Below are 144,179 nucleotides of genomic sequence, written 5' to 3'. Positions count from 1 at the left end.
AAAGGTCTTCTCTCCCAAAAGTGTTGCTGATATCCAGGGCAAAAATTGGCTTGGGGATTATTTAGCACAGACAAATAGCAAGCAAGACTCAATAGTGGGGATGCTCAGTCTCCCCCACACAGTAATATTTCCTCTCCAAAATGTGGGTTAATGCTGTTGTGAGGAGGAGCTACAACACGGTCTCTTGCTTTTCTGTGTCGATTCAGCAGTACAGGTGGAGGTAACATAAGAAGCTTGTGCAGGGGTGGGGAACCTGTGGCTCTCCAGACAATGCTGGACTTCAACTCCCATCATCCTTAGCTATTTACCATGCTGGCCGGGGCTGATGGGTGTTGAAGTCCAACAACAGCTGGAGCACCACGGGTTCCCAATTCCCGACTTAGGATGGGCAGAGCTAGTTGCAGCTTTGAGGAGTCTCTGGGCAAAGCACCCTTTGACGTCAACTTCCTCCCCTGTTGGCCTTACTTTGCAATTATGGGTAGCAGAGACAGATTTAAGGCAGCATTACCTATAACTTCCCACTCACCCGCCATCAATGTTTGCAATCAAAATTTCAGACAATTGCATTTTATAATCCCACCAAATCCATTTTCATCCTCTTTAACAGGTTTCTTAATATGTTCTGCTATCCCCCGCCCCCAGGGCCAACACATCCATTTAGGCAAACTAGGCAATTGCCTAGGGCACCAAAATGGAGGGGGCGCTGGCCAGGTTTGGGCGGGACGGGCTAGCAGCAGCTTCTCTGCTGTAGCGGAGAGGTGCTGCTTGCCCCCTACACAGCCCCCCGGCTCCCACTAAAGCAGGCTTTGGCGGGGGGCGGGACGGGCGAGCAGCAGCTTCTCTGCTACAGCAGAGAAACTGCTGCTTGCCTCTCCACCACCCCCACCTCCCGCTAAAGCAGGCTTTGGCGGGGGGGGGGTACAAGAAGGTGGTTTGCCTAGGGGGCAAGAAGCCCTAGCACCGGTCCTGCCCCCCCTAAACTTCAAACCCTGCTGTGGACTTCACATATGGAAAGTAACTTCACATATGGAAAGCTTTCCAGTCGTCCTTAAAGGAATCTAAAATTGTGCCTCTTATCAGTGTGGTAGGTTTTGGCGTCTCTGCGCATTCCAAGGTTTTCATCAGCTATTCTTCCCTCATCCTTCCACTTCTGTGCATAGAGATTCCTTGCCGCTGTGTTTGCATACATAAATGCAGTTGAAGCTTTCTTTGACACAGTGAATTGAGCAGGACGGAAGGCAAAGAGGTGGGGGTGCTGGATTTTGAGCTCGCATAGGGCGCGGCTGAAATTTGAAAGACGAAAGTCTGCCCCTGTGGGTAGCAGCTGTGCTGGGTGACTGGGCTTACTCGCCATTTTAATTTCCCACAATGGCTCACACAGACCACCCAGGGGCACTGTGGGAAATAAAAATGGCAGCTAGATCTAGAAACATGGTGCTGCTTGGAAGTTAGGGGCCAGGGGAAGAAAAGTTTAAAGGTGGATTATAGGGCTGTTCTCTGTGATGGACCTGCCAGGTGTTGATGTCACCCTGCAGTCAGGTCAACTCAACTTGGGCTAAAGGGTTTGAGTACACAGTCAGTCATGTGACTTCTCAGACAAAGGCTGTACTCCCCCCCCCCCTTTTTAACACTTCTGCTTATCTGGGAGTAAGCACAATTGAGCAGAATAGGACTTCTGAGTAAAAATGCCCAGGACTGCATTGCACATACTGAATATAGCTGAAAGTTTCAGGTTTCTGTGTGTGTGAAAGTCAGCATCTCATTAGAAGTTACCAACATCTAAAGTCTGGGTAGTGGTTGTGTCCCATCATTTTCCTCTAGGGCTTTCACCAATGCCATTTATTTATTTATTTATTTATTTATTTATTTATTTATTTATTTATTTGTTTATTTGTTTATCTTTTTATTTAAAATAATCTTATCCTTATTATGTATTAATTTTCATTTACAGATAGCTGCTTTGAAGGCCTGTTAGGGCCATGAATATTTAAAATGAAAATGAAAATAAAAGCAAACTAATGAAGAAATGCTAATCTTCCTGAAATGTCTTGCCTTTCCCTAAAGTTCCTCCCAAACTAGTTTGCATTCTGCAATACAGATACATCTGAAGCGGCCAGTGAAAATTCTCCTTCCCCCAATCCGAATCTACTTCAAGATTGAAAATAGGGGTGGTGGGCTTCCTGTGATCTGCCACATGTGTGGCTTATCTAGTGCGGACTAATACATAATCATTACATAGGATTTCAATTTCAAACGGAAGATGTCAAACTGTCCTGTTTTCAGACTTGTTTCTGGTGAACAGGATGACACATGTGTGTGTGTGTGTGTACCAAATTCTAATACACAGATGCATGCCCAAAATTTTGATGCCCTCAATAATTCTAAGTAAGCAATGCCCAACAGCCTTTTATGTGCACAGGTCTACACCACTAATTTTCCTCTCTTTCTCTGCATGTGTTAGTGGTTTTCGGATGATATGTGCACATCATAGCAGAAGAAAAATGGGCATATTGCAGAGCTGGCCCTATCATTAAAGTGAGTGAGGTGGCTCCCTCAGGCAGCTGAGCTTGGGTGTCATGAAAAGGCAGCAAATGATTTGTTCCTTAACTTGTTGTTACTGAGTTTTTATTGCCAGGTTGGGAGAGAACTGCTTGTGGATTTTCTGTCGCAAAATAATGTGAAGAGTCTTGTCCACTGTAAACCTTTACTTCTGGTAGTAATGGCACTATTTGCTGCTCTGCCTCAGACAGCAAAATGTATTGGGCCAGCCCTGATAGGCCTAGTATGTGAAGACTGGCACCACAAAAACGACTGAACAACAACAACAACAACAACAACAACAACAAAGGTCTGCTCCAATGCCAACTGGTTCAGTTGCAACATAACCCTAGGCATGTCCACTCAGAGGTAAACTGCTCTGAGTTCAAAGTTAATGCAATTTAATCCCAGGTAAATGGGTTGACTTAGATTGCGAAAAAACATCATGGCATAGTTTGAGGGAAGATCCGCAGGTGCGCTTCCATGGGAGCAGATTCTAAAACCGCTAAAAACCAATAAATTCAGTTTATGATTCATGGAGACTCATCCATGAATCATAAACTGAATCTAAATGTCTCATAAACTGAGTCTAAATGTCCAAGTGGCGAGTATAGCCTTGATTCTTATTCAGTATCATATGTGGTTTGGGAAGCTGTTCTCATAACAACTAACTGTTTTCCCCCTTTCAAGCAGATTGGGAATGTTGCAGTCTAAACTGGCAAGCTTGTATATATTTTTCTCAACTTTTCTCAGATTGTTGTCCCTCACGCTATCTGTGTTGGTCTGCTTGCATTATCAGTTTCCCAGCGATTTCTGTAACGGCAGAAAAGAGACAGGGCAATTAAAATTCCTGCTTGTATGGGGCTGCCTTTAAGAGTGCAGTTGAAGGCTAGAACTGCAAAAAGCTTGCCTGGCAATATTTTTTATTGATTTATTGGTTCTGTATCCCATCCTCCTTCCTCTAGGATCCTAGGATCTAGGCTCACAGCAACCATAACATATTATCAATCTGAAACAACAATTAAAATCATTATCAACAATAAAATACAATGCCGCAGACATTACTGAACTCTTCTCCAAAGACCTGAATGAACAAATATGTTTGAAGTTGTTACCCGAATGACAGCAGTTTAGGAGACAGCTGGGTCTCCATATTGAAGGAATTCAGTAACCAGGGTAGCTGCCACTGCAAAAGCCCTGTGGGTACTGAGGAAAACACTCCTATAAGTACTTGGGTCCCAAGTAAATCAGAGTTTTGTACACCAGTACCAATGCCTTGAATTGGGTCTGGTAGCTCTCAGGAGATATGAGTGGCTACAGAATTCATCATAAGGGAGCTCCCAGAAAATCCAGTTTGAGAGTTCCCATACGGCTGCAAAATTATTTGTGCGATTTGAAGGTGCAGATTGTTTGCATATCTTCCCTGCTGGATCCAACCCAATATTACCGGTATATATTCCAGCATCCTGTTTTCCGCAGTGGCCAAGCAGAAGCCAATGAGGAGCCCAAATGCAGGACATGAGGACAGTAGCTGAGTGCTGCTGTAGCAAAATGTTTGGGAGGAAGAAAAGGGAAGACAAAAGGATGCTGGTGATTGGTACCAGCACCCGTAAGTCCTCCAGGGCCAAAGGTTTGCCCTATCATGCTGGGTGCTGATGCCAGGTCAGAAACCCATCATCCATATATTGGAGACAAACAATATTTTCAAAAGCAACTACAAATCTTTTTCTGAACTTCCCCCCACTCTAACTTCCACCAAAAAGCATAATTCATTCAACAGACATACATAGGCAATTGTCACACCCAAAAGCACATGCATATTTTAGATATGCTTCTAGGAACTAATGTCAGAGAGTTCAGCTTGAAACATTGCAACACCTTGAAAAATGGGTGTGACCAGCAATCAGAGCAGGCCACATGTGTGCACTGCAGGGATTAGGTCTCTACAATACAATCTCCAAATATCTGGAAGCTACAGTGTATGCTGAGCCATAATGATCTCTCCTGTGAGCATCAGTGCCGATGCCCTTGACTCCCCAGGGGAAAGACTCTGATGTCGATACAGTTCCAATCATTCCGAAGCATTTCCTTCCAGCTGTTAAATGATTTGTTACCCATTTCTGAAATGTTAACACCAGATATGTTGCAAGACTGCGGGTTATGATGAAAAACACCGACCTCGATGACAAATCTGACACATGCGTCACAAGAGATGGAGGCCCCATTATCCACTTTTTCATAAGCGCAAGATTAAGAAAGGTTTGAAATTCGAGTGGACTTAAAATATAGCCTGGGAAGAGACAGATAAGACAGCAATCTCCCTTGAGGCTTTCACCTACTTCTTCTCCTTCTGAGCTTCAAGCTACCCCTTAATGTTTGGGGCTTAATCTTTAATGTGCTTTTTAGACTCCAGACAGAATGAAGTCCCTGTTCTGTGCAAGATAAAACCCAATTCCACACTAAGAGCAGCTAAATTGACTATATGCAGGTGCACAATTGTGCATCTCTTGAGAGGAATGAAAAGCAGGGAGAAAGGCAGGATGACACAGAAATCGACTGCTCAAACAGCCCACCCCATTGCAATGCTCAAAACATTATGTGGGTGTGGGTGGGTGTCTACACACACACACACACACACACACACTCAATGAGCTTTGAAGGCTCAGAAGACCAGACTCAAATACTTCGCATGCGGGTCGTTGTTGTTGTTGTTGTTGTTTAGTTGTTTAGTTGTGTCCAACTTTTCATGACCCCATGGACCAGAGCATGCCAGGCACTCCTGTCTTCCACTGCCTCCCGCAGTTTGGTCAGACTCATGTTGGTAGCTTCGAGAACACTGTCCAAGCATCTCATCCTCTGTCGTCCCCTTCTCCTTGTGCCCTCCATCTTTCCCAACATCAGGGTCTTTTCCAGGAAGTCTTCTCTTCTCATGAGGTGGCCAAAGTATTGGAGCCTCAGCTTCAGGATCTGTCCTTCCAGTGAGCACTCAGGGCTGATTTCCTTAAGAATGGATAGGTTTGATCTTCTTGCAGTCCATGGGACTCTCAAGAGCCTCCTCCAGCACCATAATTCAAAAGCATCAATTCTTCGGCGATCAGCCTTCTTTATGGTCCAGCTCTCACTTCCATACATCACTACTGGGAAAACCATAGCTTCAACTATACAGACCTTTGTTGGCAAGGTGATGTCTCTGCTTTTTAAGATGCTGTATAGGTTTGTCATTGCTTTTCTCCCAAGAAGCAGGCGTCTTCTAATTTCGTGACTGCTGTCACCATCTGCAGTGATCATGGAACCCAAGAACATTCTATTTGCCAGGAGGTGATATGCATGCGGGTAACATGTGGCATAATTCAAGTCCTGCTAAAAAAAGAAGCAAGTTAAGTGATAATTGCAATCTGTGGGCTTGGAGGCATTTGGTCCATGTGGGACGAAGCAGGGGGAAACCAGGCTTTTCTGAGCTCTTGCATGCTTCTTGCCTTTGCCAATTCCCTTGCTTCACCTCTGTGTGGCACCCCAAGCCATTCCAGAAGGTCCCCTCTACCCTAATGTTTGTAGGTGGAGGGGGAGTATGGCAGAAAGGAAGAGAGAGAAAAAGCCTGTTTAGTGAGTGGGTTTCCATTCATAAGATCTAAGGCCCATGCCATTTTCTTTGCTGCAGGCAATCTCTGTGCAAACAGAAGAGTGGGTGGCCCACCACCAAATCTCAATTTCACTGGAAGATCATCATTTATTATTATTATTATTATTATTATTATTATTATTATTATTATTATTATTATTATTTGCCACATACATTTCCTGTAAATAGTCTAGGCTGGTGTATGGATCCTCTCCATCCTGCCCTGAGAATCATCCTTGGACCCTACACAGGTGGATCAATAGCCATCAGTGGGATGGAGCTGCTCTTGTGGTGCTCTGAAAACGGTCAGGTCTGCTTTTCTGACACTGGTACTATGTCCATTTGTTTATTCATCTTACCATTATATCCTGCCTTTCTATAGTCATGGAACCCAAAGGGGCTATAGTTCCAGGCATTGGCCATACCCAGAAATGCTTAGCTTCAGCAAAGTGGTGGGCCATATCTTGGGACCAATCATTTAAAGCAGGATGGAGAACCTCAGGCCTGGAGGCCAATACACAGTCAGTGAGAAGTGCGGCCTGGAGAGATGGGGTGTAGCTGGGGAATGGGGGTAGCCTGGAAGGAATAATAATAATAATTTTATTATAATTTATACCCCGCCCATCTGGCTGGGTCTCCCCAGCCACTCTGGGCGGCCTCCAACAAATATTAAAATACAATACAAAGTCACAGATTAAAATCTTCCCTAAACAGGACTGCCTTCAGGTATTTTCTAATTAAATATTAGAGTCCAAGCTACACCCACTCCCCAGCCAACCCCCATCCCTGCAGGCTGTAGCTCTCACTGACTGTGTGTTGCATTTTTCTTGACTGTTTTTTCCTACCCAGATGGTGTCCTTGAGCCCTGATAATGCCTCTTGGTAGCCTGGAGGATAGAGAGGAGTGAGCGAATGTGTGTAAGAAAGCCAGCTTGGGTAAAATTAACATTCACTGCTCTGCCCCCTTTGCCACTGGCCCTGGAGACCACTGGATTGTGGCCCCCAGAGGGGAATGTGGCCTTCCGGTTGAAAACGGTTCCCCATCCTTGATGTGAAGGCAAAGTGCTCTGCACAAGCTTTAAAAAGCAAATGTGGCTCCCTGCCCTCTTCCTAAGCACAGGCTGATCCTTTCACTGCAGTAACACAAGCTTCTGCTTATGTAATTTCAAGCGGTAACAGTGGTGTTGGGTCAGATGCTGTGACACAAGCTCCCAAAAACATTTGATTCACACATAAATTTAGCTGGCTGATCCTTGACCCATGGGTCCCTGGAATTGTAATGCTTGGGGGTTCTTTGGTTCTTGTTTTTTTTTTTTTAAATTAAAAAAATGCTTTCCAAATGAATGGTTCCGGAATGAATTTGTGCTGAAAAGGGTATTTAGAATGGGGGTTTCATTTTTTGCATTCTGCTGAAACGCTTATAACAAATGGGAAATTAGTGAAATAATGGGTTCATGGCATGATTCACACACACACACACACACACACACACACTGGGATAAGGAATTTTATTACATTGTATTGGAGGAGAAAACTTGGCTTTAGGGTCCTGTTTTGTTATTATCTTGGATATAGTGTTTTTTCTTCTTCTAAAGTTCTCCAGCTGACACTAAGAAATCAATCAGTTGTGATGGACTGGTTGGCAGCTCACAAGACAATGGCCTGGAGACAAGAAAGGTCAAGGCTGAAATTATTTCTTGGCAGCTGATACATTTCTTCTTTACCAAACAATATAAAAGTAGCTTGGCAAAGCAACACAAGTCATTACTTTCAGAAGTAACGACCGTGGAATGGTTGCCTACATTGTAAATGCTTGCACATAATTTCTTTGTGTTGGTTTGTCAACTCCACCTTTTCTCCAAAAAACTCAGGATGGCATTCATGGCTCCTCTACTTTATCATCACAATGGTCCTGTGATGCTGACATGGGACCTGACTGGAGGACTGGACTAAGCAATGGAGGGCAGGCAGACAGTAAACAAAATGGTGGCAGTTGGCACTGTGGAAGCAGCAGCAGATTGGTTGAGGAGGTGCCAGTCTGCCACCCCCTTCTGATCTGCCACCTGAGGCATAGGGCTCAGCTTGGTTAATGAAGATAGTTGGCCCCATCTCTGCTTAATCTACCTGAGTGGCTTGTTTTTATGATAATGGAGGGGGGCACAAATATCTAACTCTGGGCTCCTTGAAAGAAGGACAGGATAAAAATGGGCTCAAAATTGGTTCCGGTGCAGGGTAATATTAAAAATACCCTCAACATATATTTTAGCAAAATGATGCCTTGAAAGGAAAGAACCAACTGCTTCCCTGCTTACTTGGTGGAATAACCATTCCCTACTTGCTACTGGCAACCAGTAAGGATGTGGCTGTTTCAATCCTGTTAAAGTTAGCAGGAATGCCCCATTATTCGATTCAATTCTATTCCACAGAGCATCTCATAAACATGGCCAATAAACACAGGGAACTATTCGGCAAGAGGTAGTTGGAAGTTGCAGCAGGTTTGTTGAAATCATTGAGTCAGAAGTGTCCAGTTAAATGCTTACGTAAGCCCCACTGATATCAATGCAACTTAAGCCTGTTTCTCACATCATAGGTCCAGATTGGTTCCTGTTTGTCTGCAGCTTGTGGCGTTTGGTAACTTAACAATATAGAAACCACACAGATGGGGGTAGGGTCATGAGAGTGAGGGAGTTTGTGGCAGCGGGTGAGTGAATGTATGGGGGTGTGGAATTTGTATGCATCTTGAGTGTGTGGAAGTGTATTGGGTGAGTGGAATCATATTTTATGGATGTGGAGGTTTTATTTTATATACTGTATTTAACTTAGCTTTTGGATTATGGTGCATGGACTGCAAGAAGATTAAATGTATCCATTCTTAAGGAAATCAGCCCTGAGTGCTCACTGGAAGGACAGATCCTGAAGTTGAGGCTCCAGTACTTTGGCCACCTCATGAGAAGAGAAGACTCCCTGGAAAAGACCCTGATGTTGGGAAAGATGGAGGGCACAAGGAGAAGGGGACGACAGAGGATGAGATGCTTGGACAGTGTTCTCGAAGCTACCAACATGAGTCTGACCAAACTGCGGGAAGCAGTGGAAGACAGGAGTGCTTGGCATGCTCTGGTCCATGGGGTCACGAAGAGTCGGACATGACTAAACGACTAAACAGCAACAAATTTAACTTTTATTGAGCTTAATTTTTGTTTGATCTTCTTTTTAGACTTTTTCTGATGAAAAGCAATAAATATTTGAAATACTACTACTACTACTACTACTACTACTACTACTACTACTACTAAACAATAATAGATAATTGGTGCTTGCAAAATTGAGACCACTGTTTCATGTAACAACAGTTATGTGAAGCATTTCTTGAACATGTCCTACAGCACTAGATGGCAGTATTACCTAACTAAAACAGATACCTTCCTTTAGAGTTTGTTGTCAAAGATGGAATCTTATCATAATTTACTGCCTTTGAACCGCTGTCTAACAAGAAGACAGAAACATGGAATTTGTTGAATCACTTTGCTCTGAAGTCTGGGAACATTACTGACCACGTCCTGAGAATCCAGCCTTGACCAAATTGCCTCATTAACTTTAGCAAGATATCTGAAAACTGAGCATTTGGGGTGGGGTGGGGAAAACACTTTCTCTGTAAGTTTAAACTGAACGCAACATGAGATATAAAGATGTACTGGAATGGGGACAGTATAGGATAAGTTATAGACAGGTACTTGCCATGTGCATTGATTACTTATGTACAAGTAATAATCAAAATAAAAAGCACTTGCTGCTATCAATAATAAGGTGTTTCTCATTCACCCAGTCAGTGAATAATGAAGCCAAAATGGAGACAACAACAATAACACACTTGGAGTTTGTTTTTTCCTAGATGGGGCCAATGTCTGATTAAGCTGCCAAAAAAAAACAAAAGTCTAGCTTTCTCCCGTCGATAGCACTCTTGCCAACAAGATGTTTGTAGCTGAGTAAAGATAATGGGTGCCACTATCTCATGTTGCCTGGTACTGTTCCAGTGCCTTTTTAGATGCAGTCTAAACTTTGCAGGAGAAGCTTGCCCAGAGTGGAGATAAGTCATGAGAAAAGGCTAGTCTGCTGGATTTCTATGTGCCAGGTCAGGAAAGGGGAACCAGGTAGCAACCCTAATAATGGGGTAGGGCTGTAGCTCAGTGGCAGAGGATCTGCTTTGCATGCAGAAGGTCCCAGGTTCAGTCCCCAGCATCTGCAGACAAGATTGGGAGAGGCTCTGTGTCTGAAACCCTGGAAAGTCATTGCCAGTCAACATTACTGAGTGAGATGGACCAATGGTCTGACCTGGTATTTTATTTATTCTAAAATACTCCTAGACTGCTTTAATATTTTTAAATTCCAAAGTGGTATACGAAGAAGCAAAAACAGACCATGAATAATAACCAGTTTAAAAATAATATAATACGCTGTTCCAGACTTTCTGCAGTGACCAATAATCTACCTGCCCTATATGATTACTCTGATAATGCATGAGTAAATAGAAAGGTCTTTAGCATATGCTGGAAACATGAAATCATCCAAGAAGAATGTTTTGCATGGCCTCTGGTTCGCCAGAAACGGCTTAGTCATGCTGGCCACATGACCTGGAAGCTGTCTGTGGACAAGCGCCGGCTCCCTCGGCCTGTAAAGCAAGATGAGCGCCGCAACCCCAGAGTCGTCCGCGATCAGGGGTACCTTTACCTTTACCTAATCACTACGATGAGTAGTCAGATCTAACCACAGTGATGTCTGCCTTGGTTATGTCCAAGTCGGATAAGAAATGCACCCTTGAAGATGGTTTTGAAAATTGTAGCTGGTATAGAATGTGGTGGTAGCTCAAACACATTTGTGAGCTGGGCACTCATTCTACCAATCTTCACCAACCTGGTGCCTTCCTGATGTTTTGGACTACAATTCCCACAAGCCCCAGTCAGTAGTCCAAAACATTGGAAGGGTACCATGATGACGAATGCTGTATTCTACCTATTCTGTATTGATATGGTAACTATTGAGTGGCTGAAAGTTGAAGATGCTGGTTTTTGACTTTTGCCCTAAACAATTTGGGACCAGGTTATACAAAGGACCACCTATTTGAGTCTCAGTGATGGCCCCACATATTTGAACTCCCCCCATAGGGAAATATGTATGTGGTGTATGTGTGTGTGTGTGTGTGTGTGTGTGTGTACAGTGCTTTTTTCTTAAAAAAAATGTACTCTCATTTTGACTCAAGAAAATCACCATTTTATAGTTCAAATTGGGAAAAATAAATACAGTAAATGGACAAAAGTACAAAGATTCACAAAATGTTTAGGGGTATGTGTACCCCTGTGTACCCACAGAAAAAAACACTGTATATATAGTATGCTGTTATGCTGACATGAATGATTGCATTTTTAATATGATGCGCTTTAGAGTCTTGTAAGTATGAGGACATTGCACCCTGAAAAGCGAGTTGCATAAAGGTATAGACTCTGCTGGGATCTTCAGGCAATAATCTATGCTGAGAGTGTTTATGTAGCTGTGACCAAGGAAGGTAGGGCACATTTTGTTCCTAAGGATGGCTTCTCCCTCACACACCGAGTTATAATAATGTATTTTTTATACTCCACCTTTTTCCTGGACACAACGGCTATTTCTACACTATCACAGATTATGTTGGACACCCAAAGAACTGCAGGGATATGGGTGTGCTGCGATCATGGGCAGCTATACTTATTCATTGGGGAGCAGAATGGCAATTCGAAGCAATTTTGCTCAGCAAACTCATAGTATAATACAAGAAGAAGACAGGAGACCATTAGTTACTGTCTCAAACCCTTAGGGGCATCTCAGAGAATTTTCTTCCTTTCTTTTTCTTTTTCTTGTCTGACTGAACTAATAACATTTGGAAAGGCAAAAAGGAAGGTCAGCTCCTGCCCTCAGCTGCAATATAAAATGCTCCTTATCAGTGAAAAATGGCCAAGCAAATACCTCTGGCTATTAACTACTCAGGGTTGCATTGTGTCTTGCTACCATTAATGATCTCTTCTCTTCAACTTAAATCTTTAATGTGTTAAAAAAAAAACCCTCTGTCTTAACTTCAGTTGCATTGGAGGCTACCGTGGATGCTACATTTTTAATCAGTTATTCACCCTATGAGTAAAAGAACCGCCTGTCAGAGGTATAAATTATAGCCCAGGAGAAGTCCAGGACATAATTAATGCCTTCTTATGAGAGAGGGAAGAGTTCCAGACACTCTGAAAGAGGCAGTTGTTCAGAAAGATTTTTTGGATCATAATTATTGGCCAGTCACAAATATGTCTTCCTTGGTATTTGAGGTAGCACTAGCCATGGTACAACTCTAGGCGATTTTGGGTGACATGATTTGTCTGGACCCATTCCAATCCAGTTTCAGGCTTGGTTTTGGCATGGAAATAGTCTTGATCATCCTGAAGGAGAGAGAGTTGATTCCATTAGACCTCTTGGTGGCTTTTGATGCCATTGATCATAGTACCTTTCTGGACTTATCTGGGAGCATGAACATTGCCCCTGACAATGGGAAATCGTTCCCAGTTTCACCTCTACTCCACCCCCAAGATTCGGCACTGGCTACATGTTTTCAGATCCTTGCCTCCTCATTGCGACAAGGGCAGACCACCTTATTTATTTATACCCTACCTTTCTCCTCTCATGGAAAAAAGGCAACATGTATGTGGTATGTTGTCAACCACCCTGAGACCTGTGGGTATAGGACAGTATCCAAACTAATAATAATAATAATAATAATAATAATAATAATAATAATAATGTACCCTGGTGGTTACCAATCCAGGCATTTACTACAGACCTCCTTAGTTTCATCAAGGTGGTGGACCCATGTGCCTTCTGAAATATCCTGAGACTTTGATGGTTTACTTTTAATCTTTTTCTCTCCGCTCGCTTTTCTTATTTTCTTTTTATCTGCTCTTATAAAGCAGTTGGCACAATGTTGGCTAGAGATGGACTACACTGAGCCTTATCTTGAGAGTGGAACAGCTTCTGGTAAAAGTTTATAACAGCTCTCCCTTCCGTGGGTGAGTCATGTGGGGTTGTGGGTAGCGCTGTGGTCTAAACCACTGAGCCTCTTGGGCTTGCCGATCAGAAGGTCGCCAGTTTGAATCCCCACGACAGAATGAGCTCCCGTTGCTCTGTCCTAGTTCCTGCCAACATAGCAGTTCGAAAGCACACTAGTGCAAGTAGATAAATAGGTACCGCTGCTGCGGGAAGGTAAACTGTGTTTTCATGCGCTCTGGTTTCCGTCATGGTGTCCTGTTGCGCCAGAAGTGGTTTCATTATTCTGGCCACATGATCCAGGAAGCTGTCTGTGGACAAATGCTGGCTCCCTCGGCCTGAAAGTGAGATGAGCACCGCAACACCATAGTCGCCTTTGACTGGACTTAACCATCCAGAGGTCCTTTACCTTTTACCTTTACCTAACTCAGAAGAGATTCGCTCCTCTGGGATATCACTTTGGAGACTAACAGGGACTCACACTCCCCCCAATGCCACCCATTGGGAACTGGAATATTGGCCAGCTTCTGGGAGAGGGACAGGCCTGAGACCCTGACCTAAGAGGAGTGCCTCTCTGTGGGAAGTTAGGTATGTGTGGTGGCCCCTGAAATGAGAGATAAGGAGAGGTCTGTGACTAATTAGCTAATATCTTCTGACTGGGCAGTGGGTGGGATCCGTTTACCATTGACTCTTATTTACTATCAGTGGCCCTAATTATTGGATTTTAGTCAGTCTGGAATAGAATTAATGCGGCTCGCACTATGGCCCCTTAATCTTTATTAATTGTTCTGTGCTGAAAAGCTGGCACTCTGTACTTGAGTGTATTGGAAACCTGGCGCTCAATGCTTAACAGCAATTGGCTGCTATAAAATATCCGTTAGGGATGCAGTCTGTTAATTGCTGTTATGCTGGTGGATTTGGCAAGAGGAGGGTGCCTCATCCCTGGAGGAGTGGGGAGCAAAGTCATGGGAGCTGCAACCTCAGCTGTGATAGGTAGGGGAAGGCATGGCAATGGATGGCAGAGAAGGAGTGTTAGATTCAGTGAAAGCATCACTCCTTCTGGTCTTCCCTCCAGCCAGCAGAATATTAACCTCCAACTTGGAAATGCCAGGGATTGAATGGTTTGGAAGCAGCAACTAAAGGAGCAGCCGTGGTATGTCTCTAGTGGGGTATATATTACTCCTGTCTTGAGAGATCTGCACTTTCAAGCCCAATGTAATATGTACAAAACCCTAAATGACTTAAGCCCCATAAATTTGCAAGTGTATTTCCTCCTCAGGCGTTAAGATCAGTAGGGGAGGCATTGATGGCAGTGCTGCCACTCTTTGCGGCAGTGCATGAGAGGCCTTCTCTGTGTTGGCCTCCAGATTGTGGAATGACCTGTGTGTCTTGCTCCATTACTGTTTGCTTTTTGACGAGTGGTCTTTACCCAGACCTTTGTTTGCATGGCTGTCTTCTATCCTCTGGCACTGCTGCGTGTTGCTGTCCTGATATTCTGTCATTGGTTGTTTTGGTTTGTGGTTACTATTGTTATTACTGCCTGGATGGATGACAGAGGTGTGTGTGTGTGTGTGTGTGTGTGTGTGTGTGTGTGTGTGTGTGTCAAAACTGCCTACTCTTTACAGGTAAAATGCACTTTCATTGCTCCATTCACTTTAGCCTCTGGCCCTGCTTAGCATTGGCATGTGGCCCCCAGAAGGTGGCCCAGAAGGGAATGCGGACTTTTAATGCCACCAAAAGCCCCTCTTTCGAAAGGATTTCCAGAGGAGCACAGCAAGGCTTGTGCTTCCTTGCATTCGAGCTACTCTGCAAAGCGTTTGAGAAATTAAAGCAGGAGAAGAGCAAATCCCTCTCTTGCTGGAGTCGTTCACATTATGCCAGCCAAGGGATCCATTTATTGGAATTGTCTGTATAAATATCTCATCACCATAGCCCTGCATTTAATTTGGCTCTGAAGTGAAGCTTCCAGCGAATGGAGCTCTCTCTCTCTCTCTTTCTCTCTCCCATTGTTGCATACAATTATTACACCTCAGACTCATGCCACACTCACCCAGGTTCTGCTCTTAACTACATGCCACCAGGAAATGAATTTAATCTGTTTGTTTTATTTAAAAGAGTTTCATGTGAACACCTCCTATGGATGTCTCTTGAACTTAACCTGATTTTAAAAGAGAGAGAGAGAGAGAGAGAGAGAGAGAGAGAGAGAGAGAGAGAGAGATAGAGAATGGGGTGGGGGTGGGAGCTAAGACAATGAGTGTGGTATGACCCCAGTCAAACAACCTTAAGAAAAATGAAAGTGCAGCAAAGCAAACCTTTGAGAGGGCAGTTCTATAGGGTTTTTTTCTTTAAAGCATTCTGCCAAGTTTAGATAAGGCAGGTATAAGCTGACAAGGCATAAGCTGACAAGATACTCTCCTCCCCCTAAGTGTTCCCTCCAATTCTTCCATGCTAAAGAAAAGCAAAGGTAGTAATTACACCGTTGAACCCAGCAGCAGGGAAGTTAACATCTCACAGCTTTTCCAGCTCCACCTTGATTAGCTTTTCAGTGCTAAAATTAAAACTGTGAGAGCTCAAGATAAACTGCCAACTCAGCGAACCCTCATTTTTGTTTGCTTAAGAGAGAGAGAAAGATGGAAAGAAGGAAAGAAAGAATCAATCAATCACCCTGATCTTAGGAAAGTCCATTAAAAGTAGACAATATGCAAGATCTCTTTGTGCATTGCAACTACAAGGCTGATGGGGTGAAGAAGGAAATATATATATATAAGAGCAACATGCTCTCTTTCACAGATTGCATCTTATTCCTTAGCAGGATATTGGAGCCAGACTGACAAATTTCAAAAAACGAAAACAAAATTCCACCACGCTTTCAACCCATTAACTTTAATTCTGGAATATATGTGAACTTAGTCTGATGCACATGTCAATGTCTGAAATACAATTCCCCCCCCCTCCCTTTTGGTTTTTAAGTCCAACAGCCATTTGTAAAAAGCAGGAAGCTGTTCAAAGCTAAATTCATCAGTAATGGAAACGGTGTGATGTAAAATTGCTTATTGGTTTCCATTACCACATTACATTTGAATTCTCCCTGCACTGAATTCTCCTTAATTAAAATAAAAAAAGATTCATTTTATCCCTACATTTTTCTTCTTGTGAAAAGAACTGTGGGACTTCTCCTTATGCTTAACAAAAAATTCTTCAGATTTTCTCATACACTTTTTTAGACTGCAATTTCCCATTAACTTAGGACCAGACCAATCACATTTATGTCTTTGCATTTAAGGTGCAGGGTCTTTGGAAAAAAAAAATGGAAAAAAAATTGCATAGAGCTTCAGCTGGGGACAGGAGTGGGGTTGGGTAGAGGGAATAATAAGTTTAACCCTTTCCTCCATGATGCACTCCTGAGGAAAATCCCCTTTCTGAAGCTGCTACTTGCATTGAGAGGAAATCCCCCATTGTTGCCAATGCAAATAGCCTATTCAAATGAGTACAGCAGGGGAGGAAAGGGTTAAACTGGCCTTTGCCACCTGTTGCAATTCTGATCTATTAGGCTCCCTTCTTGCCAGCAGTTAATTTAATATGCACATTAAATGCAAAGACACATTTAACATCACACTTCCTTCGGCACTTTAAGGCATCTTGTTAAAATGTGCATGATCCCACCCACTTATGACTTGGCATGGAGTGGCGAGCACTGACAAAGAGATGGTTGCTGGGAAGAAGTTTAACATTGGACAAGGTTTCAATGCCTAGTGGAAGAATTCCCCTTTCATTAAACGAGCCAGTGGGAATTCTATTTCCTTAAGAAATTCCCTCCTCTTACTGAAGTGTTATAGTCAGTCACATTGGGAGGTGGGACACCATACACAGCAGCTCAGAGCAGACAAAATTATTGGATATTTTATGAATGAGGATGCCACTGAAAGCCTGATCTTACAGTGTTCTAAACCACTGCTCATTTATGAACACTAATGTGCATACTTTACAGAGGAGCAAAAGCAGAAAGAAAGAAAGAAAGAAAGAAAGAAAGAAAGAAAGAAAGAAAGAAAGAAAGAAAGAAAGAAAGAAAGAAAGAAAGAAAGAAAGCAGGTCCCTGCCCCACAGAGCTCACAGTCTGAGAAAGGGAGAAACAAGAGTGAAAGGGGATGAACATCAACTTTCAAGCCAGGCTTGGGCCTTGTTCTAGTTCACAAAGAGGTCTGTTAGGTTTTAAAATTCACAGACAAGTTGAAGAGGAATTTCTGTTGAGGGCCGTGTTTCCTCAGCGGTAATCTGTCAGGAACCTCATGCCGGCAGTGGGTGGGGCTGAATGCAGCAGTGGGTGGGGCCAGAGCAAAGTGTGGGTGTGACACCACTCCTCAGTACCCAATCCGGAGGTCTGGCCACCAGGGGAGTGACAAGTCGCTCTTGCCAGTGGTCTAAATTGCTTGCTTGCAGAGGGCTTTCGAAATTACGCCAAGGGCAGGAGACCCACCCCTGTGTGAGAGAGCACCGGGTCTAGGAGAGAGTAAATGAGCTTGCATGCCTATTCCCACTTACCTAGCCATAAGTCCCATTGAACTCAACGAGACTTACTCCTGAGTGCACACGTATAAAGTTGTTCTGTCAGTCACTGAAGTTTTGCACCAGAAAGCAGCAGCTAGGATTGGATGAAAAAATAACTGCAATGTCCTGGTGATTGTGTGAACGGATGGTATGCTGGTACAACAAGTCTTGTTGGCATTATTATACCAGAGACAGCAACTATTGCTAACAGTTGCAATGCTTTTATAAAAAAACAAAAACAAAAAAACAAAAGAACTAGCATACATGTGCCTGAAACAATACATATCATGTGTTAGAGGAAATGTGTGACCAGGGGAAATTTATGGCATTTGAAGACATTTTGGCCACTATGCAAGAATTTATATCAGCACAATTCTGATTTCAATATTGAAACTTGTGGGCAGGATAGATTGTTCCTGGTTTGTAGTGTGGATTTTTCCCCCTTGGCTCAGCCCATTCACCCAAGAGGGCTTAAGCATTCCTGGGTGACACAATTGAGACCTCAGAGCATGATTGGAAGCCTCCATTGCGTCACTTAAAGACAGGGCCTCAGCCTTTCCTGTCCCACATTTGCCTTCTCCTCTCCACAAATACATTTGGGAAAGGATGGTTTAGAGAGAAGCTGAGAGAAGGAAAGGCTAGGGAAGGCTGCCACCGAGATGAGCTAATGTAGGAGAGTTTATTGTTTTCAGAACTGAAAATTCCAGCTCCACTTCCCAATTCTGAAATTTGATGCCACCCCTAATTGAAATTAACAGGACTTGGGGGTGGGGGGATGCTTCACTATGGCTGGATCATTCCTGTGGTGTTTGCACCCTAGAAACCGTGAGCCTTAAAATGAAGTGTAGTTTCATGCTTATTGCACAGAAGAATTTGATTTATTCTAGATCCATTGCTTGACTAGGACTTGTCATTTCTAATCAAAGTCATTGGGAAAAAACCCCAGAGCTCAAATGAACCAAGGTGACTGCCTTGTTAGAAAGATCCCTGAAGGAGCTGCGATGATTATCAGCCTTTGAAGGGTAAGCTAGTTATTTCAAAATTTTGAGGGAGTGTCAAGCTCAGGGGCAGTAGGCTTTTCCAAGTATCTCTTGGAATTAATGTTGATGTGTTGTTGCGAGGTTTGCAGCAGATGTAAACATGCTTCCCAAAGTTGATCTGAGCATTAAATAAAAACATGACAGGCTATCTTGGTGGAATTCCTGTCAGACATAGACAGCTTTGTGTCAACCGTGTATCTACAGAAGATGTTATCTGACAATTACACAGGATAGAATCTGCTACCAGGGAAGAGCGTGCAAGTAGATTTTATGAAGCACCTCTAGGCTGGTTAACCTTCACTAGGTTAATTTAAACTTTCAACTCCTTTTGTACTGCCAGAATCACATGCAAGTAGGTCATATTTGTCTCAACAAGCAGCTGCATTCAGGACTGGAGCCTTCGTGTCACCAAGGCAGGGATGCAAGATGTGAGTCTGCAAAATGAGCGGAAGCAAAATCATTTGCAAGGTCAATGTGATTACAAATGAGCATGGCAGAAACAGAAAACTTGTGGCCCTCCAGGTGTTCTTGGACTCCAACTTCCATCAACCCCACCTGATGTTGCATACCCAATGTTTCAACATGTGGGCTTTTGTAAACCAAGGTACTTCACCAACAAGCACAAATCAATCCTTCTGCTGTGCCACAAATCCAACTTAATGGTGTAATGTTGGAAAATGTCAATCACTTTTCCTACCTGGGCAGTTATCTTTCCACAAGGGCTGACATCGATGCCAAAATCCAGCATCGTCTGAGCTCTGCGAGTGCGGCTTTCTCCTATTTGAAGCGCAGAGTGTTTGAGGACCGGGACATTCACAGGGAAACCAAAATGCTTGTTTACAAAGCTATTGTACTACCAACTTTACTGTACGCTTGTGAAACATGGACCACTTATAAACACCATCTCCAAGTCCTCGAAAGGTTCAATCAATGGTGTCTCTGAAAAATTGTACATATCACTTGGGAAGGCAGGCAAACTAATGTTAGTGTACTGGAAGAAGCAAAGATCACCAGTGTCAAAGCAATGATTCTTCAACATCAACTTCGTTGGATTGGCCATGTTGTTTGGATGCCTGATTATTGTCTTCCAAAGCAACTACTCAATTCCAAACTTAAGAATGGAAAGTGAAATACCAGTGGACAACAAAAGAGGTTTAAAGACACTCTCAAGGCAAATGTAAAAAAAAAAATGTAGTATAAGCACGGATAATTGGGAAGCACTGGCCTGCGAGTGCTCCGATTGGAGAATAACCTCTACCAATGGCATCATGGACTTTTAAGAAGCACGAGCTCAGGACGAAAGGGAGAAACAAGTTAGGAGGAAAGCCTCACCTTGATCAAGTGACCCCTGGAAACCTATGTCCCCACTGTGGAAAGATGTGTGGATCCACAATTGGCTTCCATAGTCATTTATGGACACACCGTTAAGATTGTGTTAATGGAAGACAATCTTACTCGGCTATGAGTGATTGCCAAAGACCCAATGTTTGTACATGTGGGGTAGACACAAAGGCTTATCTGGGATCTGGAATTCTGCAAATGCCTCCTCCCTACAAGACACTTGATGTGCAGGAAGGAAGCACCATGGAGAGCTCCTTGGGAGCTGCCATGGCACAGCATACGTTTAAGGCACTCTTATACCACTCAACTCCTTCCAAAGAATGCTGGGAACTGTAGTTTCTTAAGAGAACTAAGAATGGTTATTATACCCTTAGAAAACGACAGTGCCCAGGATTCTTTCTTGGGGAAGGGACATTACTTTTAAAGTGGAATAAGAGTGCTTAAAGTATTGTGTGGATGTTGCCCTGCTGCCTTGCCTTGTGGGCTTTCCTTGGAAGAACAGGGCATGTTTCAATTTACTTTTTAACTGGCACTGCCTTGTCCTCAAAGAGATTATGCAGATGTTAGTTTTATGTTTCCAGAGGATTCCCTGTTAGAGATCCCTGCTCTATAAGGAAAATTGTAGTTCTCAGCAGTTTTTGGAGATGGAAGAGAGAAGAAGCTAGAGATAATCTGTGTCTGTAGCATATCTCTGCAACAAGTGGAAGCAGAGGACAACAGGGCAAGGGCTGTAGAACACAGCTAGGTAACATGGTTTGCACGCAGAAGGTCTCAGGTTCAATTCCCAGCATCCCCAGATTGGGCTGGGAAGGTTTCCAGTCTGAGCTCTGAAAGAGCTTCTGCCAATCATTGTTGGCAATACTGAGCTGGTTGGACTATTGGTCTGACTGTGTAAACCAGCTTCCTATGTATCTGAGGCTGGCATTCAAAATCGGAAAAGAAAGATGAAATGCTACATTTCAAACTGAAGGGTACCATGTGCATTATTGATTTTTCCTTGCGGGGGAGGGGAGAAACATGACTGAAAACAATGAAGGATGTTATTGCGAAGTAGAGTAATTGGCTCGAGTTGCCACTTGATGTCATCCTGGCGCTACGGAAAGCAGCTGAAAGGCATTTGCCAAACCCTGACTTGTGCAGAAAACATGTTGGGCATGACTGTTGCAGGCAGCTTGGCATATTTCTTGTCTTAAGGGTTTTTTCTTTAGCTCTCAGCGGAACTTTGCTGTCAGTTTCAAAACTTTACTGAAGACAGCTTAATGGGAATGCAAGTCTATTTTTCAGGCACAGATTCGGGGGGGGGGGGAATTACCCAAGGCTTTCCCTCATCAGAAAGAGGACAATGTGGGTGAAGATAGGATTCTGCTGAGAGATTCTTCCTTTGGCTTAAAGTCAGCTCTAAGTATTTGCAGAACTTTGGCATTAGTCTGCAGAGAAAGGTAGGAAGTGTGAGATACTTCAGAAAATATGGTAGCAAAAGGTTAAGGTGTTTCTGAATTCCATGGCACTAACAATCCATTTGTAACTGGAAACTGCCTCAGCCATACTGGCAACCTCAACCTCACAATCAAAGCATAGATACCCAAGCAAGTTTTAATGCCCCCCCCCTTTGGTCAGGCATTGTTATCGATTTGACTATAATTCTCTTTCTTTGGGCAGTTACTATTTTTGGTGAGTGGTATGACAAACCTAGACAGCATCTTAAAAAGCAAAGACATCACCTTGCCGACAAAGTTCCATATAGTTAAAGCTATGGTCAGAGCCGTCTCATCCATAGAAGCCGGTGGCGCGGTGCGCCAGGGCGCTGGGCGCCCCAGGGGCGCCCCCGCGAGCCCGCTGGCATACCGGGCTCCTCCTCCCCAACCCGCCCCGCCCCCACGGGCAGGCGGACAGGCTGTAAGCCGCCCGCCCTCGCCTCCCAGAGCCCCAGCTGGAGCGCTGGAGCGGCGCGGGGCTTTGCGCGACCTTCCAGCACTCCAGCTGGGGCTCTGGGAGGCGAGGGCGGCCGGCTCGCGCTCCCACGCGCAGCCGGCCGCCCGCCCGATGCAGCGCAAGCTGCCCAGCAGCGCCGCGCCGTCCAGCTGCGCGCGGAGCGCGAGCTGCGCGGGAGCGCGAGCCGGCCGCCCTCGCCTCCCATCCCGGAAGCGCTGGAAGGGCGCGCAGAGCCCCGCGCCGCTCCAGCACCACGCCCCTCACCCCCCGCTCGCCCACCCCCCTCCCAAGGGGCGGCAAGCGCGGGAGGGAGGCGGCGGAGAGGCGGCATGGCGGGGGCGCCGGAGGGATAGCCGCGCCAGGGCGGCAGATCCCCTTAAGACGGCTCTGGCTATGGTTTTCCCAGTAGTAATGTACGGAAGTGAGAGCTGGACCATCGAGAAGGCTGATCGCCGAAGAATTGATGCTTTTGAATTATGGTGCTGGAGGAGACTCTTGAGAGTCCCATGGACTGCAAGAAGATCAAACCTATCTGATCTCAAGGAAATCGGCCCTGAGTGCTCACTAGAAGTACAGATCCTGAAGTTGAGGCTCCAGTACTTTGGCCACCTCATGAGAAGAGAAGACGCCCTAGAAAAGACCCTGATGTTGGGAAAGATGGAGGGCACAAGGAGAAGGGGACGACAGAGGATGAGATGGTTGGACAGTGTTCTTGAAGCTACCAACATGAGTTTGGCCAAACTGCGGGAGGCAGTGAAGGATAGGTGTGCCTGGCGTGCTCTGATCCATGGGGTCACGAAGAGTCGGACACGACTGAACGACTGAACAACAACAACAACAACAGAACTAAAAGAAATCTGGGTGGTGATTGAGGGCAATTCTCTGGCTAGTTCTAGTTCAAATATATTTGCAAAAAAATCAAACAAGTTTTCATTTCAACCTTCCCAATTGTGAATGTTGTTAAATTTAAAGACTGGGTGGGTGGGTATTGCTTTTAAAACTATTGAGCGTTATGAGTGTTCAGGTTTTCTTTTAATGAAAAAATATATTCAGTGCTAAATATGAAATCCAAAGCTTCAATTCCAAATTCCAAACCTTTGGAATTCCCAAGTATTGTCTATTTTGTGTTGTATCCAACCCAATTTCATTCAGAACAGACCCACTGAAATGATTTTCATTGAATCCTCTCAGTGCATGATTAATATTAGATGCAACCCTTTAAATATGGGGAAAATTTTCATCATATTGCAGTCCATCCATGCCTTCACTCAGTGACCTGGAAAAGTACTAGATGGTCAAAATAAGGGACACTTTTGTACATACTTTTGCATAGTAGATCTGCTTACCAATTTTGCAATCATGCACAACCCAGTGCTGCTTGGCACAATTGTTGATGTAGTAATACAATGCACAGTAATTCTGGTCATGCAGGTGAAACATATTTCAGTGAAGAGTGCCCATTTTCCTAGCGGCATCTATTTCAACCCAAAGGAGTTTATTAAAAAAGAAAAAAGAAATAGACGTAAACTAATCTGGGGGATGGACTCACTGAATGGTAAGATTCATGGTCAAGTTTCAAATAGTCTTGGCATGCTTGAATACCACGACAAAAGCTGCAAGATGAAATTCAACCAAAAAATACATACAAAATCCTGCATTAACCCCCCCCCCCAAAGGCACAAAAATATGGTGGGGGAGGCCTGGCTTGGCAGAAATATATGTGAGAAGAATCTTAGTGTCTTAATTTATCACAAGCTGAACATGAGCTAGTAAGAACGTGTTGAACCTGCTGAGAAAGCTAATGGAATATGCATGAACAGAAGTAGAGTGTCTAGATCAGGAAAAAAGTTCCACTCTATTTTGTCCTGATCAGATGGCATCTGAAGCACTGTACCCAGTCACAGGCACCACATTTTATGGACATTGGCAAAGCAGAATGCATCCATAGGAGGACTTCCAAGATGAGGAGGAGTCTGGAATGCAGAGCTGATGAAAGAGCTGGGCATGTTTAGCCTGGAGACATCATAGCTGTCTTCAAACCTCTGAAGGCTGTCATGTAGATTTCACATTGTCAAAAATGGAACAGATTCCTTCCCTGTTACTTGAGAGGGCGTGACTAGTACTCCCATAGGCATCTGGTTGGCCACTGTCAGAAGAGGATGCTGGGTGTAAATGCTTCTCTTTAACTAGGCATTTGGCTGATTAACCTTCTATCCTTTGTGGGAGAAGAAGAAGAAGAAGAGTTTGGATTTGATATCCCGCTTTTTACTACCCGAAGGAGTCTCAAAGCGGCTAACATTCTCCTTTCCCTTCCTCCCCCACAACAAACACTCTGTGAGGTGAGTGGGGCTGAGAGACTTCAGAGAAGTGTGACTAGCCCAAGGTCACCCAGCAGCTGCATGTGGAGGAGCGGAGACGCGAACCCGGTTCACCAGATTACGAGTCTGCCGCTCTTAACCACTACACCAAACTGGCTCCCAAACTGGGAGGGGAGTTATTAGTTAGTTTTTGTTCTTTTTCTTCTTTTCATTATGCATGTTGTGTTCTCATTTTGTATTTTTATGTTGTGAATTGCCCTCTGATGTTCAGGTGAAGGGTGGTATACAAGTTTAATAAATATTAATAATACATAATAATTCAAAACATTTGGGAGGGCTCCAGGTTGGGTATGGCTGCAAAGAGATTGCATTGGAAGGAGTTAAAGTAACCTTGTAAGGGGGGGGAATAGAACTGGATATGGAACAACTGATTGGTTCAAAATTGGGAAAGGAGTATGACAAGGCTGTATATTGTCTCCCTGCTTATTTAACTTATATGCAAAATTTATCATGCAAAAGACTGGACTGGATGAATCCCAAACCGGAATTAAGATTGCTGGAAGAAATATCAACGACGTCAGATATGCAGATGGCAGGAAGTGAGGAGGAATTAAAGAACCTCTTAATGAGGGTGAGAGAGGAAAGCGCAAAATATGGTCTGAAGTTCAACATCAAAAAACCTAAGATCATGGCCACTGGTCCCATCACCTCCTGGCAAATAGAAGGGGAAGAAATGGAGGCAGTGAGAGATTTTACTTTCTTGGGTTGCATAATCACTGCAGATGGTGACAGCAGTCACAAAATTAAAAGATGCCTGCTTCTTGGGAGAAAAGCAATGACAAACCTAGACAGCATCTTAAAAAGCAAAGACATCACCTTGCCAACAAAGGTCCATATAGTTAAAGCTATGGTTTTCCCAGTAGTGATGTATGGAAGTGAGAGCTGGACCATAAAGAAGGTTGATCGCCGAAGAATTGATGCTTTTGAATTATGGTGATGGAGGAGACTCTTGAGAGTCCCATGGACTGCAAGAAGATAAAACCTATCCATTCTTAAGGGAATCAGTCCTGAGTGCTCACTGGAAGGACAGATCCTGAAGCTGAGGCTCCAATACTTTGGCCTCCTCATGAGAAGAAAAGACCCTGATGTTGGGAAAGATTGAGGGCATAAGGAGAAGGAGACGACAAAGGATGAGATGGTTGGACAGTGTTCTTGGAGCTACCAACATGAGTTTGACCAAACTGCAGGAGGCAGTGGAAGATAAGAGTCATGAATAGTTGGACATAACTAAACAACTAAACAACAACAAGGAGGGGAGGAACAGGGGGTTGGACAATTGAATTGGGAAGTCAAATGAAAGTTTTGATGGGGTATGGAATCAGCTGTACTTCACATTCTGTCCAGAGAATACCAGGAACAAGAAATAATGTGTCCAGGGCTATAACTTTTTGCATCTCAAAAGCTCACCATTCTTTCCAGCTGCTGCTATCCATGCATCATCATTACCGTGGTTACTGAAAACTGAAGAGATTTCGCTTTCTCCTGTTGATATCTTTTAGTAACGGTTTTCATCACACTTCATCAAATGACACTTTGTTATTTTCAGCTACCACAGTGATAAAGGCAAAAGATGGGCTTTAATCACTCCTTGCTGAAGGAGCCAGGATTACTTTAAATCAAACTATCTATACAATCCCCATAGTCACAAGATGCCAAATGTACAAAGCATTCATGCTGTAACAAGAACAAGCCAATCTGAATTATTTTAAATTGTGTGCCTGTATCCTTAGATTTCATTTCATATTTGCGTTCCATTTTTCCACAGTCAAGTTGTGCTTCAAAGCTGTAGTTGCATACCCTCCAACATTTTTCTGATGAAAATAGGGACGTCCCATTCCATAATGATAATTTTACTATTTACTATTAATACTCCGACCATCTTGCCCCAGCCACTCTGGGCAGCATTCAACATATATAAAAACATAATAAAACATTAAACATTTTTTTAAAAAAAACCTTCCCTATACAGTATTGCCTTTAGGCGGCTCGAGGGTCAGATAACTCCATACCCTCCAACATTTCTCCAATGAAAATAGGGATATCCTAAAGAAAGGTGGGACATTCCAGGATCAAATCAGAAGCCGGGATAGCTTATCTAAATCAGTGATGTCCCTGGAAAATAGGGACACTTGGAGGGTCTGTGGTTCTAACAGCATATAAATAACATTTCAATCAATATAAGTCAAGAAACAGTATCAGCATCAATATATCAAGAGCACAATAATAAACCAATAACCTGTTCTCTATATCTTGTGTGCACATAAGTGTATTTCCCCATGGGGAATGACCATACATCCTGCACCCATTTATGCAACAGTGGCTGACATTTTTTGCTTTTTGCCCTCTCCAAATTCTAATCCTATTGTGATATATCTATCTACATACATGCCGGCACAGTCTATCTGTAATGCTAAAATGAAATAGCACAAATGTGTAGGTGTGTCAGCTCCAGATAGGAGATTGTGGTCACTTTGCTCCTCTGGTCATCTGGTGGTTTTGCTGCTGAGATTTAAACCCATAGTTTGGCTTTGTATGCCATCCCAACCTAGTCTCATGGTAAACTCCTCCATGAGGGCCATGAGCTGTGAAGCAAGAGCAAAGTAGAATAATCTACGAGCCCAGGTTTGAATGACATGCTAAGACAAACCATAGCTTAGTTTACAGCAGCAGCAGCAGCAGGATTGGGGGAGGAGCAAGCTGCTCTCCAGCAGCTCATTCATTTGCACTAAGCAATGGTTTGGCTAAATGCAAATAGGGTCAAAGTAACGGTTTCTGATTTCTGTGTAGAAACTCTCTTGTGACACAGCTCTAAATCTTTGCCAGGTTTTAGTCCGAAAATCTGTTTCAGTTTCAGAATAGAACCCTGGGCCCCATGAAGGAATCACAGTGAACAGGTGGCCCCTGAGCATGTGCAGAATGTTTTCACTTTACAGTTGAATAGCCATTGCCTGCTCAATCCACGTTTGTGACTGGAGAGGTAAGCACCTTATCGAGAGACAGTTCAGCATCCAATCTGGCCTGAACCCTGGCACCAATTAACTTCTAACTATATTTAGAATTGAAGCACTGCTTCGGGTTAAATCAGGGCTAACACCATGTTAAAGGAAAAGAGCTTTTTTAAAAACTTAAATCCCTGGAATGGTCAAATGCCTAATAGGGTGCAATCTGTATTTGAATCAGACCTCAAGCGACTCAGATTGAGGTTCCTTAAACTCTCTCCAACTTGTGAGAGACAGAGTCACCAACATTCTGACCTTTCAATCCAGAAACAGACTTTATAAAGCCACAGTAAGGGGGGAAATACTTCTGAGTGCATTATGTGTTTGCTGTGTCAAAAATCTTACGATTTCCTTCAGAGGGAGGGAATAATATTTTTAATGGTTGTTTGAGTGAATTCTGATAATACCTGGGTAATGAACCTCACAATTAAGGGCCAAACTATTATTACTATTATTATTATTATTATTTATGGGGTTTTTATCCTGCCTTTCTTCTCCCAGAGGTAAGATTGTGATGACTTGTAATATTCCAAAGCAACACACTCAGACGGACAGAACAGAGCGAATTCACCCAAAAGCATAACAGACTGTCTGAAAAGGGAGAAGGGGGGGGGGAAGGGAATAAAGCCAAATAGTTAAGGCACCTAATAAACAGCAAGAAGAAAAGTATTCATCTGATGCTGAAAATCGCAATAATTGGAAAAAAATTATGGGCAAAACAACTAAATACTACTACTACTAATAATAATAATAATAATGAATGTAAAGGATCATGTTTCAGGGGGTACGTATGTATCACAAGAAAGGAAGAGATGCCTCACACACCCCAGAAAGGTCAAGAGGATTCAGATTTGCATAAAATTTGCAAATTAAAATATGTAAATTTAGAAATAATTATTTTAAAAATATCAGTATAAATACAACGCATCTCACCATAGTGGAGAATTCTGGTGTCCCTGCTCAGCCAGCTTTCCAGGTGCTAGCGAGTGAGGGGCTCCCTTCTTACAGTTACTTTATTTTTAAACTGGATTTGGACTGGACAGCCCCTTAAACAGCCCCTTAAACAGAGGGAAAACAGAACACATGGCTATTTTAGCCAACACTCTTGGGTTTCCTTAATCTGGGTGCTGCCAAAGAGATTCTCCACCCCTCAGACTACAGTAAGACTCTCCAGCTGACCACAGGGACTGGGCTGGACCAAACAGGGTGGACACTCCTTATGGTATCTAAAATTAGATATGGTGGGAACTACAGTTATCTACTCTGATATTTGCCTTATCTATATATAAAGTGGGTGGTTCTGATGCAAGTGTGGGGAACCTTTGGCCCGCCAGATGTTGCTGAACTACAGCTCCCATCAGCCCCTGCAAACATGGCCAGTGGCCAGGGAAGATGGGAGTTGTAGTTGAGCAACATCTGGAGGTTCCCCAAGCCTGTTCTAATGTTAGCATCGAAGGGGCACACGTACCTTTCCCTGCCTTAAATCTCAGTCTCAGTGTTTTAATCCCCCACATCTAGCCTGACACTTATAGTAGAACTGAGCCAGTCTCAGACAAGAGCACCTAAAGGGATGTAGTGTGAGGAAGGAAGGAAGGCTAGTGAGTGAGGATGGAATCCTTCACCTATATGCCCCCCACAGCCCACTTTATGTGAGTAAGGAGTGATTAAATGTGGCTACTATCATTGCTATAGGTTTGCCTTAAAACTGAGGACAGGGGGTAAGGAGCTTTATCTTGCCAGACCATGGACTGATTCCACAGGTGTATAACATGGTTTTCCTTAAGTTACTGTTGACTGGCAGCTCAAGGTAAAAAAACTGGCAGCACATGATAAACGTCTTGTGACGCTATCAAGGTTTTATCTCACATATAAGCCATTACTGAGGAGACACACATGGGCAAACCACTCTTGTCTTGTACTATAGCTATAGAGGTCAATCTGCTACATGATGACTGTTGTACACTCATTGTGGGGTTTATGTAACCCCACAAGAAGCTGGTAGACTAGCATCTAGGAGTCTTGGTAGACCATAAACTTGACATGAGTCAACAGTGTGATGCAGCAGCTAAAAAAGCCAATGCAATTCTGGGCTGCATCAATAGGAGTATAGCATCTAGATCAAGGGAAGTAATAGTACCACTGTATTCCGCTCTGGTCAGACCTCACCTGGAATACTGTGTCCAGTTCTGGGCACCACAGTTCAAGAAGGATACTGACAAGCTGGAACGTGTCCAGAGGAGGGCAACCAAAATGGTCAAAGGCCTGGAAACAATGCCTTATGAGGAACGGCTTAGGGAGCTGGGTATGTTTAGCCTGGAGAAGAGAAGGTTAAGGGGTGATATGATAGCCATGTTCAAATATATCAAAGGATGTCATATAGAGGAGGGTGAAAGGTTGTTTTCTGCTGCTCCAGAGAAGCGGACACGGGGCAATGGATTCAAACTACAAGAAAGAAGATTCCACCTAAACATTAGGAAGAACTTCCTGACAGTAAGAGCTGTCCGACAGTGGAATTTGCTGCCAAGGAGTGTGGTGGAGTCTCCTTCTTTGGAGGTCTTTAAGCGGAGGCTTGACAGCCATCTGTCAGGAATGCTTTGATGGTGTTTCCTGCTTGGCAGGGGGTTGGACTGGATGGCCCTTGTGGTCTCTTCCAACTCGATGATTCTATGATCTAGTCATGTGCTGAACCAAATCTTCCTTATTTTGAAATATGGAATAAAAATGTTTCAACTATTATTATTTTTAATTCCCACAGTCTCATGTTCTTTTAAATTTGGCCTATGGAGCACATCCGGTCTATATTGGTTTCAGAGTTTCGGCCTGGCTGTCCCAAAACAGAAAGTTGCCTCTAACAGATTTGATTTCAGCTTGCACAGTCAAATTCATGTCCTCTCCCTGCATGCTCCTAGCCCCCCCCCCCCCGCAATATTCTCTGAAGGTTTTCCCAACCAGCCCCCAAGAGCAGATTTGGGGGCAACAAGTGCATGCTGGGAGAATAAGGAATGGGAGCGAGCAGTTGTTATTCCACTTATGCAATGACTTTCTGGATTCAACCCAAAGTAACAGCTTGATCTGACCTATTACACCTGCTCTTGCTAGGCTCTGCCTTGCTACATGCCCAGCACCTCTATAAAGTGGGAATGCATTTTCTATGGATAATATTATCCCTCCTGTGCTTGTAGACCTTTATTCTCGAATTGCTCTGCGTTTCTAAAAAGATGGCAAGGCCCGGTTGCTTTGTCATTTGAAACTTTCACAGACTCAGGCTTGCATGAAAATCTGTGACAGGCTGAGCACTCGGTGAGCATCTAAGTTAATACAAGAACATACTGGCTTTTGTTGAAATGGTTTATGGCATGACTGAGTGCGCCATCTCACATGTGTGGCTGAGAGCCCACAGCGAGCGGCTGTCACTCACATTGCTGTCTTTATGAGCAATTTTGTCAAGCATATATGATTCCAATGAGTTTTTAACAGCTGTGGAAGACAGATAGAGAAAACAGTAAAAGCCTCCAGGAATGGGGGTGGGGGTGGGGGGAGACCGGAAAGGAGAAATGTGACTATATTACCAGAAGAAAAACTAAGAGACACAAGCCCAGGATAATTGAGTGTAAAGGGGGGGAAGTAGGGATTGATTGAGGTGAAGAAGGTTGTGAAGCGCTTAGGAAGAGCTGATTTACCTTTTCACGTTATGCCTCAGTGCATGAGGAAGCGAAGGGAGAGGGAGGGAGAACAGCATTGCGATGGCTGCTGTAGTCTTCCTGTGCATGCATTTGTGGGCCTATGAGCCTTACTTCTGAGGAAACATGCATAGGTTTGAGCTGAAGCACAGAGCTGTGAACCAAGACGTTGGGCCTCATCTGCACTATTCATTTAATAAAGCAGTATCATACCACTTTAGGTAAAAAGGTAAAAGGACCCCTGGACGGTTAAGTCCAGTCAAAGGTGACTATGGGGTGTGGCGCTCATCTCGCATTCAGGACTTTTGGAACAGATTAAGTTTGGGAACCAAGGTACCACTGTATCAGAGTGGATGCGATCCTATGCTAAAAATACAAACAATATTGCAAAGAAATGTTGCAATTTAAACTGCTAGTATGAAGAACCCTATCAAAGAAAAGAAGTATCCAGTCTCTACTTCGTTGATTCCCTCATTGGCTGGTGTAACGAATCGGATCTAAGTTAAGGGATTTTCAGAAACCCACGGTGTTTTATGAGTTAATGGGCACCCCAGTTTGAGTGACAGATATCCCATGGGAGACGGGACATTCCGCTCTTTAAAAGGAGGGAGCAGCCATTAGAGAGAGAGAGTGGGGACTGGAAGAAGGAGGGCGTGGGGCCAGGATAGTGGTGGGTAGGTTAGGATACAATGAAGATGTGTATATGATGCTGAAAGAAAGAGTTTACACTGTTAAGAAACTAAGCTTATAAACCATTACTGAAACCGTTATGTTCTGAAAGAAATAAAGACTTATTATTGTTGAGCTAAGAAAATATCGTCGTTCATTTGGTCCAGCGAGTTATGTATGCTCATGAGGAGGTGAACTCAGGGAAAGGACAAAACTGACCTGCAGGGTGATAGTTTGTGTCTTGGAGTTCCCTTAGAAGGGGCTAGCGGGCGGAAACCCTGGTATTGCCACAGAGTTGCTAAGAGGGCTTAGCTAACTGATATAGTGAGGGATCAAATGAAAGAGAGACCCCGAACTGTAGGCAAAGAAGAGTTTAACCCCTGAAGCCCAGAGTGGAGGATATAACCGGCCACGGCCACTGGACAGGAAAACTCCCGTTACTAAGAGATTCCCAGATTATAAATAAAAGGGGATTGACATCACAGACAGACCTCAGAGGGACAGGTGGGGTGGATTGAAATTTGACCCAGAACACCTGATTAGAAATTCAATTAGTAACAAGGGGAGAGTGTGAAGTGGAGGTACGTCACATCTGGCTTCCTCTATGCTAATCTCTTACCCCCCAAAATTAACAGAACCTGAATGCCCCTTTATTACACCATTCCCTTGCCCCCTGCCTTTCCCTTCCACTGCACTACAGTAGTTCAGCTTCAAGAGACCACTTTGCTAGTGTGTTAAGTCTGGGGTCTGTTACTGGTACCAGCACAATGGCGTCTGCTGAGCACCAGATGGTAAGAACATAAGAAGAGTCTGCTGGAGCAGGCCAATGGCCCATCTAGTCCAGCACCCTGTCTCACAGTGGCCAGTCAGATAATAGTGGAAAATCCACAAGCAGGACCTGAGCATGGGAGCGGGTGGCGCTATGGTCTAAACCACTGAGCCTCTTGGGCTTGCTTATTGGAAGGTCGGCAGTTCAAATCCATGCAATGGAGTGAGCTCTGTCCCAGCTCTTGCCAACCTAGCAGTTTGAAAGCATACCAGCGCAAGTAGATAAATAGGTACTGCTGCGGTGGGAAGGTAAATGGCGTTTCCATGTGCTCTGGCTTCCGTCACGGTGTCCTGTTGTGTCAGAAGCGGTTTTGTCATGCTGGCCACATGACCCGGAAAGCTGTCTGTGGACAAATGCCAGCTCCCTCGGCCAGAAAGCAAGATGAGCGCCACAACACATAGTCACCTTTGACTGGACTTAACCGTCCAGGTGTCCTTTACCTTTACCTTTTACCTTTAAGACCTGAGCACTCTTCCCTCCTGCAGTTTCTGGCAACTGGTATTCAGAAGCATTTCTGCTTCTGACCATTGAGATAATCATAATCATCAACATAGTAGTTACCATTGATTGCCTTATCCCCCCAAAGGATAAAGAAGCAGAATTGCCCCTTAGTTAATCTTAAGGACTTGAATGAATCTCAACAGTTAACATTCACATGGAGATGCTCATTAATACATATTTGAAATAATTCCTAATATTCTAAAAAGGGAACGGGAGCAGAAGAATGACAAATTGATATATGAGGAACAATATATGTGACACGGCTGATAAATTATCTTCTAATATGTTAATGAGTTTCAGTTAAAGAAGTTGGCAAGAGAAGATTTATTAAGATTTTAAAAAATAATTTAAAAAATGAAATGAAATGAAATGGTATGAATGAACGAATCCCTCTGTACTGGGAGAGGCAGATGGATAACATTTGAAGGAAAGTTTATATCCTTTAATTTTCTATATCCAGGAAAAAGAAACGCCACACTAATTTTCCAAGCCTTTCAAATATGCATACACGCTTACTTCATTTGACTAATTAAAAGTTTTAAAAAGGTTTTATTAACATAAATTTCTAACAAACAGAATGAAAAGCAAAGTCTGTATGATTTGAAATCTACATATTTGATTAATTCTTTATTAAAAGAGATTAATATATATATACAGTTTAGAGCTAAACTGAATATTAGATAAAAGTTCTTATCTGAATATTTTAACTGATTAAAATATTCTGTATTAAATCGCTTTAAAAAAAAAGGCCTCTATGAAGTTTTTGTGAGCTTTTATAACCAAACGAAAGCCAAGCAGCTTAATTAATGGTCAATGCATTTATGGAAAACACAAGAAGAGCCCTGCTGGATCAGATCAAAGGCCCACCTATTCTAGCTTCCTGTTTCTTACAGTGCCTCTACAGATGCTCATGGGTTCCACTGTCATCCCCCAGCAACTGATACTCAAATGCTTGGCCCCCATTTCCTAACATTATGTTTCCCACTCTCATTTCTACATTCCAGCTCCATCAGACATTTTGAAGAGATAATGGACTCAGTGGCATAGTGAGGATGGGGTGTTAGGGGTGGTGCGCCCCGTGTTCCAGCCTGGGGAGGGTGACACTCTGCACCACCACCACCCCCGTGAGTGTGACTCCTAAGCCGCCACCCGGCAGCCCTTCCACGCGAGCAGCCACTGCACGGAAGGGGTGCTGAGCGGCAGCTTGGGAGTCCGGGCAGACTGTGCATGTCCGCAGCAGCCCACAGGACTGTGCATATGTGGACATGCGCAGTTCGCTCAGGCTACTGCGGACATGCGCAGTCCACCTGGGCTGTGCTCTGTGGCGCATGCGTCATGATGCATATGCTACGGAGCGAGGCCTCGCCCCCAGGGGGTGCCGCTTGGCTTGCCGCCCCCAGCAGCCAAGCAGCTCGGTACGCCTCTGAATGGACTAGTCCAAAGAAATGAAAGTACAACAGGACTTTCTGCTGTATAAGATGATACTGGTTCCATTGGATTTGATAGCACCTATTTCCTTTAGGTCAAGGGTGCCTGTGCTGGATAAATTAAATACAATTCACACATGCAAATCCATTTTGGCAAAAGGAGATTGTTGTTATGGGACCCAGTCCCAAAGGCCAGGCAACAACACAGTTCAAGAAGAAAATATGTCTTCTGTGTGCATTTGGAGCAGTAGTCTTTTGTTACTGTTACTCTGCAACTGAGCAAATACGAGAAGTATTCATGATGAAAGGAAGCAAGAAAGTTTATCAGAAAGAAGGCTGCTAATATTTGTTCTTGGTCGCATGAAAACAGATTCCCAATGATCTCAAATATTACGTGTGAGAAAGAGCTCTCAGATGCTAGGTCCAAGAACTTTCTTTAATTTTATAGCTGTTTTTCTATTTAATGCATATGTTTGAGTCACTCTCATAAACATGCAGAAAAGCTACATTAAAGTATATCAAGTATGGAATAAAAATACTGCGAGGCATCTAAAATGCAATACACAAATGAGTTTTTCAAAATAAAATACACAGTGCATGAATTCAAAAATGCCTTCCAGTGAATCTGGAACAGCTTTCAGTTCTTGCTCCTTCTATTGAATTCCCAACTTTGCTCGTCTCTCTGCCGCCTTAGCACTTATTGTGGTCTTTGTGACATCACAGCAAATTAACCAATGGCGGCGCATTCCACGGCAGGCTGGCCACACCATTTGCTCTTATATTTTGCCAAGAGAACATGTTAATTCATGCAAAATGGTTTGAGGAAACCAGCAAGCATTCTTCTCAACTCTGTTTACCCCTGTTCTTCCTTTTTTATTTATTAATTGTGAATCTTTATAAGAAATTTGAATAATTATGGCAGTGGGATGAATTCCACCAGGAACTGGCTTATGAGACTGACTCACCATTTGAAGTAGATACCTATCAGCTAACTAGTACATTATCATATTGCAGCATCCAGGAAAAGTAAAGTACTTGGAAGTCCCATTGATGTAATTGTGAAAGACTATGAGATTTCTGCTGCTGTTTCAGAAGCAATTAAGAGTCTTGCCTAATCGCCATATCCCATTCTAGACTTAGGAGTAAATTTTAAATGGATTTCTGCATGCAAAGCATATGGTTGGTGAAATTCCACAATGGAGCAATTGCCTTATCCAAAGCCCTTCTGGCTTAGTGTAGACAGAAGAGAATCCCTTTTGGGGAGATGGCGGGGGACACAGAAGGCCCTCCTTGCCCAATTCTGGCCCCCAGTGCTGGTGGGACTTCTATGGCTGCAAAGCTCTCTATGGGCATACTGGTGTTGTGTGTATTCTGGTGCTGTAAGTGCCATCCCTCAGGTTGACCTTCCTCTTCATTGGCAGAGTGGCAATTTTGCCAGTTTCAGCCAGTTTTAGGATTGTTCCCTAAAACATGTCATCAACTCTCCCATCAGTGAGACTTTTGGTTGGATAGTGTCCACTCATTGTAGAGCTACTCTGTGATTCCTAAGGGATCACAGATATGCAAACATTTCTTCTCTGTTGTTGGGACAACATTCTATCGCATCCATTTAAAATTCACTCCTAAGTCTAAAATGGGATATGGCGATTAGGCAAGACTCTTAATTCCTTCTGAAACAGCAGCAGATGAAACACAAGCCAGTGTAAAATAATGTAGTGGTTAGAGCACAAAGTATCCACAGGGAGAGGGGCTCCTTGAGGTACAAAACCATCACTTTTAATTGAGGCTGGAAACTAAGTGGTAACCAGTGCAGCCAAGAGAGGATTTATGTTGAATACTGAGTGTTACATGTTAACATGAAAAACAATACTGCATATTTGGATTAATGGGAAAATGGGAAAATCCCCCTAGCTGCAAGGCTTTCCTTTGCTTCTCATTTGAAAGTACCAGGATTCAGTCCACCATCCTGATGGGTTTCTGTCTGGGATATGTGCTGCCCTTGATTGCCTCCTGCCTCCCATTGTGTGGCTAAGTTCACACCTTGTGGAGGGGGAAGGAGTACCGTTTGTGACCTTAGGCTTAAGGGATTGTGGAGACAGGGGGAGACCAGGATTCCCCTCTTCCAGAGGAGTCATTAGCCGCTGGAACCAAGGAAATCCGTCAAACCGTTGAATTTTGGCGGTTATTTGATTCTATATTGGATAGTAAGAGGAAACAGTACGATACACGGTATCTGCTTATTGCTACAATTTTATAGACTGCCTTTCTGAGCCTCTTTGCTGTTGTGTATGCATGGTGCCTTTGTCAGTGGTCATTGTCCTGGCCTTAGTTGGAAGCTGTGGTGGGGACTTGGGATTTGGGAAGTTGCTTAACTCTGCCCCCGTATTCCTGGTTTTAACAAAGCAGTAGCTGGATGGCCATCTGTCACATGTGATCTAGTGGAGCTTTCTGCATTGCAGGGGGTTGCACTAGGCCAGTGTTTCCCAAAGTGGGTGATACTGCTCCGTCGGAGGTGCTGGAATGATCTGGGGTGGGTGGGAATGAGGGGAGGTAGTAGCCTTGAGTGCAATTGGTGGGCATTGAATAAAAAATAAGGGGGTGGTGGGAAGCATTAAGAAAGAAGAGAATTTTGAAGGGGGGGAAACAACCACGTTTGTACATGTTTCATCTGTTGTGTAATGACGCTTACCGCCAGGTGAGGTACCATGGCGAGATGGTGACAATGCCTTCCCTGGATCTGGCGGTTGTGCTGGAGGTGAGGGGTTTTCCCAGGCTTGGGTCGACCCTTTTTGACTTCACCTGGGCCTGGGAAGTGGATTGCAACTTGCCTGCCTATATGGCCAATAGCAGGTGGGCTGCAGCGCTGGCCCTGCCCCTGGGGAAGATCTGACTGAGCCAGCAGACATCACTTGTTCTCTTACAGAAGATTTCAAGGGGAGCACTGAGTTTTGCTTTTTTTTTTGAAAAGGGGGCAGCAGGCCAAATAGGGTTGGGAACCTCTTCCCAGGATTCCCAGAGTCCCTTCCAACTCTAAACTTCTACGATTCTGTGAATTTTATGATTCAAATGAATTAAGGGGGGGGGGAGAACCCAGAAATTACTATAGGCATCAATACAACAAAGAATCTATTTTTAATAATGAAAAACTTAAATATACTTGGGAAGAAAACCAACAAGACATTTAGGGATAAATCCAGCAAGGAAGCTGAATGATCAGTACAGGAATATATAGGAATAATTATGATTCATTAGTTAAATAATGCATGTTATTAATTAAGTAGTAGGAAAATTATATCCATCACTCTTTGACAGAGAATCACTTTAGTTTAAATGATACTGATGCCTAAGACAAACTTTTCATTTCAGTTCCTTACTATTAAATTTTTGGTTCAGTAGCTTAACAGATGGCAGCAACTCTTTCTGAAATGGATCAGGAATTGGGGGTGGGAGACAGAACTAGAATGAATATGTTGGTACTCAGTGATAAATAGAAAAGAGGTGGGTGATTGAATCCTAAAATAACATTATACTGCCATATAAATTGTTGCCAGATAATAATTTAATAATCTAAAATTTACACCAATTGGCAAATTGATTATATTGGCTAATAGATTGACGAGTTGCAACCTCAGTTCTTCTGTTTCTCTGTTTGAAAAATCTCTGAGCAAACTACATGCTATATCAGGCATGGGAAACGTTTGTCTCTCCAGATACTGCTGAACTACAATTCCCATCATTCCTGGCTGTTGGCCATTCTTGTTAAGGCTGAAGGGAGTTGCAGTTCAGCAACATGTGGGAGACTAATGAACAATGGGGTTTTTTAAATTGCTTTAAAGAAAAAGGAACACAGATAAGTGTACACAGGACTGCAGCCTGTTTGGATGTCATAGGAGGGCTTTCTAAATGAGTACAGTGCCACACCTAACAATTTTAAATCTTGCGGCATGACAGTTTCCTGTTAAAGAATGCAAACTTGTTCCCCCCCCAAAAAAAGCGTATTTCAGGTTATTTTATATTTACAAATGCATATATTTATGTTATATTATTTTTTCTATATTCTTTTCAAACGAGCTTGCAGTAATCAAATGAAAAGTAGTAATAGAATCAAAACTGCTTTAAAAAAAATCGATTACTGTAAAGACAATCAAGTACCACGGGAAGGCTGTACACTGATTTTCCCATTCATTTCTTTGGAGCCCCGCCTGCAAATATGAGAGTCCCAACTAGTCAGAAATTCAGCCCTGTCTCCTCTCACTCCTCTCATTCATCATTAAGTCTATTGCCAGAGGCAAAGGAAGAAATTCAGCCATGCCTGTTTTTTCCACATTTGGTCTTGCTTCAGTTCCCTGAGAGAAGGTCTGACAGGGCAAAGGATCATTTCCTCTAAAGCAGCAGCACCCATCCAGATGGTCAGGGTGAAAATAATAAGACAATTATTATTATTACACAATATTTGGATATCAGTAGGCTTGTCATAGGGGAACCTGAAAAATGAATAGGTGGACACTTACTGTTGTTTGAGAGGGATAGATACAAAAGCAGGTGAATGGGGGAATGGAATAGCCTGGAGGATGGCATCGAACAGAAACGCTCTGTACTGCAACATTTAGTTGCGGATCCCACTTGCAGTTTTCAACTGCCTGTTCAGGATAACAGTAGGTAAAGCTGCAACCCTGAATATTGTCTTTTTCCTCCTGAATCCAGGGAGTAAGGAGCAGGGCCCATCAGAGAGGGCTCAGAAGGGCCTCAAGCTCAAAAGGAGGCTCGGATTAAAAAATAATAATCTGGCAGTTGATAAAGTCTTGCAGCTTTAGGCACCGCGCCAAAATGTGTCAAAGGCTCTCAGTTACGAAAGTCCAGAAAAGCATTTGTTAAAGAAACACAAAATTCAAATTATGCCTCACTCTATTTTTGGTGCTTTCATTTGTTTCAAGGGTGTGGCCATTTAAATTTTTACTTGGTCTAGGAGCCTCAAAAACCGGAAGTGGACTGGGCCTCACTGGGCCTCTGAGGTGGTCTGAAAAGGGACGTATAGAAAAGATAGCTGGGGGCTTGTTTTTGCTTTCATCCTCTCAGCTTTGGGACAAACATTTTAAGGTCATTTCCTCTCCATTTCATGAATTAGTAAAGTCAGAATTAATTCAAAATTTCAAAAAGGCCCTGCAAAGGGAGACAAATCAAAGCCAAGCACTGAGTGGCAGTGAAGATTCCTGGAGCTGTCACAAAGTGTGTGTGTGTGTAGGAGAGGCATGGTAGTCCATGTGGTCCTTTTTGGCACTGGAGTGGTAGACAGATTTTGTTCCCAGTGCAGTATTGTTCCCCAGCTACAGGTTCCCCAATAGCCATTCATCCATATGGGGGGAAGTAAAACGGGGCACCCTGTATTCCTTGGCAACCTAGAATGAAACAGACAGTTAGTGAGGTTGGGGTGGCATGCTGAAAATCAGCTTTCCTGTGACATCCTTTCCTGAACTTATGCTAATTTTAATCCTTTTATTAATTATGCAAGCCTTCACTGGCAGTCGCTAGCTGGGACAGACTGGAAGAACTTCAATGGATGCTTTCACTGCCTACCCTCCAAACGATGGCTTTTGTGCAATTCCCCCCCCCCCCCCCGTCTGTTTCCACAGGTCTTTGATATCAGCAGTGACGGCGGATGGCGACCGTACTCAGCAACATAAAGCATTTTACATTTCACACAGCTAATGTGCTCCGGCCTAATTAGGTTTAATTGTTATACATGGCTGCCTTCATCCCAATTCAGCAGAGGTCAAAAGATGCTCTGGAGTGCAAATTTGCCACAAGCACTCTGTTTTGGAAATCCTTTCAGCTTCTCGAAGAATAGGAAGAATAGCATCTGGTCAAGGGGACTCTCCTATTTTGGGTGCCCGAGTGTTGCATCATCTGCATTTGAGACATTGTGTCCGACAAGGAGAGCAGGCCCTGAAGGCTTTCTGAGGACAAACACCGGCTTCAAGAACTCTCTGTCCTCTTCCAAAATGGGAAGTGTCATATAATTGAGAAGACGGACTTGTGACACTTTCAGCTAGAGATATCTGCAGCCTATTTGGAAGGAATGTGGCTTGGTTATTATTGTTTGACTGTTTTTTTTTTTGTTTTGTTTTTTGTAGCCCAGTCCAAAATAGTGATGGGCAAATCTATAAATTTCCAGTGTCTCATTTTTCGGGTTTTATGGTCCCTTAGTCACATTTCTGAATCAGTTTAAGTCCACTCAGAGCTGGAGAGCAGTTTCTGGTGGTTTTGAGGATTGATAAATATTTTGCTTAGATGCTAGTAGGTATGGGTGATGTTCTGTTCTCCACATGAATATCCATCATTTTAGTATGGATTTATCCTGATGTACAATATTTTTTGGTATGCAACTTTGTGAATATACAACACATGCAAAGCAACATTCCCTAATAGAATGCATTATTGTCTGTTATTTTCACTAATACATACATTTATAAGCACACTTTACCCTGGTGTATGCATTTCTGTACACATTATTTGACTGCATAACTGCACTGCAGATTTTTAAGAAGTGCACTGCAGATTTTTAAGATGGGTTTCAGTTTGACTGTTGTTCCTGAAAGTGCAAATTAGGCAAATTTGCCTTTAAATGTGAATCAAATCAGATATATCTAGTTAGCCTGCGTGCTCGTTACTGGCTCTCTTCCTAACTTTTTTGGGCACGTGCAGAGGGCTCAGGGGGAAATGCAGTGGTTTCTGGAGAGATTCCTGCTGTTATTTTATTTTATCCAGACCTCTGTGAAAGTGAGATTATATCTGGCTTCAAGTTCTGTTTCAAGCCCTCTAGCATGGATAGGAGGATTGAGGGAAAGCCAAAGATTTCTCTCATTTCCTTTGAGATTTGTACAAGGTAGGGAATAGCATGAGTCCCTCACCTATGCTCATGCTGCCTCTTGTCTTCTGCAAAGTGTGTGGAAGGGAGAGCGAATGGCCATCACTGGGCAGCCTTCTCACCCTTTGGCCTGAGGCACTTGGCCCTGGCAAATAGATTTTTGTGGATGCCTGGGCAAGACAAGGTTTAAGCCTCTTTGCTTAGGAGGAGGACTGAAGCATTAATCTGAAGAGTGAATTTGGATGAGGAAACACCTCAGACGTGGGGAAATGAAAGGAGAATTGTGTACATCCGTGATGGCGAACCTCTGCCCTGCTGGTAGCAGTTGTGGTTGTTGTACTCCAAGTTCCATCAGTCTTAGATGGCATCTCCAGAGCTTAGGGAGTTGTAGTCCAGCAACACCTGAAGACAGATAAGAATCCTCACTCCTGACATATGCAAACTTCTCCCTTTGGAAGAATGTACAGGCCACATTGAGAAAAACATGCAGGGTCAATTTCTGATGGGAGAGGAAGTGCAAGTCCTCTGTGCTTCCTCTCGTTCACTGTTCTCATCATGTCTGAAATACCCTTAAAACCAGAAGGCATCACCAGGCCCAATCTCCTAGTCCAAAGAAGGACCATTTGCTTATTAAGGTAGTTAAAGTTAACAGGGTTCTCTTTTATATATAAAAAACCCAACCACGCCATTTTTATTACAGACAAATGACTGAAACAAGCAAACCGATATAAAGCAATCAAAACATTCCAAAGATCACATTGAGGGGGTAAAGAATAGATAAGTGAAACATGAGTCCTCATTACACACTTTTGGAAAGAATACATCTATAAATGCCAAACATGGAGGATGAATTACAACAGCAGACTTGCAAAGTTAACAACAAGACTCTTTAAGCTTTGGAGAGAGTCTGTGTGACATGATATCTAAATAAAGAAAAACTGAAATATCAAGATCAAGTTCAGGATTGTGTTGCATCTAATGGATAAACTGGAGGGATCCTACCATTTTCTCAGTTATTACAGCAGAAATTGCTGGTGGAAAATGTTCCATTTATCTTGCACAGTTGTCTCCAGAGTGCTCTATAAATAGCAGTTGTACCTGGCACCTGCTTCCCTCTTAACTGAGAAATGGAGCAGCTCCGACATAAGATTTACATACAGGTGCACATTACTTTTGGCACTTAATCACTGTGTTCAAAGGCCTCTTTGAACACAGTGATTAAGTCACTGAACACCTGAGATCAAGGTTCAAACTAAGAAGTGAGGGCAGGAAACCCTATGAAAGGTGGGGCTAGTCTAAAAGATCATTGCCTTCCCTGACATTTGTCTTTTGTTGCTGTCAGCTTCCTTTGGAGGCAAGATGTGGAAACCAGCTGTATGCCATCTCCCCCTCCCTGGTATCCGAAACTTAGTTGTGTGTGTACCTGATTTCTAGTGCCGTAGTTTTGGGTCCACTACACCGAAGGCATGGCTCCTTGCTGACATGAGTTGTGCTTCTGGTCCATGGGGAACAACTAATGTTACTCCCCCAGATGATCTTAGTGATGAAGCCTGGGACACAGGGGATAAAGCAGTCCTTATTGTGCCCTGCTAGATGCTCGACAGACACATCTGTTTATAGTTCCAGACAGAGAGTGAAAACAAGCAAGTTTATTGAGCCCCTCACTGGTCTGCAGCCTTTCTCAACCTTGGGTCACCAGACGTTGTTGGACTACAGCTCCCATCATCCCTAGCCAGCAGGACCAGTGGTCAGGGATGATGGGAGTTGTAGTTCAACAACATCTTGGGATCCAAGGTTGAGAAAGGCTAGTCTAAAGGTTTCAGTTGGCTGGAAGTAGTCTAGCATTCTGTCTCCAAAAGTGGCTAGCCAGATTCCTTTCAGAGCTCACACCCCTTATTTCACAAACCAGCCCCCTACCCTGGCCAGCCTCTGCTAATGAGAGTTAAATTGTCTCTGTTCAATTTAACTGTCACGTTTAAGACTGCTTCCCAACCCATCCTGCATGACTTTGTCAAATCTTTTGGAAAGCCATATAAAATAGCGGCCCTCGCCACATGACGTTTTTGTGTTTTCTGCAAGTTAATTACACATGGTGTAAAGAAGTACATTTTCATTTGTCATGTTCAGAAGTGGACTATAAATTGAGGAGAAAAGAAGAAAAGCAAAGAGCTCATGTTCTGGGAATAATGTTGTTTAGCAAACCCTCTTTATCATAAGACCCACTGCTGTCACTTTTGCAGAAATGACAACTTTGAAACTGACATTCCCTTAAACAAACAAACAAACAAAAGGTTTAAACATGATCTACATTAAACAGCCAAAAATGAATTCCTGGTAGCAAGATTTTAAACACAAAGGTGCAATAAATTATTTTGTCAAACAGATCAAGATATTTTTCTTCTTCTTTGCTTCTTTTTCTGTTTCTTTATTCTCCTCTCTTGCTTCTCTTCTATTAATTTATTTAGATCAGTCTGGTTTTCATTGTATTTTATGTTGAAAACTGTCAATAAAAATGAATCTTTAAAAAAATAAAAAGATCATTTTATATGTACCAATAAAACAAATTAGCTGCTTATAAGAGTAGCTTGCCAACTGTGAATCTTGCAGTACTGTCAAAATGGGTGAAGAAGCATTTTATCAGTGGTAGGGAGGGCAGAGCACAAGAATCATTTGTAATATTTAGTTTGGCTTTAGGCAATTATATTTAAGCATAATGGCTTTTTTAAAAAAGTAAATTTTCAAGATAGCATTAATGGTTCCTTCAGTGTGTGTGTGTGGGTGTGGGTGTGTGTGTCTTTAAAAAATGACTCAAATTAATTCAATATTAATTTATTTTAGATATGCCAGAAGCATCAGCCTATGATTATTAAGTTAAAACAGACAGCAGGAAATGGAAAACCCTCCCTTACCCTGCCAGAATGCATCACTGTGTGTATCCTGAAATCTCTGTGAGATGTTGACAGAACAAGGACAGAGAAGCAAATAACAGCAACTCTTTCCTCCTTGCAGTAAATGTTGTCATTTATATTCCAAGTTTAAAAAACAACAACAACCGCAACTTCCTCGCTTGTCATTTGCTAACTCACTGAACTCTGATTTCTGCTGAAGACCTAATTGAGAGAAAAACGGATTACGCGTTATTAGGAACATTACTATCAGATGTTTAATTCATACGCGAATGCTAAAAACCGTGCTTGTTATGGAAAGCCAAGACGCTCTTGCTGGCGATTGATTGTGAATAATCATGGATTGCAATGTGCAATTCTCTCTCTTCGACGAAAGAAAGAAAAGTAGCTTTCAGAGTGGGGGCTACTTGGGGTGAAGGGTAACTTAAGACATTGCCTTATACAAAGGAAAGACTACTGCTGCATCTAGCTCAGAACCAACTATGCTGACCAGCAACAGCTCTCTAGGGCAGGGGTAGGCAACCTAAGGCCCGGGGGCCAGATGTGGCCCAATCGCCTTCTCAATCCGGCCCGCGGACGGTCCAGGAATCAGCTTGTTTTTACATGAGTAGAATGTGTTCATTTATTTAAAATGCATGTCTGGGTTATTTGTGGGGCATAGGAATTCGTTCATTCCCCCCCCCCCCATATAGTCCGGCCCACCACATGGTCTGAGGGATGGTGGACCGGCCCACGGCTGAAAAAGGTTGCTGACCCCTGCTCTAGGGTTTCAGAAAAGTGTCTCCACCATATGTGGAGGTGCCAGAACCTAGGATCTTCTGGAGGCAAATTGGATCCTCTACCACCATGATATGCCACACCCTTCAACATTTCTCCATTGAAAATAGGGACGTACTATTTAATAATAATAATAATATTTTCTATATATAACATATATAAAAACAAAATAAAACATTAAACATATAAAAAATCCTTATACAGGGCTGCCTTCATAGGTCTTCTAAAGGTTGTAGAGTTACTTATCTCCTTGGCTTGGGGGTCGGGTAACTCCAAACCCTCCAACTTTGCTCTGATGAAAATTGGGGCGTTCTAAGGAAAAGTGGGCCATTCTGGGATCAAATCAGAAACCAGGATGGCTTCTGTAAATCCTTGAAAGCGGGGATACTTTCACTGTTTCCTAAGTAGGTTGTTGACTGCAGTCCCCTTCTCACATGTCTTTTGTGTGACTTTTTCCCCATGCTGTGAAGATAATGTCAGGAACCCACACTGTGGTTCCTTATCTATGCCTGCAGTGTTCCTCTTCTAACAGATACTAGGTCAACCAGACCAAACAAGGCCAAGGAGGGGAACCACAATAGGAGTCCCTCCTCTGTGGCCTTGTGCTTGGGTGAACTTGCTAAGCAGTCATCGAGTGCTGAGTTGGGGAAGAAAAAGGATGGGGTAGGCATGGAGTACTGCAGGGGCGAGAAAGCTCTTTTATGGGGGGCACATTCCTTTCTGGGTGGCCTTCCAAGGGCTACATGCTAGTGGTGAATGGGCCAGAGACAAAGGTGGACAGAATAACAAATGTGATTTTTACTACTGTACAGTTGGGTAAATTCTTCACACTTACGGCACTCTTCCTATACTCCACTCAGGCAAGGAAGAATACAATCCAGCCAGGCAAAGCCACCCCAGGAAAGTGGGTGCTGAGGATTGTGGCTTAGGAAGGTTTGTAAGTGTGCCCTGGGAGATTCCAGAGGGTCAGACAGAGAAGTTTGGAAGGCCAAATGTGCCCTCCTGGGCCAGAGGTTCCCCATCCCTGGAGTAGGGTGTAGCTAGCTGGATTTCTGAAAGGGAATGCTCCTGATGGAAGGTGAGGATAACACTGCTACATTTTATTACAGAACTTAGAGCGGGGGAACCTTTGGCTCTCTGGGCATTGTTATACTCCAACTCCCATTGGCACCAGCCAAAAGTTAGGGATGATGGGAGTTGTAATCCAGCAGCATCTTGAGGGCCAAACATTTAGAGGGATACTGCTGCTGTGATATTAGAAGACTTTTAATTTTGGGGAGGAAACTGTGAAGTCTGACTGCCAGCAACGTTAATACAACAGGGCAGCTAGGGAAAAAAACAAACTTTCAGTTACAAGTGAGAGCAGAAGTGGTGTGGTTAATGGGGCCTTGTTTTTGTTTTCATCCTCTCAGCTTTGGGAGAAGCATTTTAAGGTCAATTCTCTCCATTTCATGAATTAGTAAAGTCAGAATTAATTCAAAATTTCAAAAAGACCCTGTAAAGGGAGACGAATCAAAGCCAAGCATTGAGTGACAGTGAAGATGTGTTTATGTAAAATAAACACCTTGGGCTCCAGTATTAAAGCTGAGGAGAGGAATCCTGCTTCCTTTGATCAGAATGCGCAGAAGGGTTACCAGATCAAAATTTCAAAAATAAGGAGCCATCTTGGAGCAGAGGTGTCTGTGCTGCACAGCTGGGTTCTGAATAAAGGAATCCATTACGGGCCAGCAGGGCCTTGTGCTCTGAAACAGACCTGATTAAGAGAGTTTCCCAAAGAGCATCTCAGGCAAGCTGATAGCCAGATATCCTTTGGCAGGAGGGCCTCCGGGGAGTGGGTGGGATGCAGAAACACTGCCAAAGAGTCCTAACATAAATATATGCAAATTAATACATCTTCAGTTATTTTAAACACAGTAGCCTAATAGGTTTTAAGTGTGTTTCTTCAGAAGCAACAGCTGAGTAGAATACTGCCTGCATGATTTCCCTTTTATCTCCCCAGGTAGTGCTGGAGACTTGTTTTTCCCTTTAGAAAAGAAAAGAAAAGAAAAGAAAAGAAAAGAAAAGAAAAGAAAAGAAAGGAAGAAATGGCAAAATTCAATAATTATATATATATAATGTGGAATAAAATAATAACAGCAAACCAGTGTACCAAATTGCAACCTTACTTCTATGAATCGTAGAACTCTAGAGTTGGAAGGGACCCCGAGGGTCATCTAGTCCAACCACCTGCAAAGCAGGAATCTCAAACAAAGCGTCCATGACAGATGGCCATACAACTTCTGCTTAAAAACCTCCAAGGAAGAGAATCCCTTGCTTTCTGAAGGAGACCATTTCAATGTTGAACAGCTCTTACTGTCAGAAAGCTTTCCTGATGTTTAGTCAGAATCTCCTTTCTTGTAACTTGTTATTTAAATGTCAGGTGCTATTTAAATACCCCTGACATAACAGGCCTGGGATATTTTTCTGAAGACAGGCCCTCACAGGCGTGGCTGCAGTTAGCATCTGGCATCACTGGGCAACCACCTTTACACCTGCCTGGTAGCCTTTGGTTCCGATGCTTCAATGACTGTGGCCAGTGGGAGCCTGCTTTTCACTTTGCATCAAAGCACTATGTTGGAGATGCTCCAGCACACTGTAGAAAATTCAAATGGTTTTTCCAATCCACTAAAGTGCACACCGAAACATAGCCTGTGTATTGACCCTTGCTGCTGGCACTGCCTACCACAGGCTAAGCCTGCCAAGATCCCTAGGGGGCAGCAATGCAGGGCAGTCCCATCAGAGGGCATTATGGGAAAGCCCCTCACACACCACTCAGCCCCTTTATTCGAAAGGAAACTGCACATAAAATTTAACTGGTTGATACACACACACACACACTTTGTCTACAAAGTACGGTTCTCATCACATCTTTCCTTGCATGTTGAGTAAAGAAAAGAATTGCTTAAAGCTGTTAGCCTATGTTTCTGATGCTCAGAGCAACCCCCTTACCCCCAAAAAAATCCTACAAAGAAGAAATGTCAGAGTGGAGACTACTGAGCTAGATTGACCAATGGCCTTGACTTGGTATAAGGCCATTTTATTTGTTTGCTTTCTGCTCTCACAAACAGTTCTGTTCTGTTCAGCCCACTGCTTGAGGATGCACTTCCTGTGCTCCTCATGTGACGGGAGTTCCATGAGTACAAGAGGCAGCAGTGCTGCACTACTAAGAACCTAAGAGCCTGCTGGATCTTGCCAATGTCCTAGCATCCTGTTCTCACAGTGGCCAACCCAATGCCTCTGGGAAACCCACAAGCAGCATTCAAACACAAGAGCGCTTTCCCCTCCTGTCGTTTCCAGCAACTGGTGCCCACAAGCATTGCTGCCCCAAGTTGTGGAGGCAGAGCAGAGCCATCATGGTTAGTATTGGCATTGAGGGTTTTCCCCTGCCATGAATTTGTCTACTCCTCTTTTAAAGTTATCCAAGCTGGTGGCTGTTGCTGCCTCCTGTGGGAGAAAGTGCCATGGTTTAACCATGTGCTGTGTGATGATAAACTTTCTTTTAGCTGTCCTGAATCTTCCGACGTTCAGCTTCGTTGGATGCCTGCAAATTCTAGTTTTATGAGAGAGGGAAAGGAAAGCTTTTCTCCATTCACTTTCCAGCCCCCTTCCTGACTGCGTAACACTTCCTGCCTTGACCATGTGTTGAATACATGGGCACTGGCAAAAGGAAAGGCTAGGTGTGGACAACCTCCAAATGGGCAGGCTTCCCCAAGATATGGAACCCCAGTCACGCATGGTTCCTGATCCTGTAGAGATATATGCATGTGAACTTCCTTTTCACAAACATTGATCCCCAATGCATGGAAGCAGTGTCATTCAGTTGTGTACGACTCTTCATGACCCCATGGACCAGAGCACACCAGGCACGCCTATCCTCCACTGCCTCCCGCAGTTTGGCCAAACTCATGCTAGTCGCTTCAAGAACACTGTCCAACCATCTCATCCTCTGTCGAACTGAACTGGCAAGCCACTCCAGTATATCCCTGGCAAGCCACTCCAGTATCCCTGCCAAGAAAACTCCATGGACAAAGACAACAGGCATACTGCCTCTTACTTTTATGAAACTCCCTGTATATCAGGAATGCATGGAGGTGGCTTGCTTAAGAACCAGATACTGGACAAAGCTTACCTTCTGCAAGCCTAAAACATATTGTAACATCACTTAAAATGTGCTGCTATTTCTATAATTTATACTTATAAATTTTATAATTATTTTTAAATAAGTTGGCAAAAGAGAAGGTGGTATGAAATAATATCATTCACAGCCCTGAAATGAAACAATTCAAAATTGAACATTATGCTCCTTTTTTATGCACCAAAAAAAATACTCTTGGAATTGGACTATAGAAGAGCAAAATGAAAATCAAGTGCATTTACTGTTCCAAATAACTAAGAGATAAAAGTGTTTGGCCAATCATTCAGATGTTGGCCACTGGGAGTAATTTATTTAATGGATTACTTACTGGAATTAATTTGAAAGCGGCTGTGGGGTGCGTTTTTTTTTCCCCACCTGATGCAAATAAAATTCTTTGGGGCTGTGTTCAATGAAGGAAAAATACAGTCCAAACTTCAGTGACAAAATTCTATCCCCTCAAAAAAGACTTAAGCCTCTTTCTTATGTTATCCTACTAATTATATCCCACCTTTTCCTCAGAGAAAGTTCAAACCCACTCAGTTTTATCCTCTCAGCAAACCTGTGAGGTAGATGAGACAGTGACTGGCCCAAAATCACCCAGTCTGTGGACTTCATGACTGAGTGGGGCTTTGAACCCTGATCTCCCAGGTTGGAATCCAGCACCCTAACCACTGCACCCCATTGTCTCTCATGATCCAACCATAAGAATGTTACTGTAGCAACTTTAATATTCCGCAACAACACACCTACAGGAATGGCTTTCATGTGGGAAAAACAATTATGTGGCTTCGCCCTAGGCTAGCATTGCCTGTTAAGAAGTTAGGATAGCAGTGCTATAAGGAGTCAGTGCCTGGGCACCCCACATTGCCGCAACAGCACAGAACAGTACTGCAACAGCTCCCATCTCAATGTATTCTGTGAAAAAGCACCCCAAGGGACTTTCCACATGGCAGTGCACAACTGCAAATATCTTTGGTGTGTGGCAGAGATGGGGAACCTGTGGGTCCCCAAAGGTTGTTGGACTCAAACTGGAATTTAAAAAAATATCAATTTTGGGCACTTTTAAACTTGTGGTAGCTGTGGCAATTTTTATTTAGTCATTTTGAAATTTGGCACATTTGTAGATCTACCTCATCAGGTAGATCATGTCTTCCAAGTTCCAAGTGAAAGTACCATTCTTACGTGCTGTAGAATCTAGAGGTTTATTTGTTTTGACCCCATTTTTAATTACCGTACAAAGGCTTAAAAAGGAGTTTCACAGTGCAATCTGCAGGGAAATCTCATTGTTTCTAGTGCAGCTTACTTCCAGGTAAGTGTGCGGATGTATAGGATTGCAACCTTAATTTTTTAAGAAAGGCAGATAGCACAAGACTCCCAATAAAATATTCAGAAGCGCTAATCAATAGTAGCCAAGACTGTTGCGTTCCGAAGGAAAATTAACCAACTGCTTTTTTGCAGTAACCGATGGGAATGAAAGCTACTTGGAAGTTGTGAGAATGGCCCCTTGAGTGTTAAATTAGGCTGCTCCTCAAGTCTGTCTGCAGGGAACATAGGCGCACAAGGGAAAAGAGATCATTTTATTATCGCCACGGCCAGTTTTCTGCAAACTGAGTGAAAAAGGCAAGCAGCATCTTGATGGCTGTATCTTAGCAACGAGAAAGGGGATCAAATTAATTTTTAATAAGCAACAGCTTAAATTTTCAGTGTGCCAGAGACTTCTTGAAGGCAGAAGCTTAGAAATACATTTCTTCTTTGTGGAAGCTTAAGCTGAAAGGGAGCCCAAGGGTGATTAGGTGAGAACTGATCAGGAAAAAAAAATTTCTACACCTGCATCATTCCCGGACAGGTGCCTTCTTCCAGCTTTTCTTTATCCCCCTCCAAGGAAGGTGGTTCTGCACATGCTTCCCATAGGCAAGTAATTATAGTGCTGATTTATTCGTGCAGGAGGGAAGCTTGTCCACGATACTTAACCTCATTTTGCCATCTTCTATTTTAAACCACTCCTTTGTGTCCTAAGAATGAATACAGTATGGTAAACCCTCTCTCTGATCTCAAGAGCATATCCTCACTTTACATACCTGATTCTTAAAGCCAGTCTATATGTTCAGCAATGTCTTATGGTCAAATACTCTTTTAGAATGGTACACTAATTCAAGACTGCAATTGGGGGATATATTTTTTGTGTGTGTGCATAGTAATTCGCCCCTATCTAAAATATTCTTTGATACAAGTTTTCAGTAAGAGACTTCAGTTCATAAAATCCAAATTGAATTGTCTTGTTGTGCTAGATGGTGAACCTGCGATAACCAGTAACATGTGGAAGGCTACAGGTTCACTTTCCCTCTGCCGTGGCTCCATGCTTTTGACTCCCATGCAGTTGGCATCTCTGGTACAGTTTCGAAATTAATTTTGCTACTGCTGGCTGGCTGCATGTGGCATGCAGTGGTTCCTCTTCCACTGGCATCCTGTTTCAGAATATTCTGAGTATCATTTGTGAAGATCGTTTGGGTGTAGCTTGGGCCTCATGCCCAAAAGTGTATATGTCGCTGTCAAGAATAATGAATAAAATCAGATCAGATTAAAGGGGAAACAATCTTGTCAACAATCCAATAGGGAAGGGAGGCGAATTCTAGTTCTGCTTGGGGAGTGGGGGCGGGGAGGGAAACATACAACAATACCAGAGGGATTATATAGGCTTGTAGTGTTAGCAAAAATGTCAGCTCTCCAATTTGCTGCTCGGATGTCTTTATTGTGAAATGAATTACAGGGAAATGGCTGAAAAGTTTAAATTAAAATTGTCTCAGCCATAGAAAACTTCAAATTCTCCCACTTCATTGCAAGGGAAACACAAAGCAAATGGGGTGGATGTAATAAATGAAGCATTGTTTGCATATTTTTTGGACTGGTTTCTGTTCTGGACTGTTCTGTTCTATTATTCTGTTCTGGAATAAGCAAGCATCTGGATTTTCCACTCCTGTTTCCATCAGAATTCTATGACATCCCTAATGGACACACACCAGGGACATAAATCCAGGGGAAATGAGGATAACATTTACATGTAGAAACTGATTCTCATTCCTACAACAATTCCCTAACAAGGGGAACAATATTTCCAGTGTAACTTTCCCAGTTTAGAGCTTGGTTGGCCACTGTAGGAATAGGGCTGTTGGGCTTGAGGGGCCTTTGGCCTTAATCTAGCAGCGCTCTTCTCATGTTCTTATGCTGCTGTGGAATTGGATTCAAAAATGCAGCCCAAGGAACAGGTTGTTGTTTTTAAAAGGTGGCCGGCCAGTGCAGTTATACTAAGCCCAATAGAGCAGTCCCCAGTATCAGTCCGTTATTTAATTGAGTTCATTCTCTCAGCAGTTTCCCCAGAACTGCTGAGCAAATAATGGATGAAGGCTCGGCTGACAAGTCTGGTAGATTTATGTATTAGTAAACCACCCAGATCAGCATTCCTTGAAATGGATTTTTTTAAAAAAATAAAATAAAATCAGACACTTAACATATTCACAGTTGCACACAAGTTTTTTTGGCAACTGGTGTTGCTGCATCAGGCAGTGCAAATCTAGGGTTCAGCTAATATGGCTGTTGCTTTCTTTGCAGCTTAAAGTAGTATATCTGTTTCAGATCCTATGTGTTCCTAGTGGCACTGTCAAAAGCATGGATGGGCAACCTGGGTTCCTCCAGATGGTGCTGAACTACAACTCCCATCATCCTTGACCACTGGCTATGCTGGCTGGGGCTGATGAGTCCAACAACATTCAGACAACCACAAGTTTCCCATCCCTTGTCAGAAGCATGATAATAGAAGTAGAAAACAGAGCTAACAGAGCAGCCCATGATAGACTTGATAGGGTTTCTATCAATTCTACCACCACCCACATGCCATGATGTTGCTCCTGATGATGGTTGCACTTTAAGGATTCACAGAAGACACTAATCAATATGCAGCAATATGCAGAAACGCCATGTTGATGCCCCTTGAGCCATTCTATGCCCCTTCTACTTGCTGCCAGGAAGAGTCCAATGCATAGCTGATGCTGTAGTTCAGTCATTAGGATATATGGTACCCATCAGAACTCCCTTCAGGGAACAGTTAAAAATTCCCAGACACTCAAGACACAAATTGGTGCTGTGGAACAGGAAGGAGGGAGTGCAATTCCCAGCTGCTCCTTTTTATTTAAAGCAAGAGTGAGGACAACCAGGGCAAGTTGGTTTATCACAACACCGCTGGCTACTGCTCCATACAAAGCCCATTCAGTCCTGATCTATGCAGCTAAATTGTGATTTGGGGGATTATAAAGTCCTTACATATGTCTTTTACTTGCTTGTTCCTGTAGCAGGCCATTGACATGTAGTGAATCAAGTGCAGTCAAACCTCGGGTGTTGAACATCTCGGGAGCTGAACACCAACAACCCGGAAGTGACTGCTTCCATTTTCAAACATGAGGCGCATTTCTCATCCCCCCCCCCATTAGATTTGCCAGCCGCCCTTTGATCCTTGGTTTTCAAACGTTTTGGAAGTTGAACGGATTACGTTCGAAAACCAAGGTTTCACTATACTTTATAGGCATTAGCCTTTGCCTTCAACTTTCTTTCCTTTTTTGTATCCAGTAGCACTGTGGGTTGTTATTGCTAGGCAGACGAAATGTGGTCAGTTCAATGTTTTCCCATGGCAGGTATGTCCTGCAGCTTCTTAGTATAGTTCTGCTCTTCCTAGTACATCACAGAATCATAGAATTGTAGAGTTGGAAGGGAGCTTGAGCTTCATCTAGTCCCCCCAACCCCCCCACAATGCAGGAATCTCAACACAATAGCCCTACATCCAATTTGAAACCATACCAGACCCTGCTTAGCTCTGTTATTGTCATCTGGCAGAAGCTTGCTCCCCAGTGCAATGCTATTGTTTGAAGTGTTTCCGTGACAGCCTCACTTCTACAACAGGACTCCAGCCGTTCTCTGCAGCACCAATGGGGTTTACAATCATGCTTCCTCCTGACAGAGTAAAGGCATGCAAGTTTTTCAATATCAGCCTTCCTCAACCTGAAGCACCCCAGAGATCTTAGACTACCACCCTCATCAGCTCCAGCCATCAGGGCCAATGATCACAAATAATAATGTGGAGTCCAAAAATAAAAAAAATACAAATCTGGAGCATGCGTGTGGAAGGAGATTGGGAAAGGCCACCTGTTTGCCTGGGGAAACAATGGCTATTTTCTGACTGTGTTTTTGCAGCCAGGTGATTTGAACCCCTGTATGGACATAACCCTAAAGTCTGTTAGTTGCATAGCTCCTGTTTGCTATACCACGGAGGTCTACCCTAAGGAGTATTATAGATTCTTTTAACTGTTGCATTCTGTTTTGCATATGTGGTATGTAGGGTGATGGCGAGAGTTTGTTCTTCTGTCACCATGCATTCATTGATTGGTTCCTTTCATGCATACTTGCCAATGTTGCTGCATTATCTCGTTTCCACTGGTATTGTTTGACTGGTTTGCCTAGCTGCTGACAATGCAAAGGATCAAATGACATTATGTAGACATTATGTTTGGACTCATCTACACAGCTGCAAATAAAACGTTTTAAGTGTTGTAAAGTGCAATATACAAATGTGACACCAGGTGGCGACAGTGGGCTATGCAAAATTCAATGTATTTTCTAAAACGTTTAAAAAAAGCATTTTCACAGCGGTTTTTTTAATTGTGTGTAGATTCCATCTTGGTATAGCTGATGTAGTGAGTCTGCAGTATCGAGCCTCCTTTCCATGTCTTTGTCCTGACTTCTCGCTCTCTCTTTCTCATCTGTCCAACTTCCTTTGGTACCTTGTGTCACCCATTCTTGGTGACCTTATTCATGTTTATAGTTTTGACATATTTTGACAAGTTATTAAAAAACTCTTTCACCAGTGGTGGTACCAGTCATACTTCAAATATTTCTTTTCTTTTTTTTTTTTTTTACTAAAACATAACTTAAGATTTCTGTCTGATGCTCTGCCCAGAAGCTAGTCAACCACATTCATATTTGGATAGTATAACAATGCATGTGTCTTAGTTGAAGCTATTACCAATTCCTTTGCAACAAGTGACATTTTAATGCACCTATCAAATCCACTAAAGTAACCTACTAAATTTTACTAGCCAGCTTCCTTTACACCTATTTGTGTTAGCCATTTAAAGAGAACCAACTTTTGTAAATTTTTCTTGCTTGGGCCCTGTGGTGGGGGACCAAGCAAGTGGACATGTAAGTTGTTGTTTACATTAATCAGCTCCATCTGGAGTAGCGTTGCCATATTTCAAATAGTAAAAACCAGGACACCCAAAGAACATGTGTTTTCTTGACTTGCCTGATTTCCAGGTCAAAGTGCTGCCTTTCAGAAATTCCCCCCCAGACGTCAATTCTGCCTTTGAAATCCTGGTAATGTTCAGGAAAATCTGGACATATGGCAGCCCTAATCTGGAGCAGTGGTTGCAGTTCTATAAATATAAAGTCCAGAGCATAATAATCCTCATTTTGGTGGGTGGGTGGGTGGGTGGGCGTGAAAAGTAGTGTATTTAAAAAGAGAGACAACCATCACTTTATCAAGTAAAAATATATTATAAACAAACAAATTCTAATGCATTCATGTAGATGTATAGTTTTATAGATAAACCAGAAACCCATACTTGATATTTTGAATATTGTGTGTATAGTATACAATACCACATGAAGTTACTTTGCACTCTGAGTACATCTTATGATTTGCAAATAGATATTACAAAAGTTACTCCACACTTTGGAGAGCAGGCAATTAAACTTTTTTTTTTTTGCAATAAACTTTGTGCCAAATTAGTTATGTAAACTATGGAACAAATGGTTACAAAATACAAACAAGACCAATAATTGTGTATTTATGAAGGGTATTTTGTTTTTGTTTTTTTAAAAAAGCAAGTGGCTCATGATTTTTGTGATTAAATGGACACTTGTGTACTTCCTGATGTCTACTGTGTAAAATGGGATTATTTTAGAGCCCTCATTTTTTTTGCAATGGAGATATGAAACGCTTAACACTTGTTTGAACAGGTTAAACGGCTTTATACCCATGCACATGATGAATGTCTTACTTAATATAAAGACCCTACATAGAGGGAGCCATAACAGGGAGCAGCCTTGAGGCTCATTTAAGTGAGATATACTTTTTTACAATCATTATTTCACAAAAAGATTTTAAATTATATAATGGGACCACTTCAAACCATCTTTTCTTCTAATATATAATTATTTCACTGTATGAAAAGTTATAGAAATCAATCCCACTGTCATGGAGCTAGATAGAAAAATAATAGCAGTCAACATAACCTGAAGGTTAGAATAATACCATTTCAGTTACACAACCCATTTTGTTGTTGTTGTTATACATCAGTCAAGTAATGGTTTTCTGTGAAACTCCATTTGCTTATAACTTTGAATAAAGAGAGACAAATGAGTCATCTCAGCTATACAAGTGTAAATCTGTAATAACTCCATTGAAGTCAGTGGACTTGGACTGGTGCAATCAAGTTCATTATTGTAGTGAAAAGCCAACACGAAGCCTGTTGCCCCCAAGTACACTAAAGAGTGTCCGCCATTAATGCAATGGACTTCTAGTGTTAAAACCCAGGGAAGAAAACTCTGGTCTTCATATCAAGTTGGACGCAACTCAAGAGTTTATGAGAAGTGCTTGAAAATAAATTACTGCAGGACATTAGAAAACAAACAAACTGCCCCCTCCCCTGCAAGTTACTAGTGCCAGTCAAAGGAATGATTAATCATTTTGTAAAAATTTGCATTGTGCTCTCGGAAGTAGGAGTAAAGTTGCTCTAAAACAGTACTGTTGACAACAGGATGTGGTCGTCCTTTTGATTCATGTAAACATCTCTCTCTTCCATCACTCCTAATGCAATAGAACCCCTTGGTTTGGTTAAAATAAAAATTTGAAGACATAATTCTGGATGGCAGGTTCAGAAATCTTTCCACTTTTTGTAATTCAGGAAGAGGGTCCTTGATCAAGGTATTTCCATCTACTATGTGAATCTGATCCAAATGGAAATGTTTAAGCCACCTCTCCATGTGGATGTCATACAGACTTCTCTGGATAGCCTTGTATTTGGTATTAAGTGCTCCATTTTTAATAACAATGTCTTCAAAGAGCTGAACGGGCTTGTGGCTTTCCAGCCTATTGTAATAGACTTGGGTATAATCAGAGATAACTCTCTCTGTGGGGTCTCTTAGAATAAGCAGCAGTTTAATGGAACTATTCATGTCATGAATCCTTTCGGGAGCCTGTGGTGAGGTAAAATAGCCTGGTGTTTTCTCAATAGTTATTTGATTTTCATATGAAAATGGCATCAGGCCCCTGTACCAGTCAATTCCTTTCACGTAATTCTCATCCCAGTCGAAGAAGTGAACTTCAGTAGCTGCTACCACAATGTTTGGGTGAACATCCAACATTTCAAGTAAGGCCCTGGTCCCTCCTTTGCGAACTCCGATGATGATTGTGTGAGGTATTCGTCTGCTTGTTCCAGGAGGTCTCACTTGTGCTGAATAGTGTTCACTCTTATTGCTGAACAGCATCACTTGGGACTTCAGCGTCTCCATGAGAGCCCCATTCTCAACTGGAGCACCATGGGCATGAGTCAGCAGAAGGTATGCTGACACCAGTAGAAAGGCCATGTGGAGAAGAAGGAGCTCTCAGTGCAAAATGCAGTTGTGCTTGTCTGATGAAACAATGAGCACGTGTCTCCGCAAGGAGGCAGCTGATGGAACTGGGGCCAAAGCAGCAGCAAATTTCTCAAGCATCTGTGGGTCAAAAAGAACAGGACAGCAATCAGCATCTTGTTTACCTGAACTTTATAGTGAAAGACTTGCATATGGAACCTGACACCTCTAGTAAGCCATGACAGAAAAAACATACATACATACAGAAATAGTGAGACTTGTGCTTTCACCTGCAGGTTTTGAAGGCAAGTGAAACATGGTTATTTTGTTCTAAATAGCACGACTTCACAGACCAGGGATGGGGAGCCCTTCTCAGCCCAAGTGCCACATTCCCATCTGGGCAGCTTTCTGAGGGCCAAAATTCAGGGCTACAGCAATAAATGTAAATTTTTACCATTCTATAGTAAGCTCACAAATCACTTTCTTGGCTACTTCGAAACAAGCAAGAGGCATTATTAATGTTCAAGGACACAGGCCAGTCGGGCAAAAGTATTTGGGATTTGAAATAGGGTTAGTGTGGCCTGGGGAGAGAGAACCTGCGGGCCAGGTTTGGTCTCTGGGCCCTGAGCAGCTGACAGAATGAAAAAAGGCAAAAGGCAACATTATTTATTTATTGGGAAATCAAGAACCCTATAAACGTGTTGAAGTGGGGCTGTTCAGCAAGTCTTACTTAGTCTTCCTCCCCCAAAAAACTTCCTCCCAAAAAAGAGACCAGAGTAATTATTTTTTTCCTTTTGCATCTAATGGGAGATCTCCATACCATATCATAAACAGCTTCCAATCATCTCCAAAATATTAAAATTCATTTGCTCTGTGGAATGAGGGAGGCTGCTGTTTTAAGAAACAAGCTCAAGCTCCCTTGGATGTGTTGAACTAGTTGTGCAGTTCTCTGGATCCCATCCAGAGTTTGTAATTACAAAGTTTATCATCCAGTTTGATGTTCAGCAACTGAGTCCTTTCATATATTCACGTGTTTCCTACTAAATATGTTCAACATATGAAAGTTATAGACATATTTGTTTTGTGTTCTATTGTTTTGTTCACCAATTTTTTGTTCCCTACTATGCTAGAAATCCCTGGGGAATTATTTCCACCCTGTATTGAAATTTAGACTTGCAGTGCATGAACAAAGTTATGAGCACCTTGAACTGTCAAGACAATACTCTTTAGGAGAGTTGGCTGTATTCTATTGTTCATTTCTCCTATTATTTTCAACCTCTATGATCATTAGAGTTAACATTGCAATAGTAGTTCAATGGATCTAGGCCCCCAGGAGGATATAACTGTCTTTGCCATTGCAAGTTGGTAGTTTTTAGAAGTTTCTCCATGTGGTAGGTCACAGGCTCAGAGAATAAGACCCACACAAAATGTCAACACAAAGAATCCCTCATCTGTTATTTTGGGAAGGTTACATTTTCAATTTCAGCAGGTCAGGTTGAGACTGTAGCTCTGTTGAAGGTGTGAAGCAAATGATAAAATAGCAATAGGTAAAAGCTAACTTGGTTTCAACCACCTGAACAATAGTTCAAAGATAATGCCAGCTGTCAAGCAGTGAATCTTTTGTCTGTGCAGCTTGAAAATTTGTATATTTATGCAAAATGAAAGGCACTTCTTTGAAATGGAAATAAATGCCATGTTTTTTTAAAAAAAAAAAATGACAATTTTCCAAAGGAAGATGGAAATGCCATTGAAAACAATGTTCAATCATTGACTTTAAGTGTAAACAAGATCTGGTTTCATATTGATTCACAATGTCCTAATTAAGTCTATGGAAAGGCAAATCATTACACATGGGAAAACAGTTCCCTTTCAATATCTACCACTATGGAAATAAAATTATTCTTAGTCAGACTAAGCAAGTATTCTTGCTGTAATAAGGAATATTTTACTTCCACTCCACAGGCTTTAACACACATTTTAGAAACTCAAATTATTATTTACTGAACATCATCATGAATGTTAACACAAAATGTTTACTCACAATCATATGGGTACTGATACAAAATATTGACTGCAAGTATCATTTGTAAACACACTGTGCTTAAGAACAGCTTTGTGTCTTATCTGAAATTCCTCTCTCTCTCTCTCTCTCTCTCTCACACACACACACACACACACACTCTCTCTCTCTCTCTCTCTCTCTCTCTCTCTCTCACACACACACCCCTACCTTACAGTACTGCGTGCACACACAGCTATGATATGCCTTTCACCAGCTTTGGCTGGTGACCCAGAAGTGGCATAGCATGATTTGCCAGTGCCCAGGACAAGATGCAAAAGAGGATTGCATCACCATGGGGAAGGGGGCTAGCACATTGCCGTGGACCCCACCCCCAATTTTTAGCACAACCTCTAAGATGTGGGCTTTCCCAGGTGGTGTCGGACGCAGACTCCAACTGCTCAACTGGAGCCCCTCCATCATTGTGGCTCACCCTGCACCAGCCATTTCAGCTCTCCGTAGGATATTCACAGGAAGCTCCGCCAGTGCAGCTCATGAGCTGGTGCACTGTCAGCCAAGGTTCACACAGCTGACACTCTGGCAGTGTCCCGACATCCCTGCAACTGCCTGCTCCCATACAGAGGCCTGGACTGGGGGCTCTGTGGTGCCACAGGGGCCCTGTTTGCCTTTGTCCCAATGTGGGGGCAGGAGAGAGCCAAGGGGGCCAACTGGCACAGAAGTGATCCAGGGTGCATGGCAGTGGTGGCAGCCATAGCATGTGAGAAGCATGTGGTGCATGGTGCCTCTGAGCAAAGGATGCGGAACTAAGGTGCCGAAAGGATTGGGCAGCGAGAGACCTGGCTGCCTGAGAGATGCTCATATTGTGTTGCTGGACCAGGAAAGGGAGCCATTTCTCTCCCAGTTTCGCAGCACCTTTGGGACCGCTGCAGTGCAGTGGTGTAGCTTGGGTTGCACACCTAAGAATTTTTGTGCCTGAAGCAACTTCCTGTGTGCCCCTTCTCACACGAACACCAATGGGCCCAGCTGCACCCCTATCTGGACAGGGATAATAATAATAATAATTTTATTATTTATACCCTATCCATCTGGCTGGGTTTCCCCAGCTAATCTGGGCGGCTCCCTGAAATAATAAAAACACAATAAAACATCGAACACTAAAAACTTCCCTAAACATGGCTGCATTCAGATATCTTCTAGAAGTCAAATGGTTGTTTGTTTCTTTGACATCTGAAGGGAGGGTGTTCCACAGGGACAGCGCCACTACCGAGAAGGCCCTCTGCCTGGTTCCCTGTAACTTCACTTCTTGCATCGAGGGAACTAGCAGAAGACCCCTGGAGAAGGACCTCAGTGTGGGCTGAGGCCATTTAGGGCTTTAAAGGTCAGCACCAACACTTTGAATTGTGCTTAGAAAAGCACTGGGAGTCATATAGTGGTGTTTTACTATTCAATATTTTATACGTGTTTTTTAAAAAATAATTTTTAGTTTTTTAAAGTTTTCTGCACTATTGTTTTTTTGTTGCTGGTTTCATTTTGATGTTCTTTTATTGTAATTAAACACACATACATACTCGAAACAAAATAAATAAATTCCTTCCAGTAGCACCTTGAGACCAACTAAGTTTCTTCTTGGTATGAGCTTGGTATGAGCATGCACACGAAAGCTCATACCAAGAAGAAACTTAGTTGGTCTCTAAGGTGCTACTGGAAGGTCATTTTTTATTTTGTTTCGACTATGGTAGATCAACATGGCTAACTACCTGTAACTGACACATACATACTGTTTATATGGTATTTTATATCCATGCTTTATTTTTATACTTCCAGTTTTTCACTTCTATCTGCATTGTCCAGATAACATCTTCTTAAAGAGCAGTAAAGGTAAAGGGGCCCCTGACCATTAGGTCCAGTCGTTTTCTGACTCTGGGGTTGCGGCACTCATCTCGCTCTATAGGCCAAGGGAGCCGGCGTTTGTCCGCAGACAGCTTCCGGGTCATGTGGCCAGCATGACAAAGCCACTTCTGGGGAACCAGAACAGCGCACGGAAACGCTGTTTACCTTCCTGCCGGAGCGGTACCTATTTGTCTACTTGCACTTTGATGTGCTTTCAAACTGCTAGGTGGGCAGGAGCTGAGACTGAGGAACGGGAGCTCACCCCGTCGCAGGGATTCGAACCGCCGACCTTCTGATCAGCAAGCCCTAGACTCTGTGGTTTAACACACAGTGCCACCTAAAGAATGACATTATTTATTTCCTGCCTTTCGTCCATCATGAAATTTAAGGCAGAATGCATGGGGTTCCTGTCCAGGCTCTGACCAGACCCAGACCAACAAGATGCTCCTCAGACCATGACCCACTTGCAATTTCTTTGTAAATGAAAACTGTGATTCCCAGTATGTTTTGTGCTTCCATAGGCTAACCATGGAAATATGAGATTCATTCAGTCCTTGGACTCAGCTATACAGCTGCAAATAAAACATTTTAAATGTGTTGTAAGGTGCAATATACAAATGTGACAATAGATAGTGACAGTGAGCTATGCCAAATTCAGTGTATTTTTCAAAATGTTTTTTTATGTATTTTCACAGCAGTTTTTATATGTGTGTAGAATGCACCTTTGTCACAGACAGCTCTAACAAGTTTGCAGATTCATTTATTATTCTATATGGCAAAAGTTGCTTCTGAAATAAAACATTACGTAGGACTATATTATGAGGGATAATCTGATTCAGAATGCATTATAGAGCTGAAGTCTAAATGGATCAAAACTGCCTGTGGGAGCAATTCCATTGAAACAACATTCCAGATTCAGCCTAAGAGAATTGATTGATTTTGATGAAGCTCAGCGATGTTAGTTCCTGTGGTTATGTTATAATTGATATGTGACTATAAAGACGGTTTAAACTAGATTTAGATTGCAATCCTATTACTTAAGAGTAAGTCCCATTGAACTCAATGGGCTTACTTCTGAGTAGACATGTGTAAGACTGTGCTGTTAGAGCAGCTAATTGAAATGTGTTATCTAAATAATATCTGTATTTTATCATCTTGGTGGAATTAAATGCACAGTTTCAGAAGGCAATATGAATGAGTTTGTATAATAAAAACAATGGATTTGAAATTGCAACACTGCACATTCTCCCTATCTCACAGTACATTTGCAATAGCTTCATGGTGCATAATTAAAAAATTAGTTCTGTCTCTCCCGCCCCCCCAGCTCCCTAGTACAGCATTAGAATTATAGCACCTTGTTACATGTTATGTTTTTCTATTATTTGGTAATGTTGTTGCTTAGATACAAAATGATATTGTGTACATTAGGCAAAAAGAAAAGGCAACACATATTAGGAAACCAAGGCTCATGAATGAAAGATGGCAAGATATTTTGAACTGCAGGAAATTTTAATCACAATGTTTGTAAGAATGATGCCTAACAAATGATCTTAACTACATAGACAACAGAAGCTGAATCAATTTAAATTTGCATTGTGGAACCCTTTAGTTTTGTAGATCTCATAGTTTAGATTTTGCTGTGTGGAAGTTTGTGGAGCTCTAATAAGTGTTTATATGCTGACACTTTTTTCCCCTTGCAGTGCCAGACCCTGTTTCCTTGCAATGGTCTCATGAGGTAAATGAATATTCACATAGAAAGCCAAACAAAACTGAGCACAGAAAACAGAAACTGTGGAGGAAAGAAATGAAGGCGCTTGGCTAAGATCACTAGAACTTACTTTGCTTTCATAAATAAATGCCAAATGTTATCTGCCTTTTGCACAAGGGTACAATAGGCAGCCATTGCTGCTTGAAAATATTCAAATATCCATTCCACCATTCAATGTAAGTTTTTTGTTCTAGCCATGGCCATGACAAACCCACAGCAACAGTATGAATAAAATACAGATCATAATATGAACCGACATCCACAATAGAAGAACAACCATCATGTAAGAGACACCTTACCAGAGATACCAACAAACTCAAATCCATCTTAATTTCAGATTAAACCTCTGAAACAGCACAATACTTTATAGCAATTTTATTTAATTTCTTTTTCCTGATTCTTTTCTTCTTCTTTTTTGCGACCAGTGCAAAGAGGATCACTCTGTGTGTTATGAAACTATTATTGTCACTCAAAAAGAAAGCAAGCTATTTCTACTGGGCTGTACATGTTTGCTTCAGAAAACGATCTCTTCGGTCTCTATATAAAGGGCAGGCTACTGCCAGTCTGTAAAGACAATATTGAGGGGTCAGCAACCTTTTTCAGCTGTGGTGGGCCATACCTATATTTTTTGGGGGGGGGGGGGAATGAATGAATTCCTATGCCCCACAAATAACCCAGAGATGCATTATAAATAAAAGCACACATTCTACTCATGTAAAAACACTCTGATTCCTGGACTGTCCGTGGGCCGGATTGAGAAGGCGATTGGCCCGCATCCAGCCTGTGGACCTTAGGTTGTCTACCCCTGAGCTAGATGGACCAATGACTTGACTCAGTATAATGCATTTCCCAATGTTCTAGAGTAAACTCATTGAAATTAATAGAACTGCTATTTAGCCATTGATGAGTCTGCACTGAGCATGACTAACACTTAATATACCCATGTAGTTAGTATGGCTAACATTAGCTAATGCTGATAGAAAAGTTACATCGAAGTGTGTCTTCAGGAATGTACCAATATATTACCCCATAAACATAAAACAAAATTCATTTGTTTTGGCATAATTCATTTAAATATATTTGTTCTCAGCACATATGTTAATCTATGTGTTATAATCTGCTCTAAGGCAAAGACACACAGCCGGTGAGTTTTCAGTCTCGAAAGCAGAACCTTGAAGCTGCAATAGCTAATAAGTGCTTAAAACACTTTCTTCAAATCTTACAAAGGCCCGTTGTTGTTCAACGTTTTTATAAATGAGTTGCACAAAGGAATTGAGGGGATACTCATCAAATTTGCAGATGACACCACACTAGGAGGGGTAGCTAATGCTGTAGAAGACAGAATCAGGATTCCATAGCAGATTAGAGAACTCATCTCAAACTAAGAAAATGAATTTCAGTAGGGTCAAATGTCAGGTTTTGAACTTAGGCAGGAAGAACCTGTTGCACAAATATAAGGTGGAGGACACCTGGCTTACTAATAGTACATGTGAAAAGGATCTAGGGGTCTTAAATTGAGTCACCAGTGTGATGCAGCAGCAAAAAAGCCAATGCTATTCTGGCGGCATTGACAAAAGTATTGTGTCATGATCAAGGGAAGTTATAGTGCCACTCTATTCTGCCTTGGTCGGATCACACCTGGAGTACTGTGTCCAGTTCTGGGTGCCACAATTTAAGAAGGATATTGACAACATGGAACATGTGCAGAGGAGGGCAACCAAGATGATCAAGGGTCTGCTAACCCAGCCTTATGAGGAACTGTTGAGGTAGTTGGGTATGTTTAGCCTGCGAAAGAGGCTAAACTGAGAGCCCTGGAGGTTTTTAAGCAGAGGTTGGATGGTCATCTGTCATGGATGCTTTAGTTGAGATTTCTGTTTTACTCAGGGTTGGGCCCTTCCAACTCTACAATTCTGTGATTCTATTATCAGAACTACAAACATGCTATGGGAGTCCCTTTGGCTTCCCCAATAAAATATTTGAAGGGCCCGCCTCCCAAAGGTAATTCAAATTGTGTGCCTGTGTCACATCATGTGATTGATTATGTGGGGTAGGGCATACCTGCGCTCCCCAGACATTTTATTCAAGTTGGCATCCCTGATTGGATATTTGGCAAACTGATACTTTACAGGGTTTTCACAAAGCCCAGAAAACTCCCTCCACTCCCAATTGGCCTTCTAAGCATGTTTATTAGGTAGGTGGGAGACATGTCAGGTTGAATTGTGTTCTTTCTGGCTGTGTTAATGCATTTTTAAGTGGAGCAATGCCACATTATCATTTTAAAATTGTTTTATTTTTTTCTTCTCCCACCCCCTCCCCCATTTTGTAGCCCACTTTGGATGAGTTCCTGCTCAGAAAAGATGTATAATGATAACAACAACAACAACAACAATAATTATTATATGATAATAATAAGGCATGTTTGGGTACATACATATCTGCTGCTCAAAGAAAAAAGTTGTGCATGGCTCTTTGGAACATTGCTAAGGTCTCTTAATGTACATTTCAATTCCATATTTTATTTTTATTTTAAAGGCTTCCCCTTTTTATTTAGACATTGCCAGAGAGCATTGCAGATACAATAAAGGATAGTGAAGTGCTAAACTCAAGCACCCAAAGTCTGCAGTGAAGCCCCATGGTTGGTACTTGTGTTAATGAGGCATCATTTTCATTAAAAGCTCAAGAGTCAGGAACCTTGAGGAATAAAGGGAAGGGAAAAAAGCCAACGACTTGGTGGCTAAAGATATGAGTTGCAAAGCAATTGCAATTGGCTCCAGGCTTCCTTCTTACCAGGTACACAGACTAGAATAGATTAAAAAGTAATGCTTTGGAAGGCATAAACTATAAGTGCATTAAATGGTTAGCAGGTGATGTTTTTAGATAGGCATTTTAGAAAGATTTATTTCCCCCAAGGCTAGAATTATCCCCCCCTCCCCAATTCCTATTCCTGATAACTTTAGGTGTAAAATTCCCTGATGAAAAGGTATAGCTTTGAGGAAATTATCCTCATTTTCTCTGCCACCTTGTCACAAAATAAATGCATGTATATGCCCAAAGAGTTGTGTATCAAATTCAAAAGAGTAAGTGTACATCAATCATTCTTTCAATATTGATTTGTGGTTTCCAAGGAATCAACAAAGAACAAATCATAATTGAAGCCATTTGAAAGAGAACTTTCCCCTGTACAGGTCACATTCTAGAAAAGCTAAATTGGCTTAATGAGATTCAGTCCTCTAAACGACGCCGGTTTCAAAACATGTCATATATTATTGCAATAAAGGCTATATATGGCAGCTGTAAATTATACAGATCTATAACAGGTTCTGTAACTGAAGGGATTTGGTGAAAGATAAAGAGACACACTATTTCCCCACTTTTTCAATAAAAAAAAAATATTTAAGATGAAGTAGGATTCTTTAAAACCCTACCGTACTTCAAGGGAAGAAAGACCAGTAGAATTTGCATGGCTTTTCCTACATGGCCTGATCCAGATCTTCATACTATGCTGGCCCAACCAATTGGAATGTGAGTGTTGGGAGTTGTCCTGGCTCACACAGTGACTAATGGGCTTTTCTAGTATAGCCAGGAAAGCTGCAGCCAGGAGACTCAGGTGCTCTGCTGCTAATTCTCACTCTCTGCTAATTCAGTTTCCCATATTTAAGCAGGCTGAAGGTGTCTTTCCTGCAATAAAAGTGCTGGGTTCTTTAAGAGTTTCACAGATTGGGCCTGTTAGACAATTCAACATATTCTTGAAAGGGTGGTCCTCAAGTCCTCAGAAATAAATAACCTTCAACTCTGGCAGATACTGCTGAGCATTCTGCACTTAAAATATAGAAATCCTGTCATCTGTGAAATGATTATGAATCATTTTCCATTAGCAAAGGGAGGAGGGAAATGTCAAGAGGAAAAAAAAAAGCCAAAGAGCCAATAATTTAACAAGTAGTTAAATCCATGTTGATACCATCTATTCTTGGTCTTTTTGGCCAAGCACATTACATATTTTCAGTATTGAATGCAAGAAATGAACAGATGGTTAAATAGATAAAATAATAAAACATCTTGCTAATATCACTATATTAATACATTCGGCTTTTTCTCACAGTAAGGGCTAGCACCTTAGCGCATCAAGCAAATGCGGAACAGCTCATTTCAGGCATATGAAAAAAGAAGAAAACTGTGTTACTACATAAGGAAAAGCAACAACTTCCAATCCGCAGTTGGCCAACACCTTTATCAGGAGAAGTACGTTGCAAGCTTTCAAGTTCTTCAATTCAGGTTGCAGACCCCAGAGGGGGTGCCATTTTTCTGCCTCCTGGGTGACATCTATGCTGTAATTAACAATGACCTCCAGTTCACAGGTGTATATGTGATGGGAAAGTTATTTCAACTAGTACCTAACACTAGCACAGCTCACAATACCCATTGTATAAGTAGAGTACCAATATAAGGTAGAGAAATCACATGTATTCCAGTCTAATTTGGAATGGTGAGGACAGTACACTGCACAGATTCATTTTTGCCTGACCCTCCCGCAATTCTTTATTAATGTTTTCCTATCACATTTACAAAGGAATCAAATATATTGCCTTCACTATGGCTTACATTTGTTTGCAGACAGTCCAGTTCTGCCAAGATGAGCAGTGGCTTGCATACTTCCTTTAGATAAGGCTCTCCTCCTCAAAATGAAATTTTATTTGACTGGCCTTAGTGCTCTGGTACTTTCCTTCTCCACATGTTTCCTAAGTTTGAGATTTCTTTGAGCATAAAAGGTTGGACTAGCATAATACTCTTGTCTTGACCCATCTTTAGTACATGGCAATTGATGGATGCCTCACTTCTTTCTCTAATCAGATCCATGGACTATTGGCAAACCTTTACATTTGTGCTCCATGGAATTGCTGTAGAATAACATTTGGCTCCTAAACTAGACTTGATGCCTCCACAGAGGCTTTTCTGATTGGATTTTTCTCTGAACAGAGCTCTTGCCTATCAGTCAACTGTCAGCTTTAACTGACTAAGATTAAGTAGTTGCTGATATGTACCACAGAGAGTGCAAGGAAATGGACAAGAGAATACACTGGACTTTATTTCAGAAGTCTGAAATCAATGTTTCTAAAACTGTGTTGCATCCCTGAAATCTTTCGAAAATAAGGGTTAATAAAAGTACTGAGCAAAAAAAACCACACAAAAAAAAACCACACACCAAACACCTCAGGAACTTAGTGTACTTTTAAGTACTTTGTGCTAAAATGCATAATGAATCCTAAATATGATTAGGCTTTTTGGTTGTTGCGGTTTTTAAAAAAGAAAAGTCTATATTCCAATCACAGTATAAGAACATATCTATGCCAAGTGTCTGATGTACTGAAAATAAAAAAGTATCACATTGAATAAACAGTTTTCAGTATATAGTAGTTTTAGAAAACTCTAGGTCTATCTTGAAGGCTGGCAGGCACATCCAGTATGGAAGTATTTGCATTGAGCATATTTAGCTCTCAAATCAACAGTTGCCAGGGGGGAGCACCATCATCAAGATTCAGTTCAGATACTGATATGGCACTTTGGGAAGCAGCTTGTGTCATACTGAGGTGCTTCGTAGTCTGTCTGGTTTGACTCAGGGTCCAGATCCCACTCTGCCTCAGGGAGAACCAACTTTTACCATCTCTATTGTTGAAGCCTCTTTTGCAGGATAGGAAAACTTCTGAGAAATTTCAACACACCACTTGTGCTAACCACAAGTTTGATTCATGTGCTGTAGATGTACAGTCTTGGGTTCCTGTTTATGTACTTCCTCTCAACTGTCTTCCTTTGTACTTTCACAAGCCTCTGCTACACCTGCACCAGCTGAAACCTTTATTGCCTCGAGATCATTATGTGCCTTATTCTATGCCAAACTTTTTTCAGTTCAACAGTCCCTTTTACCTGGGGCCTTTGTCCTATGGCTACTGTCTATAGTATATTTGTGACATATTAAACCATTAGTTTCCTGCAAGCTGTTTCCTGTAATGCAAGCAGACGGCATGCCTTCGGATCCACTGCCAATTCAAAGCAATGCTAGAATATACTCTGCCTCTTGCTCCCACTACTGTTCATGCCAGCTTCAGAAAGAAGCTAAGTATTGCTCCTCTTGCCGACGTCAGTGTTTGAGTTTGGGAGAATTTGGAACAGACAGTGCTGCTGATGCTAATACTTCTGCTACTGCCATTACCAGACCCACCAGTCATTTGTCTAAACTCTAAACCTATCAGTAGGGTTGGGGGCTAGGGCACCCCATGGCTTGCCAGGCGCATGTGGCTCTCATGAATAGGAGTGGTGTGTGTGTGTGTGTTGGTTAAAAGGGGCTGAAATTAACCAGTTCACTCTGGCAGAGTCAGAGAAAGGCACACACACAACTGGGGGCTGGGCCTGAGTGCACGAGAGAAACAAGCTGAGTGAAAAATAAGATAAAATAGCTCATTTTAATTGAAAAAGATTCACATGAGAAGTCCCAGATCTAGAGTGGGGAGAGGATAAAAACTCTACTAAAAAGGAAAATACAGGAAGAACAAACTGAACATCACACATGAACACCAGCCCTAAAACTGAAAGTAGGAGAAAAGAGGAACAACACTGCACATTAATTTTAAAAATTGTGCAGAAGTACTGGAACAGAAAAAAGAAACAGAATGAAAATAAAGGTGGTAGATGTAATGCATTATTTGAAAATGATTCAAATGTATAGTCAGTAGGAAGAGGGATACCACCTAATCCAGCAGAACTGTTCTATGTCTGCTCAAGAGAGAAAACTTGTTAAATAACAATGAGCATTTGAGACAAATACATATATGTTTCTCTCAACTTCTCTCCCATGAAGCATTGTGATTGGACAGCCCTGTTAAATTCTAAACCTCTCAGTCAAAATGGCCTATCCCTCCTTCCCTCTCTGCCTACACTTTCCTACTCAATCAAGGGCATTTCTTGTGAACTTGGTTTCCTTTGTCACACACACAAAAAATGATAGCAATGGGTGGGTGGGTAGGTTGCAACCAAGTCATCAGAATAGAACAAAGCTTTTGGGATTCCCCACTTCAACTTATGGGACCTTGTAGAAACCCTGTCTCACCTGGGACAAGCCCTGAAATGCTATGAGGCATCCTGGTTCAGAAGCCACTGCACATTGCTAAAAAAAATAATTTAAAAAAGCACTCTAGAATAGAGACAGATGAACTTCAAGCTTGAGAGAGCTATTTTGCATTTTGCTACACCCCAAGATCCACCAGCTGGAGACAAAATAGTGGCTTAGGACAAGGGGCAGACATCCACTTAGAATTAAGGAAGAGGGCAGTTCCCGGCGTGCACAGCGGGAGGATGGCGGACTTTAACATCTTTGCTATCTATCACGAGTTAATTTGGCGGCTGCGATGGGAGTAAGCAGCCTCCCACCTCCCCGGGACGACGGGGAGGGCTGCCTTTGCCCGCGGTACTCCTTAACCCGCTTTGGGTCCTTCGGGACCGGTGGGGGAGTCTGGGCACATAGGGCTCGTTTTCAGATGCAGCTCCTGGAGCCGGCCCCGTTCGTGCACGCTCCCTTTAATTGGATATATAAATTTGTTTAAAGATTTTGGGCATGTCTCGGACAAAGGAGTGGGAAGAATGTTGCTAACTGCAGCCCTGAGTGATTAAGAATGAAGATTGGAAGAAGACGCGGACTTTACATTGGTATGTGAAGGAGGGAAAAGAAGGGGGGGTAAGCTCTGGAATCTCCGTTTGTTTTGCCTCAATATCTACTTAACACGGGCGAAACCTCCCCCTAGAAAATCCACTTTCACAGGCAAATGGCAAGTGGACTTTAAAGACAGAATGGAAATTAGAATGGAAATTACAAAAATAAACTGTGTGGAGGTGAAACTTGATCTGGACTTGACTCAACAGAAATGGAGGATCCTCGGCTGGCTGTGACGCAGCTAGAATTAACTGCCGAGTGCTGATGATAGCCTGTGGAGCTGTACACCACTTCAAAGGGAGAAGCCGGATTTGATGGACGATTGATAGTGGAATTTACGAGGGTCTGGCCCTCCCGGAAAGGAGTGGGGACGGCTCACAGGGGAAGAAATTGGTGTGTCGCAGTTTGATTTACAAGTTTGATTTATGAGAGACTTCCAAGATGGCGTCAGCCGAAATGCGATATTGGGAGAGGATGGCTTTTTCCACACAGAGACATTATTTACTATAAGAGTGTCTGCTTGCTGGCATTTATCAGAGGCTGTGAAAATATTGACTTTATGAAGCAACTGGAAAAGATCATAAGAAAGCGCTCCGGAGTCCGAGACATGGGGAATTCACAAGTTAAAAATTTGGCATAATTGGAATTGTTATAATTGGAATTGTATAATTAATTTGGCATTGTAATTTGTTTGGTAATTGGAAATATATGTTGGAAAATCAATAAATATGTTTAAAAAAAAAAAAGAATTAAGGAAGAGGGCATCTGAGTGAATCTTAGCGCAGGATTTTGTTTTGGTACTGAGGTCACAATCCTTTCACTCAAAATGCATTCTTGATCCTACCCCTCACCCCACTCCACCAAAAACCCGAAGCCATGTGTTCCAGCAACTTAATTTGGAAAAAGGTTGTTAACATTTTAAAAAAACTGGGAATCGGAAATCCTTGGTGATCTTCTACATATCATCCAAAGATCAACTATATTGTGTTCTGCCCGCTTCAGATTTATATTGTAATTAAGGGCTTTAACATGTGACAATGACACCTGTATTATTTTCAGGAGTTTTCTCTACTTTACAACACTGTCAGCTGAACTACTTTCAGTGCTGAATTTCAGTTCAATCTGAATTAATATGGTGGATTTTTAAAACTATTCAGAAATTGAGTTTATAAAGTGATAAGAAAGGCCTCCAGCTGCATGAAATCCATGGGGTGCAATATAATTAGAGCTTGGAAAAGTTTTAGCTGTGACAAATAATTCTGCTGACACTGATACATCTTAACATTGAGGTAGGAGAAACTGGAGTGAAATTGTGAGCTGGACAAAGCAGCAGTAATACTGTAGAAACTTTCAACACCTGTGTAGTTGCTTTTCTTGTTGCTAAAATCATATTGGTGGAAACCAACCTAAGAATCAATACATTCCAGTAACATTTTACTACATTTTTTCTGCAAATTAGCAATGGACTACATTAGGATTGTTGATGTTCAAACTCTGAGATTTTAACTAAAGTTTTGGGGAAAGGGAAGAAAAGCACTCCTGTAGACACGTTGGGTTGCAATGCCACTATCTTACAATAATGCAAGTAGAATTGCACCCTCATCTCATGAACCAGTAGGAAGAAATCCACATTCATCATATTTAAAATAGCGAACATTACTTTGAATGTGCCTAGAAACTTAATGGCATGTATCCACTTAAGGAACGCTTCTCTAAATGGATGTAGTAAATAAATAGTTACAAAAAGTATAATTTGATGTAGATATCAGTAGAAAGGGGCAGCACTGATAACCACATGTAAGTCAAATATGCACTATCATGGGAGAAACCACTATGCAATTGTATTTAGACATTCTGGACCTGAGACAACTCCTTTCTCTCCTCTACCCATAGTGTCTCTTTGTTCCCCTTTCAGTACTTTCTCCTTTACTGTCTCCTTCCCTGCCTGCATCTTCTCCCTGAGATCCATTGCCATACATTTTTTTGGTCTTCTTTCTTAATGCACCATGTATGTATGTATGTATGTATGTATGTACTGTATGTTTGGAAGGAAGATGTCTTGTACCAACTCAGACAAAGGTCCATCTAGCTAACTATTGTCCACACTGTAGGACTGCCCTCCTGTGGAGAACTATTTATCTACAGTGACTTGCCATGCAGAAAAGGCTCCTTTCACCCTGCGACTACAAACCAATATTTTGGGTATGTGTTTAAAGACTTCTAGGATGCAAAGGGTTTTACATTTTTAAAAAATATCAATTCATCCTCACAAATGGGAATTTAAAAGGGTACAAGTCTCCATTATAGAAGGGCCTTCGTTTTTCATTGGCATTATATAAAAAGGATAGCTGAAAGTTTATCTGCCATGCCTCTCCTATGAAGCAAGGATAAGTCATGAAAAATAGGAATTTTCTGCCCGATTGCCTAGAAAGTCTTCAATGTGACATTTCAGTTAAGGTGACAGATTAGTGCTCCTAAAAACTATGGACACAGAAATGTCACAACAGTCATTATCCATTTGTATGTAACTATTCTATTTGTATTTAGACTTTGATCTCCTTGAAGATACATGGGTCAGTGGTCTCTTTTTGGAGTTTAGACAGATGACCTTAGTGTAATTTGGAACAAAGGCAGGTCTCTCCTGAGAGATTTATACTTTTAAACAAAGTGTAGATCTGGTTCTGTAGAACATTTGACTAATGTTTTCAAGTGTTGTGAATTTGGAATAATATATGTCGTATCAATAGTGCTAAATATCCAACTGTCCATTTTTAAAAGTTCAAGTTACATTTTTATCACAATCATGGCTGCGGTGGCACTTTAGGGCAGAGCAGTACTTTATTTCAGCAAACACAACAACAAGAACAAACGGGCTGCAATCTGAGGTTTGCTCCAATTGGCAGTAGCTCTGTGACACTTTAGCCAGTTGTAATTGGAGATGCCATGGACCGAACCTGGGACATTCGGTATGCAGAACATGCACACTACCACTGAGCTACAGCTCTTCCTTTTCTCCTGCGTTCTCTCCTCCCCATCCATTTTACTCCCACTTGCCCCTAGTTAGGCTACCACAGTTGGCAAGTGGTCTTGGGCGGAGGTAAACTGCATTTCTGTGCGCTGCTCTGGTTCACCAGAAGTGGCTTAGTCATGCTGGCAAAATGACCCAGAAGCTGTCTGCAGACAAATGCTGGCTCCCTCAGTTTATAGAGCAAGATGAGTGCTGCAACCCCAGAGTTGTCCGCGACTGGACCTAACGGTCAGGGGTCCCTTTACCTTTACGTTGGGCGGAGGTGAAGGAAAGCCACTCCCACTTTTGTCCTTCCTTCCTGAAAATGTTCCCATGTCTTCCTGTTATTCTAGAAACACTGCACTGGGAACCTAGTTTTCATGAGGTAACATTTCTAGCATGTGACACTAACTTCTTTAGTCTTCAAATTTTTGCCCTGGCTATAATATGGTTCGATCATAATTTGGGGAATATAAGACCCCTGACACCTCAGGTAAATATTTTAGGGCTCACTCATATTCTTTCATCTGTGAAATATTTTAACTGATTTCATTTTTGTTTGTTTTTTAAATTGTTGTAACCCACCCAGGAACCTCATAGTGAGAAATGGGCAACAATATTATTAACAAATAAATGTGAACTGCTCATTTACTACATTGAGGTATGAAACCAACAATTCACGACAATTGCCAAACCTTCAAATGGCAATTCCAGGCTAAGAACTCATTTGTAAAGTAAACACTAAAAAAAGAACATGTGTACATGCATGAAGAAATGTTTAAGATTATTTCATTTCAATTAATTAGGTAGGTTACACTGAAACTTTGTCATAAAATGCCTCTGATCTCATAATTTAGGCCAGCAAACAGGAAAACAACAAATAATTTAGAGTCATTTAATTTCTTTTCTTGTGCGCAACACATCAGGAAAAGAACAATCTTGATTGTAATCCACCTCAACTAATATGCACTCAGGGCTTTTTTGTTTTGCTAAGGAAAATGATAAATGTGATATAAGACGATTTAATCTGGAAGCTGGAGGAAAGGTGACAAGTGGATGAAAAGCAGCCAAGTCAAACAAAAGCACACGCCGTAGATGCTCTGATACAAACTGACTACTGCATTTCTGGAAAGAAAACAGGCTGAGATCAGAAAGACATTTTCATTAACAAAAATTACATGGCACCAGCTCAATCAGATACACAAGGAACAGAATGTAGAGCAATGGGCTTACATTCTTCATGTGAACATAGGAAACAGAAGCAATGAAGATTAATTCTGAATGTGTTACTACTTGATGTACCCCTTAACAAAGTCTTTGACAAGCCATCTGGAGGATATAGGAGCTATTTTATCCTTGGATCATACTGACAAATTCCTACACACACACACACACACAAATACACAACCATGTAAACTAGGAATGGAGAAAACTTTTCAGCCTGAGGGATGCATACCTTTGTGGGCAGCCTTTTAGGAGCTGTATCCCAGTGGTGGGCAGAGCCGGAGGCAAATGTGGGCAGAGCAAGGAATGTAAATTTTACCTTCATACAGCCTAATAGATTTGCACACACAATCCTTCACCCAGGCAGGCAAGAGACATAATGAGGGTCCAATGCAAGGGAGGGTTCAGGGAGGGTGTGGCCTGGGGATAATGGGTGTGGCTGAGGAGGAGGAGGAGGAACAACTTTGGGAGAGTCTTGAGGGCCAGAGAGAGAAGCTTGACATACAGGGATGTACACCGAAGGAGCTGGCATTAAATTCCATTATTCTAGCTGTACTGAAATAGCTGGGGCATTCTTCATGCACAACTATATTCATGCTAGCCTCTTTTTACAACTGTATGAACTAAAGCACGGTTTAATGATGATGAAGATAAAGCACGGTTTAATGATGATGAAGAGACAAACCATTTCTTTGCTTTTCAAGTTGTGTCACACAAACTGTTGCATTTTCTATGGTCTCTGTGTAGCTACCTGTTCATAGGCACCAGTGCTTAAACAGGTAACCGTCTAACAGTAAAATAAACTTGGCACCCATGTGCAACTGAGTAAACTGGAACAACCACACATTTATAAAGAGAGCAAGTCAAAACAATTTAAAATCTCTACCTTGCCACAGGCAGCCCAACAGCAAAGAACACATAAATTGTAGGTAGCTGTGTTGGTCTATTAGGGACAAAAATAATAATAAAATAAAATCCAGAATATCCCCAGTAGCATGATACCTTTACTAGGACCAAGTAAAAGCCACAAACCAGTGAGCTTTCAAGTTCTCCAGAAGAAGAAGAAGAGTAGAAGAGTTTGGATTTGATATCCCGCTTTATCACTACCCGAAGGAGTCTCAAAGCGGCTAACATTCTCCTTTCCCTTCCTCCCCCACAACAAACACTCTGTGAGGTGAGTGGGGCTGAGAGACTTCAGAGAAGTGTGACTAGCCCAAGGTCACCCACCAGCTGCATGTGGAGGAGTGGAGACACAAACCCGGTTCCCCAGATTATGAGTCTACCGCTCTTAACCACTACACCACACTGGCTCTCTTCTTCTTCTGACATGAAGTTCAGTAAAATGATATGAGTGGCAGAAAAGAAAAAGCTAAGCATTGGCAGTAGACACACACAAACATGCACCTAATTTGCCCTTTATTAATTCTTAACTTAGTGTACCACCTAAAATTAGTATCCAGCTTTGCTGATACCATATTTCTTTTTTTTCTGCCTTAGCTTGTGGGTTCTGCTGAGTGCTGGAGATGGATCAAAGCACTTATTAGTGTTTATATTTTCCTTCTCCCAGTATGTTTCATCAGTTTAGCACCTAGCAGGGTCTGATCTAATTAAGGCTGCAGTTATGTGAACATTTGCCCAGGAGTAAGTCCCATTGAACTCAGTTAAGATATATTTCTGAGCAGACTTGCACGGAACTGCACTGTTAAGTCTTCATAACACCTCCTGTGCTCCATTATAAGATTTAAAATAAACTGCTGACTTTGGGGCTTCGACATCATGCCTAGCTCCCCAGCCACTGTTGTTTTGCTTAACATTCCAGCTTAGCAGAAATCAATCACTTGCCTATTAGTTGGTGACATTTTAATTGGTCCTAGCGTCTGTGTTTTATGAATACTGTTAAGGGCACCAGTGAAGCAGTATGCAGTTTGAAAGATATACCCCAGAATTTCTTGCATTTTTCCAAATTGATGATTGAGCATCCTTCCCAGGTTTCACCTGACAATGCTTGCTTCAAGAGCTGCATCCCAGTATCATCCAAAACATTTCAAGGGAACCTGGGGTGTACATCTCAAATGATACACCCAAGCTGCTTGGGCCAGGGCCATGGCCTTGTCTTATCCCAATATGAGGAGCATGGCCTCCCAGAACCCAACGCACCACACCACACTGGTTGCTAATAAATAAATAAAAGTAAATTAACCTTTCTTCCCATATAATGACAACCGCAAAAGGAAGGAAGGTGCAAGAAAAGCTAAAGGCTTCAAGGGAGTTTAAATGCAAGAGCACATCTCTGTCTTAGCTTTGTTGTTTGTAGTCAAAGGTCTTTACAATATAAACAATAAAAAACAAACAATCCAATCCAAGAGCAAGTTAAAAACATATTGATTTTTAGAACTGCAAATTATCTAAACTTTAATAATGTAATGTAATTTGGATTTTTTTTAACCCACCTTGACAGTACACTGTTTTAGGTTTATAAAAGTGAATGAAATCTGGCTGTGACATCTGTCCCCCCCATAGATCTTTAGGGCTGATCTGCAAATGCTCGTGCTTGACTCTGGCCTTTCTCTACTATATTTCATTTTATAAGATTAATGAAAAAGTGTTGCAGTGAATCTGATAACTTAACTATTATCATGAAGTGCTCTTATGGTCATTCAAGAAGGTAACATGCTGTCCTTCACTTAAAAGGCCATACAGACACTCCTTTTAATCCAATGCTTTCAGAATTGATTTAATGCTGATTGATTTACCATACTATTCCTTTCAACACTTATTTTCAGTATTCCTTTCTGGGTTAAAATTGCTTTTTTGTACCTCTTTATCTGAACATAAAAATGTAGGGATTAAAGGCTTAGAGGTCAGCTAAATATATGTTCAAATACTGTAGTTTCCATAGGTTCTTCATATATTTCTTGGATCAAAAGACCAGGGTTGTATCAATCATTAAACATTAAAAAGACAAATGTGGAAACTATTTTGGTAAAAATGTCTGTTTAGAAATCATCATTGATCATATTATCTGACTACCTCTTACTTTTTGAGTTTTTTATTCCCTTTGTGCTTATGATCGGCAAAACTTGCTATATATTTTGTAGCCTATCCTAGTATTTCCCTCTCCAGTAATTATTCTTTTAAAATGATGCTATGTTGAATTTCATCATTACCAACTCTCTTTTTCAGAATTATTTATAAAACGTGAAATCTCCATACCTCAGAAACATACATACAGGGGACAATAAATCCAGATTTGAAATTGAACTGTAAGTTATACAATAAATAGAAAGAGTTATTTCTGTTTATAACTCACTAAGAAAGCAATGAAACTGAAGAATGCAGGCTATCAGTTAATGATGGCAGTTCTTTCTGAATACAGTGTGTATATATATGGGTATTTCCCAGAAATACATTTAAGAAGACAGAACAGTTTCCTTCTCTCAAAACCTTAACTCTTGTATGTTGTGCTATTCTTTCTAATGCTGCATTATCATTGCAAGATACATTGTGGTGGTAGCATTTACTAAGTAAAACCAGTTTCATGGTTAGGTCTTGCTTGCTATTCAGTGTGTGTATGCAAAAGAGTAATTAAATTAAACAAATGCAAAACCGACTAAAGGATACATTGTCAACAATGATAATAAAAATAAAGAGGAGCTTCATAGGGGCTTGGAGTCTGCTATTGTAGCAGGTAATGTTCCAGACATAGGAGCCAACTCCTAGGGGACAACAAGGTCCCGTCACCATTCCCCAAAAAATATTTGAGGGGGCCGCCTCCCCTCAAAGTTGATGGGCATTGCCATTCAGACTGTGTGTGTGTGGTGCATCTTGTGATCAATAACTTATGTGGGGTGTGGCTTACCTTCCCCCACCCCAATATTTTATTAAAGTTGGCACCCCTGGTTCCAGAGGCATCCAGAGTGCTATCTGGTCTGTGGTTAATGGATGAATTTTAGTTTCTAAGGATGGGTACTGGTGACCACTTTTGTTCTTGCTCCTCACTGCTGATAAGTGATGAGAATGGGCCTTTTTTGTAGTAGTTTCCTGTCTACAGAATGCTCTCTCCAGTGAGGCCTCCCTGGCACCAACTTTGTCATCAATTTGGGCACGGGCAAAGATGCTTTTGTTTTCTCAGGCATTTGGGCAGCACCAATGATTGGATATTTTTTTTACTTTCATGCCTATGTGTTTTTAAAAAAGTCATTACTGTATTTTATTTTAGTTTGCAAATTATTCTTGTAAATAACATTGCTTCAGGACATTTGTTGGGAGAAGCGATTTAGTAACAAGTTCAATAAGCTATCTGCTGTCAAGAATTGCATCAACTGAAAATTCAGGAACCATGAACTGTTTTAAGTGTAAGTACTCCCACTTTCCTATGGCACATGCAAATGTGTGGGAGCCATAGGGCAACAGAAATCCAGCAGATTCATGTTGTTAAGGAAGCAGCAGGAAACATTGCATAATATCTCTGAAGGGCCAAGAATGCTAGCGAGGAATGACAAAGGAACCACCAGATATCCCCCTTGCTGAGATTTAACATTTAACACAAACCTAGTATCAGGATTAGCTAATATGCAAAGCATAGTGGTTTGAAACTAAATAGTAAAGACGAACTAAAATGGGGAACAGCACCCTCTACCCTCCTCATCTTGGTGATCTTTTGAGGCCATCAAATGGGGCAAAAATGTTTGACTCCTCTATATAACTATGTCAAGAATGGTCCACATTTTCCACATTGTAAAACTCAGGCAGCTGGAAGAGGATAGAAAAGAGGAGTAGATGATCATACTAGCTCCTGTGAAGACCTGCTAATCCCTGGAATCAGTATGAAGCCCACAATAATATAAAAATACAACACATAACTTATTGGGGAAGTTCAAACCTAACTTTTCTAATCCTCTGTGCTTTAAGGATCAGGAATGTGCCCCAATTAGCTACCTTTTTGTTTAACTCTAGAATTGCAAATGAACTGATGGTTGAACCACCCTTTCCAAAAGACACTTTAAAAAGTGCTTCACTCTGTCTTTAATTTCATTACCATTTAACCTGCTTTAAAAGTTTCCAAAAAATTCCTTTAGCACCCCTTTCTTTATCCCTCCTCTGAGTCCCATGCATGTTCAACATGCAGCTGCGGATGTGTGAGAAAGCACATATTTAGCATGGAAAACACCCCAGCCTTTATGGGCTATTAGGAACTAAGACTAGGAAGAGAAACATAACCCTGAATCTATGTAGCCAGAAATGTAAGTGCATGAATGAAAAGACCAATGCAGGTAATTAGCTGACTCATGACTCGATCATACTCCATGACACCTTTCCTTAAACATCCTCCCATCACTCTTTCCAGCCACACTTCTCCTATAATCATTTGATCAACGGCCTGTGTCTTCTGGTTATTGTTCCAGTAAAATCTCCATTGCATGTCCTCTTTCAAACATCATCCCAACCGGCTACCCAGCCTGTCCTAGGAGCATAACCAACAAGGGAAACAAGAAGGGTTAGGGTAACACTGAGCTAATGATTTCTCACCCTTGATCGTGCTCCACTAGTGAAGCTCTGGGCAAGACACAGTTTTGTACTCCTCAGTGATGGAGGGTGTTGTCCTCCATCATAGTGGTAGCTCTGTCCTGCCTTAGTGGATTTAAGCTGGGCAAAAGATCACACTGGAAGTTTTCTATGAAATCCCTGTAACCACGTATTTATTCTGCTGCATTGTAAAGAGAGACAAAGCACTCAAGTTTTCAGTGAACAATATTTATATCATCACAAAACTCAAGGCAATTTTGCTTTGAGTTTCTATTAAGATGACTTAATAATAAGACTGTTTCAGGAACCATAATTATAGGACTTTCAGAGGAATAATTATTCACATTACAGTTGCATATTATATAGCTGCTTATGGGATTCAGAGCAAGTCTCTATGTGACTGAGTAGGCAGCAAGATCCATAAAGACTGTACTTAATCATTAATTACAATTCTCTGAATATTAGTTATGAGAAGACTATAGAAATGTTGATGCTATATTTAGGGGCCAAAGAAAGGAAACAAAGCATCCTTTAGGGTGCATAAATTAGATCATGAACCATATCATAAACTCAACAGTGTATCATATACGGAATGTTTATGTGTGGTGGAGTTCCCTACAGAGAAAAAGGTTGTGACCCAGAGCAGCAATTTGCATGAATGCAAGCTAACTATTTTCCAATTCATAACTTTCTTTGTACTGTTCACTACCACAGACAAAGAGGTAAGAGGCGTCAATTTTTAAACTAATATGCCTGTTTTGGCTAGATCAAGCATGAGCTTTCCAGAATGCTCTTCTGCAGTGTTTTCCTTCTTCTTCAAGGGGTACGCAAGGGTATGCAGTGCCGGCACCTCTTTTGTTTTTGTTAAAAAGTGTGGCACTTACGGTAACAACTTCATGGTGAGTACTGGCACCTCTTTTTCTCTTCAGTTATGTGTACCTGCTCCCTTACATTCATGTAACTTGTCTACAATGTTAGCCAAAATTTATCCACCAAATCTTTCACTCATTAGAATCACGTTAGCAGGAGTTGTTAGGAACATTGGCTCTGTATTATTATTCCAATCTGCATATATGGACCCTAGACAGAATTCACTGTCTCTCCTGTTTGGTTCTCTAAGAGTAACTTGTTTCCCTACTCTAACAATCTAATTAAAATATGCTGTACTAGCTGCTCATCATATAATTCAAATGAACCATAGAACTTGAATAAAATGTACTGTACATTTGATGGTTATAAAGTGCCTCTTTAAAAACAGTAAACAAGTAATGAGATAATTTGCAGGGCAGCCTTGGTCATAGGTTTGTCTACCTTTGTATGTAATTCCCCCCCCCATCACCAGATTATCCTACATTTGTTCTAAATGAGTGCTTGGTGGAGTTGATTATTTCAACACTATTTTCCTAGTTTGATCCAATGACCAACAGAACAGCCAGCATTAGAAATAGAATTACTTCTCTGAAGAGTGCATCTTGTGCCTTTTTGTCTATCAAATTAAGCAGGTACAAAGCAGGCTTGACAGATAGGAGCTTCCAATGATGTTTAACACATATGCCCTGCGTCAATGTGAATTGTACACATTTGCTTAAAAGGCTAGTTCTCAGCAAAAATCCCAGCTGAGGCTTGATCCTGTTTCAATTGTCACCAGTTTTTTTGGCAGATAAAAGCAGATGTTTAACCGCAAGTACTCCAGCTACAATAGATGTAAGGCACTGTATTTTGTACTCAGGAATCTGAATCTGAAGTACAAAATTTCATGTGAGAAGAATGTTGAGAACCAGCATTTTCTAATGTGTAGTTCATAGTCTTGTAAAGCTATATTTAGTATTCAGGACCAGGCTCAATTAGATCAAACTGAGTTTTAGAATATATTAAAATATAATAGTGTCAATGGGTTCAATGTAGAGGGTTCTTAACTGAAGAAATGGAACATTTATTCTGTGAGGGGTGAGACACTTTGTGCTGGCCATGGTTTCCCCCACTTCCATTGCCCTACCCTCCAGCCCCAGGAGCCTTTGGGGGGTGGTATTTCCAAAGGAAGAACTGTGAGGGGTGTGGGACTTTGTCTGTTCTCATGGGATGACTGGTTTCACCTGTGCTGCCCCCACCCCCAGCCTGAGGAACCTTCAGAACAGAGTTGCTGCCCTGTGCATTATATTATATTACTTTTATTGTGTACTATTGTATGATAGAATCATAGAATTGCAGAGTTGGAAGGGACCCAACTAAAACATCAATGACAGAAGGCCATGAAACCTCTAAGGCTACCACCTGTTGGGTGGTCATATGTCCTCTTTTCCCAGGACACATCCTCTTTTTTCATGGGTAGGGTTGTCACAATCACCCATAGTTAAAAAGTAGAAGTTGGCAGATGTGTCCTCTTTTTTGCTCTTTAGAATATGGCAACCCTATCCAAGAGAGTCTGTTCCACTATTGAACAGCTCTTACTGCCGCTTCCTCCTGAGTTTCCCAGTACTTCCACTTCATCAATCAGTTCCTGATCAATTGGTGGGGACCAGGTCCAAGACAGATGAACTCCTTGTTGCTTCTTCCACCTTCTGGGGAATGGAATTGTCAGCGAGGCAATGGAGGAAATGGATTACTGAACATTACTTTATTTCATATAAGTTGTTTATTTTAAACTTATGTTTTTATTATATTACGACTTTTTTGTATTGGATCAGATTATTATAAGGTGTGTGATTCTTATATTCTGTTGTTGCAAACCACCTAGTGTATAGCAATATGGAAAGGTGGTATACAAATTAAAAGTGAAATGAAATGAAAAATTATCAAGCATATTAAACTAGATAGTCCCATCATTTCCTCCAAAAGATACCAGAGGTGTTCCATCATCATCATCATCACCACCACCCCGCCCTTCCCTGGCATAAATTGTTTTGATATTCTTTTTTTTTTTTTTTACTTAACTTGCAGTTAACAGAACGATCTGTTTCCCCACCATGTTTACCCTTGGGGGGGAAATGAATGATGCTTTATCTCCAATAGCATTTTAATTATGTATTGATAATCTACAAGATAATAGTTAAATGTTCATAATCCATGCGGGATACAATGGACCACTTCAGGGATTGAAGGAAGAAAATACTTCTGTAATTATAAATGCTTAAAGAACAAGGGCCAATTAGTTGGTGATTACTGAAATTACGTTGTCTGTTCTTCAGACCTAGCCAGGAACCAGCCACTGTGATAAACTAGTTTTTTGTTTTTGTTTTGCTTTACAAAGGTACATGACGGGAGAATTTGCTGAACAAAACAACTTCAATCTTGGGTAGCATCTTTTCAAAATAACACAATTTACACACGCCACAATTTAATTTCCTATTTTTTTTCCCCTGAGCACGATTTTAAATATATGTTATGTTTTAAGTGGTTAACAATTAAAAAGACACCCCCCCCCCAGGCAAAAACAGGCTGGTGTACAATTCAACCCTTTCCAAATACAGTGGTACCTCGGGTTAAGAACTTAATTCGTTCTGGAGGTCCGTTCTTAACCTGAAACTGTTCTTAACCTGAGGTACCACTTTAGCTAATGGGATCTCCTGTTCTCATCCTGAAGCAAAGTTCTTAACCCGAGGTACTATTTCTGGGTTAGCGGAGTCTGTAACCTGAAGCGTCTGTAATCCGAGGTACCACTGTACCAAGTAATAGTCTTACACCTTTTATAGATATATCCAGAGGTCCCAGTCATCTTCAAGCATTGGCGTTCAGGCTACCATCATAAAAAGCATGAGCAGCTCACAGGTAAGCAGGTGAGCTGCAATGAACCTAACCCAGTAGCAGCACGTTCAGACGTTATGGGGATTCCCTCTTGTACACAAGGAAGGGATGGATGGTGTTTTATTTTTCCATCAGCTTCTATAGTTCTTAAATACACCCAACAGTTCTTATTACATCTTGCAATATTATTTATTACAATGATAAGTATGCTTATCATATATGTAGCTCAATTTTTCCTGTGCATTTTTGAGTATAATACTAAATTTAAACTCCAGACTTAAAAAAAAACACCTGCAGGCAATTGTACAAAGATATAAATTGCACAATGTGTCATTAGGTTTCTTCAAATTCACAGTACTACTGTACCAAATTACAGATCTTTCTTATTTCAGTAAGTGGTTTCTGTTCCTCAAAGGGGAAAAAAGGGCATATATATTAATTATTTCAACATATTCTTGTCAGTTGTACAACAAAATCACCGAGAGGCTGTTTTAATTCTCTGTTCCAAATGTGATACTTCACCACTGCTGAACTTGTCAGACCTTGATTAATATTCCTTACAATATACATGACATGTTTGCGATTTTCAGCATTTGGTCACTTTTTAATTAATATTGGGAAGAACTTTGCAATTTTTTTCATCATTTATCCATCACACAGAATTGTCACCTATGAAAGGATAGTATTGAAAAAGAAGAAGTTAATTAACTCAATTTTAGTAGTTTCTTAAAATAAGCTACTGTTTTATAAATACATGACATAATTCAAAGTTAAGAATAAATGAGAGAATGTGGGCCACTACATTTGCAGGTATCCATTCTAAGAAAAGCACTACAAATGCTGAAAATGAAGAACCCAGTATGTTTTTATTGATCTGGGGGTTTTATTGATATTGGCCGCTTTTACATACTTGGTCTTCGTAATGCAGAGCTACTTTATAAATTATCTTTTGCAAAGATCACCCAGTCCACCACAGATATAGCGTTTACCAACATACTGTGGGATCCCCATGGGGCATGACAGAAAGCATTTCCCTGTTTTGCCACTTCTGCATGCAGCTCAGGCTATAATGGGCAACTGAATGCCTGGTTATGCTTCTCATGGCACTCCAGATGTTCTCAGGTTTCATCAGCCCAGTTGGTGCAGCCAACGATTGGGGATGCTTGCTTGTCCCTAGTGTGTAAGCTAAGAACCACTCTGTTGGATCTGACCAAAATGGCCATTTAGTCCAGCTTCCTGTTCTCAGAGTAGCCAACCACACACAAGCAGGAGGTAAGGACAGCAGCACTTCACACGCATACTCCCCAGAACTGACATTCAGAGACGTACTGCCTCTAATACCGGAAGTAGTACACAGCCATTGCAACTAGTAGTCATTGATAGTGTTATCCTCCATGAATTTGTCTGGTCCTCTTTTAAAGTCATCCAAGTCGGAGGCCATCACTAGACCATGTAGTATTTAATTCCATAGTTTAGCTAGGTATGTGCTATGTGAAGAAATATTTCCTTTTCTCTGTCCTGAATCTACCAACGTTCAACTTCAATAGATGGCCCTGGGTTCTTGTGATATGCAAGTGGGACAAAAGCTTCTTTCTATCCACTTTCTTTATATTCCAATTAGGTCAAATACTTGAGAAGTGTCCTCCAGTTTGCCCTCTTACATTCCTATTGCTAAGAGTCCAGAAATATGCCAATTTCTGTAGTTCTGACTGCAGAATTGCTTTTTATATATTGCAGATTTCTTGAAGCCTGTCTCCAAACCCATTTTTAAAGAGGGAACCAGCATCTGTAAAGTAAGGGGATTAGTCTAAACACCTGGGATCTTAAATTAGGGCTTAGAGTGGTATCTCAGTTTTGATTGTTATTCTGAACACTAAAGAAATTTGTCCTGGATCTATTCTGTGCCACAACTGTGACAATCTGATTGCACAATATTAAAATAAGCTATTGCCAAACTATGCTGAGATAGAGTTGTTACAATTATATATTTTTCCCTTTTTACAAACTAGTAAATTCTCATTTCAGTTTTAATGAGTATACTCACTTTTAATGAATATAATGAGTCGAGCACCTTTCTTTACACTGAAATTTGCAAGAAATGGAAAAGGATTTTTTTAAAAAAAAGAAAGGTAAGCAGATCCTTGTATACATGCAGCTAATTATAACAGTAAAGCAGTATACATAAACACAGAGTCAACCGTAGTCAGTGTATCAACTCTGTGTTTAAACACACATGTTAATAACATAGCTTTCCTGTGGTAGGTGGAGAAAAGGGAATGTACTGATAATTTTATTTATTTATTTATTTAGACCCCTAACTTGAAGTAATGCCAGATGAATCTCATTTTTTTAATATACAAGTTTGGTGGATCAGGGAAATACTGTGGGCCTAATGTATCTTGATTTCAGCAAGGCTTTTGACAAAGTCCCCCATGGCAGTCTTGTGGAGAAACTGGTAAAATGTGGACTTGGTGAGGTATCCATTTGGTGGATTTGTAACTGGTTGAATAACCAAACCCAAAGAGTGCTCATTAAGTGATCCTTGACACCCTGGGAGGGAAATGACAAGTAGGGTCCTGCAGGGTTCTGTCCTGGGCCCGTTGTTGTTCAACATCTTTATAAATGACTTGGATGAAGGAATTGATGGGATTCTCATCAAATTTGCAGATGACACTAAACTAGGAGGGATAGCTAATGCCGCAAAAGACAGATTCGGGATTCAAAATGACCGTAACATGTTGGAGAACTCATCTCAAACTAAGAAAATGAATTTCAATAGGGACAAATGTAAGCTTCAACATCTAAGCAGGAAGAACCAGCTGCCCAAATATAAGTTGGGGGACACCTGGATTGCCAGCATTACATGTGAAAAGGATCTAAGAGTCTTAGTAGACCACAAACTTAACAGGTGTCAACAGTGTGATGCAGCAGCAAAAAAAGCTAAAGCTATTCTAAGGTGGCATCAACAGAAGTTTTGTGTCGTGATCAAAGGAAGTCATAGTACTGCTTTATTCTGCCTTGATCAGACCACACCTGGAGTACTGTGTCCAGTTCCGCAAATCACAATTTAAGAGGATATCGACAAGCTGAAATGTGTGCAGAGGAGGGCGCTCAAGATGATAAAGTGTTTGGAAACCAAGCCTTTTGAGGGAATTGGATAGCCTGGTAAAGAGGAGGCTGAGAGCGCAATGTTGCTCTAGAATCCACTTAGAAGTTGAGTCACCACAGTTTGTGCCAGCTCCTGTTTCAGAGAAGCCTTATGCACAGCACATTACAGTAATCCAAATGGGAAGTTATCTGAGTGCGCCTTACTGTGGGCTAGGCTATCCATGTCTGGAATGAGATATAGCTGGGAAACAGTACTCTGAACCATTGCAGAAACCCTGGCCTTCAGTAAATGAGCAATCCCAGACTACACAGTAGCTCCTATAAGTATAGTGCAACCCTATAAAGACCAGGGTGTTTTCTAATTTCCAAACCCAGAAACTGTCCAGCCACAGCTTTAGCTTCAATTTATTATGCCTCAGACAGCCCACAACAGCAAATAGAAACCAAAATATTATTATCTACAAATAACATCCTTAATACAGAGCCAAATACTATCTCCCAATTGTAAACGCCGCAATACTACCAAATGTGGAAGAAAGTACTGTTAAATCATTTACATCTTAAATATAAACTAATTTTTAAGGAATATGATGATAATGTTTTATTTAAAAATTCCCTAGAATTGGTATTAAGGCCATATTTAGTTACTGAACAACCATTCCACAATAAACAAACAAAAATAATACAGAATAAGTATATGTACAAAGGAAAACATGCAGCATACAATAATTAAAATGCTAAGTATCCTTAACATGAGTGTAACGTAAACAGCAGCTGATGAGATTACTCCAAATAAAAAATATGCTTGCACCACACCATGTACCCTATAAGGATTTTCTTAGCTGAGTTATATCATATCACCGCTTCAAATATTGTGCACTCTTAAGAACCATACTTATTTATGTTTGATTTGTAAATACTGAAATAAAGGAATATGTTATTTATCTGTTCTTCCACAATGTCTGCATAACTCTTCATCAACCCTTTTCGAAAAACAATTTCTTGATTTCAGTTAGCCTATACTCCAAATCATTTAAACTGCCAGAATTTAGACCACTGTTAAAATTATAAAAATTATGGGCATATTTATGAATTTCTTTTCATAATTTATGCTTCAATAAATATGAAATGTGTATCCATGTTCCCTTTTGTTTCAACGCTTCTATAGTGTTAACATCCATTAATTATTTATATGTTTTAGATAGCACTAATTATTCCATTGTTATTTATAAGGCCTTCAAAGGGTGCCCTGTTTAAATTAAAAACCAATATCTTCTTTGCATATAACATCTTACTTGTAACGATTAAAGGAATGAGAATTTTCTGAATAAAAATACTTTATGAGGCATTGTTTGCATATTCTATAAATCAGTAAGCATCGGTAGATCATTTTTCAACCAACCATCCAATGACACCACAGATACTGTTTAAGCCAGATTATGCCTTTACAGTATTAAATTATTTATTTATTTATTTACGATTCTTCTGATACGAAAATATATTATTGCAACCCTGTTTAGTTAACCAAATTTCTTGTTACTACAATCAATTTCATGACTGCTGTGCACCTTCTATGATCTCTGGTGTCCTAGGTATCAATTTATAAAAAGCTGCTTGTGCAGTTTATAGCAGGGGTTCCCAAACCGTGGCCCACAGACTACAAGTGATCTGTGAGCTTCCTTCTGGTGGTCTGTAGTATGTCTGTCTGCAAAGAACACTGTAAAGCTCTATGGAATTCATATTGTATGATTTTTTTATATTGCATTTTATTGTACAGTGGTACCTCGGGATACACAAACCTCTGGTTGTGTATCCTTCAGGATGCGAACACGGCAAACCTGGAGTATTTTTTGGGGTTTTGTCGCACGTGCATGTGCAGAAGTGCTCTACTGCACCATGCGCAGAAGCAGAAGCAGCACCTCTGGTTGTGAATCCCTCGGGATCCGACCAGAGCTCCGGAACGGATCCCGTGCGCAACCGGAGGTACCACTGTATTACATCACTTAGCGCAGAACATTACAATGGCTACAACAGGCAAAAACCACCATTAAGTGGTCTTCCAAGACCTCCAGCAATTTTCAAGTGGTTTTGGGGGGGAATTGGGGAGCAACTGGCACAGAGAATGAGACCTTAACAGAGCTTTGGAAAGCAATTGGTCTTATCTTTTCCATACTGCTATTTCAATTCCACCTCTGTGTCACCCTCTGATCATATAAATAAGTCAGATTGAACGAGCTAAGATTCTGCAATGCTTTCAGTTTCTTAACTATTTATTGTGAAGGGCGAATTTCTATGAGAGTTTCCTCTTGGAATCCTTTGCATTCAAGTGGATTTAGAATCTGAATCCCTATTCCGCACCCACACCATTCTTATTTAAATAAGAAAGAATATTTTTCTTAATGTATCAGTTCTAGGTGGGTTTTTTTGTTTTTTTTTTAAACCAATTATGTTTGGTTTGCATTGTGCCCACACACTAACAGCACGATATCTAACATTTAGATGGTTGAGTAGTTTGAGGTTTTTTTTTTTTAAGGGACATTATTCCTGAGCTGTATTTCAAATAAACATATGAATGCGCAACAGGAGAAAAGCTGAGAGCAAAGCATATAATTTGACGAAGGTTACTATTATTGCACAATAGGATTTTAATTAGTTAATTGCAGTGATGTAGGCAAGGGCAATAGGGCACTGGACGCATAGTGAAGGAAAGGAAACACCCCATCTTTATATGTTTGTGGAAGTGGAGATGCAAGATAGCAAATTACCGTGACAAAAATGGCAACACCAAGCAACCAACATGCTGCTATAGTAGCTTGCTATGAAATTGCATGAATACTTTAAACTTCTGCCCTGTCTATCAATGCAGGACAAAGAATGGGAACTCTTTAAGATCAACTGCCCAACACTTAATGTGCTGTACATAAGTCAGGTTAAAATGTCTTGGTTCCATGCTACAGTAGAGGTTAAAATACGTGACTAAGTGGAAGCTAAGACATTGATCCAACGAGTAATCTCTCCCATGCATCTTCCTTTCAAAGTGCAGGATGGGCACAGTTATTTGCAAGGCAAGCAGTCCAAGTCTTGCCTAACCAAAAGGGACTCTTCACTGACAAGAGGTGCCAACAGAGGCAATTCCACTGCAGGTGGTTTTAGGCTTGGCCCCACCTCAAGATCTGAACCTCTACCTCCCAGGCCACTGGGGCCCTCTTCAGGGCCAGATAACTTCTAGGATTTCAGTCTCTCCTCCCACAACCTGCTAGCACAGTGGTGGCCAAACTTGGCCCTCCAGCTGTTTTTGGACTACAACTCTCATCATCCCTAGCTAACAGGACCAGTGGTCAGGGATGATGGGAGTTGTAGTCCCAAAACAGCTGGAGGGCCAAGTTTGGCCACCACTGTGCTAGGTCATTCCACAGGTAATCCAGCTCCAATTCCCCATCTCCCCCCAGTCATTTTCCACAGTTGACCACCCGCTCCAAGACGTCTCCACAGAACTCGTGACACTTGCAGATGAGAACAATCTAAGTATGAATTAAGAGACCAATCCTTGATTGTGTCTGCTTTACACATGGCAATTCCCTGAAATAACACAACATCCATTCAGGGGACAGAGAATATATGGAACATTGTGTCATTGTGTGAGAATTTTTTTAAATTAACACTTTATTGATAATTATTGTGAATCTATTGGGGGGGGACTAATTGGACAGCTCAAAAGTGTGCTTACCTGGATTTATTGTGTAGCAATTGTTAGAAACTCTTGGAAATGATACAGAATTGTTCCAGCAATTGTACTGTGACAGGAGGAAATCACATCATCAACCCATAGAGTAATGTTTCTTTCTGAATTTAGTAAGACCTGTAAGGAAAACATACACATTAATGTCTTAAAACAAATCAACATACCCCCCAAAAACCCTCACCTACTGGGCAAGGTAATCAGAGGAAATCCTCCAGGTGATGTGCTTAGCAACAGTATGTGAACATCTGATTTAGCAACTTTTGTTTGCAGTGAGCAACACCCATTGTCTTAATGCACAGTGCATCCTGGCTGAGTAAGAATATGCTAAAATATGCCTTGGGATATTAACACACAGGCATTGAAGAAGATAAAAATGTTAAGCATTTCCTTGTGTAGGGTTTAGGGGGAAAGTGTGTGTGTGTGTGTGTGTGTGTGTGTGTGTGTGTGTATCTCCATTCTGAAGTTTATATATGGGCCACATTACATTTTAGTGGGTGATCAAGACTAAGTAGGATTACTAGAATACACAAAAAAATGTTTCCCTCTGCCCATGAGAAAGTTTTAGTAGGCCAATTAAAATTCAACTGAGGTAGGCAAGAAAGAATCTTGCTATTATGAGAAAACAACAGCTTCAAGGGTACAGCCATGATGCATGAAAAATCATCTGCACAACAGTAAGATTATAAATGTACACTATTTCCTCAGAATCGTTCAACATAAGTTTATTTTTACACATCTTGGAGTTTCCTAGAAATTATTCCTTTTTAAATAATAGCAATTTTGAAGTACTTACAACATGGGGTTGATAGGATATTTTTTACAATAGCAGCTGGAGCGTTAGCAATAGATACCAGCAATCTCCTAACTGCATCTTCCAGAAAAACTTGCAGTCTAATATACAAAGCCACCCCACCCTGCAGGATGCTGAAAAAGAGCATGTTTTTCTACTCCTTTAAGGATATCAGCAGTCATCTGTTGAGTTTACATGGCTTTCTTGTCAATACCTGCTGGTAACAGTTGGTGGAGAAGTAGATTCTCTTATGATGTGCTTGTTAATTAAGCATGGCAATAGCCTTTCGGGATTAAAATTTCAACACCACAATTCAAGCGTATAACAACAACAACAACAACATCGGATACATCATCATAAGACCCTAATCTCTGAGTGAACACGCTTTCTATCGCTACTGCAGGAGAGATTTTATTTATTTATTTAGGAAAATGTGAGCATAACTCACAAATCACATCACTTTGTTGCAAAGCTGGAATGTGTGGTTGTACCAAAAGTTCAGAGAACCAGGAGAGAGAGAGAGAGAGAGAGAGAGAGAGAGAGAGAGAGAGAGAGAGAGAGAGCACGCTGCTCAAAAGGTTTCAAAGACTATCAAAGGCAGATTTTCCTGGAAATTTGTATTACAATACTGTATTTGCACAGTAAATAAATGCAAAGCCATTTCAGCTGCTTCCATGTGAAATGTTACTTTAAAGTTTTTTTGGAACCCAAAATAAATGTTTGGTAAGTGAACCTACATCAGTCACTTGCACCTGTGAAAAGTATTAACAAGTAATGCTTTTTAGAGTAATTCATAATGCCAGAACTGACCTGAAGGCAGCTCCCCAATGTCACACTGAACTTTATTTGCTCCATATCTGACATGCTCCTGGATGTTTTTGAACAATGAACCTCAGTAGTGGCAAGGTCTAATACAGCACTTTTTTTATCTTAAAGTGTGGTTTAAATATCAATTGCTCCTATATAAATGCCAGGGAATAAAATGCCAGGAAATAATATGACATTGGTGATATTTTCAAGGCATGGGCCACAATCTAGACAACTGTTCACTATGGGACTAAGATAGGCAAGACAAGTGGGGATTTTAACTCATTTGTTTTGAAAAGTAACCCTCTTTTCCACCCACATGACAAATCTTATATAAATTTAACAGAGTTGCAAAAGTGAAGTTTGAAATGTAACATTGGTGCTTGCTATTCAACAGGTTATTTTAAAGTCTTCCTCACAGGACCTTCTTTCTTTCTTTCTTTCTTTCTTTCCAGGAGCTATGTTGGGGTTAGATCATAATTGAAACAATGCCTACCTTTACGGGGAGAACTCTAAGGTGCTGCTGAACCAGACCTTACCTACTAGCCCATTCCAAATGTCCAATTAGTTTGGGAAAGTTGATAGCAAAAGAAAACTATGTTCCTTATGCCCAGGTCATTAGCTTTGTTTCTTATGCAAGCATGACTACTACTACTACTACTACTACAATAACAACAACTGGGGAATGTTTGCTTTACACACAAAATCGTGGTTGTCCTGTAATTATCACTAAGATGATTGTAAAACTGCATTTTCTTTAATAGATAAGCTTAAGAAAGCAGGTGCTTTATAATCATATACGAACATAATTATTTTTACTTAGAAACAAATTATTTCTAATAAAACTTCATGTGTCAATAATATGTTGCACAATTCAGTTCAAATGAATTTGTTAAAATCCAAGGTCATCACAATATAAATCATAGGTATACCTATATTTAAGCTACATTTTTAACAATCAAAAGTGTATTTATTGTAATTACTTCTCTAAATTTACTTTGAACTTGGGATGTTGTTTTTCTATATGCGACAGAATAAATATACTTTTGCTAAACAGATGTTACCTAGATAATTTCATATACACCTAGATATACCTAGATAATTTAAACCAGACTCTAGTACAGTGGTACCCCGGGTTACGTACTTAATTCGTTCCGGGTTACAGTACGTAACCCGAAAAGGACGTAACCCGAACAATTCGTTCTGCGCATGTGCAGACCGGAAAAACCTGCGAAAAACACTCTGCGCATGCGCAAATCGTGCGCACGTTGGGTTGCGCTTCCGGGTTAGCGGAATTCGTAACCCGAAGCATACGTAACCCGAGGTACCACTGTAAGTGGTATCATTACTGCATCTCTTTTGGTTATATATGGCAATCTATCACATCAAGCTGGTGTCTGTACATTAGTCTTAAGGATTATTATTTTTTTTTTTAAACATATTTATTGATTTTCCAACATATATTTCCAATTACCAAACAAATTACAATGCCAAATTAATTATACAATTCCAATTATAACAATTCCAATTATGCCAAATTTTTAACTTGTGAATTCCCCATGTCTCGGACTCCGGAGCGCTTTCTTATGATCTTTTCCAGTTGCTTCATAAAGTCAATATTTTCACAGCCTCTGATAAATGCCAGCAAGCAGACACTCTTATAGTAAATAATGTCTCTGTGTGGAAAAAGCCATCCTCTCCCAATATCGCATTTCGGCTGACGCCATCTTGAAAGTCTCTCATAAATCAAACTTGTAAATCAAACTGCGACACACCAATTTCTTCCCCTGTGAGCCGTCCCCACTCCTTTCCGGGAGGGCCAGACCCTCGTAAATTCCACTATCAATCGTCCATCAAATCCGGCTTCTCCCTTTGAAGTGGTGTACAGCTCCACAGGCTATCATCAGCACTCGGCAGTTAATTCTAGCTGCGTCACAGCCAGCCGAGGATCCTCCATTTCTGTTGAGTCAAGTCCAGATCAAGTTTCACCTCCACACAGTTTATTTTTGTAATTTCCATTCTAATTTCCATTCTGTCTTTAAAGTCCACTTGCCATTTGCCTGTGAAAGTGGATTTTCTAGGGGGAGGTTTCGCCCGTGTTAAGTAGATATTGAGGCAAAACAAACGGAGATTCCAGAGCTTACCCCCCCTTCTTTTCCCTCCTTCACATACCAATGTAAAGTCCGCGTCTTCTTCCAATCTTCATTCTTAATCACTCAGGGCTGCAGTTAGCAACATTCTTCCCACTCCTTTGTCCGAGACATGCCCAAAATCTTTAAACAAATTTATATATCCAATTAAAGGGAGCGTGCACGAACGGGGCCGGCTCCAGGAGCTGCATCTGAAAACGAGCCCTATGTGCCCAGACTCCCCCACCGGTCCCGAAGGACCCAAAGCGGGTTAAGGAGTACCGCGGGCAAAGGCAGCCCTCCCCGTCGTCCCGGGGAGGTGGGAGGCTGCTTACTCCCATCGCAGCCGCCAAATTAACTCGTGATAGATAGCAAAGATGTTAAAGTCCGCCATCCTCCCGCTGTGCACGCCGGGAACTAGTCTTAAGGATTATTAATCTGCATAACAAGTAGTTACAAAGTAAAATTGTTTAGAATTAGTAAAACATATTATAAAACAAGTATATAATCTGGTATGGCAGTTGTAAACTATATAACCTGGTATGGAAATTCTCAAAATTCCACTTGACAGAAAAGCTAAAAGATGATGCTATTACTATAATAGCAACCTCCTTGGGTATTCCTGCATCAAACCACACACCCAGATCTTCCTTTTGCCTTGTGGATCAGAACAGTCCCTAGCCGCCAAAATTTGATATTGTGCTCATCATTATCCACCATAGCAAGCATTTGAAAATCCTTTGGTAATTGTGTTATTAGAGACCTTTAAAGCCTTTGATGCTTTAGAGTGGGGCTTTCTTTTTTAAACCCTGGAAATGTATTGTCTGGGAAGGAATTCTGTATAAGCTTCAGCCCAACTGTATCAGCATAAAGGTCCACTATATAGACTATTGGCCTGGACAGAAAACCAATATGGTTGCACTGTGGCACAAATCAGGTTGGTTATCTCTTTCTGCTGCCCCGCAAACCAGAAATACCTTTAAGGCATCACTATCAGGTGAAGGTCATTGAGCACCAGTTGAATTTAGACGTTGATGTGGCCCTAATGCTCTGTGATTCAATTACAGTGCTCCTTAAGCTCAACGAAGAACTCCTGGCTTTGAGCCAGTAGCAGACCTCCATACTATTTAAGATCTGAAATGATCATTAACCCACACCTGAGAACACAGAATAGATTTGTATCTGATATAAAATACCCATTTGCCACAAATCCTTTTGTTACTTAGGGGTTCAAGTCCCCCCAAATCTCAACAAATTGTTAACATTTTGCCACTGACTAAACAGATCAGAAATATCTGAAGAAATGGTAAAATAAAAATTTGTCGGTTTTGGGGGAAACTGCTGTCCAAATGAAAATAGTCCCAAAATGCCTATTTTTATTATAAACCATCCTCATATTGATTGCTCCATCTGTTATTATGTGCTGCCAATTGGTTATCAATAATGTTATGTTTCAGTGAATGAAGAAGAAGAAAAATAGCACTTAAATTGCTGTATCAGAAATCACAGCATGGAGTTAGCATCTTTCCAAACTTGGCTAAATATTTTGCTACCTTTTATCTTAGGCAGATCACTTATGCCAGCTGTGTTTGTGTGTAAACCTCTGTCCTTCTGGTTACTCTTCTATATGCAGGAAACTGCTTAAATGCTGAAGCATTCAAACATGCATCTTCCACTCCCATAACCCATGCCACTCACCACCAAGAACTGCAGCATGCCATTCTGATTGTACAGTGTGGGTCTTCATGGTCATTGCACAGCCTCATTCTTCATTTTGCTCTATTGTTCACTGTCAGAAGAAATTCTACTGCAGCGTTAGTCTCTATATTACCTAAATTTATGTAGCACTAGTCCTGGTGATTTAAGAAACCAAAGATCTTGTGACAGAACCAGAAACTGGACCAGCAAAGTCATCCCATTATTGCCTCTCCAGCCTTGGGGTGAGTTGCAGAATAAGAGAACTGTAATAGCTTAACCCAGTTTCATGCAGCTGCTTGAACTCAGAAAATAAAAATTGCCTTTGAGGCTCTTTCATGCTAGTTGTGCCAACTGTGAATATTAATACAGGACAGAATGTGAAGAGAGGAAACTGAATGTACGACATTAGATTGGTATGTTCCTCAGTGTCTATTCCACCCCCTTCTATGCAGAGCACAGATCTTTCAAATTGTCCCGATCAACTCCTACAGTCTATTATCTCAAGCAAGTAAAGGCCAAGCGACAGGAGGCTTGCATGGAGCTTAAATGCAAGAGTGTGAATCGCAGAAGCAAAATTCAATAGAGATTTGTTTTAGTAGAGGAAAACAGTCAGTCATAAAAACTGATGAAATGCAAAATAATCAACTGCTGTCCCAGGTGTGTTTATTTCAGTAATATATGGTGAAACATGTTAAAAAAACAAAACCCACTGCTTGATTTTCTATTTAAAAAATCCCATTTTCAGAAATTTATTGTTTCTTCAAATGATTGGTAATGATGAAGGAATGCAAGAAATCCCCTTTAGGTCACCCCAGCCCCCAAAATATAGGCTCCTAACACATATGCACCACATTTGCACCTCTCTTTCTGAAATTAAAACCACCCATAAAACAAAATAAGAAACTAAGTGAATATTTTTAAGAACTATTCCCCCAAGTGTAAGGGAAAACTACCACCCTTTTAAATGCTGGCAGTATTTATCCCTTTGGAAAGGGTTATCATGTCTGCACATTTAATCCAATTCAAAAAAAGTAGATGGTTTCTTTAAAATATAGAAAATAAAAGATGCCCAGCACAGAAGTCCTACTGTTACGTTGTCATTTACAAGATATTTAGAACTATTACAGTAAAACTTGGAATTCCTACATAAAACTGCACAAGTATTGATTTCCTTATATATTCATATATTCTAGTTCACCTACTTCTTGCTAGCTTGTAGAAATTTTTAATATATTGTATAGGCCATTTAAAATAAACATGATATGCTTTCTTTAAAAAAATTAAATATAAATTAACAAAGATTGACACACTAGATGTGCTTTGATTTGTAGCACAGCAAAATCTTCTGGAAAGTATTCCAGAAACTTTCTGATCCATAATTCCCAGACAACTGATATCACTGCTATATAATTATTATTATTTTTGGATGAGCAGTAGGTTACAATAGCTGATCAGTAGCAATTCCCCCCCTCTCTCATGGACAAATGCTGTATTTCTTTTTTATTACAGATAAGAAAGCATGAGAGGGAGACAGATCTGCTAGGGAACACAATTCTCACATTGTCAACACCATCATAACATGTGGGTGGGCTTAGTGAAGGGCCAACTTGTAGGTATTTTGTGATTTCAAAATCTTATACAACCAAATAAGACAGGCAAGGAAGGTACGTAATAATCTAGTGTGATTTATTTGCCTTTATTAAGCAGGGCATTCTCCTAATCCAGCCTACTGCACCACAGCATAAAGACTGAAGAAGTAAAAGAATTGATAATGGTTGTAGATTTTGAGAACTTTCCAGTACGTACAGTACTAAGTAGATGTCATAATGTAACCTGACCAACTGTTCCTAAAGACCTAGCTATTCCCTCACCCCTCAGGAAGGGTTGATTTGTTGTGGATAAGTAGAGGCAGGAGAGGAAATATTTAAATATTTTTCCTTGCTACTTCTGTGCCCTGAATCCCCAAGACTTCCCCCCTTTGCCTCACCACAGGCTTCTAAATACATGTTTACAAATATGTATTTGGACCATACAGGATGCTGATGCAGTTTTAGAGTGGAAAAGCAAACAGGTAAAGAAAGAGTTTAGCAGAGACAGCTGTAGGGAAATGTACCTCAAGTAAAGCCATTTTTGTTTCATTTATCATTTTATTTGTGGCAGCCCCATTTGTTTTGTCTTTCATTTGTTAAAATTCATTTGTTTTGGACAAAGTAACAAATGCCGGAAATGTAAGGAACTTTTTTCCATATGTGGTGGACGTGCCCAAAGGTGAAAGACTTCTGGGAAAAGATTTATAATGAAATGAAAAAGGTGTTGAAAAACACATTTAAAAAGAAACCAGAATCCTTTTTGCTGGGCATCCTAGGCCAGGAAATCCCCAAATGTGATAGAACTGTGTTTATGTATGCCACAACAGCAGCTAGAATTTTGATAGCTAAAAACTGGAAGACAGAGGAATTGCCAATGATTGAAGAATGGCAGATGAAAATGATGGACTATATGGATCTTGCTGAGATGACCGGGAAGCTCCGTGACGAGAGGGACGACGCGGTGGGAGAAGAATGGAAGAAATTTAAATTGTATTAAAAAAATTATAGTAAGATTGAAATGTAGATGTAACTTGGAAGATAAGTTAGACAGCAGATTTAGAATTATGTTAAGTGTTAAAGAATTTGCAGATGATGAATTAAGATAATAGTTTAAAAATGGACAGGATTTTTTGTAAAATAAGGTTTATACAATGTAAAGAAATTACTAAAGGTGTGACAATGAACGCAGGAAGGGAGATGTGAGGAAGTCAATTTACAATGTTAAGGAAAGTAGCAGTTTAAATGAATAAGTTTTTGTTTTTTATTGTAGTTTGTTTGTAATAGTTGTATTGTAGTGTATTTGTTGTTTGTATTTTGTTTATGTTTTGAAAAAGTTAATAAATATATTTTAAAAAAATAAAATAAAATCTCATTTGTTTTGTTTTACTTTCATTATTGTTTCACTTGTAACTGTTGTTTGTTTCTCATTTATTTTGTTTCCACTTTGATTACTGAGAAGACCCAGCCTTTCCTCTGATGCCCACAAAGTTTTCCATCCTTATAGCACTGAATTTTCAGGTGCTGTTTTACCGTATTACCCTTGCCACATTTCAGACAATTTGGCCAAAAGAACCCTCACTTGTTAAGCATTTTGAAAAGGGACAATATCCTCCAAGTTTTCCAGTGTTTTATGTTTCAGATTGGACTATTTTCATGTGTTTTGGTATATATATCTGAATATACCAATACTACTGATTTGCCATGGAATGCAATATCTCATATCTGTATCCAATTCTCTCCTGTCAGAAAATGGGATAATAAATAATAATATTACCGGTATTTATACCCCACCCATCTGGCTGGGTTTCCCCAGCCACTCTGGGGAATAAAATGATATAGGAATCCATCAATATCGGGAGGGCCACAGGCTCCCAACCTTTGAGCTAAGTAGCACTACTCTGAGATAAGGCTTGAACCTTGAAGAAATAATTGTTGATCTGTGTATTATAAATTCTAACAGCATTTAAACAATGATGAAAGGGTTTAACACTGAGGTACAGCACTGAGGGCCTTCTGGTGGTTCCCTCACAGTGAGAAGCAAAGTTACAAGGAACCAGGCGCCCACTCTGTGGAACGCCCTCCCACCAGATATCAAAGGAAAAACCAACTACCAGACTTTTAGGAGACATCTGAAGGCAGCCCTGTTTAGGGAAGCTTTTAATATCTGAAGGACTATTATGTTTTAATATTTTGTTGGAAGCCGCCCAGAGTGGCTGGGGAAACCCAGCCAGATGGGCGGAGTATAAATAATAAATTTATTATTATTATTACTACTACTACTACTACTATTAAATGATGAGCCCTTAAATCTGATTTAGAACTACTGGTTTTCGGTTTTTAACAAATGGAAAGATATATTTTAACTGGCATTACTTGATACGTAAGTTTAGAATTTATGTAATAAATCTAGCAACATTTTCATATGGCTAAGTAACACTGTTTTCTAGCCTTCTTTGATGGTTGATTTGGATCTTCCTTTTTTCAAGATATTTCAAAAACAATTGTTAACATTAGTTTTCTTCGGAGATAAAAGTTAGATGAAAATGCAAAAGCATCAGTTTTTTCTTTTATGGCATTTACAACTTGCATACATTATTCATATAATTGCATGGATATTAAAACCCAGCAAAAGCTCTTAAGGTTCCACATATTTTATTTCAGTGATATGGTATGATTGCTGTTTTATTGTATACTAATAAGTGAAACTTACATTTTTCAATGTTTAATATGGCACAGGCTGCTACAGAATCCGCCTTCCTGCAAAATGAATATTGTTAATGAATGTGAAGTGGCGAGCCAAATATAATTTTTTTAAAAATTACTTATACTCCTAGCTTCTTCACACATTTATTTCTTCTTTGTGCTTTAGATTGTCCTGTATCAATCTGTTGGTCACTGTTATGCAAATCACTTCAGAAGCAAAGCAGTTCTTTGTGAAAATTCAAGACAATGAGATGAGTCAGGGCAAAGGTTGAGGAGCAGTTTGATCAGAAAGGAATCTTAAAATAATGAAGCAACAATGGGGGGGGGATGTTGTCAAAAAAGAAGAAGGTGAGTCAAGCATCTGGATGAGAGTTGGTGTGTCATAGAGGCGAAGAATCTGAACTATGAAACAATGTTCTCAGTTCAAATCTTACCTCTGTCATGCAATCACAAGTCATTCTCTCTAAATGTCTTCTCCCACACTGAATCAGCAATATAAGGAATGATACCTTATCACAGTTGTGTTGTAACCAAATAATGCATGTAAAGTGCTTTGGCCACTTGAAAGTATTGTAAAAAAAGTATGACCATCCTTTTATTAGATCTGATACGAGATGTGGTTATGAGGCAAGGTAAGACTGTAATATGGAGTAGAGTGCAAGACTGCAACAAGGAGGAGTAGATTCATATAGAATAAACTTTAAAAGGCTGAAAAGGGGCTGGAACTATTACAATTTAGAAAGACAGTAATGGCTATTGCTGCCACTACAGTGGTCTTCAAAGCAAGGTGCCTGGCAGAAGAAGCAATATCTAAAGGGGAAGAGTCCAATTTTGGGGAGAACAAATAGATGGAGATCAAGAGATGAAAATATAATGGATGACAATTACTTTCTGGATGAAGAAGAGCAGTTTCACAAGAAGCAGGAAAAGGGAGCCAGTAAATAAGGGTGGGATTTGGGAAGAAGGCCTGTAGATGCCATGATGGTAGAAGCAACAAGCAGTAGGCAGAAAACAGTACAGGGATGGATAGAATAGAAACTACACAGACTAAGAAAAGGTTCTAAGGAGGAAGAAGCTGGGCTTTGTCAGAGCAGCAGAAGTAACAAGATTGAGTTTAGTTAATCAACTAATTTACTAAAGATTTGACAATCCTATATCCATGTATATCTCTCTATGGAAGTCTATGTCAATCGACCAAACTACAATCAGATTTATATTTAAGTTTATTGTTTATCTTCTGTGTCTAACAACTACATCCTGAATGCTGCATCTGAGAGAATCATTGCTCAGGGCACAAACTTCACACATTTTTCAGTTTTCTTGCCAAGTATGAAAGCTAGGATTTTGCTTTTCGAAATGAATTACCAAAGCTAAAATGGTTCTGCTTCTGACAACTGTCCTAACAAATGGTACTATATGAATTTTCATTCTGTATACTGGACATGATTTAAGACAAACAAAAGAATATATAAGATTAAATCTGACTAGATTTATGCCTAATGTAAAAGGTGCCAGAAAAACTACCGGTACATAGCGACTGCTGTTTTGTTTGCATTGCCTTGCTTTTCATGACCTCTTTTTGCCTTTTGATCTTCTATCTGCTTCTTGCCCCTCTAATCATCTATTGCTACCTTGGAATTCAACTTTTCACCTGTCTCTCTCTCTGTACCCTTTGACCCACATCTTCCTGAGCCAGTGCTTGACCTCCTGTACTCAATTTAATGCCCTGCCAGCCCTTTCCAACCTAAGCCTGAACTCTAGTTGCATCCTGCCTTGGAGCTAAGCCAAGGCTTGACACCACCTGAAATTGCAGTCATCAAGTAATGAACACTTATGTGTGAACTAGCCTGCAAATTTAAAGGCGAGAGACATGTGCAAATAAATTGTAGAAACAGAATCTACTCTGCATGGATAGAGTCACAGAACCAATAAGAGATAATATAACCTAGGGTACAGCATTCTAGTCACTCTTTGCATTCTGCACTGATGACATGTTTGTGTATAAGAAAATGATAGTAAAAAATTAGTAGCACACATGGAAATAATAGTCTTAAGGTGACAATTTCCTCTTCATATACCAGTAGCTATTCTTGAAAAAGAAATTCTGCCAGCTAGTATCATAGATAAATCAATGCTGACTAGTTCTTTTCCTTATTTGAATATTATTTTAGAAAGATTCCATCACCATAGTAGTGACCTGCAGGTACAGAATTTTTCTTAATGATTGATGAAGTCAGGCCTACATCCTCTAAAGCCAGCCTACATTATAAATATTTCTAACCTAGAATAAGCTATATACAGAATAAGACCCAGAATATTGCAGCATGCCCTTCCATTTCCCCCTAATGTTTTTCTAATATCTATTTTAAATGTATTATCAAAGTATAGCCAGAATGTGGATTGCTTCTTTTCCTCATGTGTCACCATATGTCACCTCAAATCAAATTACAACAAAACAAGGCTCAAATCTGATATTAAGTCATCTGAAAATATAACAAAGAAGAGGAAGAATGCCAAGCAGAAATTTGTGGCCTGGATGCAATCTTACATTTAGTATATTTTTGACTCTTGAAGTTACTGAGGGCAAAATTTACTCTCTAGTCCTTGAAACATCATTGGCTCAATGTTACGCTAGATGCTGAGTGGGTGTTTCTTATAAGGAGAATTTGTGCTTTGCTCATGATCTAGATAATGTAAACAGCACAAGCATATGATTATTCTTTTTCCTTTGCATTGACTGTGCACAACACTAAACTTGCATTGTACAAAGAAATTATAAACTAAAAACATTCATCTACAACTGTACACAGTAATTCCATTTTGTAATGAAAAAAATCATATCCCTAAAGAAAACTGTGATGGGTTTTACTCTTTGGCCAGGGAGGCAGCTCTGTGTAACAAGCCAATTTTCATGGTTCTAGTTACCCTAAAGGAAAATGAAAGGTCAGAACCGACATAATTTTTAATGGTGGCAGCAGATTAACTGTCTGCAATTTTCCTAGCCAACTAATCAAGGATTAAAAGCTTCTTTTCTGAAAGGGTTTCTCTCTCTCTCTCTCTCTCTCTTTGCCTCTCTGATTTTATGCCCACAAAACACTGTCCTAGTAACTCTGTTGTGGGCACATTTCCCCTCAAAACAGGGAATGACAATCTGCTTTCAAAAGCCTATATTTTGGAATGAATCCTTGCCAGAAGACATACTATCATCAGGAAGTCCTGCCAGAATATATCTTTTTGTACCTTATAAATGTGACTAAAAATCCCCAGCTAACACGATTATAGCAAAGAGACTGAACATTTGGGATATCCCTCAATTTCATTTCTTATCCTTTAAGCCACGAAAGAAGGTGTACAAGAACCAGCATTTACTACTGCTCAATAGCTCTCCAGAATAAGAACTTTCATGCATGCTTGGCAAGGGGCAGCTTATGTACAGTGAAGTAACTGGAGAATTTCTCTTTGCTCACCACAAGGATGAGCAGCAGAGATACCATTTCTGGTTTGTTTTTAAAAAAATATATTTATCAGCAACCTTTGCTGCTGCCTGTATTTTAAAGGAGTAACACAAAAGTAACTTTGAGTGGTTATAGCTAAAGGCAATTCCCAAGAAACTGACAACCCAATAGTATCCATGGGATGGGGGATCAAGCGGTAGCAGAAGCACAATTTGGGTAGATCTAGGGATAACAAGGAAAGGCTTTGCTGGAAAAGTGGGATTTAAAGAGGAACTTTAAAAATAGTAAAGGTGTAACGGCTCAAAGAGAGGGCATTGGCACAATGAAACCTATAAGGCACAAAAACAGTGGAAATGAACAGAAAGTAAGTCGGAGACAGGAAAGTAGACTTTGGCAGTCAGCATCAATTGTAAACCATGGAACATAATGAAATCACCAAAGGGCAGAGAAAAATATATATGTATAGATGGGGAGGGGAACCCAGGAATTTAAGTAGGGCAGGGTTACCGGTAGTTAACCTGTGCTGCACCAACATCTCAACAGGTGCCTGTTTCAGCTGAATATATAAACACCTGGACAGCCAAAGGTTAGCTGTAGAGTGGAGAAAACTAGACATTCCATAAGAGAATTCTGAATGCCCAAACCAAGTGTTTTAGCTTACATTATAAGGTTCACAGTGAGGTGAAAGCCATACGAACAGTGCACAAACAAGGTTGTGTGTCAATAAGGTTATGCTATTAAAACTGGCAGTGGGTAGCTGACATCTGGAAGACATCCTAAAAGTGAGTGCAACTGGAAAACACTACCTTTTAGAAAAACACTCTTTTACACTAGCTTGCATGCCATCAAGATTACCACTTGTGCATTGATATTTCATGGTTATGGGTGGTTAGCTCATCACACCAGACTAACCAAGTAGCGACATTTTCTGTGGCAAGCTGCATGTTAAACAAATATTTTGACCACTGAGAAAAACCCACATGGTTGAAACACATTTGATCTTAGGCATGATTCATTAATTATATATTAGTCACATTAGTTTGTTGATCAGGCATTGCCCTGGATCAACGGGTCCATTTACTATTGCATTTTTGCAATGTTATCTATTTCCTTAATACATTGTAACATTATTATTTGGAACTAATGTTGCATGTCATTTTTTCATACTATTTAGGTGTACTTAGAATATTTGTTCTCACACAATCAGTGTTTGAGTTTAGAAACTGTAGCCTGAAAGACAATAACAACTAAATAAAAGATGAAAGCCATTTGTTTTAAGCTGCAAGAATTTGCAAGCAGCAAAAGGTAAAGGTAAAGGACTCCTGGACGGTTAAGTCCAGTTGAATTCAACTTTGTTGTGCGGAGCTCATCTCTGCCTTCACTCTGAGGGAGGCAGTGTTTGTCCACAGACAGCTTTCCGGGTCATGTGGCCAGCATGACTAAACCGTGCATGGAAAAAGCTGCTTACCTTCCCGCTGCAGCGGTACCTATTTGCACTGGTATGCTAGGCTGGCAGAACCTTGGACAGAGCAACAGCAGCTCACCCTGTTGTGCAGATTCAAACTGCTGACCTTGCGATTGGCAAGCCCAAGAGGCTCAGCAGTTTAGACCACAGCGCCACCCTGTGTAATTCACTGTACGTATGGATGCTTATAATAAAGCTACTGTACCTGAATATTATTCCAATCTGGTTATTTGTTACCTTGGTAAAGAAATTCAAGGCAAGATTTTCATGCTAGAAAAGACTAGCAAATCTTTTCTTATGAAAATACTAGCAGCCTTGTATCTGGTGCTTGAGAATTCTAAGAAGCAGCGCAGTTTGGGAAGAAGTGCTTGAAATCAGTGTAGTTCCGAAAGATTCAATATACAATCTTGATTCAAAATGATGTTAAATATTATCCCAAGAAACAGAAATCTGCTCCTTGATCTTAGGAACCATTATGCAAAACTGGTTATTATAGCTTAAGTGCTGTCCAACTGCAAGGTGAGCAAACACGTTCCCAAAAAATATAGTACAATATATATTCCCAAAGCCCATCACCAGTACCTACCAACAATGGATTAAAAGGGCATAAAGCATTCTGAGCAGAAAATTACGATAGTCCTATAAAATGTGATAAATTGTTTTTTTTTTGGGGGGGGGGGGGAAATAATCATCAGTGATATAAACCTGATTTCATAACTGATATCCAACTCATTCCTATTTGCCATGTAGACATGTGAATTATCTCATACTGCATCATTCCTGCTAAAAGAGAATGTTTCTGTTTGCCCACATTAGCAGAATAATTAAAAGCAGAAGCTTAGCAAGTTATGGATTGCAGGCAGCACATGCCAAATGTGTATTTAAGAACCAGTGAAAGATGCAGCTTCAGAGGCTGAAAGGGAGATGAGGAAAGGAATTATCAGAGCATCCATGACTTGAATGCCCTCAAGGTCATTTGGTTGAATGAGGTTGCTCTGCTGTCAGATGGCTCAAACAGGTTTAATGCTTTTATATGAAAAGGGATTAGCACTATGCCAAGTTTATGACTATGAGAAGGGAAAGAAGGAAAAACTTAATACGTTCTCATAAAAGAATTATAAGATAATTTGATAATTTTTATACTTTATATAAGTACCGGTAATATAATGGGGGAAGAGACATTTACACAATGCCAATGATATCGATATGAAGCCAAACAAAATGCAGTGAGCTTTGTTCCAGATCCACAGAAACTAAGAATACCACCACTTCAACAGGCTTTATTAAATTAGTTTCTGAATGTGGTGAAGTGATGTCCATGGGGCAAGACATGATGCTGCATTGCATCACTTGAAAAAATGAAAAATATTTGCATTCCCTTTCATACACGTGGAAAACACTGTCTTCATGGACTAGTATAAGATTCTGAATTTGTGATGCTGTGGAATGAACAGTGAAGTAACCCACCAGAAAATAATTCTATCAAACTCTATCCATACCACACCCCAAGTATTAGTAAAAAAAAAAAAAAAAAAAAATACCTCAGCAGGTCCTACTATAAGGTGAGAGGGTAGATCTTGAGATAGGGTTTCCAGCAGCCAATCTCTCGTATCTTAGCTCATGGGACAGCAATATTCAGGTGTCTCAGAATCCCACCCAAAAAGCCATTAGCTGACAGCAACCTTGCCCTGCTTTCATAATGTCACACTCTAGATCATATAAAACCCCCGAGGTCAAGCCTGTTTGTTAGTATGAACCATTTGTTACTACAACTGGTAATATAGACCATATTTTCTGAGCCTGACTTCTGGCCTGACTTCAGCTATGTTTCTGCTTCTGTCCCTTCTGATTCCTGTCTAAATCCCCTGTAACCTGATCATCAGCCAGAATTTGACCATGCCTTCTGCCTCTGGCCTTGCTGCTTGTGACAGAATCAGGCTTCCCCCCAGGTGTGGCTTGTCCAGCTACAGACGCAGACCTGACAAACAGGTTGAGCACACCAAAAAATTTACCTCCTATTCTTGCAAACTTGGGGGGGGCGGTGGCGGAGGGGAATAATCTATCTGTGGAATTGCTGTTTGTGATGCAAACTACTAATTGTTGTTCTTCAGTCGTTCAGTCATGTCCGACTCTTCGTGACCCCATGGACCAGAGCCTGCCAGGCACGCCTATCCTTCACTGCCTCCCACAGTTTGGCCAAACTCATGCCAGTCGCTTCGAGAACGCTGTCCAACCATCTCGTCCTCTGTCGTCCCCTTCTCCTTGTGCTCTCCATCTTTCCCAACATCAGGGTCTTTTCTAGGGAGTCTTCTCTTCTCATGAGGTGGCCAAAGTACTGGAGCCTCAACTTCAGGATCTGTCCTTCCACTGAGCACTCAGGGCTGATTTCTTTAAGGATGGATAAGTTTGATCTTTTTGCAGTCCATGGGACTCTCAAGAGTCTCCTCCAGCACCATAATTCAAAAGCATTAATTCTTTGGCGACCAGTCTTCTGCAAACTACTAATACATAACTGCAATGAAGATTTACTTCTTCAGCAAAGTAAGTAGGTAGCAAATAAAGACTATTCTACCACCACCTAATCTGCTTCTTTGTACAGTATGGTAAAACAGGTGCATTCTAATTTGCTTTAATGGCTGACATATATATATATTGCGTTATTGTTAAATAATTATATGTATATATTTATGGGCAAGGCAATGTTGAAGATAAGATTTTAAAAGGATATAGGTAGTTCTTGTATAACAAGCAGGAGCACTTCAGATCTGCAACGTAGGTGGTGCAGATTTTTTCTTTTAAAAAATCTCTACAAAAAGGGTGCTATGATCCCTGTCAGTTTTATTCTGCATAATGTGTGTGTGGGAAGATCAAATTACTTCAAAGTTAGCTTTAAAACATATCCTGCTCTTCTCTAATCTTATTTAATTTCCCCTCCTCTCTACACTAAAACAATTCTTACAGTAATGCAAGATTAATCATTATCCTATACAAGTGTTAACTCTATTGTTCTACTCTTCTGGTGGTGGTGGTGGGGGTTGTTTTAGTTTTAATCTAGCAAAAATATTGAGTTATTCTCCATTTAAAAAACCCCAAACCAAGCAGTTCTCAAGGTGGTGAGGGAGAATAGTGGAAGAGCTGTTTTAGAGCAGACATCCCCATCTCGGCCCTCCAGTTGTTTTGGGACTACAATTCCCATCATCCCGGACCATTGGTCATGTTAGCCAGGGTTAATAGGAGTTGTAGTTCCAAAACATCTGGAGGAATGAGTTTGGGGATGCCTGCTTTAGAGCTCCAAATAGTTTAGAGGAAAGGTCTTACGAATTCAGAAATACATTTTGCTGCTAGTGAACTCTAATGACTATTCATAGCCAGGACAGCCTTGTCCAAATAGCATAGTATAGGTCATTTCTGATATATCCTTCAAAGGAAAATATAACCAGAAAAGGCTTCTCATATATATATATATATATATATATATATATATATATATATATATATATATATATACACACTACTTATGTGTGGAAGAAGTAAAAAATATGAACCCCCCACTAACTTGAGCAGTAAGTAGTTTCAGTGCAGCAGTTGACATTACCAGTTCCTCTGGAGACATGTGGTGCTTTAGCAGTATCTGTCTAATCACACATTTTCAAATCCAGCAGGTTAGCAGAACTGGGCAGGTACTCAGTCATATGATGCTAAACAGGAAAAAAGAATCATTCTTCCAAAAGCCAATCTGACCCTAAAGCTGTTTCTTGCTAGTCCCAGAACTCAGCTCTTTCCCAAGTTTAAACAACAAATATTCCTTCTGCATCCTAATGTTGCAACCAAGTACCTTCAGCTATCAAGCTATACAGAAGTCTAGGTGGGGACCATTTTGTATAAGTCAATATTTTGAAAAAGCAGCAGCAGCCTAGAAGACAACTTCATGTTACAATTAAGGTTCATTGGAGGAGTTCCTGCCATTTTTGTGCACTAGTTTGATCCTTTAAAGCCCTAAACGGCCCCAGTCCTGTATACCTGAAGGAGCGTCTCCACCCCCATCGTTCAGCCCAGACACTGAGATCCAGCGCCGAGGGCCTTCTGGCGGTTCCCTCATTACGAGAGGTGAGGTTACAGGGAACCAGACAGAGGGCCTTTTTGGTAGTGGCGCCCACCCTGTGGAACACCCTTCCATCAGATATCAAGGAAATAAGCAGCTAGCCTATTTTTAAGAGACATCTGAAGGCAGCCCTATTTAGGGACGTTTTTAATATCTAATGCTGTATTGTTTAAACATTCGTTTGGGAGCCGCCCAGAGTGGCTGGGGAAGCTCAGCCAGATGGGCAGGGTACAAATAAAAAATTATTATTATTATATTATATTATTATTATTATTATTATTATTATTATTATTATTATTATTATTATTCTCTTCTTAGTGGTTTAAACTAAAGAGCTTCTTTAGTGCCATTGAATGCCTAGAGGGATTCAGCACTTTCTTCTTTGAAATGAAGACTCCTACAATATATTGTCATGCATCATGGAAGTTCACATTGGAGAAGGTGGCATGATGCTGTCAAAACAAACAACCCCCAAAACCTAAGGTAGAATTTCTGTGGGATGCACAGAATTAGTTGTACAGATTTTAAAAAAATATACTGGGAAATAATTACCTACAATTGATGCATGCAACAGGAAACTGACACATCAGAGTTATGAATGAGCTTACATTAAAAAAAGAGGCCTCTAGGACAACAGGACTTACTCATTCCTAAACAATAGAATCCCTTTATTATATCCTCAGTAAGAAGAGGCAAATAGAAAAAGTTACTGTGCAATCATACACATGTCTACCCTTGGAACACTCTCCCCAGGGACGCATGCTGTACTAATTTCTATGCCAGGTAAAAATGTTTTATTCGCATGGATATATGGGAAACTTTAATGATATTGCTAAAGTTACTTAACTTGGGTTTGAGTATGCATTATTCTAAAGTTTACTGTATTGATAATGTGCATTATTTAATGTTTTTATTGTGTTCTGTTGTACTATACACATTGTAAATCACTTTGAGACTTTTTTTGAAGTATAAAGTGATATGTGAGTCTAATCAAAATCAAATCAAGTAAGCACCATTGAGTTCAATGGCACTTCCAGTTTGCATAAGACTGCAGCCTCAGAGAATGAGCATTGCTTTGGTATTAGGATAACTATATGTAGATTTACCTGGGAAGCTGGCCCACTTAGGAGAAGGAAAATCAAATCCAAACTCACTGCCTTGCGGCTATACTGATCCGTAGAGTAAACCCCAGGCAAAATCCATACCCGCTGCCTTGTGGGACATCTTCAGGGGAAGAAAAGGCTAAGGGGTAAATATTACACAAATCTGGAGTGGAGTCCCTAAGGAGGTTGGATGGCATGGTGTCTTGTATGCCTCCTTCTGCTGAAGCTAAACAAATGTATTGCTCTGCTTTCCTTTGGATCACATCAGCAAGGCCAAGAGAGAGGTCTTGCCATTTGGGCAGCCCAATACTTCCATATGCACTGCGAAAGCGTGCACCCCAGAGATGTCACTTGGATTCTGCTAAAACAGCATAAACAACATGAGAAGCAGCAATTATGAGTTATTGGTCTCTGCAAACACATCAGGTGCTGTGATTCTCCAGTGGTTTGACTTCACCCCGGGAGGTTCACTCTGTTGTCACTTGAGACAGGTAGACACCAACAACACCTGTGGATTGGTTTCAACTTTATTCAATTTATATTTTGTTGTATTTCGACATGTTTTCAATATCCTACCACCCACAAGAACCAGTTACTGTATATACAGCTATTTAGATACTGACTCTTACATTTCAAAGAGGTGAACAAAAAAATTAAGTGTGTGCATCTACAGGATTTTCATTTGATTTCCTTAAGGTATCATAAGATCAATTCTCCTAGATCAGATCAGAGGCCTATCTAGTCCAACATCCTGCTTTACATGCAGGTCAGCTTTATGTTTGTGGAAAACCCACAAGCCATGAATGCAGCAGCACTCTCCCATTGGGGAATGTCCATAGGTTAGTAGTAAAGCACACATTTTGTATGCAGAAGGTACCTAGGTTCATTCCACAGTATCTCCAAGTAGGGCTGTGAAAAACTTCCTGACTGAACCCCTGGAGAGTCACTGTCAGTGACAACAGTAGTGAGCTAGATGGGACAATGGTCTGACCAGGACAGATACCTATGCTGCAGCTGTGGTTCCCAATCATTTATTATTCAGAGGTATGCTGCCTTTGATCCTGGAGACAGAATAAGACATCACAACTAGTAATGGGAAATGGGAATAGCCAAGGGTGGGGGGGGGCGGGGAGCAACTGACCCCTAGGTCAAGTAAAACAATAGAAATACTTAACTGACCAATCATATCAGTCCTGCCCCCCCCCTAACAAAAATCCTGGCCAAGCCCATGCAACTAGCAGTGACTGATAGGCAGAATATCTCTTGAGGAAAAGGTTATTTTGTGTGAAGTAATTGACTAAAGTGAAGGCACAAACCATAAACCATGCAGGTTAAGTTTGTAACAATCTGACTAATCTAAGTAAATCTTCAGGAGGCACGACTGCGAATCATAACCTATAATATACTTACAGTCATACTGGGTAGGGCATTTATAACGCATATTATGGGTTTTTTAATATAAAAAACACAATCTTTCGTATTCCATTTCTAGCCAATTCTCATACCTCTCCATTAAGCACATATTTCACTTTAATCTTTACCCCCAAGAGCCATTACGTATTAGACTGCATATGGCAGCTATTAGCCTGAACTGAAGTTCTTCAACTCGAAATGTGACTACATTGCTCCTTCTAATTTAGGAGAATTTGCAAACGTGGAAGCCTCTCTTCCAGTACCACAAGCCTAACACCATAAAGAAGATAAAAGCTTTCCCTATGCAACTTTAGTAGCATCTTCCCTTTCTACCTAAAAAGGATTTATTGATCCTGTTTTAAGTCACTAAGCTTCCTTTTTAGGTGTGATATATACCTTTTTAAAGTCTCCCCGGATTTCTACATTTTACACATTAACCAGGATGTCTATATTTAAAAACTCTCAATCCTTCTATCTGAAACTTCAATTTTTGTGTCAGAATACATTAAGAAGTATCTCAGTCAGCTAGCCCAGATATCTTAGCTGGGAAGGACATCTGCAAGGCACAGCAGCAAGTCAGAGTACTCAACAGAAATCATGTCAGAACAGACAAGAGTCAACCCAAGAGGTTATTCCACAGAAACCACGTGGCTGCTGGCAAAGCAGGAACAGAAAATGGGACGGGTGTCATGGCGAAAGCCCAAGAAGAAATATATAAGGCCATAAGAATGCTGAATACAATAGCCTATTATCCAACACTGCCGTTCTGATGGCAAAAGAGACTTCCAAACACCTCAAGGACTGCTTCTTCCCACATGAACTGACCCAGACCCTGAGATCATCATCTGAGGCCCATCTTTATGTGCTTGCTCCATTAAAGTTCCAGAGGCTGGCAACAGAAGAACAGCCTTTTCTGTGGTGGCTCCCCATTTGTGGAGTGCTTTCCCCAGGGAGGCTCGCCTTTTGTCTCTGTAACATATCTTTAGGCACCAGGCTAAAACATTTCTCTTCTCCCAGGCCTTTGGCTAATTTAACAATCTGTGACCTTTTAAACTGTGATGGGGGGGGGGGTTAATTGTTTTTGTTTATTACTATGTAATGTATTCTAGTGATCCTCATATTAAGGGCGAAATAGAAATAGAAATTGAATAAATAAATAAAATAAAATATGTGCAATAGAACTTCCTTGCTCTCTCCTGTTGGCATGGGTTGGCTCAGTCATCCTGACTTGGACAGCCCACGACACCTGTCTCTGTCATCCTCTCACATGCCCTCATGATTGGCTCCAAGGGGTTGGGGGACTCCCCCGACTAGAGCAGATTTGGGGAGACGAGAAGACATAGAGGTCCGATTGCATCAGCAGAACCCCACTGGTGTACGAATGAATAAAATTCAGTGAGGCTTACAATGCAATTCTATACATGTCTGTTGTTGTTCAGTCATTCAGTCGTGTCTGACTCTTCTTGACCCCATGGACCAGAGCACGCCAGGCACGCCTATCTTTCACTGCCTCCCGCAGTTTGGCCAAACTCATGCTAGTCGCTTCGAGAACACTGTCCAACCATTTCATCCTCTGTCGTCCCCTTGTCCTTGTGCCCTCCATCTTTTAGATGTCTACTCGGAAGTAAATTTCTTTTAGTTTAATGGTACTCTTCAGTCTGTATAGGATTGCAGCCTAAGTGAAATAGCCATAGCAGAAAGGCCTACTAATGGCCCAGGAGGACGACGACAGAGAGAGCATACAGCAGAATAGCTCAGAACTACACTACTTGTGCTACAGAAGTGGTAGCCCACATAATTAAATAGAACAAATTAATTGCTTTCCATATTATATGAAAATAAAGAAAACTATATCCTTTCAGGATTCACAATTGCTTTCCTTGATATTCCACAATTGTGAAATACTTGAATGGCTTCAAGGAAGTAACACTGGCCACAGAATAGATATCCTACTATGGGGGGGTCACCAACATGGTATTGAAGGGCACACATATACACTTGCATAGGCTTTCTTTCCATCCCCTTGCTGAAAGTAGGCTTGATAGACACATTCAGCTGTAGCCAATAGATTAAGCTTCGGTTGTGCTTGGTTGCAGTTAGTGTTGTAGTGCTGACATTAGTTTCTCCAATATGCCAATACACTCACAGACCCCAAAAGGTTGCCACCCTTGGACTACTATATCAAGTTATGCTGATGTCTGTAACCATACGACAATACAGTATGGCAACAGGGAGAATGGGTGGAAGTTCCAAATCGAACTTTGGATTTCACCATTCACTCTCCAGCAAGTGGAAGGAGCTTTTGATGTTCCCAGAGGTAGAGATGAGACATGCTGTTGCTGCTGCCTTTAATTCTGTATCCAGAGGAAAATAATAATACTTTTTAATTTTAGCACAAACAGTGCTCAAGGTAACTTTAAAAGAGCTCAGCTGAATTTCTGGGCGGGTTTGGGGGAACTGCTCTATATGCTCTACAACTTTGATTTTTAAAAATGCTTTTACTGCATTTCTTGGTTGTACATGACAGAGTTAATCCAAAATGTACCCCACTGGGCAAAATAAAACCATGCTGGATGTTTTTGTATCCCCATTGGCTTTCACTTGATTAAAGGAAACTGCTTCATTATAGGAACAAAGTAGAACAATTCCCTATGGGATCGAAGGACAATTTTCTAAGTGCAGCACCATGCAAGTATAAGAAAGGTACAATACCATTTTCTACATACACAGCCATCAAAATTGGATTTTATTAATATTTTGATGAGATTTAGAATGATTGGCTTATCTAGAAAAGATTCTGAATGCAAGAGACTCCTAATATTTTTTCCTCTATTTTCCCCAAGGCTAGGGTATAAAGCTTTGAAATTTCTTTCTGCTACCAATGACATATTATTACATTATATCTACTTCAGATGTGCTAAACAGACATGAATATCACAAGCAATGATTCAAATTATTAGATTACTTCAGTAATTTGATTGTGTAGGCAGTGGCATCACTAAGATGACATTCAGGTACTTTGGAGTTTCTACCTCATCACTCAGAATTGGGCCTTGGAGCTGTATTTCTGGAAACAGGCAGCCCCCATTCAATACGTGTGTGACTGTGTATATGTGAATTGTGCCAAACCTGGAAGGGACCTAGAAACATCACAAAGATGTCACTGAAATGTCACTAAAAGGGCGGGGTGGGGTGGGGCAAGGGCAGAACAGGGTCTTGCAGCCTTTTTCAAAGTGTTTCAATTATACAGAATTGCACTGGGTTGCACGGTCCATCAGAACTGCTGACAAAATTCTCAGGTAAATGACTACCGGGTATGTTCTAAAAATACCGGTACAGAATTAATGGAGCTTCAGGTAAGTTAGCTTTGATCTTACCTTTAAAGCTTTATTTGTGTGCCTGGACCATACATCTGGACAAGGACATAGGATCATATAAGTTACATTTGCCATGATGTTCTGCAAAGCAAAAATGTTAGCTTACTTAGGATTAATTAACTGCTTTGTAAAGACTGCAAGTAACGAGCATATACCACATTTTAAACATCCTTTAGTAACTAGAGGGGCCCTTCTTATTGTAAGCTATATCTAAATGTAGTAATAGGTAAATACCTTAGAATATTTTGTATTAAGAGCCAGAATTTAGTACAATACAGTCATACCTTGGAAGTCGAATGGAATCTGTTTCAGAAGTCCGTTCAACTTCCAAAACATTCGGAAACCAAAGCACAGCTTCTGATTGGCTGCAGGAAGTTCCTGCAGCCAGTCAGAAGCCCTGCTGGACGTTCGGCCTCCAAAAATAGTTCGCAAACCAGAACAGTCACTTCCAGGTTTGTGATGTTCAGGAGCCAAAACGTTTTAGAACTAAGCTGTTCGAAAACCAAGGTATGACTGTATGCCCAATTAAGGCATTCTGTAATATTCCATAGCCCAGAAAGCTAATTCTCCTTCGAAGCCAACCTCTTATCCTACAATAATTTATTTCTATGTTTCAGCCAAATACTTAGCCCTCTTAATGATTTCCTTAAAAAAAGGTTGTTTAAAATCTTGTGTATATATGTTCCCGTATTGGGTATGTATGTCTGAATGTAAACAATTGTGTTTCAGCTTTAGAAACTGTCAAAGTAGCAAAGTCTCTTTTACATACAGTATATGGGATGTTTATGATTATAATGCAATTATGGCACAAATGAGACATTGTCCCTAGGGGTGGGTTGCTGAAGACTGCTACAGTTATCAGTTGAGATGAGATCTTAAGTGAATTCAGTCTTTCCTTGGACTGGTAGAGTAAAGACAGTGCTTCAGACAACTTGGTTTACCGGTATATTAAAGCACAGCTGGTAATCAGTAAATGTGTGTGTAATTTCATTTTTACATTTTTGTGTTTATACACTACATTGTAAACAACATTGTTACAAAAGATGACACAGCAAACGGGAAGAACGTCATCTAACAAACTGCCCTGAAAGACTAGTGTTCTTCATCATTCATTCAAACAGACTTCTCAATGTGAGCTTCTCCCCAAAGGATTTAGAAGTTACCATTCATTTGGAGGAACTTCGTGAAATTGATGTTTTACTGGTGATCTCTTGTTGGTATTCTTTGCTATTTAGCAATTTTGTACATGACTGAAAATTTATATTGGTACAGTACAGGTACTATTTGGATATAACAGGGTCCCTTTATTTGTTAAAAAGTTATGAAATAAAAGGGACCCAATAATAAAGTTAGGAATATATATTATTACTATAGAAGTAAAAACAGATAAACTCAGATTAGCTATTCATAAATGTATAATCAGTCATGGATGCTTTAGCTGAGATTCCTGCATCGCAGGGTGTTGGACTAGATGACCCTTGGGGGTCCTTCCAACTCTACAATTCTATGATTCTATGGCTAGGAAACAACTGCTCTGAAATTCAACAGAATTAGGGTAATCCTCCAGAATAGAATGAACCAGCATGTCTCACTGAAATGAAAAGGAAAACAGGATTTGCATTGGCAGTAAAGTTCCATTGTTCTAATAAAACTGTGTCACTTTATATTTCAGTTTTAAACAATAGACATACTTGCTATATTCAGCTAGGATAATTTAAACACATACTTTAGTTTAAGAATAAATCCTCATACCCCAAAAGACCACCTGTGATTCATGTACCGGTACTTTAAAATGTGAAAACTTTCCTAGAATTGAAGACTGAAGTGTACCTTGAATACAAATATACAGTGTTCTTTCTTTCTGGCACTGTTTTTTGAACAAAATATAATGCACATTGATAATACTGAGGACTTGATTCTAGAGTCTGAACTAGGGGAAGATACTAGATTCTAAACTAGGGGAAGCCATTGAAAGAACATGGCATGCTAGAATGTCACAATCAGCCCTACTTATGGCTCGATAGCCTTCAGTGCAAGTTAAATATTCAGGGATTGTCCACACCTACCATATAAACCCAACTCACACACTTCCTACACATTTGACAGGGTTGATGGCAGGGTTGGTTTAACTGGGCACTCAACAAGGCCTCTACCCCTACAGGTGAGCACTCTGGCCCCTAGTACAGTACTGTGGTTTAATACTGCTACGAACCTGCTTGTCTGCCTTTCCCAGAAAGGGCTAGTGAATGATGGGTGACAATAAATAGGTGGGAAAGCTGTGAAACCAGCTTTTTCCCCCAGGAGTTCTCACCAGGCTGGTGAGAAGAAGCAAACAGCAGCAAAGATGGAGTGACTTGCCTGTACATAACCCTGCTTGAGGCTCTTCCTCAAGAACTACAGCCAGCATCAATACGCTCCACCAGCCTTCTTGGGTCTCTATCTTTCCATATTTTCTGAAATCCAGTGCCATAATATTTGGAACTAAGTTGTGATGGCAGAATACAACACAACCCAGTGACATTACTGTGTTTCTTATACAGGTAGGTAGCCGTGTTGGTCTGCCATAGTCAAAACAAAATAAAATAAAAAAATTCCTTCCAGTAGCACCTTAGAGACCAACTAAGTTTGTTCTTGGTATGAGCTTTTGTGTGCATGCACATGTATCTGAAGAAGTGTGCATGCACACGAAAGCTCATACCAAGAACAAACTTAGTTGGTCTCTAAGGTGCTACTGGAAGGAATTTTTCATTTTATTTTGTTTTGTGTTTCTTATAGATGGTTATGATTTGCTGAGTGCCATCAAAGCTGTACACCATCAGAACTGCTTCAAAGTTTCCACTCAACTTCATCATCTTCCAAATCTGACTATGAAAGACAGACTTGACCCCACACTCCAATTCTCACTACTTCACTCCATAGGAGGCATATATGATTTACCCCAGACACAGTATTCTCATATCTCAGTCATGAGAAATGTTTCTTTCCCAATGTCCTCAATGTGTTTCCAAGGTGGAAGCTTCAATGAGGCACTACTGAGTTGCATCAATCTTTTACTCTTCCAAGCACAGCAAGAAAAAAACACATAGGCAACTGATCCTATCCTATGCAACCTTGACAATTTTGTAAGCCTCTTACTGTCTGCTGGTGGCAACTGAAATTATGTAGTTGACTTTTATAATCACACATGCCTTTTAAAAAGTAATTTCTGAGGTACTGCGAAACAACATAAGCAAATGCCTATTACTTGTATAATGTCCAAGCAGAAACACATGCTGCTACTCTTGAACAAGTAGGTCAAACATCTGTTGAAATGATTTATTACTACTTATATAGCACCATCCAGGTATATAATGAGTGGAACAGGTCCCTGTACCAAGGCAGTTCAACTTTAAAAATTGCAAAAAAGGATGAAGTTTAGATTCACTTCCTATTTACCTGCATCTTGCTGAAAACCAGCAGCTGTGTAGGAGCTTAAATACTGCGCTTTCCCTATAGTAATCTGCATATTGTCAAGGGATCAGGATTCAACAAATAACTTTGCCATGAGAAATAAGCCACTACCCTCTAAATGGGATTAACAGCCCTTCCCCTAAACTCTAGAGCTGCAAAGATGGGTGGAATCATCTGAGCAGCCGTGTAGCAATCCCTGCCAACTCCCAGGTTGAGAGGAAGGCTGGGGGGTTGCTAAGCAGGTATATGGTGAAGGCATCAGCCATTACTTAACCACACAGGGACAAATCAATAACCCCCCCCAATAAAAAGCTGGAGTGGCAGGTGGGGAAGATGCTAATGGTGCTACCCAGTCCTCCTTTGGTCAGCAGTGCCAATAATGCATGCTCACCTCTACAAAGCCTTTTCTTCAGGCTCCCCCTTTACCCACTTTTCTCTAAGGAAAGACCACAGGCATTGGGGGTTGCTGTACAAAAATGCTCTATTCACCTTTGCGAAGCAGTGACCAGCCATGCATGATCTGCCCTGTCCAGCCTTTCCCAAGAAATATGGGGGAGGGGCACTAACAACCACAAATTTTGGCTTTGCCAACAAGGCCAACCTACAACCATTGACTCCTGCCAAAGATACAGATACAACACTATCATGATTATTATTTTTATGCACAACCAAACACCTCTGTTTAAGAAACAGATGAAAACTACTGCATTTTCTTTTATCAAATGCAGCATTGTCAAGATGCATTCATAAGATTTTGAGAAGATATTTTTCTAGTTTGGAAAAATGAGGCTAAAGATCAAAGACTGGAAGTTGCTTTGTTCTATACTGTTAGCGGTGTTTCAGTTCAGACTTGATTGCCATTGCTGTCAACCTCACAGTCATTTCTCCCCAATTCTTCACGTTTCAACGTTCCAAAGAGATTTGTCTGCTGTAAAGAGCAAATACACCAACACTCTTTGTTCTCCCCAAAGGACTATGCACTGGTTTCCAGACATTTAAACAAAATGATATTGAAGTGAAGAATCGGAAGCTCTGCTCCAGCTTATTCATGAAGAGATTTCACAGTCTCTGAGAAATGAACTGGAACAATAACCCTTGGGCCTCAAATATGATTATTATCACTTTTTAAAAAGGGTATACAATGACAAAAAAATAATACAGATGAGGGGGGGGGACCGCTGTCAAAATCTCTCTAGTTTCACATATTATGGAAGGATGTGTATCTGGTCCTCTTATTTAAATTACTTTCTCTTCCTTACAAAGGAACTGACTGAGATATCCATGATCTTCAGCAATGCAAGGGTACTTTTTCTGATCTGAGCAGCAAAGCGCTGTTTCCTTCCTTTCTTTGCTTGAAACATAAAATAATCTCATGTGTGCATACTACACTACACAGATCACCAAAACCTTTTCTCCCTGTTGAAACAATTAACTGGAAAATCCCTGATGTTATCAGAGTGCTCTCTCTCTCTGTGTGGACCCATGTCTTACACATCAAAGTACTAATTTGGGGGGGTCTCTCCTGTAGTTGACGTTACTGGACAGCCTAAGATTACTTCAAAATATACCAATACCGTACTGGTCAAACTTGGAGAGTTAGACTGTGATCAGTAAATGTCAATGTTATTTTATAAGCTATGGGGAATAAGCAAAGAGAATTAACAAGAACTACAGAATGTATTATTAGTGTAATATATATTTACACCAAATGGCTGGCAGGAAATAAAGACAGCTTTGTGGCTTGAAGTGCAAGTACAAAAATATGAAAGAATAAAATGGTTATTTGTTACACATTATAAAGGACACCCACCCCACACTGCCCAGACCATACAGTTAAGCAGTTCGTAAGCAGAGATATGCCTGATATGCATTTCTGTAACAGGGATTTAAGCACAGCAGAACCGAAAGGTGGTTAAATAAACCAGGAAGGCTAAAAGTTCACATGCAAATAGTTCAGCTTTGGTTCTCACTAGAGCAAGACTTATGAAATCACAACACAGACAGAAGTGAGATGGATGGAACACAATGGTTATTTGTCTGTTGAGAAGAGGGGAGAAAAAGGAAGAGGTTAGACTCAGGTTTTTGATGTTTTTACTGTACACAATTCATAGATCGCTACAGCTGGACTTGAAAATGTCAGCAGGATGTGTTGCATGAGACTCTAAAGTTAAGATAACCCTTCTCCTTGCCAAAGTCCTGGAAGGGACAGCTGAAAAATCAACTTGGGGGCCAAATTTTATATTTTCCTCTGGAGTCATATATAGCTAGGGGGGAAATGGGCCAACTTCCTTGTAGAAAGGCACTGGCTGGAGCCCTCTATAACATATACTGACTAGTCCTGGGGAAAACAGCAAACGTGGACTAAAGGCAAGGGAAAGGGTGAGAATGCTAACTAAACCTGGAGAGAAAAAAGAGGAATGTTCCTGCCACAATTAACAGAGTCAGAGCATCTCAAAAGGAGAAGAGTAAAGCAACCTAGGGATGTGTCCTAAAAGTTGAAAAAACTCAGGGTGCCTAATTATAGGATACGGTTTATCTACAGGCAGCAATCTAAATTTGCAAACTGATTTCATTAGTGTCTGAGCTGGGCATGTGCAACATTAAATAACAGAGACATGATTAATGAGCTACCCTGTATGGTTATGAGTTATAGCAATTGTGTTTCCTGCCAAAAAGTTGTGGTGGAGTTACATGGACATTGTAACAAATCAGGTTGTGTTTAGCAAGGATCCCTGTGATCCTGGTAAGGATTAAGCTTTGAGTTTTCAGAAGAAGCTAGCCAGGGTGCTTACTTTAATTAGCTGGGTGTATGCTTGCTGGAAGGAAGCCATCATTTACTAGAGAATATTAATTACTGGACTCGGGAATTCCTTGCATTGGATATGGCACCAGGTTCTGGGGGGTTAATTAGGTTTATGAAGACCTTCTCATGCCTGTGGCTTACCATCATCCTGTCAGGATCAGACTTGGCTTAGATTATACCTGCTGTCTCTGATTTGACCACAATTACTATCCTTGCACTCATTGCTCCGAGCAAAGCTAAATTACATGCAGAGTCTTGGGGCACATGAAGAGTTCTGATTAATCCAAGCTTATTGGTAACATTGACTAATAACATATGGCTATTACAACAGGCACTCAAGGTGCAGATTGGCATTTATGCATCCAGGGAGTCTTGCCTGGTGCCTTCATAATATAACTTGAAGCACCAGGTGAAAACGTTTGTCTATAACCAGGCCTTGGGCTGATTAACATTCTATGGCCTTTTAAACGTATGGGAGGTATTTCTTTGTTTTTGTTTTATTATGTATTGTGTGTTCTCATTTTGTATTTTTATGTTGTGATCTGGCCTGTGATCTTCAGATGAAGGGCGGTATACAAATTTAATAAGCAAATAAATAAAGTAACTTGTGTGTAAGTGATCTGTGGTGTTTGAAGGGCTTGTTCAGACAGCATGCATTAATTATTGCCCCCCACCCGCAATTAGTAAAATGGGTGTTCCTTGCATGAATGAGCTAGCACCAAAATGAACCAACAAACAGTGTGGGACTGAAGACTGATGACAGAGAAGGGGACTTGTAGGTTTTGGTACAAACTTGCTTTTTAAAAAGCTCTGGACTTAACAGGGAAACTTATCTGGATTCTATAACAGGGAAGGGGTTAAAGAAGTAAACATTCTGTTCAACCTTCACTCTCATTCCCCATAACATTCATACACACACAAATGATGCCTTGATAATAAAAAAAAATGGGGGGGGGAGTCTTTATCACTGAAGAAAGGGGAACACTGACAATTGAGGATTGTGGGCTTAACTTTCTAAGCAGACTGTAGGGAATATACACCATTAAACTCAGTGGTATTTTCTTACTAAATAAATATGCTTCTTTATGACAAATTCAATGAGGAAAAGAAGGGTTTGGGTTTTTTTAAGCATACTAAGTGCTACTCACACACAATCTAAAGCAAGGAAGAAGGAAAACAGTCCTGGATTTAAGTACAGTTATGAAAAAGCAATTATAGTACAATACACACAGAAGTGTGTGTGTGTGCTGGGCTAGAACTATAAATGTTTCCAAAATTAAAGTAACAAAAACTTTTGAAGGTGTATTGTCAAATGGGAAGAGAATGCAAACATTAATGTAGAAGGTTCAAACAGTGCAGAGAATGGAAGCAGTTGAAAAGGACTGTATAAATACAATAATGGAGAAAGAGAGTGATTGGAAGTCTAAGTAATGGGACAAGAAAGAAAGCCACATCTATCTTGATGCAGTTTTCTTCAGGATAAACTTGCATGAGATTGTAGTCTTAGAAAACTACTGTAAAACAATCTCTAATAAACATGAAGGCAAAGAAGACAATAATAAGATTTAAAAGGTAGATTTGCTAAGTAATTTTCTTAACTGCGGTTGCCATCATGGAATTAATAGCTATATAACTCCTGTTTTCTTCTATTAGGTCTTTTAGTAAAAGTACATTGCCTTTCACCATTTTCTTCCTGTGGCATATCCAACTGTGAGTTTTTTTGTATCCTTGTCACCTTCGCCTTCCAGTTCCAATTCATATTCATGTGCTCTTGCATTTGTCAGCATTCTCTAAATTTCCTCAAAAAAATTGCTATCCTCCATTTCAGTCCCAATTATTTTTGTTTCCTTACATGTCAAGGAAAGAATAGACTTCCCACATTGCATACTACTTCATGCACCAGTTAAGAGCCTATGGATTATAAATATACTATGCCAGGTCTCTGACAATGAAGTTAAAAGTGACATTTGGGTGCACAAGGCACAGATTCTATGTTGTCCATTGACAAATATACACTATGCACAACTTAATAGTTTTTATAAGACTATCTATCCTGTGATGGCCATATAGCTATTCTTTTAAAAAATATATGAGCAACCTATGTAGGAGTTGATGCCTCAGGTCCTACAAGTTCATTATTGTATACAAGCCTCTCTTTCACCCTGATATTTGACTAATGAGTTGCAACTGTTCAACTGGGGCTTGTTATTTGGGGTTATTAATTGATATGATTTTAATCTGGACTCAAATGTGTCCCTACAATATATGAATGTGACCTATTTCCACTGGTTCAGAGCACACACTGGACCAGGACTTCTCCTGTCCTAGATCAGGTCTCATTATTGTCAGAGAGGTTTGAACATTACAATCATATATACCAAGAAAGAATGAGTGATCTGTAAAATCTAAATTAGGAATCTGTGCATTAATTCTGCGAAGAGACATTACAAGCAGACTTAAGTAACATTTCTCTATGTAGTCAGCGTTAGTCAGCATTTCAAAAGCTCACTCATCTGCTTGTATCAACAAAACCTACTGTACTTCACTTATTTTCACAGAGTATAATTTATGAAAGATTTTGTTATGGCTGGAAAGTTAATCTTGGAAATGCAAAGGACAGCACTGTCTTCCTGGGTGTGTAGAACAAAGGCGCTCTCGCTGCTGCACAAAGTTCACAGCTTCTTTCCCAAAGCTTCAGAAAAAGAACTGACTGAGACTATTCTGTTTTCACCTGCTGTCATACAAAAGTCTATCAAAGTACTGAAGCACTTTCAGCATCACTCCATGAAGACAAAGCTTAGAGCAGCTGCAATAAGTATACTTTTTAAAAGAGCAATGGGGAGAACTATAGCTATTCTTGCAAGCCTTCAAAACTGTCCTTGCTATAGCTAAGAAAATAATTTCATGGAAGTTAGAAGAAAGCTTATTTTGCAAAGGTTAATGCTGTAGAAGCACACCTGCTGAAATGTATACTAACCAACTTCTATACTGCAAAAAAGGAAGAACAAAACCCCAGGTTTAATATTTGCTACGAATCTTCAATATTGTCCTTTAAACTTATAAATTGGAATATACATTGATCTATGGTAAGAACAATGGCTTTGATCCAAATATCCCATTCTGTTTCAACCAGAATAGCATATTCCCCTCTCAATTTTCAAGTACTGTACTCTTCTAACTACCTTTCTTTCTTTCTTCTGCACAAAAGCTAGCTACCTTGGCAGTAATCTCAGGAAACTGGTTTGCCAAAAGGTAGCCAACCCTCAGCAAGATTATCTTCTATCTCATCAAATTGATTCCAGAGGACACATGTGACTTTCTTTGTTCTTTTGGGCCCAGAAGGACCAAGGTAAAAGGACAGGTGGAATAGGTGGCCTCCATCTTAAGTTCTTTCTACCCACATACTTTTCACTCCATCTTGGTAGCCATTTTTATCACCATCTTTAAGTGCTCTTCATGTTTCAAAGCAGTACTCAAGGTGGCTAACACCAATAATGAAATCATATGACAAGAACAATCAAACCAGCAGCAAACAAAGCAGTTAATTTGGAGCCAACAACAAATCGGGGCTCAAAGAGCAGAATACCGTCAAAATGTTACGCCGCCGCTATGAGAATTACATGGCCCTGCCAAGTAGCTACTGAGTTAACTTCAAGGTGCTAGTGTACAAAGGCCTTTACAGCTTGAGACCTGGACACCTAAAATAGAGTTTCATCCTTTATATACCCAACTGACCACTGCACTCTGCAGGAGAGGGAGCCTTAAAACCATATCATCTTAACAAGAAGTCCATGCTGCACAATGTAGGAATCAGGCCTTTCGTGTGGTGGCAGCTGCCCTTTGGAGCTCTCTCCCTTTACACCAGACAGGTACTGCCTTTGTTGTCCTTACGGTGCCTGCGAAATATTTTCTTCTTTCAACAAACCTTCTAAGTGGATAATTTTCTTATCGCAGTCAGTAACTGTACTAGATTTCAAATTGTTTTAAAACACGTAATTGCTTTAGCTGTTTTTATATATGTGATTGTTTTATTGTGAAATGGTTTTGATATGCTTTGCAGAAAGCAATTCATAAATAAAATTAAGAATCATATATACATAATTTACTTAAACAGAGCAGAAGGGATGAAAGAGGAGGACCAAGCATACATCTCGGGGGAGGGAGCTCCATATTCTGGGTATCTCAACTTAGAAGGTGTGTTTCTGCCCACAGAGCCTGAAAGGCTGGTAATGTAGAAAGGCACCAGCACCAGCATTGCTCTGACTGAGAAACAATAGAGACAAAATACCTGGGAAATGGGTACAGTGACATATATTGAAAACTGCCTATATCCTTCACCCTTTGGAGCAGATTTTGGCGGCACACAGTAGAAGAGAGGGAATGGAACTTCCACTGGTCCAGTGTAACCCCACTGGTTCAGCACTGAACACAATCCCTATATCTACACACACACACACAAAACCACCATATGAAATAGGTTAGCCTGCAAAAAAGTCCCAAGGTCATTGAGGGAGTTTTATATCAGGCTTCCTGATTCAACACTCTATGAGCCACGCCACAGTGAATGATCTCCATTTAACCCTGAGTTAGTGAGGTTCATTTGACACTGACAACAAATAGAGCCTTTAGTGTCATTGGCCCAGTCCTGTGGAATGGTCTTCCAATAGTGACTCAGCAGTTGCCTTCTATATTGACCTTTAAACATTTGCTGAAAACTTCTCTTTGCTGCTAGTCTTATGGAGACAATTAGGCTACAAACTTTCTATAATAGCTGGTGATCTGTTTTACTTTTTTATGTGGCTTTTATAATGCATACATAGTTGTAAACTGCTTTGATTTTTTATGATGCTTGTTCAGGAACAGCTTATTATGACTTTATAGTTGTTTCATGGTTTGTTATGAATACAGTACTGTGCTAGGAAACTTTACAGCTGGATCTCCATGCCTCAACCCACCACATGACAGGAAACACCATTTTAAAATGTTACACCAACACGGAAAGAATGTTGCATAGACATTAACTGCTAAGAAGGCTTGCCTATATAGTTATAAAATCTCCACAAGTTATGAAAAACCTACTTTCCAATAATAATAATAATACTAAACCATTTTTATAAAATCTGAGTATCTTGTATACATTCTGCTTGTATAACTTAGGTTACTTAAAGCATTTCAACCTTTTTAAAAACACAGGATTACGATTACCAAAGGGAATGAATGTGAACAAGGGTTTGGAGATTGTGCCAGTACAGTAAAAGCAGGCACCAGCAACTAAGGAAAAGAGAGAGATCACTTAAACTGCAAGTTTCAAAGCATTTTCTCCCTAACCCATGTGCAGACTTGCTGGCCTACAAATGAACACTCTGTACAGTTAACATGCTCACAGACTTATTATGTTTTTGTAAGAAATGTTTGCAATAGCAGACAACTTTGTTTTGCAACAGAAGTTGAAATGGTTGTTCTAACCTGTAAGACAGTAAAAAGAAAAGCTATCAAAGAGTAAATAGCTCAGCTAAGCACTCCTGAACTGTCAGGTTTGCAGTTTGAAGACAGATGATGCCATCTAGTAAGGTTCTGTGCACACACAATTCTTAAAAAATGTATGGCTGCAGCTGACCCCTGAGAAACATATTACTGACATGTTAATCTCTAAACATACTGACGTACAATTTATGATGCCAAGCACCAGTGAATAATGTTCAACTCAAAACTAGATAGCTAGAGAGAACATGCTCATATCATCACCCAAACAGACCAGTAGTCTTAAGGTGAATTGTGTATCATTTACAGTTTGTTGAGCAATGTTGTCGCCAGTTTTGCCCTGCTCAGCTCCTTTTAAACCATGCATCATCTGCAAGCATGTAGCACCAGGTTTTTAAGATTTAAAAAGACAAGCAAAACTAAAGTTACAAGAGTTGAAAAAACAAGACAGAACTGTTTTGTCACGCATCATTACAGAAAGGTATTGATATGGATTGATCAAAAATACAAAACGTAATATATTCAACTCTACTTGTTGTCCAATGAGCTCTAAATAGCATGGAAAACAAAGCAGAGAAACAACACTAAAATTAAAGCACACCAATTAGCCAACTAGTCATAGTAACAGAACAGAAAAGCAAACATAAGAAAAACAATTTTCAGCTCCCTTTTTGTATCAGAAACCCACTGAATTTCCGCATCCTGGCATATTAGTACAACATATGCCAGTCACACTCAACTTAATTCACAGACTAAATTCCAGTCTATTGAAAAGCTACAAAGTTCTCCAACGTTGTCACAGCAAATTTCCCCAAAGGCAAGCAATTAATGGGTTTTGATCCTTTCACAAATATAACCAAGACAAAAATCAAATGAGTCAAGTATGTTCTCATGCCAGACATTAGGGCAGGGAGAGCAGTGAAAGGGAAGAAACAGAGTGAGAGAGAGAGAGAGAGAAAGTCAAGCAAGCATAAACAGGGCCAGTTTTTTCAGTGGGTTCCAATAACTTTTAAATACCATAATAAACGTGAACAGTCAAACCGAAAACCATGTTATTAGGATACGGCAGCAGAGAGAGGTAGAACTGCAATTTGTATTCTAACCCATTCATTCATGAGATATGAAAGAAATGGGTGGAGGTAAACAAGAAGAAACTTGTGTCTCTATAGGGTGGTACAAATCACAAACCTCACATCTGTTATACCCCATGTAACGACGTTCAGTGGCTGTTCATGAGTGAAGCCAAGACACAGGAACTTCTAAGCTAAGTTCTTTATTGTGCTCAAAAAAATGTACAGTGAGAGCAAAAGAAACACTTCCATTCCTGACTAGACAGATCCCAGGAATAACTACTTCCTGTTCCTTGCCCAGCAAAACCAGCGTGGGATCCGATGTGGACCCCTCCCTCCCCTGCTTCTGGGCGTGGGAATCTGATCCTCCCCCCAGCCTTCCCCCCGGCCATAAGGCTGCTTCATCGTCTCTCCTCTACCCCTCCTTCCTGCTTCTGATGGCGTCTCACCACTTGAGGAATGCGGGGGGGAGGAGGAGGAGGAGGAATCTTCGCCTTGAGAACTCTCGCTGGAATATAATTTAGGAGGATCTCGGTAATTATAATGCTCTTTCGCTTTCTCCAGCAGCCCTGGGGGGGGGTTCCTGACATCCACCCCCCCCTCAAAGCCCCCCTCCTCCCCCGAGGCTCTGGGCTTCACCTGCTGTACTCCCCCCTCGTTTCCCTCTGTTAGTTCGCCTCCCTCCCCCCTGAGGGGCGATACCGGAAAACCCCTAAAATCTTCCTCCTCGTCTTCCGTGGAGGCGAAGATGTCTTGGAAACCCATGGGTAACCCGACCTCCACCTCATTACCCCCCGGGACCTCCTCTTCCCACTCTGACTCCCTTTCTGTGTCGTCCCGCTCCCCACCAGACCGGAAACCCCAAAACTCTTCCTCACTGTCATCCGTGGGAGCAAAGACCTCCTCCCACGAGCCCCTCGCCGGCTTGGGCTTATGTGGAAACAAGGCATGGAACTCATGCACTAGATATTCCTCCGAGATGGTGCCTGCTGGTACCCATGTGTTCTCGGACTCTGGCTCCCCTTCCCATGCCACCAGATACTCCAGTTCACTTCCCCTCCACCTGGAATCCAGGATCTCCGTAACCTCATTGTAGGAATCCTCCTTTTCTAACACCGGGGTTGGTACCTCCTCCCTGGCCTCCCTATGAAACCGGCTCCCTTCCCTATACTTGGACAAGAGGGCACGATGAAACACGGGATGAATCCGCATACTTTCCGGCAGCCTCAAGCGAAAGGTGACTGGATTAACCTGTTGGGTTACCTCAAACGGCCCCAACCTTCGGTGCACCAACTTCTTACACCCCCTCCTGATGGGCAATCCCTGTGACGAGAGCCACACCTTGTCTCCTACCTGAATGCTTTCCCCTTCCCTCCTGTGCCTATCCGCATCCCTCTTGTAGGTCTCCTTGGCCCTCTCCAGCGTTTCAACTAGCTGCTGATGCACCCTCACCATTTCCCCAGCCAGCTCCTGCGCCGCCGGTACCTCCAGGACCTCCTCGTCCCTGCCCGGAAAAGCTCGAGGATGCCGCCCGTAGTTGGCCATAAAAGGGCTCATCCCTGTGGTGACATGCTCTGCGTTGTTGTACGCAAACTCTGCTAGTGGCAACTTGTCCACCCAATCGTTCTGTCTCTGGTTCACGTAACAACGCAGATACTGCTGCAACACCCCATTGGCCCTCTCCGCCTGGCCATTGGTCTGAGGATGCCTGGCCGTGGACAGAGCCACCTCCACCTGCAGCAAGTCCATGAGCTTGCGCCAAAACCTAGAGGTGAATTGCCGTCCCCGGTCCGAAACAATCCTCGACGGCAGGCCGTGCAGTCGGAACACGTGCTTGAGAAACAGCTTGGCCGTTTCTTCTGCTGACACCGCCCTCGGGCAAGCTATGAAGTGACACATTTTGGTGAACAAGTCCACCACTACCAACACCGCCGTCTGCCCCTGGGACCTTGGCAAGTCGGTGATGAAATCCACCGAAACTACCTCCCAAGGCCCCCTGGGCGTGGGCAGTGGTTCCAACAGCCCCGCTGGTGCCACTCTCTCCCCCTTGGCCCGTTGACACATTTCACACCCCTGCACATACTCCTTTACATCCTCCCTCACCCCTGGCCACCAAAAGTCCCTGGTTACCAGGTCCATCGTCTTTCGCTGACCAAAGTGACCTGCTGTGGGGGTGTCGTGCAGCTGCTTGAGTATCTTGGCCCGCAACCCCCCATCTGGAACGTACACTGCCCCCTTGCGGAAAAGCAGCCCCTCCCCTTCAGCAAAGTCTCCCTCTGGGCTGCCCTCCTTAAGCTCCTGCAGCTGCTTGCGGGCGAACTCATCGTCCTTGGTCAATCTGGCAATTTCCCCCCTAAGGTCCAAGGTCCCCCCGCAGGCCCACTGCTGCTGACTGAAGACATGTCTCGGTTCCGGGGCTCCTTCGTCTGCCAAGTACTCGGGCTTCCTAGACAGGGCATCCGCCCTGACATTCTGCTCTCCCGGGACGTACTGGATCTTAAAATGGAAACCGGCAAAAAACTCTGCCCATCTGATCTGCCGCTGGTTGAGCACCCTAGCCGTGCGCCAGTACTCCAAGTTCTTGTGGTCTGTGCAGACCTGTATCTGGTGCGTGGCCCCTACCAGAAAGTGCCTCCACTGTTTGAAGGCCGCATAAATGGCAAGCAGCTCCTTGTCCCACACTGTGTAATTGCGCTCAGACTTGTTCAACTTTCTCGAGAAGAAAGCGCACGGTCTCCAATCACCGGCCTTGTCTTGCTGCAAAAGCACGGCACCAATTGCGCGATCTGAGGCATCTGTCTCCACCCTGAGTGGAGCGTGCGTGTTCACGTGCACCAGCTGCTCCTCCGACGCAAACACCCTCTTCAAACGCTCAAACGCCTTTTGGGCCGCCTCGGACCAGACGAACTTCTTCTTGCCACTCAAACAGTCCGTTATGGGCCCCGCCACCTTGGCAAAGTTGGGAATGAACTTGCGGTAGAAATTGCTGAACCCAAGGAACCGCTGCACATCCTTCTTGTTCCTAGGGCTCTTCCACTCCAGCACCGCCTTCACCTTCTCGCCGTCCATGGCCAACCCCTTGTCGGTTAAACGATAACCCAGGAAGTCCACTTCTCTGGTGTGAAACTGGCATTTCTCGAGCTTGACGTACAGCCTATGCTCCCGCAGCTTCTCCAACACCGCCCTGACGTGACGCTCGTGCTCCTCCTCGTTCCTCGAGTAGATCAGGACGTCGTCCAAATAGCAAACACAGTTCCTGTAGAGGAGAGGACCCAGCACGTGATGCATGAAGGCCTGGAAGCAGGGGCTTCCCGCTTGCAAACCGAAGGGCATAACTAAATACTCATAGCTGCCCAGGGGGGTAAACATGGTAGTCTTCCACTCGTCCCCCTCTCGCACTCGTATCAGATTATACGCTCCGCGTAAGTCCAACTTAGTGAAAATCTTGCCCTCGCGCACTCTCGTCAACAAGTCGTCGATGCGGGGCATTGGGAATGTGAGGGGTTGCGTCAAGGAATTCAAAAATCTATAATCCACCACCAGTCTCTTATGGGTGGAGTCTTTCTTGTCCACGAAGAACACAGGACTTCCTCCTACCGCCCGGGACTCCCGTATGAACCCTCGTCTCAGGTTCTTGTCAATGAACTCCTTGAGCTCATCCATCTCCTGATCCGACATGGCATAGAGCTTCCCCGTGGGCAACCTTGCTCCCGGCACCAGGTTGATCTGGCAGTCGTAAGGCCTGTGGGGTGGTAGCCGATCGGCCTCCTTCTCACTGAACACCTCCGCGAATTCTGCGTAGATTTCAGGCAGTACTCCACCCCCACACATCTGGACCGCTGCTGCCAACACCTTGCCATTGTAGTCACTCCTTCCACCCAGACAATGCCCCATGCAATGTGCTGATCCGAAAGTTAGTGACCTCTGGTGCCAGGCCACCACCGGGTCATGCTGGTTGAGCCAGCTCATGCCCAGTACAATGGGCGGCCCTGCTAAGGTGGTGACATTAAAAGCGATTACTTCCTCATGCCTCCCTATTTTCATGCGCATTGGAGGGGTTTGATGGGCAATTTCCCCTCCCAACAACTTCCTTCCATCGATGGTCGTCACCTGCAACGGAAAGTCTAATGGAAGCAGATGCAACTGATGCTCCAAGGCAAAGTCTCTGCTGAAAAAATCTGCACTGGCACCTGAGTCAATTAAGGCTTCCACCTCCACGGGGTGACCGTTGGGAAGCTCTAGCGTCACCTTAACCACAATGCTGGGCTTGGGCGCTTCTGGCCGGGGCACCTTCACTTCCGTTCCGCCTGGCTGCTGGCCCCTCCTTTCTCCAGCCAGGCTGCCTCGTTTCCCTGTGGTTCCACCTTCTCCCCCTCAGGCTGAACGGTTCCTGCCATGCCCTGCCACCCCCTCCTCTGCGGGCATGATCTCGCAAAATGCCCCGTTTGGGAGCAGACATAGCATTTGAGACCCGTCCGAGGCGCCTTGCCTTCAGCCTTGCGCCCCGCTCCAGGCCCCTGGGAAGGCTTCACAGGCGCCCCCCCAATCTCCATCGGCTCTGGCTGCTGTACTCTGGGCGCATGGCCGGAACTGCCTGGAATACGGTTGCTTAAGAAACGCTCCGCCCTGTGCGATCCCTTCAAACGCGCCCTCTCCTCCAGCCTCACGCCCACGGAGAGAGCGCTCCGCATCAGTTCATTCATGTCCTTCGGCTTAGGACAACGTGCCAACTCGTCCTTCACTTCCTCATTGAGCCCCGCTTCAAATAAGGCTTGGCTCTGTTCGGATGCTAAGTCCCAATGCAAGGTATGGCAGAGCATTGAGAATTTTGACCAATAAGCTCTCACGGTCATGGCTCCCTGCTTGAGCGCTAGCAGCTCCTGCCTGGCCACATCTTTCTCGACCGAGGATGTGAACATCGCATCCATAGCATCAAAAAACTGTGTAAGGTCCTGCAGAGCAGCATCCTCTGATGCAATTAAAGGCCTGATCCACGCCCTGGCCTCCGCCTCCAGGTGAGAAATCACAAATGCAACTTTCTCCCCGTCATTGGTGAACTCCGCCTCCTGCAGCTTCAGGGCATACTTTATCTCAGTCTTAAAATCCAAGTAATTCCCGGGGTCCCCACCAAACTTGCTCACCAGCGCCCCCAACTTACGGCCAACCGGTGCCTTCTGCCCCCCCTGGCTCAGCTGCCTGTGTTCCTCCAGACGCGCGCTGAGCCTGTCGGCATGGGTCTGTAGCTCACCATTCCTCTGCTGGAGCGCTGCCAGCTGGTTCTCCCTCTCTTCCAGTCGGGCGTTAACCTTCACTGCATAGGCTTCCAAATCCCCCACTCGTTTCTGCAATGCTGCAATCTGCTGGGCCGCCTCTGCCATCCCCTGCTCGTCCGTGCTCATCGTCTGCCGGTAGCAGCCAAAAGATAAGAGGCAAAGGGGGAAAAGAAAATAAAACCTCTCACAAACAGCCAGCAGAGATTCCTGGGATGCTGTAACGACGTTCAGTGGCTGTTCATGAGTGAAGCCAAGACACAGGAACTTCTAAGCTAAGTTCTTTATTGTGCTCAAAAAAATGTACAGTGAGAGCAAAAGAAACACTTCCATTCCTGACTAGACAGATCCCAGGAATAACTACTTCCTGTTCCTTGCCCAGCAAAACCAGCGTGGGATCCGATGTGGACCCCTCCCTCCCCTGCTTCTGGGCGTGGGAATCTGATCCTCCCCCCAGCCTTCCCCCCGGCCATAAGGCTGCTTCATCGTCTCTCCTCTACCCCTCCTTCCTGCTTCTGATGGCGTCTCACCACTTGAGGAATGCGGGGGGGAGGAGGAGGAGGAGGAATCTTCGCCTTGAGAACTCTCGCTGGAATATAATTTAGGAGGATCTCGGTAATTATAATGCTCTTTCGCTTTCTCCAGCAGCCCTGGGGGGGGGTTCCTGACACCCCATGTGATCTGCCATGTTGTTTCAATGCTCTGAACTGCACCACTGTTACATAGGGTAAATTAGTTGTAGCGAGGGGCACATTCTACAAAATCACCACTTGTGATTTTGTTTATTTTAAAAAAATACCCTGTTAAGATTTGAGGGACCATGTGATGAGCTACTACAATTGCAGTGGGATTTATGATTACCATTCTGAACATGGCTCATTTTGCTACTGACCTAAGTAGCTACACCACAAATTGAAGGGGAACTTCAAGAAGTGAACCCAATAGAAAATCCCAGGTCCAGTTTTATCACATGATTAACTGTTTGTCTAGATTCGGGATTGGAACCCTATGGCCCTCCAAATATCACTCAACTCCAGCTCCCAACTGCCCCAGCTAGCATGGCCAAACATTAGGGACGATAGAGGTTGTAGTTCAGCAACATCTATAGGGTCAGAGGGTTCCTTCCATCCACTGGTCTAGATCATGCCTGGGACATGAATGAAAGATTTTTGCAGGTATCATTCAGGGTGTTGAGCTTAGCAACTTTCTCATGCACAGGTAAAGCAGAGAGTCTTTTAGGTCACAAGAACCCCAACATTCCTGGGTTGACAAAGCCCTGGCCCATTATTATTTTTTTAAAAAAATCCCCCATAGAATGGTCCCATCACTGCAGCCACAGGAGGGTAGCAACATACATGCCATTGCCACAACACCTCTCTCAGTGATAAAGTTCCAGGATGCCCCCACTGACACAAGATTTGTCTCCCTTCTTGACAGAAAAATGTGAGTAGGGCTTCCAGAGACTCACACCTCAGCATGGGCAATATGTGTGAAATAATAAACCTCCTTCACTTTCTAAAAAATTATGAACTACTTTGGCCACCTCATGAGAAGAGAAGACTCCCTAGAAAAGACCCTGATGTTGGGAAAGATGGAGGGCACAAGGAGAAGGGGACGACAGAGGATGAGATGGTTGGACAGTGTTCTCGAAGCTACTAACATGAGTTTGGCCAAACTGCGGGAGGCAGTGAAGGATAGGCGTGCCTGGCGTGCTCTGGTCCATGGGGTCACGAAGAGTCGGACACGACTGAACGACTGAACAACAACAATGAACTAGGATAAAACACCCGGAGCACAAGGCTAATAATGGTGCTAAAGGTATTGCTAAACCTCTAACTGTTGAAAGCTGGGAAACAGAGGAGAATTGTGTACTTGTTTATTGGACTTACTCACTGTAAAGAATCTTCCTTTGCAGCCACAGAGGTTGGGAACTGCAGCCACATGACATTAAGTGACTGACAGGCAGGAAGCCCCACCCACTGATCAATGTAGCTCACAGAGGGTTGGCCAGCTGTTAATCCAGTCCTCTGGTCAGTTCCAATTTCCCACCCCTGCTGTAAAATAACAGCCAAGCTGGTATACCAGTAGTGGTATAACTAGGTGATTATCAGCTTTTTATTTTTGCTATCGTTAACACTAACCCCTATCTAGAAGAACTTACACAGCACTTCATTCTCACATAATGGATTGGAATGGGGACCACCCACCCTTGTTGCAAGGAAAGGGGGAAATTGTCATGCTGTCTGGAACTTTAAACACACACATAATAAGGACTACAGCACTGGCTATGCAAAGCAAGGGAGCGACAGCCAGAAATGAACAATTAAAAACCCAAGCCAAGAACAGTAACATAAATGATTATGTTATTTATTTATATCCAGTCTTTCCCCCTAAAATGGACTTAAGGTGGCTTACAGCTAAAATAGAAACAATGGGGGCAGTTAGCAGAAATACGGCAGTTTACCCTTTCAAAGCACAACTGGAAGAGCATTCCAACACTGAAGTATGCCACTGAATGTCAACCACTGAATACCAAGTGCAGGAGAATGCCAGTGTGCTCATGTCCTGCTTTGGGATTTCCCATAGGCATCTGGTTGGCCACTGTGAGCACAGGATGCTAGGCTAGATGGGCCTTTGTTCCGGTCCAGTAGAGCTCTTCACACATTCTTTAGTAGCATACCAGTTCATAGTCATTGGGGTCATTTTTAGGACTGAAAAATTGGAGTTCACAAAACGATACAGGCACATGAAGGGGACAGTTGTGTGCAGCCATTGTTTATGGCAACATAGACCACAGCTAACAGATGCCACAAGCAATGCATTTGCAAGGTGGAGGAAGAACTGCATTTCCCCAGCTATAAAGCGTATCACATCCACCAATGGGGAAATGTGTTGCCTCTGCAAACATTGAAAGGAGATTCTGGATTGTCTACAATGAATAGGTAACAGTGGCATATTTAATGCATCAAGAGCAAACTGAAAATGTCCTTTGGGAAAACTATTTGTAATTTTGCCTCTTGGTGAAGTACAGCTGTAAACAGCTGGGAACTGTCTATCTAAACAGACACAAACAGAAAGGAGGTTTAGCACCGTACAATAGATACTGTAACTTGATCCTAACCACATTTACCAAGCAATAAAGTCCACTGGAGCAAATGAATTTACTTCCAGGAAGGTAGTTACGCATGGTGCTCATAATCTAGCAGCTAGCCTCTTGAAATTAGGAAGAATTACACTGTCTGACATGTTCACTTATTTACGTTCATCTTTCATGGTTCCCTCAGAAATGGCCACAACCAAAGGTGACATATCAGATGGATCATGTTAAGTAAGTTTTTCTTCTTAAGGTGACAGGATGGGTTTTGCTGTCACACCAAGGAACTGGCTGTCATATTTGGCTCCAAGATAAAGGCTGATTTTGTAACACTAGGGAAGAACTTTCAGAGTCTCTTTTCTCAGGTGTCCACATAAATACTGGATATTGCAAAGCTGCACAAACAAACTTGAACTGACATTGCTCATTTTAGACAGGTTTTGTGCTGTTGCTTTTAACAGATGCTTTGCAGTTTTCTCTGTAAAATATGCCATTACAACAAAGTTTTGCTGCTGCTCAATTACATTACATCCCTTCCCCATACAATGGGCTTTGTAAAACAGATTTTAAGAGAATGACCAGGTCAAAAAGTCAGACCACCAAAAAACAGTTACAGGTGGGTAGCCGTGTTGGTCTGCCATAGTCAAAACAAAATCGAAAATTCTTTCTAGTAGCACCTTAGAGACCAACTGAGTTTGTTCCTGGTATGAGCTTTCGTGTGCATGCACACTTCTTCAGATACACTTCTGTTTCAGTGTATCTGAAGAAGTGTGCATGCACACGAAAGCTCATACCAGGAACAAACTCAGTTGGTCTCTAAGGTGCTACTAGAAAGAATTTTCGATTTTGTTTTCACCAAAAAACAAACAAACCCCGCAGTTTAACCATAAACACAATGCACTGCCAAATTCATTCATTTTAGTTTAATCACAAACTGAACTAAGAATGCATGATTTAAAAATACCCACACACACAAGGAGTATGACCTATTAAATGGAAAGGATGATATTGAACAATATATGGCAGCTTTACAAGAGAGTACTTCTAGGAGTGTCTACAAGTTCTTACCCATTATACTGAATAGAGCGCTTGAATGTACATGATTACCTTTTAAAGAACCAATTGAAATTCAGCACATCGCCTATTTAATGACAATCATGCTATAGTTTAAGTCTGACACAGATTTCACTTTAAAAAAAGAAGTAGCAGCCCATTTTGCATTGACTAATGTTTGTGAATCGGTGCTCAATGAAGAGCATAGCTCAAATAGAGAAACTATTTTCAGTGCTGGGGCTCAGTCATAGAACACGTGAAGCAAATAAGCATGGCACACATCTGAGCACATGCAGAGTTTCTTTCCCACGCTGCAGAACAAGCAGCACCATCCTCAACACATCTGGAAGGAAGAGGTTGAGCTACTGATCAGGATGCACAACTACTAAGCAGGTATGAACCCCGGGGCAGTTGACTTCTTAGAAATTAAGCAAGTGAAGTAAATTATCTGTGCTTAGATTAGAAAAGACAACTGTCTCTCACTCCAGGCTTGCAACAAATGACTGCAGCTTACTGCACACTAAATTAGTTAGCCTGCAATTGACACCACTTCAAATGGCATCACTCTCCCCCCCCCCCCCAGTAGGAATTTTAACACAGTTCTCTGGAGATCTGCTACATGCAGGGCGGGAGAGGGGGCTAAAGCATCACCGCCGCCAAAAATAAAGTGTATTCACTGGAATCAGAGAATGTCTTTCTTATGGGATGGAGAGGTGAACTGGCATTTCCCTCTTCCTTCCAAGCCAATTCCCAGTATGTAAATTCATTGGCAAGCCTTCGTTACTCTTGTGTAAGGAAGGGAACAGGAAGTCGGAGAGCATCAGCTGCGTTTAGTACTTCATAGCCACCCAACCACCCCGCCCGATGCCATCGCCCAATGACCCGCAAGTTTGCCCTGGGTTCCCCCATCCTCATTTCAAAGGGACAAGGTATTTTTGTCCCCTTGCAGCATCAGTGGAGAGAAGTCGAAACTCAACCTGCGCCAGGCAAAGGCGAGTTCTCACGGCTTCGCGCAGGGTTTTTTTTTTGGGGGGGCATCATTTTCACACACCCGCACGACCCATTTACACGTGGACCCCTCTCCCTCCCCGTGACTAGAGGCAGCCAAACCCTGAGGGAAGCAGTTGGCATCGACGACGACCCCCCCCCCCATGCCAAGCACCCCTTCCGTGGCTTCCCCTCGAAATTCCAGGTTCTTCCTTCCCTGGAAGAGAAACTGGCTTCCTTCTAAGGGAGGAGGGTGTATGGGGAAGAGACCCCAAAAAGAAAGACCCTTGACGTCGTTCTTACCTCCTCAGGAGCCATGGAGAGCGGCGGTTCTTCAGCTTCTCTCTCTCTCTATGGCAGGCAAGCAGGCGAGGAGAGCAGCGGGGTCGGCTGCAGGTGTCGGAGCCCGCCGAGAAAGCGGGAGCCTCGCTCTCTCGCGAGCTCGCTTCACCCCGCCGTGTGAAGAAGGCTGAAGGCTGCGGTACAGTCTGTCCCAGATAAATGCATTAACAGCAGCCACCTCATGATTCATTAATCAGTCCCAGTGACCAGAACCACAGAAAGCGGCGGGTGCTGGGGTTGGGGAGGGGGGTGACCAGGGGAGAGGGAGAGAGAGAGAAAGAGAGAGAGCGAGAGAGAGCGAAGGGCTTGGAGGAAACGCGAGCGTGGTCCCCGCTGGAACTCCGACGCGCGCGGAGTTCATTAATGGATTCATGACTCTCGCATTCTCCCGCCTTGGCGCTCAGCGGGAGGGGAAGAGCGTGCCGGCTGCTGCCCTCGCGCTTCGCCAGCCAGCTGGAGCGCGCGGCATTTGACGGCCGGCGCCCGTCGCGTGCCACACACACACACGCACGCACACACACAGGGGCGCCTCGCCTCTTCCTATGGTCGGCTAAGGCTAGGGCGGGACCGGGATGGGTAAAGGGGAGGAGCTTCGGGGGCAGGTGACTCGCTCGCAGGCGCCCTCGGCTCCTCCTGGGAAACGAGCGCAGAGCTTGGCTGTTGGGGGGGGGGGGAGAAAGAAAGAAAGAAAAAGGGGGCACCGCCTCGCACGCGATGCAAGCGCGGATTTGTCCAAGGTTCGTCAAGGGGGTGAAGCGAAATTGGGCGGCCAATCCATAGCTGTCAAGTTTCGGATTTGAAAATGAGGGATCAGCACCCTCACCTGTCCCGGGGACAGTCAACGGTTCTCAGGGACAGTCCACGCTGTGGTAATCCCCGCAGGCTACAAATTAATTTACAGCAGGCTACACACCATCATCTTTCCCCACATTCATATGTGGGATTTGACTGAAGTGGGACATGACTGGAAAGGTTTGCAGTTCCACAAACATAGGTGTGCACTGCCTCGAAATAAAAAGAAGTGAACAAAAGGCTCACTAGGGGGGCATTGCTAAAAAAAAAGTCAACTTTGTAACTAGAGGTTCAACTGAATAGAATCTGAATCGCATGCACCACAAGGCCTATGCAGCCTCAACTTAAGGTGGCTCCCGCCTGGCTTTTTACAGGCCCCAGTTGACTGCACAACCTGGCCTTTGGAAAGGCCATATAGACAGATACCTTTAGCTTCTGCACCCCTCCTTTGCACACCTGTCAACACAACCACATAGGCGTTTTCCACAACAGTTTCGCAGCACAAATCCCATCTGCAGGCAGGCACCCGTGCACAAGAAATGCGCTCCGCTCCCCACAGTGGACTCATGCTCCCTCGCCCTCTTGAATTTCCCCTCTGCAAGCTGCATCCATGGGTAGAATATCGCACCTAAATATTTCCATTCTGCACAACGCGCAGCATTTGCACGACCCCCTCTTGACAGCACCACACATGGAGGGATAATTCCCACACACAGCTTGATGGGCACATGTGCAAACCCAACCCAACCCACCCCAATATATATATATATATATATATATCAGATCTGCATCAGAGGGAATGGCACATGCCTCTTTGTCAATTTGAGCATAGTTTTGGTCCAAGGGCGACAACGTACAGGAATAGAAAGCGTTGGGCTCAGCCTGGGCAGGCCTCTTATATACCTGCTGGGATTGACAAGTCATCTGACCCTCACCTGAATCTCATAGCTCTCCAGTAGCTGCCTCTGATCAGTTACCATTTAACTCTTGGGGAAAATAATTAGCATCACACTTCATGTGCCTGGAAGTTGCCAAACCAATTAACCAACCCGAAGGATTACTGTTAATAGCACCAGTTTTCCTATAACTTGATATTGCTGGATAGTTTTGATCAACTGCAAAATCATTTTTAGTTTGCTTTCTGTTGCCACACTGGAACGTTTCTTTATTAGTGCCAGTTTGTTTTGTATGATTCCTTGCAAATGAAGGAAAACAACTTTTCTGCTTGTATACGTTGATAATATAATTTTGGTTACTGAGGACAAACAAGATTGTACAAAAACAACATTGGGTGCAGGACATGCTGTAGTGTAGTGCTTATGCGACTGTGAATAAAAGGTGGCTGGCCACACTACCAACATGTTAATTTCAGGAGGTGTTTCCCCCAATCCCTCATGCTGCCTGCTTTAGTAAGATGTTCTTCTAAAGTTTAAGGGACTAGATAAACTGAGACTGCAGCTCTGTGCATATTTATCCATAACTAAATTCCAGTGAACCTTTGAGTAGACATGCACAAGATTGTGAAATCAGCCTTGTCAACCCTTCAGTTGGTATGGACTTTGAGCAGAAAAGATAACTGCTCAAGATAATATTGTGACAGACCCTAATGTGGGTGTTCCTTTGGAATTAATTTTTTGATGTAATCTAATGGGAGCTGGTAGAATTCACACTGTATTGGCCTAGGTTTCCTAAAGCATGGCTCTGTATCTTCAAGCTGATATCTAAATATTGTGTGTAGATTTTGTAAAAGACAGATGAACTTTATAATATCAGAACCCAGGAGGTTGGCTTCTACTTCAGTTGGCATTTACACAACACTAACCTTTTAACGCCTCCAGAGAAATACATTTTGTATAATGTTTCTTTAGTAATTAAGCACTATAATCCTTGACCTCTTAATTATAATGAAATAATGTTTTCCACAGAAGACATGCAGCCAGTTAGAAAGTCTTATTAATATTAAAGTGACAGACTGGAAATACTGGGAGCATGCCAGTAAAAACATATATTATGAGTTGATTTATGCCTGTCTTGAATGGTTAATGTTAATGATATAAAATTTGACATTCCCTGTCAAATTAGGGACAATTTCAGAATTGTCACACACTCTGCTTTCCACTTTTTTTAAAAAAAAAAATCCTTCCCGATTTTACAAATTCACATCCAATTTGCACTGAGAATGTAGTTCAATGGCTAAGTGTGTGCCATAAAAATGGACGTACAATTGCTTCAGCAGGTTTTAAGGTGGTGACCCAACCTACGTTTCTTCTGTAACTCATACAGTCTACTTTGAACAGCTTTATTTTTATTTATTTGTATAATAAACAAATAAATAAATAAATAAATAAACCCTGTACTCTCAATGCCAACTGGCATTCCCGGGCTGCTTAGATGGAGAGAGAAAATGCAATCTTATATTATCGGCGGTAGCCTGATGTATGCTGATCATACTGCATGTGTGTGGAAATGATTTAATGACAGCTGCTGCACATGCCAAGTTCTGCACATTTCCAATCAAGTGGAAATTTCCCATGTGCTAGTCTTGTCACGTATGTGGATATCCACATTCAAGTGCAAAACGTTAAAGGAAAATTATCCTTGCAAGATTTTCAATGCTGAGTGAAGTAATAAATTAAGGAATTTTTTAAAAAGCAGGTGGAATGTGCAGTGTAAAATCTCTCCTAAAACAAGTTCTCTAGGCAGTGACATAGCAGTGGGTGGGGGTCCATAGGGCTGGTTGTTAGGGGTGCAAAATTTCAAAACCCTGTGCTGCCTCAATACAGTGCAGTTGTATTGAGTGACCTCTCAAGACAACAGAATGACTCTTCTTTTCTTATCTCTGTGGCTGTGATCTCCTGGGTGACTTGGATGTCATTAGGGGCACATGTGTACTCCCCCCCTCCATGCAGCCCTGGGTGCTGGCAACCTACGCTACACCACTGGCTCTTGGTAATAGCCTGGCAAGCTACGGCCTCTGCTTGGATCCCATAAGCTATAAGGGGATGAAGCAAGGCATTCCACTCTGTCCTCCAGTTTCTTCTCTGCTCCCCGCCCGCAATCTGAGGTCACATCCACTCTGTACATTTAAAGCATTTGGATATCACTTTAACACTTATGGAGAACCCTGGAAATGTACTTTAAGGGTGCTCGGAACTGCAGTTCTGTGAGGTCAGCATCCTTAGGAAGCCACAGTTCCCAGGATTCCTTGGGGGAAGTCATGACTGTTAGAGTGGTATAAGAGTGCTTTAAATATCTGGTGTGGATGTGACCTGACACCCAACATTCAGTGGCTGCTAAGCATGCCCAATTCTCATTGGGCTTGTTTTGTCATTGTTTTGAACCCTTAAGTTCCCTGTTCACACACACACACACACACACACACCACACACGAGAAGTCGAGTTTGCTATTAGAGGGAAACAATTGAAGTAAAAGAAAACAAGAGATATATAGTCAGAAAACGGGGCACCAAATGCAGATAACACTAGCAGGGCCGTCTCAAAGGGATCGTGCGCCCTGGCGCGACGATCCCTCG

At 41.7% G+C, this 144,179-nt stretch overlaps 2 protein-coding genes across 2 annotated transcripts; both read right to left on the bottom strand.

Annotated features, from left to right (window-relative positions):
- Positions 1-56,660: 56,660 nt before the first annotated feature.
- LOC117046856 (heparan sulfate glucosamine 3-O-sulfotransferase 1-like) lies at positions 56,661-139,863 on the bottom strand. Its single transcript, XM_033149323.1, has 3 exons — positions 139,816-139,863; positions 91,659-91,790; positions 56,661-58,089 (listed from the first exon to the last, which is right to left on the bottom strand). The coding sequence occupies exon 3, from the start codon at positions 57,961-57,963 to the stop codon at positions 57,034-57,036; it is 930 nt and encodes a 309-aa protein (XP_033005214.1). The 5' UTR covers positions 57,964-58,089; positions 91,659-91,790; positions 139,816-139,863; the 3' UTR covers positions 56,661-57,033.
- Positions 128,019-132,382, bottom strand: LOC117046267 (uncharacterized mitochondrial protein AtMg00860-like). The gene is made up of 2 exons (XM_033148066.1): positions 131,853-132,382; positions 128,019-128,023 (listed from the first exon to the last, which is right to left on the bottom strand). Exons 1-2 carry the CDS (start codon positions 132,175-132,177, stop codon positions 128,019-128,021), a joined length of 330 nt encoding a protein of 109 aa, XP_033003957.1. The 5' UTR covers positions 132,178-132,382.
- Positions 139,864-144,179: the final 4,316 nt, after the last annotated feature.

The sequence above is a fragment of the Lacerta agilis genome, chromosome 5 (assembly GCF_009819535.1).
Source record: "Lacerta agilis isolate rLacAgi1 chromosome 5, rLacAgi1.pri, whole genome shotgun sequence".
Taxonomy (NCBI): domain Eukaryota; kingdom Metazoa; phylum Chordata; class Lepidosauria; order Squamata; family Lacertidae; genus Lacerta; species Lacerta agilis.
The sequence above is the reverse complement of the archived record's forward strand: the minus strand, read 5'-3'. Positions and strand labels throughout refer to the sequence as shown.

Excerpts from the sequence above, each read along its gene's own strand:
- LOC117046856 (XM_033149323.1), bottom strand. The coding sequence starts at position 57,963 with ATGGCCTTTCTACTGGTGTCAGCATACCTTCTGCTGACTCATGCCCAT.
- LOC117046267 (XM_033148066.1), bottom strand. The coding sequence starts at position 132,177 with ATGGACGGCGAGAAGGTGAAGGCGGTGCTGGAGTGGAAGAGCCCTAGG.